General features: G+C 47.6%; 1 protein-coding gene across 2 annotated transcripts; it reads right to left on the bottom strand.

Annotated features, from left to right (window-relative positions):
• Positions 1 to 5,449: 5,449 nt before the first annotated feature.
• On the bottom strand, positions 5,450 to 100,680 carry TMCO1 (transmembrane and coiled-coil domains 1). 2 transcript variants are annotated; one of them, XM_040408076.1, is made up of 8 exons: positions 100,525 to 100,680; positions 84,058 to 84,135; positions 61,992 to 62,051; positions 58,485 to 58,531; positions 38,518 to 38,585; positions 28,124 to 28,268; positions 5,932 to 6,103; positions 5,450 to 5,774 (listed from the first exon to the last, which is right to left on the bottom strand). In XM_040408076.1, the coding sequence occupies exons 1-8, from the start codon at positions 100,592 to 100,594 to the stop codon at positions 5,740 to 5,742; spliced, it is 675 nt and encodes a 224-aa protein (XP_040264010.1). In that variant the 5' UTR covers positions 100,595 to 100,680; the 3' UTR covers positions 5,450 to 5,739. The 2 variants fall into 2 exon arrangements, with proteins under 2 accessions (XP_040264010.1, XP_040264011.1); XM_040408077.1 differs by lacking the exon at positions 5,450 to 5,774 and having other exon boundaries at positions 6,006 to 6,095; positions 28,115 to 28,268.
• Positions 100,681 to 144,179: the final 43,499 nt, after the last annotated feature.

Here is a 144,179-nt window from a genome sequence, read left to right on the forward strand (position 1 = left end):
GGAAAACATATATTGTCACCGGAGGGTCTGCTGTCTAGACCCCGAGACTCCTCACCAGCCCTTCCCCGAAGGCACCCACCCAAAGCTGCCCTCAGCAGGTCCTTCTCTAGCTCACCCTAGGTCTCAGAGCGCCAGACAGACGACATGAAGGGGGGGGGGGGGGGGGGAGGGAGATTGAAGCAGGCAATACTTATCTGCTCAGCATGCTCCCTCGATGTCCGGATTAGCAGGGATTCACCTCTTCAGACATCTGACTCCAACCAAGGAGAACAGTGCTCTGGTGGAGGGTAGGCAGCAGGTGTCCCAGCAGCTGGTGGGATGCCAGAGCTACATGTCGAGCCTGGATCCACTTTTCTTCTGTGGGGGAATGGGAGGTAGCCAGGAACCTTCAGAAGACCGTGGCAGACACTCCACAGGGGCCAGGGAAGCGCAATGCTGACCTGCATCCCCATCTGAAAACAGAAAATAATAAACAGGAGAAGAATAAGCGTCAACCTCCTTGAACGGACACTAAGCAAAGACTGAAGTTCTCCTGGAGGTGCCTGGGGGTATAGCCCGAGGAGGAGGAGCTTCTTTTTTTGCATAGTGTCTTTCCTAGTAATATCCTAAGCTATACCCATGGTCTGTGTCCCCCAATGGAATGAACGAGAAACACACTTTCCTGCCTCCATGGAACTCCCGATTCCAGGTTCTTGGTCTTGAGCCACCAGCCCAGTGAAGCCTTTACCTCCCGGGACACTGACAACCCCTGGTCCAGGGATGATCGATACCTGTTCCATTGTTTTAGAACCAGCTTCTGTAAAGGTCTCGTATGGAATTGGGCCCAGGCTACCGCGGGGATGCAGGAGGTGAGATGGCTCAGCATTTCCATGCCCTGCCTTATTGAGCAACGGGACTGCTTGGTGAAGTGGAGGACCCTTGACCTCAGCTTCTGTACCTTTAGCGGAGGGAGAAAAGATTTTTGAAGACCTGAATCCAAGAGAAAACCCAGGAATACCTTCTGATGGTCTGGGAACATGTCGGACTTCTCCCGGTTGATCAACCAGCCCAAGTTCTGGAGGCGCGAGAGAACCACTTGGATGTGTCTGTGAAGGAGATCTGAGGTTTCTGCTACTATTAGCAGGTCGTCTAGGTAAGGGACGATTATTATCCCCTCCTTGCTTAGGGAGGCTACGACCTCCGCCATCACCTTGGTGAATATGCGGGGTGTCGATGATATGCACTTGAACTGATAGTGGCAAACTGTCCCGCCTTGCTCCACCGCGAACCTCAGATATCTTCTGGAACGGACCTGTATTGGGATATGGAAGTATGCGTCGGAGAGATCTATTGTAGCCATCATAGACCCTCTTTTGATGAGCTTCACCGCTGACTTGACTGTCTCCATCCTGAACTTGTGGTAGGTGATGTGTTTGTTCAGGGGTTTTAAACTTATGATGGTCCGAAAATTGCCATTCGATTTCCGGATCAGGAATAAGGGGGAATAGTGACCCCTCCCCAAATCTCTGGCAGGTACCTTTTCTACTGCCCCCAGGCGTAATAAGTTTCTTACGCCCTCGGATAAGGGAGACTCGAGGCCCCTGGTGAGCTTGGTCAGGACGAACCTCTGCGGAGGAAGGGAATCCAGTTCTATAGTGTAGCCATGTTCTACAATGCCTAATATATACGGATCCGTGATACTTTGTTCCCAAACACCTAGAAAGGAGCTGAGCCTTCCTCCGACCGGGATGATGTCATTGTTTTGATGAAGAGGGATCTCCTCTGTTGGGATTAAGGAAAAAACCTTTTCCTCTCCCGCCTCTCGTAAATCCGCGACCCTCGCGGCTCCTCCTATCGGCCCTGGGATCCTGCTGGGGCCTCCAAAAAAACTGTCTCCTGGACTTGGATTTGTCCTCTGGAAAGCCCTTCTTACGGTCCGTGGCATTCTCAAGGATCTTGTCCAGGTCGGACCCGAACACGTACTGACCGTGAAAGGGTAGAGATATCAGCCTGTTTTTTGATACGGTGTCGCCAGACCAGGCTTTAAGCCACAGTACCCGTCTGGTGGTATTGGACAGAACCGCCGTGCGGGCAGAAAGCCTAACCCGATTATACATCGGCAAGGAAGAAAGTTGTCCTTCTACAGAAGAGGAAACTGTCCAGGATCTCCTCCCAGAGGGCCTTATTCGCTATATAGTGTTCTAGTTGTTCAAGCCACACTGCGAGTGTACGAGCCACACATGTCGCTGCTACCCCCGGTTTTAGAGAGCTGCTGTAGCTTCCCAGATTCTCTTGAGCAGACTCTCGGCTTTCCTATCTAGAGGGTCCTTGAGCTGCGCTGCGTCCTCAAACGGAAGGACCGTTCGTTTCGCTACCTTAGCAACGGGAGCATCCACCCTGGGGAATGGCCGTCCCAGTCGGTACAGTCCGCTTTGTCGAAGGGGTATCGCCTTTGAGGCCCCATGGGATAAAGGAACCCTTCTCTGGCTTCTCCCATTCTGCCCGTATCTTCTCCTGGACATTGTCCGGACCGGGAACACCGATTTGTGCCTCTCCCCTAAACCCCGAAAATCTCCTCCTGGACTGACTTTGGACCTCCATCTTAATAGTAGCCCTGATGGTTCAGATCAATTCTTCGATATCCTCTGGGTTAAAGAGGAATCTCCTGTACTCACTACTTTCCTCCAATTCCTGAGATCTAGCCGCAGTCCCCGCATCTGACAAAACAGAGTCGGCCGAGTCCAGATCACTCCCGGAGTAGTCAAGGCATCTGGAAGAGGGTGATCTGTGGCCTCGACCGGGGCTGGGGTATAGGGGAGGCAGGGGGGGTCCCTAGCGGCCAACGCTGATTGGACCTCTGTTCTGACCAGAGTCTTGATATCCTCCATGAAACTAGAGGACTCTGCCTTCACCACGGTAGAGGTGCAGTCTTTACATAGTAACTTGGACCCTGAGGAAGCAAGGCGCTTAGAACAGACGCCGCACTTCCTGGGTCTGGATTTAACGGAGGCGGAAGACTCCTTTCTCTCCCTGCAACACCAAGGAGGAAAGGGTTCAACCACTGCAGGGAAAATAATCAATATGAAAGGGTGCCAGCAGGCTACTCACACCGCCCAGAGGTGGTAGGGGTCTCAGGAGCCGAGCCAGTGGTGGTAGGGGCGCTCATCTTCTCAGCTCCCATCCACTTGCGTGCTGTCAGGCAGTAGGGTGACCGTGGAGACCTCAGAGGCGCTGAATCGGCTTCCCTTTTTGAATTTGGCGCCGGCCGCGGCCTCCGGGACGTCACGACGCTGGCCACGCCTCCGGCGTCCTGACGTCATCACCTGGCGACTGGAGGGAAGCGCGTCACAGCGTCGCTCCAGCCGCCCTACCTCACTGCTTTAAGCCCGCCTGGGCTGCGCAGAGGGAACTTCGCCGGAATCACCATGAATGAAGGTGACCCGGACATAGACCGTGCCTGGAGGAGGGGAGAGGCCGGACCCCGGAACCGACCTCCAGTCTAACAGATGACACCCCTCTGTAGCAGGGTGAGAAGAACAAGGTAAAAAAAACACTGGCGATGAGGGGTGGGGGGTTTTTAACCTCTGTGTGCTTTTTCCTGTCCTATCAGAGGGAAGGCAATCTCAGTTTCAAGTTTGTGCTGTCATGGAACGACTGGGGAAATTATATATATATATATATATATATATATATATATAATTTTTTTTGTATTCAGCCAAAACTTGGCACTCTATGTATCCAACATAAGTTTCTTTATATCTATGTACCCAGCAGCATATATTGAGCACTTGGCACTTTATGTATTTGATGTATTCAGCAAAGGTGGGATATGATATACAATAGTATACTAACATACTTCCTAGCCGAATATATGTCACAATCCAGTATACTTAGCTACAATAGACATCATAATAGTCCCAATACAGATATCTAACTCAAAGAGAGGACCCTCACCCATACTGCTTTGTTACCCTTTTTTACCAAATTTTTATATATTATAAAAGATACCATTTTATTACCATCATCGTCTCCAAATTCATTCTGTGCAGCAACTAGTGAGAGTGTGCCTTCATACTTATCTACAATTTTTCCCCCTACATCCACGGCTTTTTGGGTTGTGCCGATGATAGAGCACCTCACTCCATAATACTAAACTGGTGAGCCACTGCATAAATATTTTAATTTTAATGAAAAATATAAACATCATGGGCATCACCGCATCCAAAAACGCCCTGTACTATTAAAATAATTTTCCAATACGGCAAATGGCGTAATGGAAAAAAGTATCAAAAGGTTGATTCGCAATTTGTTCATCACTAATCTTAGGGTACTTTCACACTAGCGTTAGAGGAATCCGGAAAAACGTGTGCAAACGGATACCATTTGTTTCCGGATGCGTTTGACAAATACATTGAAATACTGGATCCGTCTCTGAAAAACCGGTACTGGATCCGGCGTTAATACATTTCAATGAAATATAATGCCCAGATCCGGCATGTGTTCCGGAACTTTGGCCGAAGAAAATACTGGTAATTTTCTCCGGCCAAATACTGTAAAAGTGACTGAACTGAAGACATTCCCCTATAACTTACTGAACGGAATGCTTTCTATTCAGAATGCATTAGGACAAAACAGAAGAATTTTTTTCCGGTATTGAGCCCCTAGGGCGGAACTCAATACCGGAAAACTAACACTAGTGTGAAGAGTACCCTAAAAAATGTAATAAGATGTGATCAAAAAGTCACACACACTCAAAATGCATCAATAAAAACTACAGATCGTCCCAAAAAAAAAAAAGATCCCAGTAGTCTTAACTATATAGGTTATGATCCCAGTAGACATAACTGGGACTAATAAAAAGTTAATGGGGGTCAGAATATGGGTGATTAAAAAATATTTTTTTAAACCACAAGTTTTAATTTATTTTTACAGTATTTAGACATACAGAACCGTATACATATGTATGTGGCATCATTGTACTCGTACAGACCCAGAGAATGAAGGCACAGATCAGTTTTGCCGCAAAGGGAACATCATAGGACAAAACCTGTAAAATGGTGAAGTGTTTTTTTCCAATTCCACCCCATTTGGAATTTTTTTCCTGCTTCCTTCTACATTGTATGCCATATTAAAAATGGTGGCATTAGAAAGTACATCTTTGTCCGCAAAAAAAACAAGTCCTTATATGGATATGCAAACAGAAAAAGTAAAAAAAAAAAAGTATGGCTCCAGGACAATAGAGAAGAAAAACGAAAACAAACAAAAAAAATCTCCGGTATCCAAACGGTTAAATGGTGGAATCAGAAAGTGCAACTTGTCCAGCAAAAAACAAGCTCTCATACGGCAACTCTAAACTGAAAAATAAAAAGATATCGTCCCAGAAAGGCAGGGAGTAAAATACGACAATGCAAAAAACTAAAAAAACTCTCCATTTCAACATTTAAAGGGGGAAATACTTTGTCACTCTGCATTTCATGTTACATTTGATTAATAAATAAACTGAAGGAAATATCAAATGACAGACAAAATGTTACAGAAACTTAGAATCAGAAACATGAATTACAGCCATGACCGTCTCAATAATTTACTATTAATCAAATCTAACACTTAAAATTTAATTAATTTGTTCCCCGCATCATATTTGAAACTTAGTGTTTTCTTATTTGAATTCAGGAATTAGCGAGGTTAAAATGGTTTATTTGAAAAAAAGCATTCGTTTGTCACTAATTGAATGACACATCTTTGACATACAAAACCTTATCAGTCATCTATGACCATAGATTCAATGTACAACTTATTACTAAATACAATAAATCTACAATGATTTGTCACTTAGGAATACAATTTTCTCATTAAATATTCCTGAATGCTATTTTGAATAAGTAATGTTCCAGACCTGAACACTTTCCTTAAAATAAATGACATTTTCTGTAAATTTTACACATGAACACGTGTGAATGGGGAATTCAACGGCATGGACACTTGGATTATGCAACAAAGACAGTAGTGATAGTCTGCCAGTTCCACTAAGAGAACTTTCCAGCTTGTGGAGGAGGTCCCAAGAATCCTCCAGCCCTGCTTGGTAGCCGCCCGAGAAGTGCGAGTCCCAGCATCTTCTGATGTTCTGCGGATAAACAAAGATTACGTTTTAAAACACTTTTCCTTGTTATCTTATACTAATATCTTTTAGTTAAAGGGGTTGTCCAGGCTTTTTATATTGATGACCTATCCTCAGGATAGGTCATTAATAGAGATGAGTGAATTTCATATTTTGAAATTCGTTCAATGCTTTGTTTACTGGTAAAAGTTGAATTGCGTTATGGATTCCGTTACCACAGACCATAACGCAATTCTATGACTGAATGAATAATGGAATGCATTTAAAAGCATTCTGTTATGCATTCAGTCATTGAATTGCGTTATGGTCTGTGGTAAGGGAATCCATAACGCAATTCACCTTTTACCAGTAAACGAATCGCAACCAAATTTCATAACCGGAAATTCACTCATCTCTAGTAATCAACATCAGATCGGCGGGGGTCCCACACCTGGAGCCCCGCCAATCAGCTGTACTATTAGATTGGTGCGCGCAATGCGCACATGCCGTCTCTCCCTTCTCTCTTCCTGTCCGCTGCTGTATGTCTATGGACGGCAGCAGCGCACAGGAAGAGAGAAGGGAGACTAAAGGTGTGCACTGTGTGCGCCGTCTCCACATACAGCTGATCGGCAGGTGTGCCGGATGTCGGACCCCGCCGATCTGATATTGATGACCTATCCCGAGGATAGCCCGGGCAACCCCTTTAATGTGAAAACATGGGGGGGCATATATCACAGCAAAAGTGGCATAAAGGTGTCTCAAGTATTGGCGCACAGCTTGGTATGCAGCAAAACTGTTCCAAAGAGTGTGAAGTAGGCAGGCTTGGCTCATTTATCATTTTCTACACTGATTTTTAGCATGAAAAATGGCTTAAATCTACGTGAGTGTCATCTATGGGAAACCCCATCACGTGACCCAATTGCAACTGCCAAGGGTTTGATCAATTTCACACAAATCAATCTCACACGCTCCTTCATGCAGGTCACAGATTGAACATAAAATCACAACCAACAAGGCCTTTAATGCACTCTAACACACCGCCACCATCTATGATAATTAAATTAATATACAAATTAAGGGCTCATAGAAAACCCCACAGCGCCCCACTCACAAGCAGGCTCACAGTAGCACTAGCCACACGATAACGCAAACCGCACTTATACACTTAAAATCAAGCTTAATGGGCTTGTTCCAGGCCACAAGATAAACTTAAATATGTAGCTTTAATGTAATGACAATGTACAGTATGTAGGTTACAAAAAAAATAATAATAAAAGAAATAAAAGACAAAGTATGTCTCCCCATCTGCTCTTACGGACATACGGGTGCCAACGTTTTTCATAATGCATGTTTCATCGTTTTTAATACCAAATATGACCAGTGAAGGGGTCACAGAAGAGGAGATTCTTATTATGTGGAAACGCCGGCTGCCATGGGTGGTGTGTTTGGACTCCCTGTGATGCCCACATTATTACAGTATTATGTGCGTTGTACCAGGAATGAGCTAGAACTTTAGATATTTTATTCATCCTCTGGTATTCAAGCTGAAAAGCTCCTGGACACATTCTGTGGGAAGGTGCTGCCATGTCTCAGGTGTTAAGCATGTTCATGGGGCTTGAGTGCAGAATCCAGGAGAGATGGTGTTATCACTTCCAAAGAGCCAGGTTTTAACAGGCTAGTGCCAATTCAATTTCTTCCAAGGGGAATGTGTATTCCCCAAACAGGTTTTCAGATTGAGCAGCAACATACAGACAATATTACAGAATGGTGGCATCAAAGCGTACAGAATGACACGATATATACATAAAAGCATACACAGATATTAGAGACTACAAGGCAGGCATCTGTTCAAGAGTGCTTGAGTAAAGTTAAGTCTGTTACATGGCCTGCTGGAGGAAGCGCCAAACATGTACATAAAGCCCCTTGAGGACACAGCCATTTTGCACCTGAAGGACCAGACAATTTTTGCAAATCTGACATGTTCCATAGTTATACAGTTGAAAAAAAGACATAAGTCCATGAAGTTCAACCAAGGTATAGGTGGGGATGCGAATCCCAGAAGGAAGTGAGACTCTACACATTTTCATAAGCATTAAAGGGGTTGTCCGGGATTGGGGACATTGTCGTTAGGGTACAACAAGCACATAAATATTACATATATTCCTGTCCTACTTTTGCCTGAGTTTTCTGATGCCCTGTATTAATTTCATAAATGCTCTGCCGGAAGTTCAGATTTTCAAAGATTCAGTGACGTACCGAACTCCTTACTGGTGTGCTAAGCCTCTTCTTCCGCTTAGCAAGGAGCACGGTGAGGTCACCAGCACACAGGAGTGTTCTGGTGCTAGCAAGGAGGCTATCAGTAGGAAGGAAATGTCAGAGCTAAACCACACCCCTCTGTGACATCACCTGGCACAGAGGGCATTAGTCTGGGAAGGAGGCGGCAGTATTTGGAGGAGAAAACTCTCCTCACTAAGGAAAGCCCCCCTCTGCCGATGACGTCACCGGCCATAGACTAGCGTTATTAGGCGTAGAAGGCGGTTCTATGGAGGCAGCAAACTATGCTATTCAGTTGGTCATTTGCAATGAATGGGATGTGCTACAGTATGGGTGCTAACCAAGCCTCCCATGTCCCTACATGCCAGTCCGATCACTCCCTGCCACTATTGTCTTTTATGCAATGCTAGCAGAGCGCAGATACATGGAAGCAGGGAGAGATTCAGCTTGTAGGCTTAGAAGATAAGCCTACAATGAAGATAAGCCTTTCATTCATTCATATACAGGAGGCGGGAGCTGGCTGCAGAATCACATAGCCGGCTCCCGGCCTCTATGAGCGATAGCTGCGATCCGCGGTAGTTAACTCCTCAGGTGCCGCGGATCGCAGCTACCGCTCATAGAGGTCGGGAGCCGGCTATGTGATTCTGCAGCCAGCTCCCGCCTCCTGTATATGAATGATTGAGAGACTTATCTTCTTTGGGGGCGCAGTGCGCCCCCCCCCCCCCCCAAGCCCCCCAGTATTAATCATTGGTGGCGCAGTGCGCCCCCCACCCCCAATCCCGGCCAATAGTAAAAACATTGGTGGCGCAGTGCGCCCCCCCCCCAGTATAACTCATTGGTGGCAGTGGCCACAGGGACCCCTCTCCCCTGCTCCTCCGATCGGAGCCTCAGCAGTGTAAGCCCTGGGGCTCCGATCGGTTACCATGGCAGCCAGGACGCTATTGAAGCCCTGGCTGCCATGTTCAGCTCCTTGCTGCTGTGTGCACTATGCACAGAGCAGCAGGGACAGTGTGAGATCCTATTCACCCTGATAGAGCTCTATCAGGGGGAATAGGACAAGGGTTCTAGTCCCTAAGGGGGCTAAAAGTTAGTAAAAAAAAAAATACACATTAACAATAAACAAAAAAAAATACACATTAACAATAAACATATTAATTTTCAGCAGATTTGTGTAGGAATTTTTTTTTTTTCAAAAATGAAAATTCCCAGAATATCGGTATAAATTATCGGCTATCGGCCTGAAAGTTCACAAATTATCGGTATCGGCCCTAAAAAATCAATATCGGTCGATCCCTAGCACCAACACTTTGTAAAGTGATATTACATCCCTGCCCCACGAGTCCATGCCTCGATTAATGCATGACAATATCCTGGTGGCCTTAGAAGCAGCTGATTGACATATGCTGTTATTTAATCTAGTGCCGACCCGGCCGAGAGCGGTCCGGGCCGACCCGGCCGAGAGCGGTCCGGGCCGACCCGGCCGAGAGCGGTCCGGGCCGACCCGGCCGAGAGCGGTCCGGGGCCGACCCGGCCGAGAGCGGTCCGGGCCGACCCGGCCGAGAGCGGTCCGGGCCGACCCGGCCGAGAGCGGTCCGGGCCGACCCGGCCGAGAGCGGTCCGGGCCGACCCGGCCGAGAGCGGTCCGGGCCGACCCGGCCGAGAGCGGTCCGGGCCGACCCGGCCGAGAGCGGTCCGGGCCGACCCGGCCGAGAGCGGTCCGGGCCGACCCGGCCGAGAGCGGTCCGGGCCGACCCGGCCGAGAGCGGTCCGGGCCGACCCGGCCGAGAGCGGTCTGGGCCGACCCGGCCGGGATTCCTGCTGACAGCAGGAGCGCACGGCGTCATTGGTTGCTATGACGCCGTGCGCTTCATGCCGCTGCTGCTGTACAGTAATACACTATACGAGTGTATTACTGTAGGGCGGCGGCATGAAGCGCACGGCGTCATAGCAACCAATGACGCCCTGTGCGCTGCTGCTGTCAGCAGGAATCCCGGCCGGGTTACCACGGACCGCTCTCGGCCATGGAACACGGCCGTGTGCATGAGGCCTATAAGTGACTCTCCGAGTGTTACATCCCCTAGAACATATGATGCCTGGAGATTATTACTACCAAGATGCATAACTTTAAGAAAATTTTAAGAAATACTTCCAAAATTCTACGAAATTTTCCAAAACCCACTTTTTAAGGACCAATTCAGTTATGAAGTCACCTTGTTGAGCTTACATAATAGACACCACCCATAAATTACCCCATTTTAGAAACTACCACCTTTACTTTATACAAAACAGATTTTACAAACTTTGATAACCCTTTAGGGGTTCCAAAAGAATTAAAGGAAAATGGTGAAGAAATTTCAAAATTTCACTTTTTTGGGCAGATTTTCCATTTTAATAAATTTTTTCCAGTAACACACCAAGGGTTAACAGCCAAACAAAACTCAATATCTATTAGGGTGCATTCAAATGACCGTAATTCTGGGTCCGTATCTGTTCCGTAATTTTGCAAAAGAACTCTTATGCCGATTCTGCAGTTAACAGAAACACCCATATGTGGTTGTAAACTGCTGTATGGGTCACATGGAAGAACTCAAAAAGAAAGGAGTCCCAAATGGTTTTTTTGGAGAGCAGATTTTGCTGGACTGATTTGAAGTCCCCCTGATGCACCCGTACAGTAGAAACTCCCAAAAAGTGACCCCGGTATGCAAAGTACAGGATAAGGTGACAGTTTTGTTGGTACTAGTTTGGGGTTCATATGATTTGTGATCGCTCTATATTACGCTTTTTGTAAGGCAAGATAATCAGAAAATGGCTGTTCTGGCAAAGTTTTTATTTTCTTACAATGTACAGATTATGTGATTTTTATAGAGCATATATCAAATATGTCTACTTTTATTTTATTTTGTTTCAGTTTAACACAATAAAGCATTTTTGAAAAAAAAATATCATGTTTTTGTGTCTCCATTTTCTGAAAGCCATAACCGTTTAATTTTTCTGCCGATAATCTTGTTTAGGGGCAAATTTTTTGCGGGAAGACCTGACATTTTTATTGGCACCATTTTTGGGTACATATGATTTTTTGATTATTCAATATCACACTTTATGTGGCAAGTTGAGCAAAAAATTGGTTGTTTTAGCAGTTTTTATCTTATTTTTACAGCATTCACCTGAGGGGGTAGATCATGTGTTATTTTTATAGAACAGGTTGTTACGGACACAGCAATACTAATACCGTATTTTGCGCCCTATAAGACGCACCTAGGTTTTTGGGGAGGAAAATAAGAAAATAAATATTTTTAACCAAAAGGTGTGCTTTTGGAATATTTTTAACCAAAAGGTGTGCTGTGGATGGCACTGTTACGGGGTGGGGGGGATCTGTGGATGGCACTGTTACGGGGGGGGATCTGTGGATGGCACTGTTACGGGGGGGATCTGTGGATGGCACTGTTACAGGGGGGGGGGGGGGATCTGTGGATGGCACTGTTACGGGGGGGGGATCTGTGGATGGCACTGTTACGGGGGGGGGGGATCTGTGGATGGCACTGTTACGGGGGGGGGAAATCTGTGGATGGCACTGTTACGGGGGGGGGGAAATCTGTGGATGGCACTGTTACGGGGGGGGGGGATCTGTGGATGGCACTGTTACGGGGGGGGGGGGGATCTGTGGATGGCACTGTTACGGGGGGGGGGGGGATCTGTGGATGGCACTGTTACGGGGGGGGGGGGGATCTGTGGATGGCACTGTTTACGGGGGGGGGGAAATCTGTGGATGGCACTGTTACGGGGGGGGGGGGGAATCTGTGGATGGCACTGTTACGGGGGGGGGGGAAATCTGTGGATGGCACTGTTACGGGGGGGGGGATCTGTGGATGGCACTGTTACGGGGGGGGGGGGGGATCTGTGGATGGCACTGTTTACGGGGGGGGGGGGGGTCTGTGGGATGGCACTGTTACGGGGGGGGGGGATCTGTGGATGGCACTGTTACGGGGGGGGTACTGTGGATGGCACTGTTACGGGGGGGGTCTGTGGATGGCCTGTTACGGGGGGGGGATCTGTGGATGGCACTGTTACGGGGGGGGATCTGTGGATGGCACTGTTACGGGGGGGGGATCTGTGGATGGCACTGTTACGGGGGGGGATCTGTGGATGGCACTGTTACGGGGGGATCTGTGGATGGCACTGTTACGGGGGGATCTGTGGATGGCACTGTCACGGGGGGGGATCTGTGGATGGCACTGTCACGGGGGGGGATCTGTGGATGGCACTGTTACGGGGGGGGGGGGATCTGTGGATGGCACTGTTACGGGGGGAGGGGGGATCTGTGGATGGCACTGTTACGGGGGGGATCTGTGAATGGCACTGTTATATATGTGCCATACACAGACCCCCCAGCCATAACAGTGCCTTCCACAGACCCCCCCATCCATAAACAGTGCCATCACAGACCCCCCCCAGCCCATAACAGTGCCATCCACAGACCCCCCCCAGCCCATAACAGTGCCATCCACAGACCCCCCCCAGCCCATAACCGTGCCATCCACAGACCCCCCCCAGCCCATAACCGTTGCCATCCACAGACCCCCCCCAGCCCATAACAGCGCCATCCACAGACCCCCCCACCCCTTAACAGTGCCATCCACAGACCCCCCGAGCCCATAACAGTGCCATCCACAGACCCCCCCACCCCTTAACAGCGCGATCCACAAACCCCCCACCCCTTAACAGCGCGATCCACAGACCCCCCCACCCCTTAACAGCGCCATCCACAGACCCCCCCCCAGCCAATAACAGTGCAATCCAGAGACCCCCCACCCCTTAACAGTGCCATCCACACGTCTCCCATAAAACTGTCATCCACAGATTCCCCCCCCCCCCGCTGCAGTAAACAAATATAAATGTCTCATTCAATTAAAAGTGATTAAACATGCCCCTCACTTCTAATATTACCGAACACCCTAATAGCTTCTGTACAACGCAGGCAGGGCGGGCGGCGCGTCACTCACTGACGTCACGTGCCTGCGCCGCCTGCTTCATTCATAAAGTAGGCGGCGCAGGCACGTGACATCAGGGAGTTACGCTGCCGCCCGCCCTGCATTCTACAGAAGCTGTTAGGATGTACGGTATATTAAAAGTGGGGGGGCATGTTTAATCACTTTTAATTGAATGAGACTGCCCTGGCCCCGCCACAATTGCCGGCCCCCAGCTCCTCCTCCCAGTCTTTCCCCGCTTGCTCATACATCGCCGCATTCGCCCCATAAGACGCAGGGGAGCATTTTTCCCCCCATTTTGGGGGGGTGCGTCTTATGGGGCGAAAAAATATGGTATGTGTACTTTTTTTTAAATATATTTCAGTTTTACACAATAAAAGCATTTTTGAAAGAAAAAAAATCATGTTTTGTATCGATTTTCTGAAAGCCATATTTCTTTATTTTTGGGGCGATTGTCTCATGTAGGGGCTCTTTTTTAGTGAGTTGAGATGATGGTTTGATTGGTACTATTTTGGGGTACATACAGCTTGTCCACTTGGTATTACACTTTTTGTGATGCAAGTTTTTTTGACCGTTTTTTTATGCAGTTCACCTCAGGGGGAAGGTCATGTGATTTTTTAATTTTTTTTATATAGAGCAGGTCATTATAGACAAGCCAGTGGCCAAAAGCAGCTTCATCAGGTTTGCTAGTTGCCATCTTCCACGATGGCTGATCAACATACCGACCAGTCAGTTCCGTAGATTGAGGCGGAACTGTAAGGTTGATAGCAAATTTAATGAAGAGGCAGCTGGCTTGAACAACAGCTATTGGAAAGAGATTACCCAGTCCAGGTTATTAATAAATCATTAGAGAAAGTAAAAAGTATGGAAAGAAAGGACTTCTTTGTGGCTAGTCCGCCTCAACCACGAGACGAAATATTGAGGATTATCCTCCCATTTAGTTCCCAGTATAGGGTGATGGAAAAGAGTATCCAGAAACATTGGGGACACTTGCTTAATAAGGTGATTGGTCCTTTTTTGAGTGACACACCTAAAATTACGTATACGAGGCTAGCAATCTAGCTGGCAAAATAGCCCCGACCGTAAAAGTCAGGAAGGATACCATCAACAACAAAAAAACAATTGGTTGACAGTAAATGGGTTCTTTAAGTGTGGTAGATGTGCCAACTGTAGGATTACTAGTTTCCCTAAAAAAACTACAACAGTAGCATCTACAGTTAACTCTTTCAGTTTGGAAATTCAAGAGTGCTTGACCTGCGATTCCACTGATGTCATATTTGCTACAGTGCGGGTGCAGGAAGCAATATATTGGCAGAACAAAAAGAACGCTCAAAAGAGGGTAGTGGAACATGTGGCAAATATCAGGAAAGGTCTAGAAACGCACTCTTTATCTAAACACTTCAAAATCAAACACAATTGTGACCCAACTGGCCTGAAATTTATGGCCATTGAAAGGGTTAAGAAGGTATGGAGAGGGGGTAACCATATCGCACACATGTCAAGACAGGAATCCCGCAGAATCTTTGAATATGACACAATCATTCCCAGGGGCCTTAACGCCGAGATGGAGGTGTTTGGGTTTCTGTGATCACTGGGGGGTTGCCGGTGGGGATGGGACATCGCAGTTTGGTCGATTATCGACACTGTGATGTCCCCTCCCTGCCGGGCGGCTCCACATAGCTACAATACCTCAGTCATTATATTCAATTCACTATTGGATTGTGATGAACATTGATTCATGAAGATTATGACCCACAGAGTAGAAAACCGCGCATAAAACGCAATTCACATTGATGCGTTTCTGATGCGGTTACCTTCCAAATGATTGCCTGATCTTGCAGTCTTCTTCATAAATCATTTTTATCTTAAATTTTGTATGTGGGATATGTATTATAGATTATATTGCTCATTTAATTACATTTTAATTGTGAGGTATGACTATATAAACAAGTAGCAATCCAATCAATCCCGCAAATTAGGACATGCACAGAAAAGTGGGATTGTGGGTAGGAAAATTCATTTATAAGGAGTGAGAATCCACTCCTCGTTGGGCCACTGAGGAAGGGGTGTAAGACCCTGAAACGCATCTGGCACTGCAGAGTGAGCGTGGATTCATACAAACAACAAGGAAGCCCGATACCAAAGGACAAAGGTGTACGAGAACTTTTTTCAGCATCGAACCGGAGCGTGAGTCGCACAGCAGTGACGTCAACTTAGCGTCCATCCGGTACCCTAGACAACCAGGTCACGAGGGACCCACGCACGGCCGAGTACACCACGTGAGACGCTGTGAGTGTACGGCTGCCTGAGAAGCCAGCGCTGCGGTCAGGCAGCGAAGAGGGGTAAGACCGGGATTAGGACCGGGTTCTTATTGAAGTACCACAAGCTGCAAGAGCCTGTAAGTAATTGGACTGTTAGTCCTACTGTGAAGTCAGCATTTATAAGTGCTATATACTTCGCTCATATCACCGGACATTAGGATTGGGTGATACAATCACCACTACTGCTCTACTACAATTGGCTATAGTGTCATTACGATATTACCATCACCGATTTGGCCATAGTGCCATCATTATATTATCACACTGCTCCATCAGGATTTGGCTATAGGGCCACCATTATATCAACTAGGACTCTGATTGGGACATTGCCGGCACTATTACCACACGCACAGTGAATTGGGACATTGCTGTTACTCCTACACCGAGGTCATTGTGCAGGAGTGTTGCACACAACGTCATATATAGCATTGATGTGCGATTTTATGTATGTTTTAGATTTATTTAAGGGTGTGTTTTTAAAGTATTAAAATTACTATTATATCATCTATTATTGTGTTTCCCTTTGAGTGTGCCCCTTCATATCCACTTGCATTCTATTTACATATTAGGTCCTGAGGGTAGGCCCGGAGGGTGAGCACCTTATCCATACGGAGTGAGGGTGAGCCGCTGTATCTTTTTCTTTTTACTCATATACAGACATTGCAATACCCAATTTGTTTTTTTTCTTGTTTTTTTACAATTTTTATGTTTATTAGGGAAAAGGTTGTGTTTTTTTTTTTACTTGAAACTATTTTAAGAAAAACTGTTTGTTTTTTTTAACTTTTGTCCTATTTTGGGAATTCAACTTTTAAGGCTAATCCCCTCTACAATGCATTTCTATACATCCTGTATAGTAATGCATTGTGTGTGTGAGCACCGTGTTCACATTTGCCTAATAAGGCTGGATCTCATAGGCTCCTTGTAAGGCCTTTTCTGCCATCGGGTCCCTGTCACTGCGGCAACCCGATGGGACTGGGGGTGCCAGAACAACACTCAGTAAGACCCGTGTATGCCGCGGGTCTGCGCAGGCCATAGCATATATAGGGTTAATCGTTGACTTGCTGTGTAGTCGCCAAGGGGTTAGGGCTCATGCACACGAATGTGGGTTGTTTACGCATCCGAGCTGCATTTTTTGCGGCTCAGATGCGAACCTATTCACTTCAATGGGCTGCAAAATATGCGGACAGCACTCTGCGTGCCGTCTGCATCCGTTTCTCCGTTCCGTGGTGCTGCAAAAAAGATTTGAACATGTCCTATCCTTGTCAGTTTTTGTGGACAAGAATAGGCATTTCTATTATCGGCGGCCCGTTCCATTTTGCAAATTGCGGAAGAAGCACACATGCGGCATCAGTGTTTTGCAGATCTACAATTTACAGACCGCAAAACACGGCACGTTCATGTGCATGAGCCCTTAGTGTGAGTTTACATCAAGTTTTTTCCTGTACGTTTATCTAAACATGTCAATAGGGCTTCATTAGTTTGAACGAGGATAAAGATTATCCTTTTGCCCTCTGTCTGGCTGGTATACGTCTCTATACAGGAAGAAAAAAACAGCACAGAATAGCGTCAAACTATGGTATTCCATCCGGAAGTGTCCTGTAGACAAAAGGATCCTTTTAACGGTAGCGATAATAGACTATGAGCAACAGATGCCTCTTTAAGGCATGCCTAATAAGGCTGGATCTCATAGGTTCCGTGTAAGGCTGCCTTCTCTGTCATTGGGTCCCTGTTACCCATGGGGTTTGGGGGGGAGGGGGCGCGGAACACTCAATAAGATCTGTGTATGCGGCGTCAGCGCTGACCACAGCATACATGGGGTTAATACGCCGTTAAATGGGTGCCTCAGAGATCCTATGAGGTCACCGCCCATATATGGACATTTTGTCAAAGAACTCCCTGAGGCAGAGAGCAGAGGAGCGCTGCGGCAAGGAGAGTAACCATCTGTTATTCTCCTGCTGTCAGGGCTGTGGAGGAGTCCGATGAGGATTTGTACTCCTCTGTCCTACTGCTTGTGACCTGAGCGTCTGTTATAGTATATCAATATGTGGACAGATGCTGCAATAGGACAGAAGATATAAATCCTCATGTCCTGCTGTGTTTGCAAGGGCAGGCTGGTGTCTAGCTCACAGGAGGGGAGAGTTAGAGCCTGGAGGCAGTATAGCAGCTTGTGGGAGTTGCAGAACTGCCTGAGAAAAGGGTTAACTGCAGAAAGCAGGCAAAGTGCATTTAGAGGGAGGGGCCATGATGAGGATTGTCATGTGACTCCTCTCTGCTCTCTGTGCACTAGGTAGGACTGTTACAAGAGGGGGAGAGGATGTATCAGCATCATATCCCACTGAAGGGTTACACTGTGGGATACATTACAACCTTCCGTCATAGAAGTCGGGAGTCCTCCTGCCATAAACCGCTGACGAAAGGCTTATAACATGATATAAACCCAGCCTTAGTTTTGGATCATGCATGTATTTATGGCTTTAGTAAATTTAGGTGATAAGGCTAGCATTATAAGAACATTTGTGGATCTATCAGTAAACACTACTATTATAATACAGCCTTTTGTACAAATTTATACACTTCTGAACTGGAGCATAGATTATTCAATGAACTTAGGCTACATGCACGTGACAGTGAAAAAACGGACATGTGTACATTCTTTTAATGGCCATCACACGCCTGTTTAAGACCAATGGTAGTCTATGGGGTTATTCACACGGCAGTTTTTTTGACTGTCAGTGAAAAACAGATGTCAAAAAATAGAACATGTTCTATCTTGTCCTTTTTTCACTGACAGACTGCCCCCATACAATTGAATGGGGTCCATTTTAAAGTCCATCTATCAGAAAGCATCAGTGAACAAAATGTCTGTTTTTAACGGACGTTTTTTTTTCACTGTTGTGTGCATGTAGCCTAAAAGTGAACCTGTCATGTGGATATGTGATTATAATCTAACTAATTATATAACAATCATTAACTACTAAAAAGTGCCTTAGATGTATTCACTTACTGGTGTGACAGATGGTTACCTCATAATATACACACAAAGATGCCGCATGCTAATGAGCTGATTGGAGTCCGGCGTGATGTCATTGAGTCCAGCGTATATTTAATTCAGAGCTATAGCCACTCCCCTGCCCACCTGCTGCTGATTCCTATGGAAACAAAACTGTCACTCAGCAGCAGGTGGGCAGGGGAGAGTCAGGAGCTCATGAATATTCATGACTCATCTTTATCAGCTGGAGCTTTTCAATACAAGATGTTGGCAGATTGACTGGGTCAATTAAAGAAAGTGACCCAGCTTTGGTACTAAGAGAATCAATCACTTATTTATGTTGCCCTTAGTGAGGACACCATAAAACTGGTGACAGTTCCCTTTTAAAAGCGTACCCAAGTGTTTTTTAGAAATACCATAATAATAATTAATAATAATAATAATGCCATTTATTTATGGATTTATAGTTTTAAAAGCAAAGAGGCCCCCGAAGTTTGGCCTTCTTGAAGCTCTTCTCAGAATCCGTACATCATAGCCATGGACGTGGTGTACAGATTCTGATTTCTACAATATGTGCTGCAGGGGGGCAGTGTACTGGCAGGGGGACACATCGCCACTCCTGCCTATGCCCACTCAATTGACACTCTGCACAATGTGCTGTGCCAGGGCTCAGCGGAGCAAGGACAGCAGAAGCTCTGCACAGCATTGCTGCTCTTGCTGTGATCCGGTAAAGCTTGGCAAAGCACATCAGTGCAGGGTATCCTATACAATTGTTCTATGGCAGAGCTTTTCTGGGAGGGGCACAGGCAGGAGCAGCGAAGTGCTCACTGCACCACATATTGCAGAAATCTGAATCTGTACACCATATACATGGCTACTATATACAGATTCTGTATGCGTTTCTAAATGCCTCTTTAGCTTGTAAAACTATAAAAGCAGTAAATAAAGTATATAAGAATTTATATACTAGGATATTATTAAAAATACACTGCTCAAAAAAATAATGGGAACACTTAAACAACACAATGTAACTCCAAGTCAATCACACTTCTGTGAAATCAAACTGTCCACTTAGGAAGCAACACTGAGTGACAATCAATTTCACATGCTGTTGTGCAAATGGGATAGACAACAGGTGGAAATTATAGGCAATTAGCAAGACACCCCCAATAAAGGAGTTGGTTCTGCAGGTGGTAACCACAGACCACTTCTCAGTTCCTATGCTTCCTGGCTGATGTTTTGGTCACTTTTGAATGCTGGCGGTGCTTTCACTCTAGTGGTAGCAGGAGACGGAGTCTACAACCCACACAAGTGGCTCAGGTAGTGCAGCTTATTCAGGATGGCACGTCAATAGGAGCTGTGGCAAGAAGGTTTGCTGTGTCTGTCAGTGTAGTGTCCAGAGCATGGAGGCACTACCAGGAGACAGGCCAGTACATCAGGAGACGTGGAAGAGGGCAACAACCCAGCAGCAGGACCGCTACCTCTGCAGAGCCCTGCAAAATGACCTCCAGCAGGCCACAAATGTTGCATGTGTCTGCTCAAACGGTCAGAAACAGACTCCATGAGGGTGATATGAGGGCCTGACGTCGCACAGGTGGGGGTTGTGCTCACAGCCCAACACCGTGCAGGACGTTGGCATTTGCCAGAGAACACCAAGATTGGCAAATTCGCCACTGGCGCCCTGTGCTCTTCACAGATGAAAGCAGGTTCACACTGAGCACATGTGACAGCCGTGAGTCTGGAGACCGCGTGGAGAACGTTCTGCTGCCTGCAACATCCTCCAGCATGACCGGTTTGGCATTGGGTCAGTAATGGTGTGGGGTGGCATTTTCCTTGGAGAGCCGCACAGCCCTCCATGTGCTCGCCAGAGGTAGCCTGACTGCCATTAGGTACCGAGATGAGATCCTCAGACCCCTTGTGAGACCATATGCTGGTGCGGTTGGGCCCTGGGTTCCTCCTAATGCAAGACAATGCTAGACCTCATGTGGCTGGAGTGTGTCAGCAGTTCCTGCAAGACGAAGGCAATTGATGCTATGGGACTTGGCCCGCCCGTTCCCCAGACCTGAATCCAATTGTGCACATCTGGGACATCATGTCTCGCTCTAATCCACCAACGTCTCGTTGCACCACAGACTGTCCAGAAATTGGCAGATGCTTTAGTCCAGGTCTGGGAGGAGATCCCTCAGGAGACCGTCTGCCACCTCATCAGGAGCATGCACAGGCGTTGTAGGGAGGTCATACAGGCACGTGGAGGCCACACACACTACTGAGCCTCATTTTGACTTGTTTTAAGGACATTACATCAAAGTTGGATCAGCCTGTTGTCACGGATGTATGTGAGCAACAATAGAACTACACAGTACAGAGCTACTGACTGGACCCAGAACTAGGGAGGATAAAGGGTGACCCCTGTCCGACCCTCAACGCTCTCCCTATTCTGCTAAAGCACATGCCCGGATCCAAATGGCGGAACGAGGCATGCCCACGTGCCTAAGACTAATGACCCCTGTAACCCCTACAATAGTGGAAGGGGCACGGCCACCGGTGCCCTACTCAGTATATGGAGGGAACCGTGGCCACCTCAGATCCAGTCAGAAAGTAAACAGGAACACAACAATGTCTGCACACTTAGCTGGAGGTGTTGCAGCCGCAGAGAAGACGGATCCAAGGACAGGCTGGCAATATCCGGAGTGCTTGCTGCAGCAGAACACAGGTCCAGTGAACTGATAGCTACAAGTGAAGAAACTAAAGCAAGAGCTACAACTGAAGTGAGAACTATAATCCACATCCTATCATAGGAGGAGGGGGTATATAAAGAGAGGGAAATCAAACACATGAAAAACAGCTGTGGTGAAAGAAACCAAAAGTAAACAGAGTAGTGAGAACTCCTCCCAGCTCTAGTAGTGACATCACAGGGGTGGAGAAACAGAGCTGTGAGAACGTCCCAAAGCTCTGGTAGTGACACCTGTAGTGTGTTTTTCCACTTTCATTTTGAGTGTGACTCCAAATCCAGACCTCCATGGGTTGAAAAATTTGATTTCGATTTTTTAATTTTTGTATAATTTTGTTGTCAGCACATTCAACTATGTAAAGAACAAAGTATTTCAGAAGAATATTTAATTAATTCAGATCTAGGATGTGTTATTTTTGTGTTCCCTTTATTTTTTTGAGCAGTGTATATTACTTGAAAGTTTAAGTACACTTTAAAGAGAAAGCACAGGATGACATTAATACACCACACCTAATTTTACATTCCCACAGAGTCTGGGCCACTATGGACAGGAAATTCTCAAACACAGGAATTGAATGCTATTCGGCAAAGGGAACATGGTAAAGATGGGGCATCCTTAACTGCAGGGGAAATTGTCACTGGGAAAGGATGTGAAAGTAATCAAAGCTTGAATTACAGTAATAAAGAGCTTTCTAACAGGCATCTCTCGCCCAGATTTTGGAGACAGATCGAAAAATTTAAGAGACATCAAAAAGATGGGATTGGTGCTAGGAATGCATGCATAACCGACAGCATGCAAAAGCAAAGCTATGATAATGGACTACCATTATCTACTAATTCCCTCAACACTAAACAGTCATGTCTGTGATCAAGATTAAAAGCACTCATATCTATATACACTGTCCGTTTATAGACTGTACAAGAATACGCATGCATGATATATAATATCTACATGGCAATGCTCTATTGTATATTGTGTCACACACCTGAGAAAATACTAAAAGATAACATATGCACTCTCCATCTCAACTTTTTTTCTGCTTTTTTTATCTTCATGTACTGTATGTATTTTACATTGTCAATAAAGTTTATTTATATTTACTATGCAAAGATTTTTGTGCAATTTTTTTGGTGATATATAAAAGATAAACATGGAGAATGCTGTACTTTCATTGACGGCAAAACAGCAATGCTCCAATGTCTTCCAGACTAAGCTGCTCATCAGGGTGTGGATCCCAACAACCATCTTCTCACTTGACCCTCCCAGATTTAAAGGGATTCTGTCACCAGGATTTACCCTACAGAGATATTCATATGTGCCCATCAGTCTCCTAGTTTTGTATTAATAATCCCACTCTTACTGCTCTGTGTTTCTTTTATTCGTCAAAAAAAGCGATTTTATTGCTATGTAAATTACCTTGATAAGGAGCCCGAGGGGTTGTCCCATGATCCGTTTGAGCCTGGCTGTGCCCATCGTTCTGGAGCCCAGCACCGCCTACCAGTTAATTTATTCACTGCACTTGCCCTGACGTCATTCTTTCCAAGCGCCGTAATCTCGCGCAGGCGCAGTGTACACAGTAGTCTGCGTCCGTGCAGACTACTGGCACAGGCTTCATCGATCCAACTTCGCTTGCGCCGGCTCCCTGCGCACGTCGCTGGCAACGGAAAAGACCTTCGGATTCGGCGCAAATCAGTCAGAGGAGCAGGAATCTTCTGTCTGTAAGGGGTAGTCCCACTTTTCTTCAAACTGTCCGATGCCAGCGCGCAGGGAGCCGGCGCATGCGCAGTTGGATCAACGGCGCCTGTGCCAGTAGTCCGCACAGGCGCAGACTACTGTGTACACTGCGCGAGATTAGGGCGCTTGGAAGGAATTACATCAGAGCAAGTGCACAAGAATGACGGGCAGACCTTCGGACCTGATCTTCAGGACGAGATGCAGAATGAGAGGAAGAGGAGGGAACACGTAAGGAAACGTAAACTGACACCACGGAATCACTAGAGCGTTGCACGCCAGGGCCATAGGATCCCTGGACCGCGCGACAAAGTCCTCGACCTTGTGGTTGAAGAGCGGGAGGCCACGAGATCCGTGTCTGGCCAACCCCATCGCTCGCAGATGGCTATTAAAACCTGCGGGTGAAGCATCCATTCGCCGGGATCGAGATGCTCCAGACTGAGGAACTCGACGCTGAGGATGTGAGCTGCCGACAGCGCCGAAACATTGTTCTCCACCCAGCTGAGGATCAGAGCTGTTTCCGCTATGGCTGCCAGGCTCCGGGTGCCGCCCTGGTGACTAAGGTACGCCACAGCCGTGGTGTTGTCTGACTGAACTCGAACCGGACGTCCCCTGGGATGGTTGGTCCAATGCCACAGAGACGAATCGCTCTCAACTCCAGAATGTTGATTGGGAGGGAGAACTATTGAAAAAATAGGTTTCCCAACACTAGCCCCAGAGGCTTGCGTCCGTTGTCAACACCGTCCAGAGAGGAAGGAACGAGCGGCTCGATGTCAGCATCGGGAAAACCAACCACCACCTGAGGGCCCGGCGGGTTGGGGCAGAGAGACGTATGGGCCGATCCAGGAAGGCTAGGGAACGGTCCCAATTGGTCAGAATGGCTCGCTGGATAGTCCTGGTATAGAACAGAGTATAGGGAACTGCTTCGAAGGCAGAGACCATGTGACCCAGAGCCTGCATGCAGTAACGAATGGGAAGAGGACGGGGCCGCAACAAGGGGAGAATCTGAAGACCGAGAGTGGATAGCTTCTCCGGATGCAAGAGTACCTTGGCCTAAAAGGTGTCGAGTACCATGACCCGATAAGTTAGCCGCTGAGATGGATAAAGACAAGACTCTTGCCGTTTCAGGATCCATCCAAAGCGTTCCAGGGTGTCCAGTAAGGGATCGCCCCTATACCCCTGGCATGGAGCAGGGCCATGACCGCCACCAGAACCTTCGCAAAGACTCTGGGAGCTATGGCCAGGCAGAACGGGAGGGCCACAAACTGGTAGTGAAAAGGGACCCACTGCGAACCAGAGACATTTTGATGGCTGACACAGATGGGAACATAAAGATAAGCGTCCTTGATGTCTATCGAGGACAGGTACTCCCCCGGTTCCATGGACGCAATGACCAATCTCAGGGACTCCCCTCCTTTTTGGGGATCACAAATAGATTGGAGTAAAACCTAAGAAAACGGTCTTGCGCAGGAACCGGGACAATCACTCCCTGCCGCAGAAGTGTGTGAATAGCCTAAAAAGGAATTTCCAAAAGAGGGAGAGGTCGGATGAGACAACAAAAAAAAAAAAAAAAAAAAAAAAAAACTGGATGGAGGGGAGAACCTGAATTCCAGCTTGTAGCCCTCTGAGCTCTCTCACCCAAGCATCAGAGACATGAGCCAGCCAAACCTGCCGACACAGATGAAGCCGGCCACCCACCCGATTGGCAGGCGCTAGAAGCTGCACGTCATGCAGAGAAGTTCTTGGGATTATAGGACTTGAAGCCCTGTTGACGGGGATGCCAGGAAGGGCGAGGTTTGAAGGAAGGCTTACGCTTGTGATCCGGGGCAGACTTGTCGGCTGGATGCTTGGGGCTGGAAAAACTCAGAAAGGGGCGAAAAAGGTTTACTCTTTTTTTACTTGTTGAAACGAACCCTGTTCTGTGGTAAATTAGTGCTCTTACCACCTTGTAGCATCAGAAATGATCTCGTCCAGACGCTTGCCAAAAAGTCTGCTGCTGGTAAAGAGGAGCGCCGTTAGGGTGCGCTTTGAAGCATTATATGCCGAACAACAGGAGAGCCATAGGGTACGGCGAATAGCCACCAAAAGGGCTAATGAGCGGGCCATAAGCCTGGCCACGTCCAAAAAGGATTCACAAATATACGCACTGGCATTGGAGAGCTGCAGGGCTATATCGGCCAGTTCCTCAGAGGGGATGCCCGAGGAGAGACCCTGACGTACATTATTTGCCCACTCACCCATAGCTTTGCTCACCCATGTAGAGGCAAAAACCGTTTGCAGTACTGTGCCCACTGCTTCAAAGGAAGATTTTGCAAAAGCTTCCAATTTTTTTTATCCCTGATAGAGAAAGAAGCCCGATACACTATTGGCAAGGTAGTATGTTTAGCCAAACTGGAAAATGGCAAGTCAACTATAGGTGAGGACGACCACTACTTAGTCAAATCCTCCGGAAATGGATAAAGGACATTTAAGAGTTTTGGCAAGGCAAAACGCCTATCTGGAAAATTCCACTCCTTGGAAAGAAAGAAATCAAAATCCTGGTGGTTGGGGAAACATTTGGCCGAGCGACGGGACCTCCTAAAGGAAAAACTCGAGCCAGCCAATGAGGGTGCGGGGTCCTCAACCTGTAAAGTCTCTATAACCGTTGTAATAAGATTGTCCACCATGGAGGACAGTTTAGTCGACTGACCCTCAGAAGAGAGAAAATCCTCACCTGAAAACCTCTCCTCGGAACAGGACTCTTCCACAGAGGACACGGAGGAATGAGACTCTGGTGGGTGGCGGAGAGGCAGAGGAAACAGGAGACCGACACCCTTTTGGGGGAGGATGGTCTGGCCCGTTTAGCAGAAGGGCCGCAATGGGAATGAGCCCCAGGATCCCCAGAGTCAGACTGGTCGGAGGACGGCCTTGCTGACAAACGCCCCAATATTTCCACAATAGCTTTGTTGGTATGGCAGACGTCCTGTACCATCCTTGACAGGGAGCGCACCCACTCTGGCTCTACCATAGGCTGGGCAGAAGGGGCGATTGGGTCAGGGGCAGAGCCACTTGACGGTGGAGCAGAGCAGAGGGGATCTGACTGACCGGATGAAAATTTTGAGCGACACGACGCACAAGCAAAATGGTGCACCGAAGTGACCACCTGCTTTGGGGACGGACATAATGAGGATGGGGGGGTAGGTTAAACCCTGTAGGAAGGGGAGACCAAGCTTACCTGGCCTGTATCCCTCAATGCAGCTTGTCCGGAGGAGCTTCTCCAGAATCCCACCGCAGTGCATTTCAAACAGGATGTGGGCGGAGGCAGAAAAAGGAGTCAAGATTCACCCCAGGGATGCAGTTGAAGAAGGAGGAGAACTTCATGCCCCCGCCCCCAAAACGGAGTCAGCCCCCGGGGAAACTGTCGGGAATCAGGAAGCGCAGGCCCAACTCTGCCATTTTTGCAAAGAGGCGTCCGCAATCCCTCCCCCCCGCGCCTAACGCTAAAGCCCTGGCCGAGCAGAAACGCTGGCCGCGAGACAAGAGCCCGCGGGGAGCCGATGCAGGAGAAGGCCGCAAACAAAGCCGGGGCCTCGATTAGTCGCGGCCCCGGTGGAGCCCCGAACTGGCCACAGAAACAAGGTCGAATGACCAGCCGATGGAGCACACAGCAGACAGAGCACCTCTCCCAATCACCCCCTCCCCCGAACAGAGAAAAACGCCTGGAGGGGACAAGGGCTCCATAGGTGAAAGGACACAGAAGGTAATTAAGAAGGGGAGGTAGGAGGGGAGCATTCTGCAAAGCAATAAAAAGTACAGTTCAGTACAGGGATCTGAACCCAGACTTTCTATAGGGCAGGCAGACCTCTAGGCTACCGACCTTCCAGCTTGGGTTCAGAAATACTCACCAGTCTGTCGTCTTCTGCCCCCTGGCTCCAGCCGGATCACCACCGTCGGTGTGTGGCCCCTTGGGGAGGGCCGCAATACCGGAAACAGAGGGGACTTGTGGTGGGCTGTGGTGATCCGAAGGCTGGCAGGATGTAGAGGTTTTAGGAACCTCTGGTCCTCCTTGACTTCTGGAGATCGGGAACAAGCAGCGGGCTTGGGGACCCCCTGATCTCCCGTCTTCTGGTTAGGAATGTAGGCAGCTAGGACTGCCTGAAATCCCACTAAAGTAAAAAAATAAAAAATTTGCAGACCTGCCAAGCAGGGATGTTTGCCTCCTACAGACACTAAACTAAAACTGATTCAGCTTAGTCCCTGTAGGAAGGGTATAGCTGAAGGGAGGAGCTCACACCTTCGTGCTTAGTTCCAAGGAAGATACAGGCGGCACTCCGCTGTCAGCGATGCGGTGCGCGTGTCCAGGGAAGATCCACAGATACTGGTATAGAGAGGACCGGCACTCGCTTTAGTTATGATTTTCAAGTAATTTTAATGGTCACATACAAGTGGTAAGTGACGCGTTTCGGCTACTATGAGCCTTTGTCATATGTTTGACAAAGGCTCATAGTAGCCGAAACGCATCACTTACCACTTGTATGTGACCAATAAAATTACTTGAAAATCATAACTAAAGCGAGTGCCGGTCCTCTCTATACCACCTTTGTGCTTAGTGTCCGCCTCCTAGTGGCAACAGCTATACCCATGGTCAAGCCTGTGTCCCCCAATGATATGGATGAGAATGCGAAAACGCAAAAAAGGAAACTTACTTGGGGCTGAAAAGGATAAACTTTTCTAACTCTAAGTGTGCGGATGACGTTTGGGCAGCACAGTGTTTTAGTGGTTAGCATTGAGTTTGTATGTTTGCGGGATCTACAATCTTCTCCCACACTTTAAGAACATACAAACTGACTACCTATGAAATTGACCCTATTGTGCGTTGTGTGTTAGGGGTCAAACACTTATATGGCAGCCACTGACATCCTAGGGAGTTGCCCAAGCCACACAACTATCCCAGTCCTTTGAATCCTTGTGAGAAAAGTGCAATACAAATCATTGAGTAAATAGAATCGAAGTATTCAAGCGATAACCTTACTTACCTGTCGGATAGACATAGTGCAAAGTATGTAGAGAAAAATAAATGAGCAGTCAGTATAATCCTCTCCCAAAAGATTCCTGTGCGATAGCCCTTGAATATATGACAAGGGAACAAACGGTAATTTTGCCACAACACGACCATCAAAACTGAAAAAAATAAAATAAAATAATTAAATAAATATTATATATATATATATATATATATATATATATATATATTAGGGCTGCACGATATGGGAATTTTGTGCGATTGCGATTAGGGCCCTAAAAATTGCGATAACGATGTGCGATGCGATATTTTAAGGGAATTGTGCTAGAGGTCTATTTGCTTGGATTTTCCCATATGAGCCGCTGACGTGGCTGGGTATGACAGTTATGTGGGGGATCTGTGGAGGACGCTGTTATGTGGGGGATCTGTGGAGGACGCTGTTATGTGGGGGATCTGTGGAGGACGCTGTTATGTGGGGGATCTGTGGAGGACGCTGTTATGTGGGGGATCTGTGGAGGACGCTGTTATGTGGGGGATCTGTGGAGGACGCTGTTATGTGGGGGATCTGTGGAGGACGCTGTTATGTGGGGGATCTGTGGAGGACGCTGTTATGTGGGGGATCTGTGGAGGAAGCTGTTATGTGGGGGATCTGTGGAGTAAGCTGTTATGTGGGGGATCTGTGGAGTAAGCTGTTATGTGGGGGATCTGTGGAGTAAGCTGTTATGTGGGGGATCTGTGGAGTAAGCTGTTATGTGGGGGATCTGTGGCGGACGCTGTTATGTGGGGGATCTGTGGAGGACGCTGTTATGTGGGGGATCTGTGGAGGACACTGTTAGGGGGGATCTGCGGAGGACACTTATGGGGGACCTGTGAATGGCACTGTTATAGGGGATGTGTGCTATGACACATGGGGCCATGAGGGGGGCCAGCATAAGAGACACATATATAGCATCTTATGCTGGTCCCCCTCATGGCCCTATGTGTCCCCTCATGTGTCCTAAACTGCACACATAACTCTCCTATTCATAAAATGGCCAGCCTCTGTACTTTCACTATGAATGCACTCATACTGCAGAGAGCGGCAGCGAGCGAGCCAGTCGGCGCGTGACTGACGTCACTGTTACGCCCCTCCCACTTAGTCACACTCCTGCTTCCTGAATTAAGTGACGTCTCGCTCGCTCCCGCTCTAGGCAGTGCATTCATCGTGAAAGTGAGTACAGAGGCTGGCCTTTTTATCAATAGGACAGAGGACATTTTATCAATAGGGGCCCCTTCATATATAATCGCGGCATTTTCGGGTCGGCCGAATCGCCATATCGCATTTGCCGATTATCACGATTCGATTATTTTTGCGATATATCGTGCAGCCCTAATATATATATGTGTGTGTGTGTGTGTATTATATAAAAGTTCCATAATTAGTACAAAAATTACAAGATATTAGAATCTACTGTCCTACGACAACAGGAGGGGAAAGGTATAGAGTCTGTAGAGATGAAAACCTTCAAGTGAGTAGTGTATGAAGAGGCTTTGTTACGACTGTTTCTGGAGCAAGCTGCTCCCTTCATCAGGTCTCTCTCCGCTTTTCTGATCTTTACACACGTGAAACATGCAACAGCCAGGAATATATTTGTGTTGCCTATACTAGAGTTGTGCCTACATCTAGCGCAAACAATGAAGGTAAGTATCCACCTGTTGGATATGGTGTTCTGTGCTATACCTAATACAGACAATACTACCCATGGTTCGCTGTGTATGATCTGCCTGTACTGCATACAGACAGATCATACAAACATGACAGATGCCTTTTAATCCTTAGGATACCAGAACTTTTTTCATTTTTGCGTTTTCATTTTTCTTCCCTATGTGCCTTGAGCCATAAACTTATTTTTCCGTTAACATAGCTGTATGAGGGCTTATTTTTTTGTGGGACAAGTTGTACTTTCTAATGCCACAATTTATTATGGCACACAATGTAGTGGGAAGCAGGGGAAAAAATTCCAAATGGTGTGGAATGAAAAAAAAAAAAACAAACAAAAAAAAAAAATCCTCCCCCGGTTTACTGGCTTTGTTCTCACAGCATTCCGTTTGTGGCAAAACTGACCCATGCGCTTCATTCTCTGGGTCAGTACAATTACAACGATACCACAAATGTATAGTTTTTTTTATGTCTAAATAGTGTAAAAATAAATTTTAACTTAGAAAAAAAATAAATTTTTTTACATCACCATATTCCGACCCACAACTTTTTTATAGTTATAGCTACTGAGCTGTGTGAGGCTAGTTTTTTGCAGGACAATATGTAGTGTATATTGATACCATTTTAGAGTGTGTGTGTGACTTTTTGATCACATTTTATAAAAAAAATATTTGGGTAAGAGAAGCAATGAAAAAAATGGGCCAATTTTACCCATTTTTCCGTTAAAGGGCTTCTGTCACCCCCCCCAAACAGCAATTTTCAGTATTGGACTTAATTAATTGCTAATGTACGCAGAGTCCATACATACCCCTTTTACCTCTGGCTGTGCTTTAAATTCTTTAAAAATAGTAATTTTGTGATATGCAAAACGAAATGGGGTGCCATTATTTTACAAAAAGTATATTTAGACACACTATACCACCAACGCTTATAAATAATATACCCATAATTAATTTTAAAAAAAAATATATATATATATATATATATATATATATATATATATATATATATTTTTTTTTTTATTAATTATGGGTATATTATTTATAAGCGTTGGTGGTATAGTGTGTCTAAAAGGAGATTTTGCATAACTTACCAGTAAAATCTCTCTCTCACTCTTCATTGGAGGACACAGGAACAGTGGGTATAGCTATGTCCTCTAGGAAGCGTTGACACTAGTAAAAGCTGTTAGCTCCTCCCCTGGCAGCTATACCCCCTCCAGCCTGGAGAGAGAGCTTCAGTTTGTGTACAAGCAGTAGGAGAAGCAAGCCAACCAAGAAAAAAAAATGGAACACCAATCATGCCGAAAGGACCCAACGGGGTTCTAACCAGCAACAGCTACAGCTGTGGCCGGACAACAATACTGGGTGGGTGCTGTGTCTCCCAATGAAGAGCGAGAGAGATTTTACTGGCAAGTTATACAAAATCTCCTTTTCTCGCTCATATTCATTGGGGGGACACAGGAACCGTGGGACGTCCAAAAGCAGTCCACAGGGAGGCAAAAACCACAGACCCATGGAAGCACGCGTCCCTACAGTCATCTAAGAAACTGCCACCTGCAAGACCATGTGGCCTAAGGCCGCGTCCACCGATGCAAAAGTATGCGCCTGGTAAATGTTTGTGAATGTGTGTAAGGAGGACCAGTAGCCGCCTTACACAACTGTGCAGCCTAAGTGCGATTCCTCCGAGCCCAAGAACCGCCCACCGCTCTGTGGAGTGAGCTGTGACACCTAAGGGCGGAACTCTGCTTTGGGCGTGGTATGCTTCAGCAATTGCAGACCGGATCTAGCGGCGACCGCCACCATGGAAGCCGCCAATCCCTTCAAGGAACCTTCAGAATGACAAAAAAGGGCCCGTACGGCAGAAGGGACCGGAGGCTGCTAAATATATCTTCAGAGATTTGACAACATCCAAATGGTGTAACTCCTCTCCCATAGGGTGTGAAGGAGAAGGACACAGTGAGGGAAGGCAATTTCCTCGTTAATATGGAAGTCAGAGACCACCTTCGGAAAAAAGGAAGGAAAGAAGGGACAGGCCGGGGAACCACCTTGTCCCTATGAATAACCAAAGAGTTCCCTGCAAGAGAGCGCCGCCAACTCAGACACCCGTCTGATGGAAGTGATAGCGACCAGAAAAACTACTTTCCAGGACAGGAGTCGGAGAGAAATCTCCCGCAAGGGCTCCAAGCACGACGATACGGAAAAACCGTATGTTCCCCTCCCTGAAGAAAAAGACCTTACAAGCCCCAGGGGGCCAGAGGGCGCTGGAAAGGGTAGAAGCGCCGAAACCTGACCCTTGAAAGAGCTAAGGGCCAGACCAAAGTCCAACCCTGATTGTAGAGAGGAACCGGACCGTGGAGAGAGAAAAAAAACTAAGTGGCGGAAAATTTCGGCTTTCACAGAAAACCTGGAAGGACCTCCATGTCCCGTAAGAGATCCCGAACGAGGTAGGCATGCGGATGACATCCGCCGAAAAACTTCTTCGCGGCAGAATGGCGGTTTTAATAGCCACGCCGGCAAACGAAGAGACCTTAAAAACTGAAGGACGACCAGACCGAAAGAAGGTCATTTCTGAGTGGCAGACTAAGGACATCTCCCAGAAGGAGCACGAGGTCCACGTACCACGTGTGACGGCCAATCCCCAGGGTGACTTTGATAGTCGGAATACCCTCCATCCTGAATTTCCGTAGAATTTTGGGTAGGAGGAGGAAGGGGGAAAACGTAAAGGAGGGAGAACCCCTGCCAAGAGATATCAGGGCGTCCACGCCGCAAGCTTCCGGATCTCCTGCCCGGTAGAGAAAGGTGGAAGCTTCTGAGGGAGTCTCGAGGCCTTCAAGTCCACCCAGGCGACTCCAACGCAGACAGGCCGCCTTAAACACCTTTCGCAATCCGGGAATACAGAAGGGGGAGGCCAGTCCGTTCTGTTCGAGGAGGAAGAAGAATAGAAGGGTGTTCCGTTCCATGAATGGAACGTCTATCAGCGTGGCAAGACGTGACAGCAACCCCGCTGTGTGTGGCGCAGGGAGTCTCGTAGTCCACCCCCGGAATGGCCGTTGGAAAGGAAGATCACCAGAGGGCTGACGTGACCAGAGACATTAGTCATGTCTTGAGAGGGAATGTAGATACAGGTAGCACACCCACCAATGGGAAGAATTCCCCTGTAGAAGGAGAGATGTGGAGTGCGCCACCGCCCACCAGCCAGGTCCAGAACTCTGGAAATAGAAGTCCATAAAAAGAATACAGGGATTTAGTGGCTGTGAGCCACAACAGTATCGCTAAGCCATGGCACCATACTGCCCCATTTAAGTAGAGCTAGCCTCAACACAGTACCTTGGAAGGGCTCTGAACAAGAGCAACAGCAAGCTAGCGTCAGGGTAGAACCCCCAGCTGAGGGGGATTACAGAGTCAATGAACACTCAACTCGCTGGAACGTACTCCCCGTCATATGCGCAATGGCGTATTGATGAGAACAATATCATGACCGACTGGAAAAGAGGGGGCCCATGGAGATGGGTGGTGTCTAGGACACAAGTGATGCAGGCAACCCCTCTGGGAGGACAGAGGATGTCACAACCATGCTCTAAACCAGCACCGAACGATAAGAAGGATACAATGTGGAAACAGCTACCGTATCCATTGGCGGCACCCATACGCCACTAGATGCAGAGAACCGGCACCCGTGATATCGACTGTTGCCACGCCCCAGTGTGAAAGAAGCTAAGGCATCTAGAGCCGTGGCCTAGGTGAACTGTAGCAACCCAAGATGCTTAGGTATTCCCCTGTAGCGGATAAATTGTAAAAGGGGGAATGCAACAGTAAACACTGTGATGGAGAAGGCTAATGCATACGGCGGCAGGTACAGAACCCAGTGGAGATGCAATGCCGCCACCTACCAAAGGGGAATGCATACGTCCAGCACTGAAAACCAGTGTAATTGTACTTAGTCCACCTACACAAGGGACAATATATAAGGCAAGGACTGTATCCTGTAGTAGTGTAATTACTCAGTCTATGGAAGCAGTAATTCATACAACAAGTACTGCTAGCAGAAGTAGCAATGCATACAGCAGGAACTGAATGCAATGGTAGAGAGATTACGCCATCTATGGAAGGGAGTAATGCATATGGTGAATCCAGTACACCGTGAGGGTGCAATTACTCCGCCTAAGGAAGGGGTAATGCCTACGGTAAACACTAACTGGTGATAATGCCATAAGCCACCTATGGAAGAGGCTAATGCATACGGTACGTACTGTACCCAGTGGGAATGCGATTCCGTCGCCTATGCGTGGGGGAACGCCTATGGGTGACAGTGAAAACAGCGCTCTAGCAGATAGTTCACCCATGGAAGGATGCAGTAGTGGAGCAATACTCCGCCTGAGGAAGGCGACAAGAACTGCTGGCTACCATGGACGTCATCATGTAAAATTGCAACGGATTCGAGACAGAGCCCGAATCCCTGATCATCCCCCCCCCCCCCCCCCTGGGACCGAACCCCTCCAGGGATGGGAGGGTGCGTCTGAGCGAGACCCTAGGAAGGAAAGGTGAGGGTGCGGCGTGACCAAGGAGAAATATGTTCTACTCTGGCCCGCTTGCGCGCAGTTCTACCTCTATGAAACTTGCCCGTGGCAGTTGCAGGCTACGCTGGTGGGGATATATCAACCAAACTACCCAGAGTGTGTAGCGGGAACTAGAGGTCCATCCACCGGATTGCGTAGCCGGAGCCGTATCAACCAAACAACCCCAGAGGGTGGATTGGGAACTTCCAGAGGTTCTCCACTGAATCGCGCAGGTGGAGAATTATCAACCAAACTACCCAGAGGGTGGAGTGGGAACTAGAGATCCATCCACCGGATTGCATAGACGGAGCTATGTCAACCAAACAACCCCAAAAGGATGGATTGGCAACTTCCAGAAATTCTGCACTGGATCGCGCAGGTGGAGAATTGTCAACCAAACGGCCCCGGAGGACGGATTGGGATCTAGAGGTCCTTGTGAAGTGCGCTAGAGAACCATCAACCACACGACCCGGAGGGAGGATTGGAATACTTCAGCTGTTCTCCCTGAATCTGCGCAGGTGGAGGATAATCAACCAACGATCCTGGAGGCGGATTGGGAACTATGAGAGGTCCTCCCTAGTCCGGTGGAGGACACGGGCCCAGCCTGGTACCACATAGACAGGGTGGTCCTGCGGTGATGAGGGCTGAGGAGGGGAGCCCGTATAACGCGTGTATTTATATATATATATATATATATATATATATATATATATATATATATTTATTTATTTTTATTATTGAAAACTAGGATGCCCAACGTCAAATGGACAGGAAGGGGTTAACTGCTTCAACTAAGGCACATTGCACTGTAGATAGAACCCTCAGAATGTCTGTTGCAGACCTAGAGAAGTGGCTGGCTAGAAAGGGTTAAGCTGTCTTTAATTTAGAGGACCAGGGGTCGGGCCCGGTGGCTTCTGGGGGGAGTGAGTGAGGCGGGAAATATTTGCGCCGGATTGCAACCCCACCCCCCATACCTGTGGATATAGCTGCGGCCTAGTAAGCAGTGAAGCCGGGGCCTAAGTTTATGCGCACGGCAGACCGGGAGCCCGTTGGTCGGCCGGGGCGCAGAGGGACCTGAATAGTCAGACGGAAGCGCCCGCTTGTACTCACCGGCCGGCGGTGTTCACCCCGCGGGCTGGGAAGAGCGGGGGCCGGATCTCTTGCAGTGCCCGGCCATTGGCGTTAACCCTTCCGGAGCGGCGGAGGTAGCTGCGGGACTGGCCGGGGACACAACGGTGCTTGAGAGGGCAGCGCGCTCCCTCACCTGCACATTAAATATAGTGGAGCTTCCTCCGCTCCTTCCCTGCCTGTCCGACCGGTGCATGGTCCTCTGTCTGGTTATTAACCCTCTAACTGCCCGTAGCTGACAGCAACTCCGCTTTAGAGGGGGAGTGAGAGGGGGTCCTGGGCTACAATAAATAAAGCCCTGTGATAAAACAATTGTCTCTTGGGACTTGAACTATATTCACCCTGTTAACCCTAGAAAAACTTCTAGCCACCCTTAGGGGACCAGAACCTCCGATCGTCTGATCGCATGTCCCACAGACTAATACCGAATTAGGGCTTATCCACATGACTGTTGAGTGGAGCTTCCTCTTTTAACACCAAGAGGGAGGGGAAAGGAAAGGGTTAACATACTCACCTAATCCCGTGTACTCACCTTATCTTCCTCCTCTTCTCTTCACCCTCCCTGAATGGGCCTATAATGTCACCTTCTCCAGCAGGGTCACCTCCTCAACAGCTGGCACCAGAGTGGCAGGAGTCTGGTATGGCGGGAGGGTCTTCTCTTTGGCGGACCTAGGTGACCCTTTGGCTGGCGGAAGCAGGGGAGCGAGGCTGCCCTGGTCCACCTTGTCTTCTTGTGGGGGGAGGAGGCAGCATGGCGAACCAACGCTGGCGTGCTTCCCCACGGGAGAACAGGGAGGCGAGGCGACCACTGTCTCCCACCTAAAAGAAGAGAAAAAAATAAAAATAAAATAAAAAAATTCAGGAGATCCCTGCAGAGCAGGGAGGTCTTGCCTCCTATTGACACTAGAAAAAACTGACGCTCTCTCTCCAGGCTGGAGGGGGTATAGCTGCCGGGGAGGAGCTAACAGCTTTTACTAGTGTCAACCCCTCCTAGAGGACATAGCTATACCCATGGTTCCTGAGTCCCCCAATGAATATGAGCGAGAAATATACTTTTTGTAAAATAATGGCACCCCATTTTGTTGGTGGTTGTAGTGGCTGCATGCTTAATAGGCAAATACTTACCTGAATCAAGCATCCAGCGACGTCACCGGACTCTCCGCCTCCTTACCAGCGATGCCGGCGTCTTCTCTTCCGGGTGTAGGACTGACGTCATCGGCGCAATGAGGAAGGAGCAGTCAAGCGAGCGTCCTTCTCTCAGAGCGCCTGCGCCGAATGAGGACCGGTACGGCACAGGCACGGGATTTCAGCTACAGACAGGGCCAGCGGAAGGAGGAGAGCGCTCGCTGGCCCTGTCAATCAAGTGAAGGAGGGGGCGTTTTTTTAGACCGAGGATGCGGCGGCTACCAGCAAGTCCGCCCAACTTGCTGGTAGTGAAGAAATTTGCATATCACAAAAGTACTTTTTTAAAAGAATTTAAAGCACAGCCAGAGGTAAGAGGGGTATATATGAACTCTGCGTACATTAGCAGTTATATTAAGTCCAATACTGAAAATTGCTGTTTGGGGGGTGACAGAAGCCCTTTAAGCCGTTCTCCGTATTGGAAAAATATTTTTATATTTTAATAGTACGGGCGGTGATACCAATGATTTTTAGATTTCTTGTTATTTACACGGAAAGGGGGGCGATTTAAACTTATCATATATATATATATATATATATATATATATATATATATAATTTATATTTTGTTATGATTTTTAAGCTTATATTTGAGTCTACAAAATCCAATTGTTTGTTTTTAATTCTGAACACTCATGGATTTTTTATTTCCATTTAAATGTCAGACTTGCTCATTTCATATGTTGGTCTGCCATCTGCTGGCCAAAATAAGAATTGCAGCTTAAATACCCTGACTCTTCAGCGGGACCCAGCGTATTTAAATGAATTACCGGTATGCTCATTGACCGCACTTGATCACGGCATCTAAAGGCCTTAATTACTGTGATCGGCATTATTTCCAGTCGAGGTAATCAGCCACGAGAGACATGTTTGCCTATCGCCGTAGATGTACAGCGTTGGTAGCAAAGGAGTTAAATTCCTGCACAGAAAGAATATGAAATGCCCCCTCAATCGTCTACTTGTCTTCTGTTTTTGTATATGAATACTTATAAAAGGGAATTGGAGGTTCCCTCAGGATAGGTCATCAATATCAGATTGGTGGGAAGTCCTGACTACCAGGAACATCGCTGATCAGTTGTCTGAAGAAGCCACAGTGAGTTCTGCGGCCATGAACGAACCGACTTTCAGATCATAGGTCCGTATCGTTTCCGTACAGCATTAAAAAATGTATTGGCTCCATGGAGCCAATGTTCTTCTAGTCCAAAGTCGCAGAAGACTTTGGTGAATTCCTACTGTATTTATAGCTGCGTATTGAAGAACAATTTAAAACAGCAATCTGAAATGGGCTTTGGTACTGGCTGGTACCTCAGTTGCTATTTTAAATTGTTTTTCAATACGCAGATATGAACACAGCACCAATTCACTGAAGTCTTTCGTGACTTCGGGAGAAATGAACTTTGGCTCAACAGAGCCAATACCTTTTAATGCTGTACGGAAACAGCATTAAAATCAAAGTATCTGAACGAAACGACTTCGGATCATAGTTCCAAAGGTCGATTCGCTGAATCCTAATACCAAGCACAGCAATATATATTTTTTGGCGGCTCTGCATGCTAAGGGCTCATTAATGCTTTATGGTCCCTTCCAACAAATGATCAGCATGGTGCCGGAATTGAAAAACCCCACCAATCTGATAGTGATGACCTACAGTAAGGATAGGACATCAATAAGACCCCTTTAAACTGTTTTTACAAATCACATGACTACACTAAAATAAGTACATTAGGTTCTTCTAGTAGAAACTGTGTTATCCCCACATAGGCAGTAGCAGCACAAGCCTAATATTTGGCAAATTTTAGGAATAGTCACTAAATCTAATGTATTAACGCCTTACATAACTTACATTGAGTTGAACATGCCCATCAAAGCAGTGAAGCAAAAGCCAATAGCAAACATTGACTTCATCCGAACCTGCAGGGGAGCAAACACATAAAAAGTAATATGAGTGAAGATCACATACCAATGCCTTCTGCGAGTTTTCCAGAACAAGGAGGTATGTGGAGTCTATCATTAAACATGTCATGAAAGCTGCCACATAATATACTGCAGAGGCCACAATAATTCCTGTACAAGCTTCATAGACATATGTATAGGCAATTGTACACTTTGAAAAAAAGGCTCATGTGTATGACCTTGCACTTGATGAGCAATACGGCTGGTGCCCAAAACATCTAATAACACAGCAACATGCTCAAAGTTGTAGTGTAGGTAGCAAGGGAGGTTGCGGACAGACCAACTTCAGCACTTTACTACTCTGTGCCGTTCTGATACCACTGTGGACAGAGGGCAATAGCATGTGTCCATCTTTATCACCACCAGACCCAAGGGGGTATGCAGCCACTTACAGTGCTGTTATTAAACAGGTTCAGTTTGTGGGGCTTGTTCACATAAAATGATCTGTTTTCGGCCAGCACTGTAACTGTGTCGCAATACATTTTTTTGTACTGATAGTCAATGGTGTTGCAATGCGAGATGCTGCAACAGTTCAAAAGCATCCTGACTGGGGGGGGCGTGGCCAGCAGCCGGCATGAGCAGACGCGCCTGAACGTCGCTCCGGCTCCCGACTAGTATCCTGAGCAATCCTGACGGCTGATTCAAGCTGAAAAGACACCAGACCGGCGAAACAGTACGTCAGAACCCTCTAGAGGTGAACATGGGTCCCGGGAAAGGCCAGGCAGCAGCGGAGCGCTTGAAAGAGTTTGCCCGGCAAGACTCCCAAAATGGCAGCGCTCCGGCGGGAACCCCACGCACTCAACATACGCGCGGTCAGGCTGCATTACAGGCAGCTGTGGAGGAGTCGGAGTCGCCTGAACTTACCTTGAAGGAGGCCCACGAGCAGCTGATGTCGGCCATTCTGTCCTGCCAGTCTTCCCTCACCACCAAAATTGCTGAGGTACGTGTAGACTTAGGTCTCCTCCGGCAGGATGTACAGCAGTTGAGAGAGAGAGTACGTGGGGTGGAAGAAAGGATATCAGAGCTGGAGGATCTTGCTCGCCCATTACCAGCAAAAATGAAAGATCTGGAGGGCTCGGTTGAGATGTGGAAACAGAAATGCGACGATTTGGAAAATCGTGCAAGGAAAAATAATGTGCGCATTATAGGCCTGCCTGAAAGGGCGGAGGGCTCCGACCCAGCCACGTTTCTAGAGAACTGGTTTAAAGATCTATTTCCAGAGGCGGCCTTCTCTTTGGCATTCACGGTAGAAAGAGCACACAGAGTGCCTGCGCGCCCACCTCCGTCCAGAGCACCACCTAGGCCCTTATTGGCTCGCCTGCTGAATTGGAAGCACAGAGACTTAATCCTAAGTCAGGCTAGGGCCAAACAATCGATTGTATACGAAAACGCCCCTGTCTCTCCGTTTCCAGATTTCTCTGCTGAACTTCAAAAGAAAAGGGCGACCTTTGTTTCAGTCAAGAAGCACTTACGTAACCTCAACTTAGCTTACTCCATGGCATATCCAGCACGCCTTCGTGTGGTGGAAGGCGGGAAGACGCACTTCTTCATGGATCCGAGAGAAGCTGAGGAGTGGGTATCCAGGAAGCCACGGAGAGCCTCGCCAACCTGAGGATCCTGGACTTAAATATTCTACCATGTTATGTTTTCATAGGTCCCCCGCTTGCTGTTATGGGACAACCTTGGTGACCATACACCTATATAGCTGGCCTCTATCATCAAGGGGAAACCACAAATTTTTCCTCATTGAACGGCTATGTTCTGTTTAATTTAGTATAGTATTACAGTGTACCGAGTTCTGGTTATTAATACCCTGATCGTACATATCTGTTGATTGTGGAACCGGTCAGACACCTGCATACGACTTAACCAACCTGGGCTATGCAGGTCCCTGATTGTAAGGCTACGGAAAGCTTCATCTCTGTTTATGTTCGGAAACTTAATTTTATTGTGATGTTCTGGATATATATGTTGTGTTCAATGTTTACTTCTTCTGTTAAGGCAGGACGAAATGTCAATCTATATCAGTACATGGTCAATGGATCAGTTGCAGTGGGAATGTGCGGTTACAACTTTACTGTGTTATTAATGTGCGCCCATCCGGGAAAATCTTGGCTCTTTTTAAAATGGCCACCTTAAGCATTCTGTCCTGGAACGCGAGGGGGTTGGGGAACCCGGGAAAGAGATTAGTGATCTTCTCACATGTCCAAAAAATACAACCCTCAGATCCTCTGTCTCCAATAGACCCATTTGACTCCTGAAACTGAGGGTAGAATTAAAAAACCATGGGCTCAATGGTTACGTAGTACCTTTGGCAGTTCACACTCAAGGGGAGTCTCCTTGTTAATTCATCGCAGTGTGGGCTGGGAGCCTCATGTGGTGGAAGTAGATACTGAGGGGAGATATATTTTTGTCTTTGCTCATGTGAATTGTATACTATTCGTGCTCCTGAGTATATATTGTCCTCCCCCAGCAAATTTATCTGTCCTGCAAACTGCGGCTAGCTTCGCGGCCCAGTAACCGCAGGCCCGGTTACTATGCATGGGGGACTTCAATATGGTCATGAACAGTCGGATGGATAGATTTCACGCTGGACCACTACAGGAGGTTTCAACATCCTCTACAACACTCTTTAATTGGTCCAAGGAAATGGGATGGCTTGATCTTTGGAGAGAGAGACATCCAGATCATATAGAATATTCCTGTTTCTCTCCCGGATAGACTATATGCTGGGCACCCCCAATACCTGCATGGATATGATAGATATTCATTATGGCCCCCAGGGATTGTCAGACCATGCACCCCTGATAGCCAAGCTACAGGTACCGAATATCTCTCACCCTAAGCTCAAAGTGAGGATACACCCGTTTTGGCTCTCTCTATCTTGTCCACCAATGATAGAATCCCAGGCCAGTTTAGAGTATTTCTGGACTCACATGCTGGTGAACAAATTATGGGATACCCTTAGAGCATATCTCAGGGGTTGCCTTAAATCTTCAATTTCACACATTAAAAGAGAGACGCAGCACAAAGATGACCTAAACGCTATGGTTAAAGAGGCGGAGTCTAGGTTTCTCTCCGACCCCTCGGATACTAACAGAGAGCATTGGATGCAAATAGGGAGGATGTATATGGTTCACTTAAAAGAAAAAAGCAGTCGCAAATTATTCTTCTTTAAACAAACGTTTGATACGGGTGGTAAGGCAGGGAAATTATTGGCCCAGATAGTAAATAATAATGTAGCTGCTCCCCCAGTAGTTCGCATCCAGACTCCTGATGGAGTGATGAAGGAAAATACAAAGGGTATTGTGGCAGGATTCCGGGATTTCTATCGAGATCTGTACCACTCCAGAGTTTCATACTCTGACGTCGATCTTAGAGACTATCTTGAGGAAGTTAGACATCCCCGAATCTCCTCTGCGGACAGATGTCTATTAGATGAGGATATATCCCTGGAGGAGATACTAGAGGCCGTCGAATGGCTTGCGAACGGGAAGTCTCCCGGTCCGGACGGGCACCCCTTGGAGGTCTATTCAAAATACATTGATATACTAGGGCCACAGCTACTCAATTTGTATAAGGCAGTCTTGCATTCGGCGGAGTTGCCAGGCTCCATGTGTGATGCTTCTATCATAGTATTGCTGAAGCCGGACAGAAACCCATTAGACAGTGCGTCTTACAGGCCCATAACTTTATTAAATATAGATTATAAAATTCTAACGAAGGTCCTGGCCAACAGACTAAATAGAGTGATAGCTAGTATCATACATGAAGACCAAACGGGATTTATCCCAGGCCACTCAACATCCAATAATATCCGCAGAGCACAGGTAATAGCTCAAATAGGAGTGAGGGATGGCAAGGAATGGGCTATGGCCTCGCTTGATACAGCTAAGGCCTTCAACTCCCTGGAATGGCCATATCTCCTAGAGGTCCTGAGTGAGTTTGGATTCGGACCAGTATTCCTTAAATGGATTGGTATAATATACAAAAACCAGAATGCTCAAGTGGTGATCAATGGGCACACCTCCTCCTTATTTGCCCTGGAAAGGGGCACCAGGCAGGGCTGTCCTCTCTCGCCCCTGCTGTTCGGTATAGCGATTGAACATCTTGCTCTTAGGATACGTACTGACTCTGTTTCGGGGTGTGGAGCTGGGGGGGAGGGAGGACAGAGTGGGTTTATATGCGGATGATCTCATCTTATTCATGAGTGACGTGGACACTACTCTCCCTAGGGCCATAGACCTCATAGAAAAATTCGGTCATTTCTGTGGACTCCGTATTAATTGGAGCAAGTCAGCCCTCATGCCGCTATGGCAAACCACGTGGCCCTCGATCCATCACAACCTTAAAGTGGTGGACTGCTTCAAATACCTAGGCATTATCATAACCAAAGATTCAAAGGCATCCTTTACTAAATATATTGCCCCTATAGAAGCTATTTTTGTGGACAAGTTTAGAATCTGGAAATCCCTACCCTTGTCCATAATGGGAAGAATTAGCCTAAAGGGTTATATTTGCTAGAACATGCTTGCACTCCGGTTCCTCATTTCTTCTTTGACCGACTTCACTCATTGATGACTGGTTTTGTGAGGGGGGATGCCAGGCATAAGCTATCCGTAGATACCCTACAGAGATCGAAATTGAAAGGCGGAGCAGCGCTTCCAAACTTTCATCTGTATTTTTTAGCTGGGCAACTGCGTTCCTTGTCCTCATGGGTTACGGAGACACCATATCAAAATGCGGAATACTACCTGCAATATTGTCTGGGACTCTCCACATTATGGCCAGTCCTAGAGAATATTGGTTTATACTCTGGACGTGCATTGCAAATCCACAGACTAGCTCACCAGGTGTGGAGGGATGCTAAATTACATCAATATAAGGACTGGGCAGATGTTATTCCATTATGGGATAATACCTTATTCCCACACCTTCAAGGCATTGAAGGGACCAACAGTTGGAGGGAATGCAGCATTATTACTCTGAGAGATTTATACCATTGCGGTGTACTCCACTCCTCTCAGCTACAGGAGCAGTCAGGCTTGTTGAGATCACAATTTTTTTTTAGGTACCTACAAATCAGGCATGCCCTGAAGGAACAATTTAAGGATACAGACAGAGCTATATCCTCCTACCCCTTGATAGGGATTATTAAATCTCAGGGTCCGCGAGGGATTATCTCTGCTCTATACACATCTCCTGGTGAATCATACGTCATCACGGCCAATATTGGCAGAAGGCAAATGGAAAGGAAATATCCCTCAATTGACGGCAGACGATTGGTCAGAGGCACTGGAGGCCTGCACTTTGGTCTCGCCGTCCAATAACAATAGGCTTATACAAATGTTTATTTTGCACAGAAGCTATTTAACTCCCTCTAGATTGTATATAATGGGAAGAATGACGGACTCTAGATGTCTTAGATGTTCTCTCTCCAATGCCGATTTTTGGCACATGATATGGGAATGTATATATATTAGATCGTTCTGGAAAGAAGTGCTGGATATTTTATCCACTTTAGGCCTGGGTCCTATCCCATTGTGTCCTAAGGCATGCATCCTTGGCATCCTGGAACAGGATAGATGGACCCATTATAACAAAATTTTACTTAGGGAAACACTATTCCTGGCCAGGAAAGTTATAGCTCTCAAGTGGATGGCAGATGATTTACACACAGTAGGTCTTTGGAAAAGGCTAGTGAATCAGCTGATCCCATTAGAAAATGTGTTTATACATCGGAAATGCCCTCAAAAGTTCCTGAAAGTATGGGGCCCATGGTATGATTCACCGTTGACCATATCTAATAATGTAACTACACCAACAAGCTCAACTATGTAAAGTGAAATAACACAATAATCACTGTCACTCTTCCTTCTGTTTTTATTGATGTGCATGCAGGGTGGGTTTGATTTAAATCAAAACGATTTAAAATCACGATTTAAATCACTAGTCAGTAAGGCTTGATTTAAATCATAGTTCTCTGCATAAAGACTAATTCTTGCTGGTATAACCTATAATATGCAAGTAGATGAAGATTTAACCACCTCCGGACCGCCTAACGCAGGATCGCGTTCCGGAGGTGGCAGCGCTGCGCACAGTCACGCATATACGCGTCATCTCGCGATGGCCGAGATTTCCTGTGAACGCGCGCACACAGGCGCGCGCGCTCACAGGAACGGAAGGTAAGAGAGTTGATCTCCAGCCTGCCAGCGGCGATCGTTCGCTGGCAGCCTGGAGATGTGTTTTTTTTAACCCCTAACAGGTATATTAGACGCTGTTTTGATAACAGCGTCTAATATACCTGCTACCTGGTCCTCTGGTGGTCCCCTTTGTTTGGATCGACCACCAGAGGACACAGGCAGCTTTGTAAAGTAGCACCAAGCACCACTACACTACACTACCCCCCCCCCCCCCGTCACTTATTAACCCCTTATTAGCCCCTGATCACCCCATATAGACTCCCTGATCACCCCCCTGTCATTGATTACCCCCCTGTCATTGACCACCCCCCTGTAAAGCTCCATTCAGATGTCCGCATGATTTTTACGGATCCACTGATAGATGGATCGGATCCGCAAAACGCATCCGGACGTCTGAATGAAGCCTTACAGGGGCGTGATCAATGACTGTGGTGATCACCCCATATAGACTCCCTGATCACCCCCCTGTCATTGATTACCCCCCCTGTCATTGATTACCCCCCTGTAAAGCTCCATTCAGACGTCCGCATGATTTTTACGGATGCACTGATAGATGGATCCGATCCGCAAAACGCATCCGGACGTCTGAATGAAGCCTTACAGGGGCATGATCAATGACTGTGGTGATCACCCCATATAGACTCCCTGATCACCCCCCTGTAAAGCGCCATTCAGATGTCCGCATGATTTTTACGGATGCACTGATAGATGGATCCGATCCGCAAAACGCATCCGGACGTCTGAATGAAGCCCTACAGGGGCATGATCAATGACTGTGGTGATCACCCCCCTGTCATTGATCAACCCCCTGTAAAGCTCCATTCAGATGTCCGCATGATTTTTATGGATGCACTGATAGATGGATCGGATCCTCAAAACGCATCCGGACGTCTGAATGAAGCCTTACAGGGGCGTGAACAATGACTGTGGTGATCACCCCATATAGACTCCCTGATCACCCCCCTGTCATTGATTACCCCCCTGTAAAGCTCCATTCAGATGTCCGCATGATTTTTACGGATGCACTGATAGATGGATCGGATCCGCAAAACGCATACGGACGTCTGAATGAAGCCTTACAGGGGCGTGATCAATGACTGTGGTGATCACCCCATATAGACTCCCTGATCACCCCCCTGTCATTGATTACCCCCCTGTCATTGATTACCCCCCTGTAAAGCTCCATTCAGACGTCCGCATGATTTTTACGGATCCACTGATAGATGGATCGGATCCGCAAAACGCATCCGGACGTCTGAATGAAGCCTTACAGGGGCGTGATCAATGACTGTGGTGATCACCCCATATAGACTCCCTGATCACCCCCCTGTCATTGATTACCCCCCTGTCATTGATCACCCCTCTGTAAGGCTCCATTCAGACATTTTTTTGGCCCAAGTTAGCGGAATTTTTTTCTTTTTTTCTTACAAAGTCTCATATTCCACTAACTTGTGTCAAAAAATAAAATCTCACATGAACTCACCATACCCCTCACGGAAACCAAATGCGTAAAATTTTTTAGACATTTATATTCCAGACTTCTTCTCACGCTTTAGGGCCCCTAGAATGCCAGGGCAGTATAAATACCCCACATGTGACCCCATTTCGGAAAGAAGACACCCCCAGGTATTCCGTGAGGGGCATATTGAGTCCATGAAAGATTGAAATTTTTGTCCCAAGTTAGCGGAACGGGAGACTTTGTGAGAAAAAAATTAAAAATATCAATTTCCGCTAACTTGTGCCAAAAAAAAAAAATTTCTATGAACTCGCCATGCCCCTCATTGAATACCTTGGGGTGTCTTCTTTCCAAAATGGGGTCACATGTGGGGTATTTATACTGCCCTGGCATTCTAGGGGCCCCAAAGCGTGAGAAGAAGTCTGGTATCCAAATGTCTAAAAATGCCCTCCTAAAAGGAATTTGGGCCCCTTTGCGCATCTAGGCTGCAAAAAAGTGTCACATATCTGGTATCGCCGTACTCAGGAGAAGGTGGGGAATGTGCTTTGGGGTGTCATTTTACATATACCCATGCTGGGTGAGAAATATCTTGGTCAAATGCCAACTTTGTATAAAAAAATGGGAAAAGTTGTCTTTTGCCAAGATATTTCTCTCACCCAGCAAGGGTATATGTAAAATGACACCCCAAAACACATTCCCCAACTTCTCCTGAATACGGCGATACCAGATGTGTGACACTTTTTTGCAGCCTAGGTGGGCAAAGGGGCCCACATTCCAAAGAGCACCTTTAGGATTTCACAGGTCATTTACCTACTTACCACACATTAGGGCCCCTGGAAAATGCCAGGGCAGTATAACTACCCCACAAGTGACCCCATTTTGGAAAGAAGACACCCCAAGGTATTCCGTGAGGGGCATGGCGAGTTCCTAGAATTTTTTATTTTTTGTCACAAGTTAGTGGAAAATGCTGATTTATTTATTTTTTATTTTTTTCATACAAAGTCTCATATTCCACTAACTTGTGACAAAAAATAAAAACTTCCATGAACTCACTATGCCCATCAGCGAATACCTTGGGGTCTCTTCTTTCCAAAATGGGGTCACTTGTGGGGTAGTTATACTGCCCTGGCATTCTAGGGGCCCAAATGTGTGGTAAGGAGTTTGAAATCAAATTCTGTAAAAAATGACGAGTGAAATCCGAAAGGTGCTCTTTGGAATATGGGCCCCTTTGCCCACCTAGGCTGCAAAAAAGTGTCACACATCTGGTATTGCCGTACTCAGGAGAAGGTGGGGAATGTGTTTTGGGGTGTCATTTTACATATACCCATGCTGGGTGAGAGAAATATCTTGGCAAAAGACAACTTTTCCCATTTTTTTATACAAAGTTGGCATTTGACCAAGATATTTATCTCACCCAGCATGGGTATATGTAAAAAGACACCCCAAAACACATTCCCCACCTTCTCCTGAGTACGGAGATACCAGATGTGTGACACTTTTTTGCAGCCTAGGTGGGCAAAGGGGCCCATATTCCAAAGAGCACCTTTCGGATTTCACAGGTCATTTTTTACAGAATTTGATTTCAAACTCCTTACCACACATTTGGGCCCCTAGAATGCCAGGGCAGTATAACTACCCCACAAGTGACCGCATTTTGGAAAGAAGAGACCCCAAGGTATTTCGTGATGGGCATAGTGAGTTCATAGAAGTTTTTATTTTTTGTCACAAGTTAGTGGAATATGAGACTTTGTAAGAAAAAAAAATAAAAAATAAAATCATCATCATTTTCCGCTAACTTGTGACAAAAAATAAAAAGTTCTATGAACTCACTATGCCCATCAGCGAATACCTTAGGGTGTGTACTTTCCGAAATGGGGTCATTTGTGGGGTGTTTGTACTGTCTGGCCATTGTAGAACCTCAGGAAACATGACAGGTGCTCAGAAAGTCAGAGCTGCTTCAAAAAGCGGAAATTCACATTTTTGTACCATAGTTTGTAAACGCTATAACTTTTACCCAAACCATTTTTTTTTTACCCAAACATTTTTTTTTTATCAAAGACATGTAGAACTATAAATTTAGAGCAAAATTTCTATATGGATCTCGTTTTTTTTGCAAAATTTTACAACTGAAAGTGAAAAATGTCATTTTTTTGCAAAAAAATCGTTAAATTTCGATTAATAACAAAAAAAGTAAAAATGTCAGCAGCAATGAAATACCACCAAATGAAAGCTCTATTAGTGAGAAGAAAAGGAGGTAAAATTCATTTGGGTGGTAAGTTGCATGACCGAGCAATAAACGGTGAAAGTAGTGTAGGTCAGAAGTGTAAAAAGTGGCCTGGTCTTTCAGGGTGTTTAAGCACTGGGGGCTGAGGTGGTTAAACAACTTTTCATATTAGTTTGATTAGGTTGATTCAGCATTCATAGGTTTGTAGAAGTTAGGATTAAGGTATTTTTCTCAACACTGTTCATGTTATAACATTTTTGCTGTGAAGAAGAGGCATGTGATCTCTGCTGAGTCAAATTCAGTTTTGAGAACTGCAAAAGTAAACCAAGCATCTGTGATAATATCTTGTAGGCAGAGAAACTGCCCAATAATCTTACAAAAACCTCTGGAAGAGCATGACATTATGAATGGATTAATGGAATTTATTTACCCAAAAAATTACACATATAGAAACATAGAATGTGTCGGCAGATAAGAACCATTTGGCCCATCTAGTCTGCCCAATATACTGAATACTATGGATAGCCCCTGGCCCTATCTTATATGAAGCATGGCCTTATGCCTATCCCATGCATGCTTAATCTCCTTCACTGTATTTGCAGCTACCACTTCTGCAGGAAGGCTATTCCATGCATCCACTACTCTCTCAGTAAAGTAATACTTCCTGATATTACTTTTAAACCTTTGCCCCTTTAATTTAAAACTATGTCCTCTTGTAGAAGTTTTTCTTCTTTTAAATATTCTCTCCTCTTTTACCTTGTTGATTCTCTTTATGTATTTAAAAGTTTCTATCATATCCCCTCTGTCTCGTCTTTCTTCCAAGCTATACATGTAAAGGTCCTTTAATCTTTCCTGGTAAGTTTTATCCTGCAATCCATGTACCAGTTTAGTAGCTCTTCTCTGAACTCTCTCCAAAGTATCAATATCCTTCTGGAGATATGGTCTCCAGTACTGAGCACAATACTCCAAATGAGGTCTCACTAGTGCTCTGTAGAGCGGCATGAGCACCTCCCTCTTTCTACTGGTAATGCCTCTCCCTATACACCCAAGCATTCTGCTAGCATTTCCTGCTGCTCTATGACATTGTCTGCCTACCTTTAAGTCTTCTGAAATAATGACCCCTTAATCCCTTTCCTCAGATACTGAGGTTAGGACTGTATCACTGATTTTATATTCTGCTCTTGGGTTTTCACGCCCCAGGTGCATTATCTTGCACTTATCAACATTACATTTTAGTTGCCAGATTTTTGACCATTCCTCTAGTTTTCCTAAATCCTTTTCCATTTGGTGTATCCCTCCAGGAACATCAACCCTGTTACAAATCTGTGTGTCATCAGCAAAAAGACACACCTTACCATCGAGGCCTTCTGCAATATATATTAAACAATATGGGTCCCAGAACAGATCCCTGAGGTACCCCACTGGTAACAAGACCATGCTCTGAATATACTCCATTGACTACAACCCTCTGTTCTCTGTCCCTCAGCCACTGCCTAATCCATTCAACAATATGGGAGTCTACGTACAGCCTTATTCTACATAAAATAAAGATTCGTTTTTTAATTATGATGGAATAACCTTTGGATGGTAATATATTTTCCTCAAAAAGCATTTTATATAAAAAAAAATCTGATTTAAATAAAAAAAAAATCTGATTTTTTTGATTTTTTTTTTAAAATCATTGATTTTTATCCACCCTGTGTGCATGCATCTCAATATATCTATCTGGGATTTGTTTGCTACTATATTGTAACTGGAATTACCCATAACTTTGTCTTAAGCGATCTAAATGTATGACTGTGTGATACTGCATATGACATGACCTGCCATGTTACTCTTCAATAAAACGAGTTAAAAAAAAAAAAAAAAAAAAAAAAGCAGCCTTCTGACTTGGATGGATTCAACTTTTGACTCATCAGTCCACAGCAACTGCTGCCATTTTTCCGCACCCCAATTCCTATGTTTTTGTGCATAGTTGTGTGAGAGCATTTTTCAGCATTGAGAACACCATTAATCCTGGCCACACTGAGGACCATAGATGGCGTGGTTGGCAAGGAAACAGTGCAGCAGATGAAAGACACATCATGACCACTTCCCTTAAAAAATAAAAAAAATTGGAAGATGGCTAGCAGTGCCATCAGTTTCAAACTGACAGAAACCAGTGGCAATCAGGTATACGATCTAGTGTACAGAGAAGGCTGGCCAGAATTGGTCTTCATTGAAGAATTTCTGCCAAAAAGCCATACCTTTGACGTGGAAACAAAGCCAAGTGACTCAACTATGCACAAAAACAAAGCAACTGGAACACAGAAAAATGACAGCAGTTGCTCTGGACTGATGAGTTAAAATATCTGGATGTAACAAAAGGGGGAAAAAAGGTTTGTTTGCTGAAGGGATGAAATACGGTACAGTAACGAATGTCTGTAAGCAACGGTGTAGCATGGTGGAGGTTCCTTGCAAGTTTGGGGCTGCATTTCAGCAAATGAAGTTGAGGGATTTGGTAAAGATTTGTGGGCCCCTCAAAGCTGAGAAATACAGGTATACCCATACAAACCCATTATGCAATACCATAAGGGAGTCGTTTGATTGGCTCTAAATTATCTCTGAAGCCAGACAACGACCCCAAACATACAATGTCAATAAGAACCATCGTCAGCAGACCCCCTGATCAACATCATCGAGTCTGTCTGGGATTACATGAAGAGACTGAAAGATATGAGCAAGCCTACATCCAGAGAAGATCTGTGATCACAGATTAGTTCTCCAAGATGTTTGTAACAACCTACCTGCTGAGATGCTTCACAAACTGTAAGTTACCTGGAAAAGCTGATGCTGTTTTGAAAGCAAATATTTATAGGATTCAGATTTCTCTTTTGTCTATTCACTTTGCATTTTTTGTTAACAGATATGCCGGGCCCCTCACAGTGAATATACTTACCCTGCTCCCCACTGCTGCTTCTCCCCGTGCACAGATGAAAACATCCGGTGTCGGGAAGGAGCAGCCAATGGCAGGCGGGGACGAGCCTCCCTCGCGTCACCTGCAATGCTAGGGAGGCTCGTCCCCGTCTGCCATTGGCTGCTCCTTCCACCACGACACTGGATATTTTCATCCGCGCATGGTGAGAAGCAGCAACGGTGGTGCAGGGACCAGGAGCGGCATGAGACCGGGGTAAGTATATTCACTGTGAGGGGCCCAGCATATGGGGGACATTTTTATAGTATTGGATGATAACCGCTTTAACACTTCTATTTTTAGAGGTATTCTTAAATAGCAGCATTTTTCTACACCTGTGCCCAAAACTTTTGCACAGTACTTTATATAAAAAGGATTTATCACTACATTAATAGGCAAAATTGGAATTAGTAGTTTAGAAAAGTTGGGCAACCACCTCTGCAGAGATGTAAGGGAGGCCACACTTGGTACATACATTCTGTATATAGTATGTCCATAAATATCAGGACAGCCTTGAGTATATACTATATATGTATTCTGATTTCTAGCATGCCTCCACATGCTACCCCGCTTGCCAGGACAATTATGCAACAAAGGAGAAATTTTTACTGAATAACTAGACAGATTTTCTCTTGAGCTCATATGTATTATGCCTGGTACTATGTACAGTTGCAATAAAAAGTATGTGAACCCTTTGGAATTATATGGATTTCTGCACAAATTGGTCATAAAATGTGATCTGATCTTCATCTAAGTCACAACAATAGGCAATAACAGTCTGCTTAAACTAATAACACAAAGAATTAAATGCTACCATGTTTTTATTGAACACACCATGTAAACATTCACAGTGCAGGTGGAAAAAGTATGTGAACCCCTAGACTAATGACATCTCCAAGAGCTAATTGGAGTGAGGAGTCAGCCAACTGGAGTCCAATCAATGAGAGGAGATTGGGGGTGTTGGTTACAGCTGCCCTGTCCTATAAAAAAAAAAAAAAAAAAACACACTAGTTCTGGGTTTGCTTTTCACAAGAAGCATTGCCTGATGTGAATGATGCCTCGCACAAAAGAGCTCTCAGAAGACCTACGATTAATAATTGTTGACTTGCATAAATCTGGAAAGGGTTATAAAAGTATCTCCAAAAGCCTTGCTGTTCATCAGTCCACGGTAAGACAAATTGTCTATAAATGGAGAAAGTTCAGCACTGCTGCTACTCTCCCTAGGAGTGGCCGTCCTGGAAAGATGACTGCAAGAGCACAGCAAAGACTGCTCAATGAGGTGAAGAAGAATCCTAGAGTGTCAACTAAAGACTTACAAAAGTCTTTGGCATATGCTAACATCCCTGTTAGCAAATATACAATGCGTAGAACACTAAACAAGAATAGATTTCATGGGAGGATACCACAGAGGAAGCCACTGCTTTCCAAAAAAAAAAACATTTCTGCACGTTTACAGTTTGCACAAAAGAGCACCTGGATGTTTCACAGCATTACTGGCAAAATATTCTGTGGACAGTTGAAACCAAAGTTGAGTTGTTTGGAAAAAACACACAACACTATGTGTGGAGAAAAAGAGGCACAGCACACCAACATCAAAACCTCATGCCAACTGTGAAGTATGGTGGTGGGGTCATCATGGTTTGGGGCTGCTTTGCTGCGTCAGGGCCTGGACGGATTGCTATCATCGAAGGAAAAATGAAGTACGGCTTGTAACCTTTGAACCCCTGTTCTGGCCCTGAAACTGAACAAAGAGCTGCAGGGTTTTTCTAAAGCCCTTCGTAGACTCTAAATATGCACAGACACACCTTCTAACATCTAGAGTATGAAAGGATCTTTCTCCTTCATTGTTTGGGTCCTGACAAAAGGAAGGGAGAACTATTTCCTGAGACTTATGGAAAACCGACACTACTTTGGGCAGGAATGCAGGATCCGGTTTGAAAACAATCCTATCCTCCAGAATCTGAGTATATGGTGGGGAAGAGGACAAAGCGGACAGCTCTCCTACTCGTCTGGCAGATGTAATGGCCACTAAAAATACGGTCTTATAGGACAACATCTTTAAGGGGATGTCCCCCAGCGGTTCAAACGGAGCCCTGGTTAGAGCAGAAATAACCAGGTTAAGGTCCCATGGGGCTGACTTAGATTTAACTATGGGGCATAGTCTAGAGGACCCCTTAATGAACCTTTTGACCCAAGGATGAGTAGCCAATTGAAAGTCAAACAGGACACTCAGTGCCGAGACCTGAACCTTGAGAGTGCTGGGTTTAAGCTTTTTGTTAAGGCCTTCCTGTAAAAAGTTCAAAATTAACGGGATGTTGGGTGAGTTCAAGTCTAAGCCTGGACCTGCAAACCGAAGGAAGGTCTTCCATACCCTCAGATAGATTTCGGAGGTGACTTTTTTCCTACTAGCTAGGAGAGTCCCGATGACTTGTTCTGATAGGCCTCTAGACCTGAAGAATGTCCTCTCAAAATCCAAGCTGTCAGGTGGAGGTTCTTGACTTCCGGATGATGTAGAGGGCCCTGATATAATAGGTCCTGTCTTTCTGGAAGCACCCAGGGATCGTCTATTGATAGTCTCCTCAACCAAGCAAACCAGACTCTTCTTGGCCAGAATGGTGCTATTAGTATCACTGTCGCCTGTTCCCCCCTGATCTTCTTTATCACTCTGGGCAATAGGCTGATGGGAGGGAAAGCATAGACTAGGCCCTTCCCCCATGTCTGTGAGAGCGCATCTGTGCCTATCGACTGATCCTCCCTGCTGAGAGAAAAGAACTTTTCGCACTTTTTGTTTTCCTACGAGGCGAATAGATCTATCGTAGGGGATCCCCATAGGGCCTGTATTTGGTGAAACACTTCCTGATTCAGACACCAATTCGCCTGACAATCTGTGTCTGCTGAGAAAGTCCGCCTGGTGATTCTCTGAGCCTTTCAAGTGAACCGCTGAGAAAGAGCTTTCCCCTGTATTAACAAGAAGATCCTGGATGCTAGCTCCATTAGTTGATAGGATCTTGTCCCCCCTTGTTTGTTTATATAAGCCACCACCGAGGCGTTGTCTGATAGGATCCTGACATGTTTTTGAGATAAAAAGGGGAGACTTTCTCTATTGCACACAGGACTGCTCTTAACTCCCTGGCATTCTGGGACTGAGCGCTCTGGTCTCTTGACCAAGGACCTTGGAAAAAAACCAAAACTGAATGGGCCCCACATCCTTAAGGGCTTGCGTCGGTAGTTATTCTCAAGGGGTCGTGTCTCACCCACTCTACCCCGTGACTGAGGTTCGAAGCTTTTAGCCACCAAGCTAGGGACCGGGTTACTGACCCCGGGACCACAATCTTGTGATCCAGGGATAGCGACCTCCCGTCCCATTTGGACAAAATGAGCCATTGCAGTATTCTGGACCTGAATTGGGCCCACCTCACAGCCGGAATACAAGCAGTCATCAGACCCAGAATAGACATAGCTTTCCTTAAGGAGACTTCCTTAGTTTTGCTGAAGGACCTGATCTTCTGCTGAATCCACTCTTTCTTGTCTGCCGGAAGATAAGATTTCTGAGTCTGAGAGTCTAATAGGATGCCTAGAAAAACGCATTTGGATGTTGGAATCAGGGATGATTTGTCCCAGTTTATTAACCAGCCCAGGCTTCCCAGGATCCCCAGGACCTTCTGTATCTGAGATTTCAACTGCTCTGGGGACTGCCCTACCAAGAGAAGGTCGTCCAGGTATGAGACTATAACGATGTCCGACCTCCTTACTTCTGCCATTACCTCCGCTATCAGCTTTGTGAAGAGCCTCGGCGCCTGTGATACCCCAAAAGGAAGTGCTCTGAACTGCAAATGGACGATTGATTCCCCCATCTTCACTGCCACCCTCAGGTATCTTTGGGACGAAGGATGGATGGGCACGTGATAGTAGGCATCTTTTATGTCTATTGAGGCCATCACGCAGTTGGGGAACAGATGGAGGACCGTGGAGGAGACGGATTCCATCCTGAATTTCTGGTAGGACAGATACTGGTTGAGACCCTTCAGATTTATAATCAGTCTGAACGTACCGTTGGGCTTGGGGACCAAAAATAGGGTTGAATAAAAACCCTCTCCTTGTTCGTCCTTTGGGACTGGAACAAGGACTGCCTTTTCCAGGAGGTTGCTTATTTCCTCCGAAAGTGCCACCTGTTTTGGAGAATTTTGGTTTAATGAAGTAATTTTGAATGACCTGGGTGGAAGTCTCTTGAAGTCTAGGCGATAGCCTTCCTTTATAATATCGTTTACCCAGGCGCTTGCGGAAATATTTTGCCAGGCTGGAAAAAATTAAGAAAGACTACCGCCCACCTGGGGTCTGGCGTCATTGTTGAGTGGAACTTGATGTTTGAGGTCTGGATTTAAAGAGCACACTTTTTGATTTATCAGATCTCCACTCCCTCCTTTTCTTTTGATCCCCAAAAGTTTTCCTTCTTTCATTACTCCGAAATGGCTTCCCCTGTTTAGGAAAGGACGGTGCCGGAAATCCTTTTTTCTTATCTAAAATGTCATCTAAGGCTGATGCAAATAAAAAATCTCCTTGGCAAGGGAGGGCACAAAGCTTAGATTTTGAAGCTACATCACCCTTCCACCCCTTCAACCATAACGACCTTCTGGCTGAATTGGATAGTGCAGCCGCCCTAGCGGAAAGCCTCAATGCGTCAGCGGAGGCATCAGAGATAAAGTCCACTGCACTGGACATAGTTGGTATAGCCTCCAGCAGCTGATCCCTAGGAGTCTTATTCTCTATATGAGACTCTAATTCCTCCAACCAGAGCTTTAATGACCTTGCCACCGAGGTAGTCGCTATATTTGGTTTAAAGGCAGAAGTGGAAGCTTCCCAATTCTTCCTTAAGTATGCATCAGCCCTTTTGTCCATGGGATCTTTAAGGGACCCTAAATCCTCAAACGGGAGAGCTGACTTCTTATTTATCTTAGCTACAGGAGCGTCTACCCTCGGTACCTCCTGCCAAGCTGATACTTCTTGATCGTCAAAGGGGTACTTTCTCTTGACAGCTCTAGGGATAAAGAATTTTTTATCTGGCTTCTCCCATTCACGTTTAATCAGGTCCTTGATACAGTCCTGAATGGGGAAAACCCTAGACTTTCTAGGCTTTAGGCTCTCAAACATTAGCTCTGGTCTAGACCTGGACTCCTTTTCCTCCTCAAGCTCCATCGTGGATCTAACCGCCTTCAATAATAGGTCCGTATCTTCCGCTCTAAACAACGGTTTCCCAGTCAAATCCTCAGAAGAGGAATCTGAGTCTGCAATAGCACCCTCCTCAGACCCAGAGTCCATAGTATCCTCCACTACCACCTGGGCCCTCTTATGTCTGGATGAGCTAGGTAGGGATTTTTTAAGCTCCTCCACAGAAGAACGGACTTCATTTTTTACTAAATCCTGGATACTCTGCAATAAAGATGGCGACTCCTCTGCCACTAACTTATCCAGACATGGTTGACAACATGCTTTGGAGTAAGACGGATCCAACTTCCGCTTGCAAATTCCACACTCCTTAGCTCTTTTCTGGGAAGCTTTTCTTGGGGCTTCTTTAACCTGCATTTAATAAAACAGCCTAATCAGTCTAACCTGACCATAATAATAACTCCCCAAAGGGAGATGGTGGGGGTTAACCCCTCTTACCCCCAGGAGTACCATGCTGGATTCCGAAAGCTGCTCCTGTCTGTCGGTGCGCTGTTGAACGTCCCCTTCTTCCTGCATCATAATGCTGCTCAAAAGGGGGCCAATGGAGGGCTGTAGGTGCCGCTTGCGTCCCGTCAATATCTCCTGCTGCTACTCCCTCCACGCTGGCTGGCTGGCGTTCCCTTTTTCAAATGGGCCGCGCAGCGCCTGCCATGTTAGGCTCCTCCCCTTCCGGACGGTGGAACGCACGCGTCACTTCCGGTGCGACGCGCACGTCCAACACAGCCAGCCTCAATGAGGGGAGAAGACGCACCTCCCCCCTCATGCCGCGACTTCGCCGGCAGGCAGGGATTCATAAGGCAGCCTCAGGCATCCCCCCATGTCTCGAAGAAGGGAGAAAATATTGCAAACGCCGGGCTTTTCAGCGGCTCCTAGTGGAGACTTACGCCGACAGGTACCTCCACTAGGTTCCGCTTTAACCCTAGAGGTCCTGCAGCCGTGAATAGACCTGAAAAGAAATCCTCCTGTCCCTGGACAGGAAACAGGAAAGAACTGAAGGTGGAAGGCATGGGACCAATTTAAAGATCTGGGAAGTTCCTGTTTCCTGTCCGGAGGGGGAGGATCTCTCACAGGTGCTGTCATGGGGCGTAATGGAAAAATTGTTTATTTAGCACAGTTTTTATTTTTTACGGTGTTCATCTGAGGGGTTAGGTCATGTGATATGTTTATAGAGCCGGTCGATACGGACGCGGCGATACCCAATATATCAACCTTCCCCCCCCCCCCCCCCCTATTTTTTACTAATTTTTTTTTACTTTATTTGGGGAAAATGACGTTTTTGTTTATTTTTACTTGAAACTTAATTTTTTATTTTTTTTGGGGGGGGGGGATATTATTTTTTCAACTTTTTTTTCACTTTATTTTTTGTCCCACTTTGGGACTTAAACTTTTGGGGGTCTAATCCTTTACAATGCATTCCAATACTTCTGTATTGGAATGCATTGGCTGTATGAGTAATACAGTGTGTATTACTCATACAGCTTCCGGCCTGTGAGATCCAGGGGGCTGGATCTCACAGGCTCGTCACCGGAAGACAGCGCGATGCCTTCCTTAGGCATCGCGCTGCCTTCCATGCCATCGGGTCCCCCCTACAGCACCTCGGGGACCCAATGGCACCGCCGCCGCAACATAAAAAGCCGCAAACCTACTGGGACAACATGTCGTACCGGGACGTCATGTGTCCTGAAGAGGTTAAATAGAGCAAATGGCAGTCATGAATAATAGATATGATGAGCATAAGGGGAACCTACAGCACAGTGGCAAAAATCTAAATTCCCCATAAACACCACTGTTGTCTTACCATGGACAAATCACGATTATTATTTTTCAGCTTCTCCTCCTGACGTTCTACAATAATGAAAAGTTGCATTACAGTCCCATTTTAACATACAAGTAAATTTTGCAGGGTACTTTCCGTGACATTCACAGATTTAACTTCAGTAGTAATTAACATGCTTTGTATGGACTACTGGGAGAACTACTTAGCCATTCTAAATGATTTCACAGTAGATTACAATAAATGAACTATATAATACATCTAAAAGAATAATATGGTGAGTGGTTCAAGGAGCTCTAGGAGTCAGAGCTATTAGGCTACTTTCACACTAGCGGAACGGACCTCCGGCAGGCTGTTCCGTCGGGTTTACAACCTGTCGGATCCGTCCTGCCACTAGTGACCGTGTGCCCCCGGACTACCGTCATGGATATGGTCAATGGGGGCAGGGTTCCGTCAGAGGCACAGCAGCGCACGGCGAAGCGGCAGTCCGAGGGCAAACGGTCACTAGCTTTTACTTATCCAAGTCATTCTGAGATTGTTTTCTCGTCACATATTGTACTTCATGACAGTGGTAAATTTGAGTCAAAATATTCAATTTTTATTTATTTAAAAAAAATATACCAAATTTACAAAAAAAAAAATATGAAAAATGTGCAATTTCTCTGCTTTTAAAACAGATAGTGATACCTCCTAAAATAATTATTACTTTACATTTCCCATATGTCTACTTCATGTTTGGATCATTTTGTAAATGACATTTTCTTTCTTTGGGACGTTAGAAGGCTTAGAAGTTTAGAAGAAAATCTTACATTTTTAAGAAAATTTCCAAAACCCACTTTTTAAAGGACCAGTTCAGGTCTGAAGTCACTTTGTGGGGCTTAGGCTACTTTCACACTAGTTTTTTGCGGATCCGTCATGGATCTGCAAAAAACGCTTCCGTTACAATAATACAACCGCATGCATCCGTCATGTCCGCCTTGAACACCATTAAAAGTCAATGGGGGGCGGATCCATTTTCTATTGTGCCAGATTGTGTCAGAAAACGGATCAGTCCCCATTAATTTACATTGTGTGCCAGGACGGATCCGTTTGGCTCTGCTTCGTCAGGCGGACAGGTTTGGTGTCCGCCTCCAGGTGACTGAACGGAGGCAAACTGATGCATTCCGAGAGGATCCTTTTTCATTCAGAAAGCATTAGGGCAACTGATCTGTTTTGGACCGCTTGTGAGAGCCTATGACGGATCTCAGAATCGGAAAGCCAAAACGCTAGTGTCAAAGTACCCTTACATAATAGAAACCACCCATAAATGGCCCCATATTAAAAACTACACCCCTCAAGTTATTCAAAACTGATTTTACAAACTTTGTTAACCCTTAAAGTGTTCCACAAGAATTAAAGGAAAATGGAGATGAAATTTCAGAATCACTTTTTTGGCAGATTTTCCATTTAAGGGTACTTTCACACTAGCGTTTTTCTTTTCCGGCATAGAGTTCTGTCCTAGGGGCTCTATACCGGAAAACAACTGATCAGTTTTATCCCCATGCATTCTGAATGGAGAGCAATCCGTTCAGGATGCATCAGGAGGTCTTCAGTTCAGTCTTTTTGACTGTTCAGGACGGAGATAATACCCCAGCATGCTACGATTTTATCTCCGGCGAAAAAAACTGAAGACTTGCCTGAATGCCGGATCCGGCATTTTTTCCCATAGGAATGTATTAGTGCATTCAAAATACTGGAATGCCAGATCAGTCCAGTCCTTTGCGCAGAACGAAAAAATAGGTGAAAAAAGTAAATGCCGGATGACACCGGAAAGACAAATCCGGCATTTCAATGCATTTTTTTTTGACTGATCAGGCATTTTTAAGACTGATCATGATCCTGATCAGTCTTACTAATGCCATCAGTTGGCATACTTTTTTCCGAATCCGGCAGGCTGTTCCGGCGACTCTCTGCTGCAAGTGTGAAAGTAGCATTAGGCTACGTCTACACAACTACACTGCAACATTTGTAGCGCAACATTTTGTTGCACCAATGTTGCATGACAATTTTTATAATGGCAGTCTATGGTGTCGCACTACAACATGCAACATGCTGCGACTGCGATGCAACAGTCGCAGAAAAATCCATCTCGAATGGATTTTCTGCAACTGCTGCGTCGCATTATGTTGCATGTTGCAGTGCGACACTATAGACTGCCATTATAAAAATTGTCGCGCGACATTAGTGCAACATAATGTCGCGCAACAAATGTCGCCGTGTAGATGTAGCCTTAATCCATTTTTTTCCAGTAACAAAGCAAGGGTTAACAGCCAAACAAAACTATTTATTACTCTGATTCTGTAGTTTACAGAAACACCCTATATGTGGTCGTAAACTGCTGTACGGGCACACGGCAGGGCGCAGAAGGAAAGGAGTGCCATGTGGTTTTTGGAGGGCAGATTTCACTGGGATAATTTTAAGTTGCCATGTCACAATTGAAGACCCCCTGATGCAACCCTAGAGTAGAAACTCCAAAGCCATCGTTTTTTTCTTTTTTTGGGCGATTGTTTTAGGTAGGGACTTTTTTGCGGGATAAGAAGACGGTTTAATGGGTACTATTTTGGGGTGCATATGACTTTTTGATTGCTTGGTATTACACTTTTTGTGATGTAAGGCGACAAAAAAAAATTGCTTTTTTGACACAGTTTTTGTTTCATTTTTTTTTATGGTGTTCATCTGAGGGCTTAGGTCATGTGATATTTCAACAGAGCAGGTTGTTACGGACATGGCGATGCCTAATGTCAAATTATTATTTTTTTTTCCCTTTTAACATGATAAAATAATTTTTTAAACAAAAAAAAAAACATGTTTTAGTATCTCTATATTCTGAGAGCCATAGTTTTTATTTTTTTTTGCCTGTTGTTTTTTGTAGGGGCTCATTTTTTGCGGGATGAAGGGACAGTTTGATTGGTACCATTTTAGGCGGCATACGCCTTTTTGATCACTTGGTGTTGTACTTTTTTTGATGCAAGGTGACAAAAAAAAGGTTGTTTTAGCACAGTTTTGAATTTATTTTTTCTACAGCATTCAGGTGAGGGAGTGGATTATGTGATATTTTTCTAGAGCTGGTCGTTACGGACGGGCCAATATGTCCGTCTTTCTTTTTGTTTACAATTTTGTGTGTTTTATTTTGGGCAAATTCTTATTTTACTTCAAACTTTATTTTTATTATGAAAAACACTTTTTTACTTTATTTTTGTCCCACTCTGGGACTTCAACTTCTGGGGTCTGATCCCCTCTGCAATGCATTACAATACAACCTGTATTGTAATGCATTGCCTGTCAGCGTGTATGCAGACAGCCTGCCTATGAGACCCAGCCTCTCTCAAGGATGGAAAAATGCTTATAAAAACACATTTAATTTGTAGTCTAAAAGTGAAACAATTAACACATAAGGTTGATACATTGCATGCAAATTTGCAACATTTTTTCTTTAACACAATGTTTACTACATATTTGGAGTCAAAAACTTTACTCTTAAAGCAATATTACCTATTTTTTTTTTTTGTGTGCGTCCGGCAGATTCTGTTATAGCTTCTTTTTTCTTTTCCACTGGAAGAGAAACAGGTCAGTCAACTTTAAAGGGAATCTGTCATCAGAAAATTACCTCTTGCTTAAAGGGGTTGTCTCAATTAAGCAAATGGCAACAATAGGTCATTTTCCGTACAGATCACATTTGGGCAGTCAACTCCTTATCACAGTTGACTGACATGTCGTCTAAACAGACCAGTCAGACAGTACGTCCCATTTTTGGCTGTTTTTACAGCCCAGATAGACCCTATTGCAAGCATGCTCAACCTGCAGCACTCCAGCTGTTGTAAAACTACAACGCCCACAATGCCCTGCTGTAGGCTTATAGCTGTAGGCTGTTCGGGCATGCTAGGAGTTGCAGTTTTGCAACAGCTGGAGGGCCACAGGTTGAGCATGTCTGCCCTATTGAAATAAATGGGCCGGTTTTTTAAAGGAAAATGTGTCATCAGAAAACAACCTATTGTTTAAATCAGGAATGCCAACCTGCGGCCCTCCAGCTGTTGTAAAAACTCCCATAATGCCCTGCTGTAGGCTGTCCAGGCATGCTGGGAGTTGTAATTTTGCAACATCTGGAGGGACAGAGGTTGGGCATCCCTGGTTTAAATCATGTTTTTATGTTCAAAATACTTAAAAAATTTTAAATAACATAACCAAAAATTATTTATATGGTAATATCTTTATTTAAAAGGGTTTTCCAAAATTTGATTACTGATGACCTATCCTCTAGATAGGTCATCAGTATCTGATTGTGGGGGGGTCCGACACCTGGGACCCCCACCAATCAGTTGTTTGAGAAAGCACAGTCACTCAGCCTAGGGAAAGCAGCAAACTACTGCGAGCGCCAGTACCTTCTCAAAAAGCGGATCTGAGGGGGTCCTGAGTGTTGGACCACCACAGATTATATATTGATTACCTATCCAGAGCATAGGTCATCAGTATTAACATCTCGGAAAACCCCTTTAAACAAAAACCATAACATCATGCAGTTTTCACCTCGGCCACTAAGCCTAATAATAGGCACCCCATCTGTACACGCCACTTTATAGGCACCCCGTCTGTACACGCCACTTTACTGCAGTTACCTGCTTATCTGTCATTCCAATCCTGCCTGTAGTGATATTCTCTCTGTGTATAGATAAGACAGGATCCACCATTCACAATAGGCGATTGTAAAAGCTATCTATTCTTTCATTGCACAATGACCTCTGCACAAGTCACAGAGCATGCCTAGAAAACTCTCCCATAGAAGTCAATGTTTGCCCTGTGTAATAGTGCCGCCGACACCTGATGGATGAGAAAACACTTGTTCATTGGGTGAAACCACTGTTGATGTGGACATCAAAATCATAATTTCTGGCCAGCAGACCGTCCTATGTAAAGAATCTGTAACCCAGAAACAATAATTCTCCATGGAAATGTGTGATCGCAGTAGCAAACAAGTTCCAATATAAAGAAGATGACAAGCATCATTCCCGATAACTGCTTGCACAGTTGGCCCTTGTAAAGGGGTTATCCAGGATTTTCATATTGATGTCCCATCTTCAGAATAGTACATCAATATGTGAACGTCAGGGGTCCAACTACCAGGACTCCTGGCGAAAAGCACTGTGCTCACGCGAGCTATGCTGAGTGCCATGGCCTCCTTACAGCTCACCAAGCACAGCGTCGTACATTGGGTAGTGGTTGAGCTTAGTATCGTAGCTAAGCTCCATTCACTTGATGTTGCGCCTAGGCCACGTAACTGATGTACGGAGATGTAACTGTCCAAGGAAGATGCCTCAGAGCTCATGGAGTAGCCTCATCATACAGCTGATCGACATGGGTCCCGGGTGTCAGAACCCCACAATCTGATATTGATGACCTATCCTAAGAATAGGCCATCAATATGAAGATCACAGCTAACCCTTTTAAGACCAGGAATTATAGATAGATAGTGTGTGGTGTGTGTGTGTAATAAATATATATATATATATATACATATATATATATATACACACACACACACACACACACACACACACATATATATATATACACATATATACACACACATACATACAAAAAGTTTTATGTCTCTAACTTTTGGACAAACGTGTGGCCCCTTTTAAAGCATCAGTAGCAAGGCTGTGGAGTCTGAGGCAATTTTGGGTACCTGGAGTCGGCAAAAAAAATTAACCGACTCAGACTAGATTTAAATTGGAGAAAAAAAAACACAAGTTTAAATGTCCCAATTGGCAAAAAGTTATAATTAATTACCGTATTTTTCGCCCTATAAGACGCACCTGCCCATAAGACGCACCGAGGTTTTTGAGGAGGAAAATAAGAAAAAAAAAATATTTTGAACCAAAAGATGTGCTTTTGGTGGGTTGTGAACTAATGGTCGCCTGTGGATGGCACTGCTATGGGGTCGCCTGTGGATGGCACTGCTATGGGGTCGCCTGTGGATGGCACTGCTATGGGGTCGCCTGTGGATGGCACTGCTATGGGGTCGCCTGTGGATGGCACTGCTATGGGGTCGCCTGTGGATGGCACTGCTATGGGGTCGCCTGTGGATGGCACTGCTATGGGGTCGCCTGTGGATGGCACTGCTATGGGGTCGCCTGTGGATGGCACTGCTATGGGGTCGCCTGTGGATGGCACTGCTATGGGGTCGCCTGTGGATGGCACTGCTATGGGGTCGCCTGTGGATGGCACTGCTATGGGGTCGCCTGTGGTTGGCACTGCTATGGGGTCGCCTGTGGATGGCACTGCTATGGGGTCGCCTGTGGATGGCACAGCTATGGGGTCGCCTGTGGATGGCACTGCTATGGGGTCGCCTGTGGATGGCACTGCTATGGGGTCGCCTGTGGATGGCACTGCTATGGGGTCGCCTGTGGATGGCACTGCTATGGGGTCGCCTGTGGATGGCACTGCTATGGGGTCGCCTGTGGATGGCACTGCTATGGGGTCGCCTTGGGGTCGCTGGATGGCACTGCTGGCACTGCTATGGGGTCGCCTGTGGATGGCACTGCTATGGGGTCGCCTGTGGATGGCACTGCTATGGGGTCGCCTGTGGATGGCACTGCTATGGGGTCGCCTGTGGATGGCACTGCTATGGGGTCGCCTGTGGATGGCACTGCTATGGGGTCGCCTTGATGCACTGCTATGGGGTCCCTGTGGATGGCACTGCTATGGGGTCGCCTGTGGATGGCACTGCTATGGGGTCGCCTGTGGATGGCACTGCTATGGGGTCGCCTGTGGATGGCACTGCTATGGGGTCGCCTGTGGATGGCACTGCTATGGGGCCGCCTGTGGATGGCACTGCTATGGGGTCGCCTGTGGATGGCACTGCTATGGGGTCGCCTGTGGATGGCACTGCTATGGGGTAGCCTGTGGATGGCACTGCTATGGGGTCGCCTGTGGATGGCACTGCTATGGGGTCGCCTGTGGATGGCACTGCTATGGGGTCGCCTGTGGATGGCACTGCTATGGGGTCGCCTGTGGATGGCACTTGCTATGGGGTCGCCTGTGGATGGCACAGCTATGGGGTCGCCTGTGGATGGCACTGCTATGGGGTCGCCTGTGGATGGCACTGCTATGGGGTCGCCTGTGGATGGCACTGCTATGGGGTCGCCTGTGGATGGCACTGCTATGGGGTCGCCTGTGGATGGCACTGCTATGGGGTCGCCTGTGGATGGCACTGCTATGGGGTCGCCTGTGGATGGCACTGCTATGGGGTCGCTGTGGAGGTCACTGTTATGGGGGTCGCCTGTGGATGGCACTGCTATGGGGTCGGCCTGTAGGATGGCACTGCTATGGGGTCGCCTGTGGATGGCACTGCTATGGGGTCGCCTGTGGATGGCACTGCTATGGGGTCGCCTGTGGATGGCACTGCTATGGGGTCGCCTGTGGATGGCACTGCTATGGGGTCGCCTGTGGATGGCACTGCTATGGGGTCGCCTCTGTGGATGGCACTGTTATGGGGGTCGCCTGTGGATGGCACTGCTATGGGGTCGCCTGTGGATGGCACTGCTATGGGGTCGCCTGTGGATGGCACTGCTATGGGGTCGCCTGTGGATGGCACTGCTATGGGGTCGCCTGTGGATGGCACTGCTATGGGGTCGCCTGTGGATGGCACTGCTATGGGGTCGCCTGTGGATGGCACTGCTATGGGGTCGCCTGTGGATGGCACTGCTATGGGGTCGCCTATGGGGTCGCCTGTGGATGGCACTGCTATGGGGTCGCCTGTGGATGGCACTGCTATGGGGTCGCCTGTGGATGGCACTGCTATGGGGTCGCCTGTGGATGGCACTGCTATGGGGTCGCCTGTGGATGGCACTGCTATGGGGTCGCCTGTGGATGGCACTGCTATGGGGTCGCCTGTGGATGGCACTGCTATGGGGTCGCCTGTGGATGGCACTGCTATGGGGTCGCCTGTGGATGGCACTGCTATGGGGTCGCCTGTGGATGGCACTGCTATGGGGTCGCCTGTGGATGGCACTGCTATGGGGTCGCCTGTGGATGGCACTGCTATGGGGTCGCCTGTGGATGGCACTGCTATGGGGTCGCCTGTGGATGGCACTGCTATGGGGTCGCCTGTGGATGGCACTGCTATGGGGTCGCCTGTGGATGGCACTGCTATGGGGTCGCCTGTGGATGGCACTGCTATGGGGTCGCCTGTGGATGGCACTGCTATGGGGTCGCCTGTGGATGGCACTGCTATGGGGTCGCCTGTGGGTGGCACTGCTATGGGGTCGCCTGTGGATGGCACTGCTATGGGGTCGCCTGTGGATGGCACTGCTATGGGGTCGCCTGTGGATGGCACTGCTATGGGGTCGCCTGTGGATGGCACTGCTATGGGGTCGCCTGTGGATGGCACTGCTATGGGGTCGCCTGTGGATGGCACTGCTATGGGGTCGCCGTGGATGGCACTGCTATGGGGTCGCCTGTGGATGGCACTGCTATGGGGTCGCCTGTGGATGGCACTGCTATGGGGTCGCCTGTGGATGGCACTGCTATGGGGTCGCCTGTGGATGGCACTGCTATGGGGTCGCCTGTGGATGGCGCTGCTATGGGGTCGCCTGTGGATGGCACTGCTATGGGGTCGCCTGTGGATGGCACTGCTATGGGGTCGCCTGTGGATGGCACTGCTATGGGGTCGCCTGTGGATGGCACTGCTATGGGGTCGCCTGTGGATGGCACTGCTATGGGGTCGCCTGTGGATGGCACTGCTATGGGGTCGCCTGTGGATGGCACTGCTATGGGGTCGCCTGTGGATGGCACTGCTATGGGGTCGCCTGTGGATGGCACTGCTATGGGGTCGCCTGTGGGTGGCACTGCTATGGGGTCGCCTGTGGATGGCACTGCTATGGGGTCGCCTGTGGATGGCACTGCTATGGGGTCGCCTGTGGATGGCACTTACTATGGGGTCGCCTGTGGATGGCACTGCTATGGGGTCGCCCTGTGGATGGCACTGCTCTGGGGTCCGCCTGTGGATGGCACTGCTATGGGGGTCGCGCTGTGGATGGCACTGCTATGGGGGTCGCCTGTGGATGGCACTGCTATGGGTTCGCCTGTGGATGGCACTGCTATGGGTCGCCTGTGGATGGCACTGCTATGGGGTCGCCTTTGGATGGCACTGCTATGGGGGTCTGGGGGCCTGCTTGGGTCCGCCTTGGATGGCACTGCATATGGGGTCCGCCTTGTGGATGGCACTGCTATGGGGTCGCCTGTGGATGGCACTGCTGATGGGGTCGCCTGTGGATGGCACTGCTATTGGTTCGCCTGTGGATGGCACTGCTATGGGGTCGCCTGTGGATGGCACTGCTATGGGGTCGCCTGTGGATGGCACTGCTATGGGGTCGCCTGTGGATGGCACTGCTATGGGGTCGCCTGTGGATGGCACTGCTATGGGGTCGCCTGTGGATGGCACTGCTATGGGGTCGCCTGTGGATGGCACTGCTATGGGGTCGCCTGTGGATGGCACTGCTATGGGGTCGCCTGTGGATGGCACTGCTATGGGGTCGCCTGTGGATGGCACTGCTATGGGGTCGCCTGTGGATGGCACTGCTATGGGGTCGCCTGTGGATGGCACTGCTATGGGGTCGCCTGTGGATGGCACTGCTATGGGGTCGCCTGTGGATGGCACTGCTATGGGGTCGCCTGTGGATGGCACTGCTATGGGGTCGCCTGTGGATGGCACTGCTATGGGGTCGCCTGTGGATGGCACTGCTATGGGGTCGCCTGTGGATGGCACTGCTATGGGGTCGCCTGTGGATGGCACTGCTATGGGGTCGCCTGTGGATGGCACTGCTATGGGGTCGCCTGTGGATGGCACTGCTATGGGGTCGCCTGTGGATGGCACTACTATGGGTCCGCCTGTGGATGGCACTGCTATGGGGTCGCCTGTGGATGGCACTGCTATGGGGTCGCCTGTGGATGGCACTGCTATGGGGTCCGCCTGTGGATGGCACTGCTATGGGGTCGCCTGTGGATGGCACTGCTATGGGGTCGCCTGTGGATGCACTGCTATGGGGTCGCCTGTGGATGGCACTGCTATGGGGTCGCCTGTGGATGGCACTGCTATGGGGTCGCCTGTGGATGGCACTGCTATGGGGTCGCCTGTGGCTGGCACTGCTATGGGGTCGCCTGTGGATGGCACTGCTATGGGGTCGCCTGTGGATGGCACTGCTATGGGGTCGCCTGTGGATGGCACTGCTATGGGGTCGCCTGTGGATGGCACTGCTATGGGGTCGCCTGTGGATGGCACTGCTATGGGGTCGCCTGTGGATGGCACTGCTATGGGGTCGCCTGTGGATGGCACTGCTATGGGGTCGCCTGTGGATGGCAATGCTATGGGGTCGCCTGTGGATGGCACTGCTATGGGGTCGCCTGTGGATGGCACTGCTATGGGGTCGCCTGTGGATGGCACTGCTATGGGGTCGCCTGTGGATGGCACTGCTATGGGGTCGCCTGTGGATGGCACTGCTATGGGGTCGCCTGTGGATGGCACTGCTATGGGGTCGCCTGTGGATGGCACTGCTATGGGGTCGCCTGTGGATGGCACTGCTATGGGGTCGCCTGTGGATGGCACTGCTATGGGGTCGCCTGTGGATGGCACTGCTATGGGGTCGCCTGTGGATGGCACTGCTATGGGGTCGCCTGTGGATGGCACTGCATGGGGTCCTGTGGATGGCACTGCTATGGGGTCGCCTGTGGATGGCACTGCTATGGGGTCGCCTGTGGATGGCACTGCTATGGGGTCGCCTGTGGATGGCACTGCTATGGGGTCGCCTGTGATGGCACTGCTATGGGGTCGCCTGTGGATGGCACTGCTATGGGGTCGCCTGTGGATGGCACTGCTATGGGGTCGCCTGTGGATGGCACTGCTATGGGGTCGCCTGTGGATGGCACTGCTATGGGGTCGCCTGTGGATGGCACTGCTATGGGGTCGCCTGTGGATGGCACTGCTATGGGGTCGCCTGTGGATGGCACTGCTATGGGGTCGCCTGTGGATGGCACTGCTATGGGGTCCGCCTGTGGATGGCACTGCTATGGGGTCGCCTGTGGATGGCACTGCTATGGGGTCGCCTGTGGATGGCACTGCTATGGGGTCGCCTGTGGATGGCACTGCTATGGGGTCGCCTGTGGATGGCACTGCTATGGGGTCCGCCTGTGGATGGCACTGCTATGGGGTCGCCTGTGGATGGCACTGCTATGGGGTCGCCTGTGGATGGCACTGCTATGGGGTCGCCTGTGGATGGCACTGCTATGGGGTCGCCTGTGGATGGCACTGCTATGGGGTCGCCTGTGGATGGCACTGCTATGGGGTCGCCTGTGGTGGCACTATGGGTCGCCTGATGGCACTGCTATGGGGTCGCCTGTGGATGGCACTGCTATGGGGTCGCCTGTGGATGGCACTGCTATGGGGTCGCCTGTGGATGGCACTGCTATGGGGTCGCCTGTGGATGGCACTGCTATGGGGTCGCCTGTGGATGGCACTGCTATGGGGTCGCCTGTGGATGGCACTGCTATGGGGTCGCCTGTGGATGGCACTGCTATGGGGTCGCCTGTGGATGGCACTGCTATGGGGTCGCCTGTGGATGGCACTGCTATGGGGTCGCCTGTGGATGGCACTGCTATGGGGTCGCCTGTGGATGGCACTGCTATGGGTCGCCTGTGGATGGCACTGCTATGGGGTCGCCTGTGGATGGCACTGCTATGGGGTCGCCTGTGGATGGCACTGCTATGGGGTCGCCTGTGGATGGCACTGCTATGGGGTCGCCTGTGGATGGCACTGCTATGGGGTCGCCTGTGGATGGCACTGCTAGGGGGTCGCCTGTGGATGGCACTGCTATGGGGTCGCCTGTGGATGGCACTGCTATGGGGTCGCCTGGGTGGCACTAGTTGGGAAGCACTGCTATGGGGTCGCCTGTGGATGGCACTGCTATGGGGTCGCCTGTGGATGGCACTGCTATGGGGTCGCCTGTGGGATGGCACTGCTATGGGGTCGCCTGTGGATGGCACTGCTATGGGGTCGCCTGTGGATGGCACTGCTATGGGTCGCCTGTGGATGGGCACTGCTATGGGGTCGCCTGTGGATGGCACTGCTATGGGGTCGCCTGTGGATGGCACTGCTATGGGGTCGCCTGTGGATGGCACTGCTATGGGGTCGCCTGTGGATGGCACTGCTATGGGGTCGCCTGTGGATGGCACTGCTATGGGGTCGCCTGTGGATGGCACTGCTATGGGGTCGCCTGTGGATGGCACTGCTATGGGGTCGCCTGTGGATGGCACTGCTATGGGGTCGCCTGTGGATGGCACTGCTATGGGGTCGCCTGTGGATGGCACTGCTATGGGGTCGCCTGTGGATGGCACTGCTATGGGGTCGCCTGTGGATGGCACTGCTATGGGGTCGCCTGTGGATGGCACTGCTATGGGGTCGCCTGTGGATGGCACTGCTATGGGGTCGCCTGTGGATGGCACTGCTATGGGGTCGCCTCGGGATGGCACTGCTATGGGGTCGCCTGTGGATGGCACTGCTATGGGGTCGCCTGTGGATGGCACTGCTATGGGGTCGCCTGTGGATGGCACTGCTATGGGGTCGCCTGTGGATGGCACTGCTATGGGGTCGCCTGTGGATGGCACTGCTATGGGGTCGCCTGTGGATGGCACTGCTATGGGGTCGCCTGTGGATGGCACTGCTATGGGGTCGCCTGTGGATGGCACTGCTATGGGGTCGCCTGTGGATGGCACTGCTATGGGGTCGCCTGTGGATGGCACTGCTATGGGGTCGCCTGTGGATGGCACTGCTATGGGGTCGCCTGTGGATGGCACTGCTATGGGGTCGCCTGTGGATGGCACTGCTATGGGGTCGCCTGTGGATGGCACTGCTATGGGGTCGCCTGTGGATGGCACTGCTATGGGGTCGCCTGTGGATGGCACTGCTATGGGGTCGCCTGTGGATGGCACTGCTATGGGGTCGCCTGTGGATGGCACTGCTATGGGGTCGCCTGTGGATGGCACTGCTATGGGGTCGCCTGTGGATGGCACTGCTATGGGGTCGCCTGTGGATGGCACTGCTATGGGGTCGCCTGTGGATGGCACTGCTATGGGGTCGCCTGTGGATGGCACTGCTATGGGGTCGCCTGTGGATGGCACTGCTATGGGGTCGCCTGTGGATGGCACTGCTATGGGGTCGCCTGTGGATGGCACTGCTATGGGGTCGCCTGTGGATGGCACTGCTATGGGGTCGCCTGTGGATGGCACTGCTATGGGGTCGCCTGTGGATGGCACTGCTATGGGGTCGCCTGTGGATGGCACTGCTATGGGGTCGCCTGTGGATGGCACTGCTATGGGGTCGCCTGTGGATGGCACTGCTATGGGGTCGCCTGTGGATGGCACTGCTATGGGGTCGCCTGTGGATGGCACATGCTATGGGGTCGCCTGTGGATGGCACTGCTATGGGGTCGCCTGTGGATGGCACTGCTATGGGGTCGCCTGTGGATGGCACTGCTATGGGGTCGCCTGTGGATGGCACTGCTATGGGGTCGCCTGTGGATGGCACTGCTATGGGGTCGCCTGTGGATGGCACTGCTATGGGGTCGCCTGTGGATGGCACTGCTATGGGGTCGCCTGTGGATGGCACTGCTATGGGGTCGCCTGTGGATGGCACTGCTATGGGGTCGCCTGTGGATGGCACTGCTATGGGGTCGCCTGTGGATGGCACTGCTATGGGGTCGCCTGTGGATGGCACTGCTATGGGGTCGCCTGTGGATGGCACTGCTATGGGGTCGCCTGTGGATGGCACTGCTATGGGGTCGCCTGTGGATGGCACTGCTATGGGGTCGCCTGTGGATGGCACTGCTATGGGGTCGCCTGTGGATGGCACTGCTATGGGGTCGCCTGTGGATGGCACTGCTATGGGGTCGCCTGTGGATGGCACTGCTATGGGGTCGCCTGTGGATGGCACTGCTATGGGGTCGCCTGTGGATGGCACTGCTATGGGGTTGCCTGTGGATGGCACTGCTATGGGGTCGCCTGTGGATGGCACTGCTATGGGGTCGCCTGTGGATGGCACTGCTATGGGGTCGCCTGTGGATGGCACTGCTATGGGGGTCGCCTGTGGATGGCACTGCTATGGGGTCGCCTGTGGATGGCACTGCTATGGGTCGCCTGTGGATGGCACTGCTATGGGGTCGCCTGTGGATGGCACTGCTATGGGGTCGCCTGTGGATGGCACTGCTATGGGGTCGCCTGTGATGGCACTGCTATGGGGTCGCCTGTGGATGGCACTGCTATGGGGTCGCCTGTGGATGGCACTGCTATGGGGTCGCCTGTGGATGGCACTGCTATGGGGTCGCCTGTGGATGGCACTGCTATGGGGTCGCCTGTGGATGGCACTGCTATGGGGTCGCCTGTGGATGGCACTGCTATGGGGTCGCCTGTGGATGGCACTGCTATGGGGTCGCCTGTGGATGGCACTGCTATGGGTCGCCTGTGGATGGCACTGCTATGGGGTCGCCTGTGGATGGCACTGCTATGGGGTCGCCTGTGGATGGCACTGCTATGGGGTCGCCTGTGGATGGCACTGCTATGGGGTCGCCTGTGGATGGCACTGCTATGGGGTCGCCTGTGGATGGCACTGCTATGGGGTCGCCTGTGGATGGCACTGCTATGGGGTCGCCTGTGGATGGCACTGCTATGGGGTCGCCTGTGGATGGCACTGCTATGGGGTCGCCTGTGGATGGCACTGCTATGGGGTCGCCTGTGGATGGCACGCTATGGGGTCGCCTGTGGATGGCACTGCTATGGGGTCGCCTGTGGATGGCACTGCTATGGGGTCGCCTGTGGATTGGCACTGCTATGGGGTTCGCCTGTGGATGGCACTGCTATGGGGCTCGCCTGTGGATGGCACTGCTATGGGTCGCCTGTGGATGGCACTGCTATGGGGTCGCCTGCTGGATTGCACTGCTAAGGGGTCGCCCATGTGGATGGCACTGCTATGGGGTCGCCTGTGGATGGCACTGCTATGGGGTCGCCTGTGGATGGCACTGCTATGGGGTCGCCTGTGGATGGCACTGCTATGGGGTCGCCTGTGAGGCACTGCTATGGGGTCGCCCTGTGGATGGCACTGCTATGGGGTTCGCCTGTGGATGGCACTGCTATGGGGGTCGCCTGTGGATGGCACTGCTATGGGGTCGCCTGTGGATAGGCACAGCTATGGGGTCGCCCTGGTGGATGGCACTGCTATGGGGGTCGCCTGTGGATGGCACTGCTATGGGGTCGCCTGTGGATGGCACTGCTATGGGGTCGCCTGTGGATGGCACTGCTATGGGGTCGCCTGTGGATGGCACTGCTATGGGGTCGCCTGTGGATGGCACTGCTATGGGGTCGCCTGTGGATGGCACTGCTATGGGGTCGCCTGTGGATGGCACTGCTATGGGGTCGCCTGTGGATGGCACTGCTATGGGGTCGCCTGTGGATGGCACTGCTATGGGGTCGCCTGTGGATGGCACTGCTATGGGGTCGCCTGTGGATGGCACTGCTATGGGGTCGCCTGTGGATGGCACTGCTATGGGGTCGCCTGTGGATGGCACTGCTATGGGGTCGCCTGTGGATGGCACTGCTATGGGGTCGCCTGTGGATGGCACTGCTATGGGGTCGCCTGTGGATGGCACTGCTATGGGGTCGCCTGTGGATGGCACTGCTATGGGGTCGCCTGTGGATGGCACTGCTATGGGGTCGCCTGTGGATGGCACTGCTATGGGGTCGCCTGTGGATGGCACTGCTATGGGGTCGCCTGTGGATGGCACTGCTATGGGGTCGCCTGTGGATGGCACTGCTATGGGGTCGCCTGTGGATGGCACTGCTATGGGGTCGCCTGTGGATGGCACTGCTATGGGGTCGCCTGTGGATGGCACTGCTATGGGGTCGCCTGTGGATGGCACTGCTATGGGGTCGCCTGTGGATGGCACTGCTATGGGGTCGCCTGTGGATGGCACTGCTATGGGGTCGCCTGTGGATGGCACTGCTATGGGGTCGCCTGTGGATGGCACTGCTATGGGGTCGCCTGTGGATGGCACTGCTATGGGGTCGCCTGTGGATGGCACTGCTATGGGGTCGCCTGTGGATGGCACTGCTATGGGGTCGCCTGTGGATGGCACTGCTATGGGGGTCGCCTGTGGATGGCACTGCTATGGGGTCGCCTGTGGATGGCACTGCTATGGGGTCGCCTGTGGATGGCACTGCTATGGGGTCGCCTGTGGATGGCACTGCTATGGGGTCGCCTGTGGATGGCACTGCTATGGGGTCGCCTGTGGATGGCACTGCTATGGGGTCGCCAGTGGATGGCACTGCTATGGGGTCGCCTGTGGATGGCACTGCTATGGGGTCGCCTGTGGATGGCACTGCTATGGGGTCGCCTGTGGATGGCACTGCTATGGGGTCGCCTGTGGATGGCACTGCTATGGGGTCGCCTGTGGTTGCACTGCTATGGGGTTGCCTGTGGATGGCACTGCTATGGGGTCGCCTGTGGATGGCACTGCTATGGGGTCGCCTGTGGATGGCACTGCTATGGGGTCGCCTGTGGATGGCACTGCTATGGGGTCGCCTGTGGATGGCACTGCTATGGGGTCGCCTGTGGATGGCACTGCTATGGGGTCGCCTGTGGATGGCACTGCTATGGGGTCGCCTGTGGATGGCACTGCTAGGGGTCGCCTGTGGATGGCACTGCTATGGGGTCGCCTGTGGATGGCACTGCTATGGGGTCGCCTGTGGATGGCACTGCTATGGGGTCGCCTGTGGATGGCACTGCTATGGGGTCGCCTGTGGATGGCACTGCTATGGGGTCGCCTGTGGATGGCACTGCTATGGGGTCGCCTGTGGATGGCACTGCTATGGGGTCGCCTGTGGATGGCACTGCTATGGGGTCGCCTGTGGATGGCACTGCTATGGGGTCGCCTGTGGATGGCACTGCTATGGGGTCGCCTGTGGATGGCACTGCTATGGGGTCGCCTGTGGATGGCACTGCTATGGGGTCGCCTGTGGATGGCACTGCTATGGGGTCGCCTGTGGATGGCACTGCTATGGGGTCGCCTGTGGATGGCACTGCTATGGGGTCGCCTGTGGATGGCACTGCTATGGGGTCGCCTGTGGATGGCACTGCTATGGGGTCGCCTGTGGATGGCACTGCTATGGGGTCGCCTGTGGATGGCACTGCTATGGGGTCGCCTGTGGATGGCACTGCTATGGGGTCGCCTGTGGATGGCACTGCTATGGGGTCGCCTGTGGATGGCACTGCTATGGGGTCGCCTGTGGATGGCACTGCTATGGGGTCGCCTGTGGATGGCACTGCTATGGGGTCGCCTGTGGATGGCACTGCTATGGGGTCGCCTGTGGATGGCACTGCTATGGGGTCGCCTGTGGATGGCACTGCTATGGGGTCGCCTGTGGATGGCACTGCTATGGGGTCGCCTGTGGATGGCACTGCTATGGGGTCGCCTGTGGATGGCACTGCTATGGGGTCGCCTGTGGATGGCACTGCTATGGGGTCGCCTGTGGATGGGCACTGCTATGGGGTCGCCTGTGGATGGCACTGCTATGGGGTCGCCTGTGGATGGCACTGCTATGGGGTCGCCTGTGGATGGCACTGCTATGGGGTCGCCTGTGGATGGCACTGCTATGGGGTCGCCTGTGGATGGCACTGCTATGGGGTCGCCTGTGGATGGCACTGCTATGGGGTCGCCTGTGGATGGCACTGCTATGGGGTCGCCTGTGGATGGCACTGCTATGGGGTCGCCTGTGGATGGCACTGCTATGGGGTCGCCTGTGGATGGCACTGCTATGGGTCGCCTGTGGATGGCACTGCTATGGGGTCGCCTGTGGATGGCACTGCTATGGGGTCGCCTGTGGATGGCACTGCTATGGGGTCGCCTGTGGATGGCACTGCTATGGGGTCGCCTGTGGATGGCACTGCTATGGGGTCGCCTGTGGATGGCACTGCTATGGGGTCGCCTGTGGATGGCACTGCTATGGGGTCGCCTGTGGATGGCACTGCTATGGGGTCGCCTGTGGATGGCACTGCTATGGGGTCGCCTGTGGATGGCACTGCTATGGGGTCGCCTGTGGATGGCACTGCTATGGGGTCGCCTGTGGATGGCACTGCTATGGGGACGCCTGTGGATGGCACTGCTATGGGGTCGCCTGTGGATGGCACTGCTATGGGGTCGCCTGTGGATGGCACTGCTATGGGGTCGCCTGTGGATGGCACTGCTATGGGGTCGCCTGTGGATGGCACTGCTATGGGGTCGCCTGTGGATGGCACTGCTATGGGGTCGCCTGTGGATGGCACTGCTATGGGGGTCGCCTGTGGATGGCACTGCTATGGGGTCGCCTGTGGATGGCACTGCTATGGGGTCGCCTGTGGATGGCACTGCTATGGGGTCGCCTGTGGATGGCACTGCTATGGGGTCGCCTGTGGATGGCACTGCTATGGGGTCGCCTGTGGATGGCACTGCTATGGGGTCGCCTGTGGATGGCACTGCTATGGGGTCGCCTGTGGATGGCACTGCTATGGGTCGCCTGTGGATGGCACTGCTATGGGGTCGCCTGTGGATGGCACTGCTATGGGGTCGCCTGTGGATGGCACTGCTATGGGGTCGCCTGTGGATGGCACTGCTATGGGGTCGCCTGTGGATGGCACTGCTATGGGGTCGCCTGTGGATGGCACTGCTATGGGGTCGCCTGTGGATGGCACTGCTATGGGGTCGCCTGTGGATGGCACTGCTATGGGGTCGCCTGTGGATGGCACTGCTATGGGGTCGCCTGTGGATGGGCACTGCTATGGGCCGGTCGCCTGTGGATGGCACTGCTATGGGGTCGCCTGTGGATGGCACTGCTATGGGGTCGCCTGTGGATGGCACTGCTATGGGGGCGCCTGTGGATGGCACTGCTATGGGGTCGCCTGTGGATGGCACTGCTATGGGGTCGCCTGTGGATGGCACTGCTATGGGGTCGCCTGTGGATGGCACTGCTATGGGGTCGCCTGTGGATGGCACTGCTATGGGGTCGCCTGTGGATGGCACTGCTATGGGGTCGCCTGTGGATGGCACTGCTATGGGGTCGCCTGTGGATGGCACTGCTATGGGGTCGCCTGTGGATGGCACTGCTATGGGGTCGCCTGTGGATGGCACTGCTATGGGGTCGCCTGTGGATGGCACTGCTATGGGGTCGCCTGTGGATGGCACTGCTATGGGGTCGCCTGTGGATGGCACTGCTATGGGGTCGCCTGTGGATGGCACTGCTATGGGGTCGCCTGTGGATGGCACTGCTATGGGGTCGCCTGTGGATGGCACTGCTATGGGGTCGCCTGTGGATGGCACTGCTATGGGGTCGCCTGTGGATGGCACTGCTATGGGGTCGCCTGTGGATGGCACTGCTAAGGGGGTCGCCTGTGGATGGCACTGCTATGGGGTCGCCTGTGGATGGCACTGCTATGGGGGGTCTGTGGATGGCACTGCTATGGGGTCGCCTGTGGATGGCACTGCTATGGGGTCGCCTGTGGATGGCACTGCTATGGGGTCGCTTGTGGATGGCACTGCTATGGGGTCGCCTGTGGATGGCACTGCTATGGGGTCGCCTGTGGATGGCACTGCTATGGGGTCGCCTGTGGATGGCACTGCTATGGGGTCGCCTGTGGATGGCACTGCTATGGGGTCGCCTGTGGATGGCACTGCTATGGGGTCGCCTGTGGATGGCACTGCTATGGGGTCGCCTGTGGATGGCACTGCTATGGGGTCGCCTGTGGATGGCACTGCTATGGGGTCGCCTGTGGATGGCACTGCTATGGGGTCGCCTGTGGATGGCACTGCTATGGGGTCGCCTGTGGATGGCACTGCTATGGGGTCGCCTGTGGATGGCACTGCTATGGGGTCGCCTGTGGATGGCACTGCTATGGGGTCGCCTGTGGATGGCACTGCTATGGGGTCGCCTGTGGATGGCACTGCTATGGGGTCGCCTGTGGATGGCACTGCTATGGGGTCGCCTGTGGATGGCACTGCTATGGGGTCGCCTGTGGATGGCACTGCTATGGGGTCGCCTGTGGATGGCACTGCTATGGGGTCGCCTGTGGATGGCACTGCTATGGGGTCGCCCTGTGGATGGCACTGCTATGGGGTCGCCTGTGGATGGCACTGCTATGGGGTCGCCTGTGGATGGCACTGCTATGGGGTCGCCTGTGGATGGCACTGCTATGGGGTCGCCTGTGGATGGCACTGCTATGGGGTCGCCTGTGGATGGCACTGCTATGGGGTCGCCTGTGGATGGCACTGCTATGGGGTCGCCTGTGGATGGCACTGCTATGGGGTCGCCTGTGGATGGCACTGCTATGGGGTCGCCTGTGGATGGCACTGCTATGGGGTCGCCTGTGGATGGCACTGCTATGGGGTCGCCTGTGGATGGCACTGCTATGGGGTCGCCTGTGGATGGCACTGCTATGGGGTCGCCTGTGGATGGCACTGCTATGGGGTCGCCTGTGGATGGCACTGCTATGGGGTCGCCTGTGGGTGGCACTGCTATGGGGTCGCCTGTGGATGGCACTGCTATGGGGTCGCCTGTGGATGGCACTGCTATGGGGTCGCCTGTGGATGGCACTGCTATGGGGTCGCCTGTGGATGGCACTGCTATGGGTCGCCTGTGGATGGCACTGCTATGGGGTCGCCTGTGGATGGCACTGCTATGGGGTCGCCTGTGGATGGCACTGCTATGGGGTCGCCTGTGGATGGCACTGCTATGGGGTCGCCTGTGGATGGCACTGCTATGGGGTCGCCTGTGGATGGCACTGCTATGGGGTCGCCTGTGGAATGGCACTGCTATGGGGTCGCCTGTGGATGGCACTGCTATGGGGTCGCCTGTGGATGGCACTGCTATGGGGTCGCCTGTGGGTGGCACTGCTATGGGGTCGCCTGTGGATGGCACTGCTATGGGGTCGCCTGTGGATGGCACTGCTATGGGGTCGCCTGTGGATGGCCACTGCTATGGGGTCGCCTGTGGATGGCACTGCTATGGGGTCGCCTGTGGATGGCACTGCTATGGGGTCGCCTGTGGATGGCACTGCTATGGGGTCGCCTGTGGATGGCACTGCTATGGGGTCGCCTGTGGATGGCACTGCTATGGGGTCGCCTGTGGATGGCACTGCTATGGGGTCGCCTGTGGATGGCACTGCTATGGGGTCGCCTGTGGATGGCACTGCTATGGGGTCGCCTGTGGATGGCACTGCTATGGGGTCGCCTGTGGATGGCACTGCTATGGGGTCGCCTGTGGATGGCACTGCTATGGGGTCGCCTGTGGATGGCACTGCTATGGGGTCGCCTGTGGATGGCCTTGCTATGGGGTCGCCTGTGGATGGCACTGCTATGGGGTCGCCTGTGGATGGCACTGCTATGGGGTCGCCTGTGGATGGCACTGCTATGGGGTCGCCTGTGGATGGCACTGCTATGGGGTCGCCTGTGGATGGCACTGCTATGGGGTCGCCTGTGGATGCACTGCTATGGGGTCGCCTGTGGATGGCACTGCTATGGGGTCGCCTGTGGATGGCACTGCTATGGGGTCGCCTGTGGATGGCACTGCTATGGGGTCCGCCTGTGGATGCACTGCTATGGGGTCGCCTGTGGATGGCACTGCTATGGGGTCGCCTGTGGATGGCACTGCTATGGGGTCGCCTGTGGATGGCACTGCTATGGGTCGCCTGTGGATGGCACTGCTATGGGGTCGCCTGTGGATGGCACTGCTATGGGGTCGCCTGTGGATGGCACTGCTATGGGGTCGCCTGTGGATGGCACTGCTATGGGGTCGCCTGTGGATGGCACTGCTATGGGGTCGCCTGTGGATGGCACTGCTATGGGGTCGGCCTGTGGATGGCACTGCTATGGGGTCGCCTGTGGATGGCACTGCTATGGGGTCGCCTGTGGATGGCACTGCTATGGGGTCGCCTGTGGATGGCACTGCTATGGGGTCGCCTGTGGATGGCACTGCTATGGGGTCGCCTGTGGATGGCACTGCTATGGGGTCGCCTGTGGATGGCACTGCTATGGGGTCGCCTGTGGATGGCACTGCTATGGGTCGCCTGTGGATGGCACTGCTATGGGGTCGCCTGTGGATGGCACTGCTATGGGGTCGCCTGTGGATGGCACTGCTATGGGGTCGCCTGTGGATGGCACTGCTATGGGGTCGCCTGTGGATGGCACTGCTATGGGGTCGCCTGTGGATGGCACTGCTATGGGGTCGCCTGTGGATGGCACTGCTATGGGGTCGCCTGTGGATGGCACTGCTATGGGGTCGCCTGTGGATGGCACTGCTATGGGGTCGCCTGTGGATGGCACTGCTATGGGGTCGCCTGTGGATGGCACTGCTATGGGGTCGCCTGTGGATGGCACTGCTATGGGGTCGCCTGTGGATGGCACTGCTATGGGGTCGCCTGTGGATGGCACTGCTATGGGGTCGCCTGTGGATGGCACTGCTATGGGGTCGCCTGTGGATGGCACTGCTATGGGGTCGCCTGTGGATGGCACTGCTATGGGGTCGCCTGTGGATGGCACTGCTATGGGGTCGCCTGTGGATGGCACTGCTATGGGGTCGCCTGTGGATGGCACTGCTATGGGGTCGCCTGTGGATGGCACTGCTATGGGGTCGCCTGTGGATGGCACTGCTATGGGGTCGCCTGTGGATGGCACTGCTATGGGGTCGCCTGTGGATGGCACTGCTATGGGGTCGCCTGTGGATGGCACTGCTATGGGGTCGCCTGTGGATGGCACTGCTATGGGGTCGCCTGTGGATGGCACTGCTATGGGGTCGCCTGTGGATGGCACTGCTATGGGGTCGCCTGTGGATGGCACTGCTATGGGGTCGCCTGTGGATGGCACTGCTATGGGGTCGCCTGTGGATGGCACTGCTATGGGGTCGCCTGTGGATGGCACTGCTATGGGGTCGCCTGTGGATGGCACTGTTATGGGGTCATCTGTGGATGGCACTGTTATGGGGTCATCTGTGGATGGCACTGTTATGGGGTCGTCTGTGGATGACACTGTTATGGGGTCGTCTGTGGATGACACTGTTATGGGATCGTCTGTGGATGGCACTGTTATGGGGTCATCTGTGGATGGCACTGTTATGGGGTCATCTGTGGATGGCACTGTTATGGGGTCATCTGTGGATGGCACTGTTATGGGGTCATCTGTGGATGGCACTGTTATGGGGTCATCTGTGGATGGCACTGTTATGGGGTCATCTGTGGATGGGACATATATAGCATCTTATCTTATGTGTCATCCACAGATCCCCCCCATAACAGTGTCCCTGTGTAGTGAATGGGGGCCGGCATCTGTTTCTGTAATGGCAGCGGGGCCCGATGCCTGCTTCATTCATAAAGTGGGCGGAGCAGGCGCGTGACGTAGTGAGCTACGCTACGAGCGCCCACCCGGCCTCCTGACTGCCAAGAAGTTAGTAGTAATTAGTACAGCGCTAAATTTAAGATGATTGGAATACTTTAACAATACCCACAAGTTAGATATGATTACCGTATACTAGAGTGAGCGGGGCCCGGTGTAGTAGAATACAGTGACTGCACCGGGCCCCGCTGCCATTACAGAAACAGATGCCGGCCCCCAGCCCCTCCTCCCTCTCAGCCTATTCACCGGACGGTCGCAGCATTCGCCCCATAAGACACACTGCTATTTTTCCCCCACTTTTGCGAAAAATACGGTACTAAGAATAAAGGCCAATGCATGCAGTGCGTCACGTTACCGCAAAACGAACAGGTTAAGTGACCATGAAGAAGCATGCTTTACTATATGGTACGCAACGCACAGTTAGGGAGCGGCAATACTTATACTTTCCATTGTGTTGTATTCCGCTGTTACAGGGAACGCAACGCCCATGGTTAAGGCTACTTTCACACTTGCATTCGGAGCCTATCCGTCTGGTGTCTGCACAGAGGGCTCCGCTCCGATAATGCAAACGATGGTATCCGTTCAGAACGGATCCGTCTGCATTATAATTTCAGAAAAAAAATCTAAGTGTAAAAGTTAGTCAGACGGATCCGTCCTGACTTTGCATTGAAAGTCAATGGGGGACAGATCCGTTTGAAATTGCACCATATTGTATCAACTTCAAACGGATCCGTCCCCATTGACTTACATTGTAAGGCTACTTTCACACCTGCGTTTGGTGCGGATCCGTCTGGTATCTGCACAGACGGATCCGCACCTATAATGCAAACGCTTGGATCCGTTCAGAACGGATCCGTTTGCATTATCATGAACAAAAAAAAAAAAAAAATTTTTTTTTTTTTTTTTTTGTTCATGATAATGCAAACGGATCCGTTCAGACTTTACATTGAAAGTCAATGGGGGACGGATCCGTTTGAAAATTGAGCCATACTGTGTGAACTTCAAACGGATCCGTCCCCATTGACTTACATTGTAAGTCTGGACGGATCCGTTCGCCTCCGCACGGCCAGGCGGACACCCGAACGCTGCAAGCAGCGTTCAGGTGTCCGTCTGCTGAGCGGAGCGGAGGACAAACGCTGCCAGACTGATGCATTCTGAGCGGATCCGCCTCCACTCAGAATGCATTAGGACTGGACGGATCCGTTCGGGGCCGCTTGTGAGAGCCTTCAAACGGAACTCACAAGCGGAGCCCCGAACGCTAGTGTGAAAGTAGCCTAAGTCTGGATGGATCCGTTTGGCTCCGCACGGCCAGGCGGACACCTGAACGCTGCAAGCTGCGTTCGGGTGTCCGCCTGCTGAGCGGAACGGAGGCCAAACGGTGCCATACTGATGCATTCTGAGCGGATCCGCATCCACTCAGAATGCATTGGGGCTGTACGGATCCGTTCGGGGCCGCTTGTGAGAGCCTTCAAACGGAACTCACAAGCGGAACCCCGAATGCTAGTGTGAAAGTAGCCTAACCTAGCCTCTCACTGATAACTGATTAAGTAAATATGTTTTTTGCAGGACTAGAGACACTTGTATAAGTGAAGGGAATGGATAGTCAATAGTTCAAGACTGAAGCTGTAAACCATTTGAAAAACTGCTGTCATTCAGCTAAGGCTATAAAAACTTGTAAACTCAGATTGTTAGCTTAAACTTTAAACATGACTATGGGATTCTACTAGGGAAATCATGTTTTACAATAAATGCCCCTTCCTGGATCCTCCCACTGCCCTATCTTCAGCAGAAGATCAGCACACAAAGGAGAAGGTAGCGGCTTCTGCCCAACTACCTATCTCTGCTATAAGAGCTTAGAAGAACTTGGTGGAACAGCTGTATGTTGCCTTTCTTTCCTTCAAGGAATGTATAAAATAAATTTGCATATTAAATACAGAGGAGTCGGAAGTACCAAAAACCGAGGAGTCTGAGTATTTATCTAACGACTCCACAGCCCTAATCAGTAGTGAAATTCACCAATTAAAGTGTATACAATTACCCACTTCCTTTTATGCATGTGAATGCAATATAAGGTGCAAGGTAGAAATGGCTAAAACATAACTTACATTTTTTACTTTGCTTTTCCACTTCTGCTTTTAACCTCTTGTACTTATCTGTCCTGTAAACTAAAACCCATGTGATGCCTAAAAAAAAAAAAAGAATAAAGAAATGAATAATCGGGAACCTGGCCGCAGAAGGATTGGTTCATAATTATGTCACGATAACTACACATCAGTCCCCGAGCACAGAACATGGCAGGAGCTAAAATATATCTAGTGACAGCAGTGTCTTAACCCCTTCAGGACCCTGCCATTTTTCACCTTAAGGACCAGGCCGTTTTTCGGAAATTTGGCATGTGTCACTTTGTGGTAGTAACTTTGGAAAGCTTTTACTTATCCAAGCGATTGAGATTGTGTTCTTGTGACACATTGTACTTCATGACAGTGGTAAATTTCAGTCAATATTTTTCATTATTAGTTTTTTTTTAAAAATACAAAATTTACAAAAGATTTGGCAATTCAAAAAATTCATTCATAAAGTAGGCGGCGCAGGCACGTGACTTGTGTGTAATCTGACAGCAGCACAATGCTTCTGTCAGAATGCACATCAGTGCAGCAGCTAGTCGATCGGTTGGTCCACCTGGAAGGTAAAAAAAACAAAACAAAAAAGAAAAAACCAGGCCGCAACGCAATAAATTTATTAATTTTATAATAAAATTTGAACGGAACATATAAACTTTATTTAACTTTTTGAACTGAACGTTAACTTAGATTTTTTTTTTTTTTTTTTACCTTTATAGGACAAACCTCTCCTTCCCCATGGGACAATGTGCAAAGCGCAAATCGCCCAAAGATGTGGCGAAGTACGTTATGCACTTTATCCCAGATGAAAGGAGAGGTTTGCAGCAGCTGTGAGTGTAAGGGCCCTAATAGCAATAAAGCAGTGAGTGAGCGGCAGGACCTCCAGCTGATACATCGCAGTCTGCAATGCAAAATGGCAGCATTCGCCCCATAAGACGCAGGGGCATTTCCCCCCCCACTTTTGGGGGGGGGGGGGGGGGCGTCTTATGGGCGAAAAATACGGTATATCTTGTAACCGCAGATGTAATGTTTGTCACGTGATGGTTTTTTTCTGTTTCCAGCCTATATTATTGTGAGTTTGTCTTTGAATAAAGAGAAATCTGATCCACATGCATCCAATGTATGTCAATTTCCCAGAGTGCTCGTATCGCATCTCTTTTTATTTGGATTCCAACAATCATAGGTGAAGGGATATTGCCCTAACACAGGCTACTAATTTCTGGAGATGGCAAGCAATATAGCGACCTGTGTGTATGACAAGTACAGCCTTGCATGTGGTACTCTTCACTCAGTTTTCCATGCTAACTAAAATTCCGCACTGGCATAGATAGCTCTGTCCTTAGTGCCCTATTGTTTCTCGTCAGTAGTTGTAGAGGTGCCCAGTATTCTGGTGTACCAGCTACCTGAGAGCAGCAGAATCTAGTGACCCTGCACCTCAATCCGAATCTCTGTTGGCAGCATGTAAGGCCAGACAGCCACCAGTGAGCGTATGTCCGTGACAGGTCCCGTGCTGACTTCCCCTCCTCTCACAGGATCGCACAGTATTAGGGTACATTCACACCACCGGATTTATGGGTCCACTAATCGCAAAACAGGTGCAGATCCATTAATTTAATGGGGCCGCAAAAGATGTGGACAGCACACCGCGTGCTGTCCACATCCATAGTTCCGTTACACAGCCCCACCAAAAATATAGAGCATGTCCTATTCTTGTTCACAATTGCAGACAAGAATAGGCAAAATGCAGAACGAACATGGCCAGTATCCCTGTTTGCGGACCTGTTGGTCCTGTGAACGTATCGGTATACTGAAGACACTGGGGGATAGTGGAGCTGATGGCACTGGGGGAACTGATGCAATTGGGCTGATCGCACAGGGGGGAACGAAGGGGTGTCGTGACTGATGGCAGGGGGTCAGATGAGTTTTAATAAAGGAAAACAGTATATTCATTTTTTCTTATTGGAGTACTCGCTTAATCGTAAAAAATAAAATCGATAGAATACTCTATTTCTAAAATACGGTAATCATTTACTGCAGCCTGCCCTACACTCAGCCACGTGTACAGGCAGTGAGTGAGTAAAGCTGATATATATTTCACATAACTGTCTCCTGAACCCCCTACATTCACACCGACCTGGCCTGTATGTGTTCAGAATAGGGAGAGCCACTGCCAGACGTGTCCACCCCACAGAACAAAGGATCAGGCACATTGAGAGGGAGAGTCAGGAGGGGGCGATTGTTATTACGTGGGTTTCCTGAGATGAATGTGTTGTCACTGACCTAGGGAAAGCTGTGAGAAGGGCCGCTGCCTTCTCAAACAGCTGATAGTGGGGGCCCAGGTGCCGGACCCCACTGATCAGATAATGACCACCTATCCTGGCCATTATGGCGCATAACAGGTAGTATTTAGTGTTAGGACCTGTCTAACAGAGATCGCCTTGACGTACGGCAGATGGGCTCAGATGGTTTTGTACAAAATGCATTGACCAAGCATCTCACTTTATAAATAAGCATAGCATTAGCACTATAATTTTTGGCATTATTGTACTTTATCTGATTTGCAGGTTGCTGCTGAATTGTCTTTTTTCCCTCTATCCTGAGGATAGGTCATCAGTATAAAAATCTCAGAAAACCCCTTTAAAATGGGGATCTGAGGATCTCTGGGCACAGTGTGTAGTCAAAGAAAGATTTATATATAAAACTTTTCCAAGCCTGCGGCTAGGGGTGTACCTAGTCACCGAAGCAGACTTCGGATTCCCATTTTAAAATGTTTTTACAAGTGTAGAATCGAAGGCTGAAGTCTTGCAAGACTTCGAACGTGATGAATTTTGCCTCCGCGCAGCGCATACCTTTTACTCTGTACGGAGACTGGTCTCCAAACAGCATTAAAACTAAGTTGGGGAACAAATCGACTTTGGATCTTGAATCCGCTCACCCCTACTTGTGGCCATTAACTACCTCCGGACCGCCTAACGCACGGATGCGTCCTGGAGGCGGTCGATTCATTCCTCCTGGACGCATCCGTGCGTCATCTCGCGAGACGCGAGACTTCGGTCAGAGCCAGCCCGCGCATGCGCATCGCGGGCCGGCAAAAGTTAGAGGAGTATTTCGTCAGCAACCTGCCAGCCAATGATTGTTGCCGGCAGGTTTCTGATTTTTTTTTTTTTAAATCGAATCACAAGCCATCTAACACCTTATATTTATAAATATAAGGTGTTAAATGGCTTCTCTCCTCCTCCGCTGGTCCTTTTGGTCGGTTGGTTCCAGCAGAGGAGCAGACATCACAGTGAGTACCCACCAACACCACACTTAGCCCCAGATCACCCCCCATCACCCCAATTAACCCCTTGATCGCCCGTGTCAATCACCTAGTGAAAGGGAAAAAAGTGATCAGTGTAAACTGTCACTTTTTTTTTCACTAGTATTGACTGCTAGGTTTTAGGATAGTTTAGGCCCCTTGGTTAGGTAGTTAGCGTCGGTTAGCGCCAAGCCCACCGCACCGCAGTCACTGATTCGCTGATTAGCGTATCGCTAATCAGCTTTTGTACTTTTATAGTATCTGTAAGTGATCAAAACTGATTGTATTAGTGTCACCTTAGTTCGCCCTCCACCCAAAACGCAGTGTTTGCCCGATCAGGCCCGATAAATCGCCCACATGTGCGTTCACCCACGCCCGCACCGCCGCAGTGACAAAAAAAAAATATTATTTTTTTCATCACTGCACAATCACTTTACAAGCGCTGCGGCGATAAAAAAATCTGTTTTGATATTTTTTATCAATCGCAGCCTCCGGTACTTCGCTAGCCTCCCATTTGTAAGACAGGGTTGCTTTTTTTCTTGGTTAGTCTCAGGGAATACCCCTAAATTTAGTAGTCCAAATGTCAAACAGGGGGTATTCTTCTGAAGAGGCCTACAGGATTCCCTCATCTGATGAATCTAGCGGGTCAGAATATGAACCTGTAGAAAGCAGTGGCAGTCTGACCCAAAGTTCGAACGAGGAGGTTGAGGTCCTTGATAGCACCAGGCGTACCAGGCATACCCGGCCCCGTGTCGATAGACCACAGGTTGCGCAGGATCCGTTTCAAGGGCAGCAGAGTGGGGCTGGCGCTGTCGGATTACGTGGTGAGGCATACACCAGCAGCGCAGCCCATCCTGGACCTAGTACCAGCACTGCCGTACAACATGGTGAAGTGGCGAGCACCAGAAGGGCAGTTGAAGTTGGTACGGTGGCAAGTGCAATAGTTACCCCGTCGCAGCCACCGCACAGACAGGCCCGTAGAGCCCCTGAGGTGCTGGCAAACCCTGATTGGCAGTCCCCAACTTCAGCCGCACCTGTAGTTCCCCCTTTCTGGAGTTCGGGTTGAGACAGCTCAGATCGGTTCTGCACTGGGATTTTTTTAGCTGTTCTTGACTGCGGAGCTCTTGGACTTAGTCGTGGCAGAAACAAATCGGTATGCCACTCAATTTATAGCCGCCAACCCGGGAAGCTTTTATGCCCAGCCTTTCCGGTGGAAACCAGTCCAAGTTTCCGAAATTAAAATTTTTCTGGGCCTTCTCCTCAACATGGGTCTAACCAAAAAGCATGAATTGCGGTCATATTGGTCCACAAACCCAATTCATCACATGCCCATGTTCTCTGCTGCTATGTCCAGGACACGATTTGAGACCATCCTGCGTTTCCTGCACTTTAGTGACAACACCACCTCCCGTCCCAGATGCCACCCAGCTTTTGACCGGCTCCACAAAATTCGGCCCCTCATAGACCACTTCAACAACAAATTTGCAGATTTGTATACCCCTGAGAAAAACATCTGCGTACACGAGTCCCTTATACATTTTACCGGGCGCCTTGGCTTCAAACAATACATCCCAAGAAAGCGCGCCCGGTATGGGGTCAAATTGTATAAGCTCTGTGAAAGGGCCACAGGCTATACCCACAAATTTCGGATCTATGAGGTTGCCCTGACTACCTGGGGAGCAGTGGGAAGACAGTCTGGGACTTGGTGTCACCCTTATTTGGCAAGGGGTACCATCTTTATGTGGACAATTTTTACACAAGTGTGCCCCTCTTCAGGCATTAGTTCCTAGAACAGATTGGCTGCTGTGGCACCGCGCGACCTAGTTGCCGGGGCTTCCCCCCAACGGCTCGTTACCACCAGTCTTGCAAGGGGGGAGAGGGCTGCCTTGTGTAACGAAGAACTGCTCGCGGTGAAATGGAGAGACAAGCGTGACGTTTACATGCTCTCCTCCATTCACGCAGACACGACAATACAAATTGAACGAGCAACCAGTGTCATTGAAAAGTCCCTCTCAGTCCACGACTATAACCTTCACATGGGAGGGGCGGACTTCAATGACCAGATGTTGGCTCCCCATTTAGTTTCCAGACGCACCAGACGCTGGTATAAGAAGGCGTCTGTATATTTGATTCAATTGGCTGCATATAATAGTTTTGTTCTCTACAGTAAGGCTGGGAGAACAGGATCCTTCCTCAAATTTCAGGAAGAGATCATCGAGAACCTCCTGTATCCAGGAGGTTCCGTGGCCCCAACCACCAGTGTAGTGAGCCGTCTACATGAGCGACATTTCCCCAATGTCGTTGCTGGTACCTCAACCCAACCGTCACCCCGAAAAAGATGTTGTGTCTGTAGCAGGAGTGTAATAATAGTGACACCCGCTATTTCTGTCCTGACCACCCTGCCCTATGCTTAGGGGAGTGTTTCCGGAAGTATCACACACAGGTACACTTAGCTAACTAAGTTAACGTTCAGTTCAAAAAGTTAAATAAAGTTTATATGTTCCGTTCAAATTTTATTATAAAATTAATAAATTTATTGCGTTGCGGCCTGGTTTTTTCTTTTTTGTTTTGTTTTTTTTACCTTCCAGGTGGACCAACCGATCGACTAGCTGCAGCACTGATTTGCATTCTGACAGAAGCATTGTGCTGCTGTCAGATTACACCAGGGCTCGACAAATCCCAGGCGCCAGGTCGCCATGGCGACCGGGAATTTAGTCCTGGCGCTTGGGTATTTGTCAGCCCGTTTTCAAAGGTGCCCGGGCGATGGGTGCGGAGCTGCCGTTCTGTCCGGAGGCAGCACCGTTTGAAACAGCTCCGTCACAGCACACAATAGCAGAGACGCTGGCAGCAGGGAGGGGAGGGGCTCGGGAGGAGTGTAATCTGATCCTAGAGTGGAAGCTGCTTCTGCCAGCCCCTCCCCTCCCCGCCCACCAACCAACCAGAGCTGAGGCAAGGACTAGCAGCTCTGAGCCGTCTGAGTAGTGCAGGGAGTTAGAATAGAAATGAATCGAATGAGTCTCAGGTTAAGAATCTAAAGATCCGATTAGTTAGAGACTCATTCGATTATATGAGTTAAAAGAACAGTCAGATTACACTGAGGCTGTCTGCTGATGATTTTGCAGCAGTGATAAGATTAAGGGACAGGAGCAGAGATAAGAGAAGTGACAGATGACACAGTTTAGATTACAGTTTGAATTAACCCTTTAGGATCAAATTGGCTTCTCAAGGAGATCTATATGTTAAAGGCATCCCTTCTTCTGTCTCATTCAGTAGCTATAGAACTAAGGGTACTTTCACACTTGCGGCAGGACGGATCAGGCAGGCTGTTCACCCTGTCGGATCCGTCCTTCCGCTGTTTCGCCGGACCACCGCTCCGTCCCCATTGACTATAATGGGGGTGGAGCTCCAGCGCAGCACGGCAGTGCATGGTGAAAGGCCGCCGGACTAAAAGTACTGCATGTCCAACTTTTTAGTCCAGTGGCCTCTCACCGCGAACTGCCGTGCTGCGCTGGAGCTCCACCCCCATTATAGTCAATAGGGTCCGGGGACGGAGCGGCGGTATATGTAACATGGTATACAGCATTATTGGGGGGGGGGGCTCTATGGAGAAGTGGGGGGGGGGGGCACTATGGGGGCACCTACTAGGGGCTTTATGACGCGGCTCTGCCTGGCTCCTAACTTTTTTAGCTGGCTCCTAGATTTCAAGGAAATTTGTCAAGCCCTGGATTACACACAAGTCGGTGTATGCGGTGCTGCAAGATGAGATTTCTCCTCTGCAGTAAAAGATACGTTTGCCGAGGTATATGAGCTGAGGAGGCTGTGTTCATATACTTTAGCAAAAACTTTGTATATAAAAAAATATATAAAAAATCCCGGCAATGATTTATTCATCCACATCGATTGATGTGAATGGAGAAATCTGGTTTGCCAGGGCATACGAGCTAAGTGGGTATGGATGTTGGGCGGAGCTTTTATGTCCTGGCAGACGCCTTTCCCCTCTTTTTTTTTTGGCAGAGATTTTTTCATCCACATTGATCGATGCGAATGAACTAATCTGTGCCGTTAATTTTTTCTTTCAGCCCAGAGGCTGAACGGAAAAAAAAAATTCTCATGACCCGTATGCTCAATATAAGGAGAATAGCAGAAACTCCTAATGCTGGCCATACATGTAATGATTGCGGAGACCCTCAGATGCCAGGGCAGTACAAACACCCCACAAATGACCCCATTTTGGAAAGAAGACACCCCAAGGTATCCGCTGAGGGGCATATATTGAGTCCATGAAAGATTGAAATTTTTGTCCCAAGTTAGAGGAAAGGGAGACTGAGAAAAAAAAAATATATAATTTCCGCTAACTTGTGGCAAAAAAAAAAATTCTATGAACTCGCCATGCCCCTCATTGAATACCTTGGGGTGTCTTTCCAAAATGGGGTCACATGTGGGGTATTTATACTGCCCTGGCATTTTAGGGGCCCTAAAGCATGAGAAGAAGTCTGGGATCCAAATGTCTAAAAATACCCTCCTAAAAGGAATTTGGGCCCCATTGCGCATCTAGGCTGCAAAAACACAGATCTGGTATCGCCGTACTCAGGAGAAGTTGGGGAATGTGTTTTGGGGTGTCATTTTACATATACCCATGCTGGGTGAGAGAAATATCTCGGTCAAATGCCAACTTTGTATAAAAAAATGGGAAAAGTTGTCTTTTGCCGAGATATTTCTCTCACCCAGCATGAAAATGATGATTTTTTCTTTTTTTTTCTTACAAAGTCTCATATTCCACTAACTTGTGACAAAAAATAAAAACTTCCATGAACTCACTATGCCCATCACGAAATACCTTGGGGTGTCTTCTTTCCAAAATGGTAGTTTTACTGCCCTGGCATTCTAGGGGCCCTAATGTGTGGTAAGTAGTTTGAAATCAAAATGTGTAAAAAATGACCTGTGAAATCCTAAAGGTGCTCTTTGGAATGTGGGCCCCTTTGCCCACCTAGGCTGCAAAAAAGTGTCACACATCTGGTATCGCCGTACTCAGGAGAAGTTGGGCAATGTGTTTTGGGGTGTCATTTTACATATAAGTCTGACCGCTTCCCTGCACAGACATCTCCACTGCGTCTGTTCCTCGGAGCACTATGACGTCATCGGCGCAGGTGCTGTGGAGATGAGGGAAGCGGTCAGACATTCACTGCGCATGCGCGGAATACATACGCTCACAGGGAGGATCGCATTCCGGAGGAGATGGGCGGGCTGGAGGGACGCGCTGGGCGGCGGCATTTAGAGGAAGGTAGACCGAGCCTCTAGGTGCTAATGACGCCCCCATAGCACCTAGAGGCTCATTAGCAGATCAATATAAGTTCTTTTTTTAGCGAAACGGCTGCCCCAAAAGCAATTATGTTAGGATGGTTCGGTAGAGCAGACACTAGCGGATCGCTAGTGTCTGACAGCTAATTATGTGAAAACGAAGTGGGTAGAAACCCTTTAACCCCTTAAGGACATAGGACGTACCGTTACGCCCTATTTCCCGAGTCCTTAAGGACCAAGGACGTACCGGTACGTCCTAACTTTTAAATCGGGGATCCGGCGCCCGAGGGGTTAAACGGAACGGGATTTCGGCTGAAATCCTTCAGCCGGCATCCTGTGACAACGCCAGGGGGGGTGATGTGACCCCCCCCCGTGTCGGCGATCGCAGCAAACCGCAGGTCAATTCAGACCTGCGGTTTGCTGCGCTTTTTGCAGTTTCTGATGCCCGCGGTCCCTGACCGCGGGGATCAGAAACTTTAGAGTGGCTAAAATCTATATTTTTTACCCCCCCCCCTGCACCCCTGCATGATTTGATGCCGGCGGGTGGTGCGGGGGGGGGGGGGTGTCGCAGGCGGTGGGGGCGTTGCGGGAGGCGGGCGGTGTGGCAGGCGGGATCGCGATCCCCCGCCCGCCTCCCCATGAATGATCGTTGGCTTCTAGTGGTTATACCAGGGTGCCAGCACATTGCTGGCACCCTGGTATAAACGGCTGAAATCTGTGCAGATGTCAGCCGTTTAACCCTTTCCATACCGCGGTCCGTACGGACCGCTGTATGGAAAAAGTTAACTGTCATCGGTCAGGGAGCTCACTCCCTCTCCATCGGGGGGCTGCTGTGCCTTTGCAGCCCTCGATGGAGAGGGAGAGAGCCCCCAGAGAGCCCCCCTCAGCCCCGTGCTTACCCTTCCCCGTCTGCAAAGTTCTGAGCAGACGGGGAGGGTTCCCATGGCAACAGGACGCCTGCTCAGGCGTCCTGCTGTCCATGGTGCTGAACAGATCTATGCTGAAAGCATAGATCTGTTCAGTGTAAGTAAAATACAGTACAGAACAATATATATTGTACTGTACTGTATTATACAGACATCAGACCCACTGGATCTTCAAGAACCAAGCGGGTCTGGGTCAAAAAAATGTAAAAAAAAAGTGAAAAAAGTTAAGAAAAAAAAAAAACATTTATCACTGAATAAAAATTAAAAAAATAAAATAAACTACACATATTAGGTATCGCCGCGTCCGTAACGACCTGATCTATAAAATGGTCATGTTACTTTCCCCGCACGGTGAACGCCATAAAAATAAAAAAATAAAAACTATGAGAAAATTGAAATTTTGCCCACCTTACTTCCCAAAAAAGGTAATAAAAGTGATCAAAAAAGTCGCATGTACGCCAAAATAGTACCAATCAAACCGTCATCTCATCCCGCAAAAAATGAGACCCTACTCAAGATAATCGCCCAAAAGCTGAAAAAACTATGGCTCTTAGACTATGGAAACACTAAAACATGATTTTTTTTTTGTTTCAAAAATGAAATCATTGTGTAAAACTTACATAAATAAAAAAAAAGTATACATATTAGGTATCGCCGCGTCCGTATCGACCGGCTCTATAAAAATATTACATGACCTAACCCCTCAGATGACCACCGTAAAAAAATAAAAATAAAAACAGTGTAAAAAAAGCCATTTTTTGCCATTTTACGTCACAAAAAGTGTAATAGCAAGCGATCAAAAAGTCATATGCACCCCAAAATAGTGCCAATCAAACCGTCATCTCATCCCGCAAAAAATGAGACCCTACTCAAGATAATCGCCCAAAAACTGAAAAAAACTATGGCTCTTAGACTATGGAGACACTAAAACATTTTTTTGGTTTTAAAAATGAAGTTATTGTATAAAACTTACATAAATAAAAAAAAAAATGTATACATATTAGGTATCGCCGCGTCCGTGACAACCTGCTCTATAAAATTACCCCATGATCTAACCTGTCAGATGAATGTTGTAAATAACAAAAAAAAAACGTGCCAAAAAAGCTATTTCTTGTTCCCTTGCTGCACAAAAAGTGTAATATAGAGCAACCAAAAATCATATGCACCCTAAACTAGTACCAACAAAACTGCCACCCTATCCTGTAGTTTCTAAAATGGAGTCACTTTTTTGGAGTTTCCACTCTAGGGGTGCATCAGGGGGGCTTTAAATGGGACATGGTGTCAAAAAAACCAGTCCAGCAAAATCTGTCTTCCAAAAACCGTATGGCATTCCTTTCCTTCTGCGCCCTGCCGTGTGCCTGTACAGCTGTTTACGACCACATATGGGGTGTTTCTGTAAACTACAGAATCAGGGCCATAAATAATGAGTTTTGTTTGGCTGTTAACCCTTGCTTTGTAACTGGAAAAAAAATATTAAAATGGAAAATCTGCCAAAAATTTGAAAATTTGAAATTGTGTCTCTATTTTCCATTAAATCTTGTGCAACACCTAAAGGGTTAACAACGTTTGTAAAATCAGTTTTGAATACCTTGAAGGGTGTAGTTTCTTAGATGGGGTCACTTTTATGGAGTTTCTACTCTAGGGGTGCATCAGGGGGGCTTCAAATGGGACATGGTGTCAAAAAAACAGTCCAGCAAAATCAGCCTTCCAAAAACCAAACGGCGCACCTTTCACTCTACGCCCTACTGTGTGCCCGTACAGTAGTTTACGGCCACATATGGGGTGTTTCTGTAAACAGCAGAGTCAGGGCAATAAAGATACAGTCTTGTTTGGCTGTTAACCCTTGCTTTGTTAGTGGAAAAAATGGGTTAAAATTGAAAATTAGGCAAAAAAAATTAAATTCTCAAATTTCCTCCTCATTTGCCAATAACTCTTGTGCAACACCTAAAGGGTTAATAATGTATGCAAAATCAGTTTTGAATACCTTGAGGGGTGTAGTTTCTTAGATGGGGTCATTTTTGGGTGGTTTCTATTATGTAAGCCTCGCAAATCGACTTCAGACCTGAACTGGTCCCTAAAAATTTAGTTTTTGTAAATTTCTGAAAAATTTCAAGATTTGCTTCTAAACTTCTAAGCCTTTTAACATCCCCAAAAAATAAAATATCATTCCCAAAACAATTCACACATGAAGTAGACATATGGGGAATGTAAAGTCATCACAATTTTTTGGGGTATTACTATGTATTACAGAAGTAGAGAAACTGAAACTTTGAAATTTGCAAATTTTTCCAAATTTTTGGTAAATTAGGTATTTTTTTTGTGCAAAAAAAATAATTTTTTTGACTTCATTTTACCAGTGTCATGAAGTACAATATGTGACGAAAAGACAATCTCAGAATGGCCTGGATAAGTCAAAGCGTTTTAAAGTTATTAGCACTTAAAGTGACACTGGTCAGATTTCCAAAAAATGGCCTGGTCCTTAACCCCTTAAGGACTCAGCCCTATTTCACCTTAAGGACTTGGCCATTTTTTGCAAATCTGACCAGTGTCACTTTAAGTGCTGATAACTTTAAAACGCTTTGACTTATCCAGGCCGTTCTGAGATTGTTTTTTCGTCACATATTGTACTTCATGACACTGCTAAAATTGGGTCAAAAAAGTTAATTTTTTTGCATAAAAAAATACCATATTTATCAAAAATTTTGAAAAATTTGCAAATTTCAAAGTTTCAGTTTCTCTACTTCTGTAATACATAGTAATACCCCCAAAAATTTTGATGACTTTACATTCCCCATATGTCTACTTCATGTTTGTAGCATTTTGGGATTGATATTTTATTTTTTGGGGATGTTATAAGGCTTAGAAGTTTAGAAGCAAATCTTGAAATTTTTCAGAAATTTACAAAAACCAAATTTTTAGGGACCACTACAGGTCTGAAGTCACTTTGCGAGGCTTACATAATAGAAACCGCCCAAAAATGACCCCATTCTATAAACTACACCCCTCAAGGTATTCAAAACTGATTTTACAAGCTTTGTTAACCCTTTAGGTATTGCACAAGAGTTATTGGCAAATGGGGATGAAATTTGAGAATTTCATTTTTTTGCCTAATTTTCCATTTTAACCCATTTTTTCCACTAACAAAGCAAGGGTTAACAGCTAAACAAGACTGTATCTTTATTGCCCTGACTCTGCCGTTTACAGAAACACCCCATATGTGGCCGTAAACTACTGTACGGGCACACAGTAGGGCGTAGAGTGAAAGGTGCGCCGTTTGGTTTTTGGAGGGCTGATTTTGCTGGACTGTTTTTTTGACACCATGTCCCATTTGAAGCCCCCTGATGCACCCCTAGAGTAGAAACTCCATAAAAGTGACCCCATCTAAGAAACTACACCCCTCAAGGTATTCAAAACAGATTTTACAAACTTTGTTAACCCTTTAGGTGTTGCACAAGATTTAATGGAAAATAGAGATACAATTTCAAAATTTCACTTTTTTGGCAGATTTTCCATTTTAATATTTTTTTTCCAGTAACAAAGCAAGGGTTAACAGCCAAACAAAACTCATTATTTATGGACCTGATTCTGTAGTTTACAGAAACACCCCATATGTGGTCGTAAACCGCTGTACGGGCACACGGCAGGGCGCAGAAGGAAAGGAATGCCATACGGTTTTTGGAAGGCAGGTTTTGCTGGACTGGTTTTTTTGACACCATGTCCCATTTGAAGCCCCCCTGATGCACCCCTAGAGTAGAAACTCCAAAAAAGTGACCCCATTTTAGAAAGTACGGAATAAGGTGGCAGCTTTGTTGGTACTAGTTTAGGGTACATATGATTTTTGGTTGCTCTATATTACACTTTTTGTGCGGCAAGGTAACAAGAAATAGCTTTTTTGGCACGTTTTTTTTTTTTTTTGTTATTTACAACATTCATCTGACAGGTTAGATCATGTGGTAATTTTATAGAGCAGGTTGTCACGGACGCGGTGATACCTAATATGTATACCTTTTTTTTATTTATGTAAGTTTTATACAATAACTTCATTTTTAAAACCAAAAAAAGTTTTAGTGTCTCCATAGTCTAAGAGCCATAGTTTTTTCAGTTTTTGGGCGATTATCTTGAGTAGGGTCTCATTTTTTGCGGGATGAGATGACGGTTTAATTGGCACTATTTTGGGGTGCATATGACTTTTTGATCGCTTGTTATTACACTTTTTGTGACGTAAGATGACAAAAAATTGCTTTTTTTACACCGTTTTTATTTTTTACGGTGGTCACCTGAGGGGTTAGATCATGTGATATTCTTATAGAGCCGGTCGATACGGACGCGGCGATACCTAATATGTATACTTTATTTTTATTTATGTAAGTTTTACACAATGATTTCATTTTTGAAACAAATAAAATCATGTTTTAGTGTTTCTTTAGTCTGAGAGCCATAGTTTTTTCAGTTTTTGGGCGATTATCTTGGGTAAGGTATGATTTTTGCGGGATGAGATGACGGTTTGATTGGTACTATTTTGGCGTACATGTGACTTTTTTGATCACTTTTATTACCTTTTTTGGGAAGTAAGGTGGGCAAAATTTCAATTTTCTCATAGTTTTTATTTTTTTATTTTTATGGTGTTCACCGTGCGGGGAAAGTAACATGACCGTTTTATAGATCAGGTCGTTACGGACGCGGCGATACCTAATATGTGTAGTGTATTTTATTTTTTTTTATTTTTATTCAGTGATGAATGTTTTTTTTTTTATCTTAACTTTTTTCACTTTTTTTAACTTTTTTTTTGACCCAGACCCACTTGGTTCTGGAAGATCCAGTGGGTCTGATGTCTGTATAATACAGTACAGTACAATATATATTGTTCTATACTGTATTTTACTTACACTGAACAGATCTATGCTTTCAGCATAGATCTGTTCAGCACCATGGACAGCAGGACGCCTGAGCAGGCGTCCTGTTGCCATGGGAACCTTCCCCGTCTGCTCAGAACTTCGCAGACGGGGAAGGGTAAGCACAGGGCTGAGGGGGGCTCTCTGGGGGCTCTCTCCCTCTCCATCGGGGGGCTGCAAAGGCACAGCAGCCCCCCGATGGAGAGGGAGGGAGCTCCCTGACCGACGACAGTTAACTTTTTCCATACAGCGGTCCGTACGGACCGCGGTATGGAAAGGGTTAAACGGCTGACATCTTCACAGATGTCAGCCGTTTATACCAGGGTGCCAGCAATGTGCTGGCACCCTGGTATAACCACTAGAAGCCAACGATCATTCATGGGGAGGCGGGCGGGGGATCGCGATCCCGCCTGCCGCACCGCCCGCCTCCCGCACCGCCCCCACCGCATGCGACACCCCCCCCCGCACCACCCGCCGGCATAAAATCGTGCAGGGGTGCAGGGGGGGGTGAAAAATATTGATTATAGGCACTCAAAAGTTTCTGATCCCCGCGGTCAGGGACCGCGGGCATCAGAAACTGCAAAAAGCGCAGCAAACCGCAGGTCTGAATTGACCTGCGGTTTGCTGCGATCGCCGACACGGGGGGGTCACATGACCCCCCCTGGCGTTGTCACAGGATGCCGGCTGAAGGATTTCAGCCGAAATCCCGTTCCGTTTAACCCCTCGGGCGCCGGAATACTGAGTTCAAGCTAGGACGTACCGGTACGCCCTGAGTCCTTAAGGACTCGGGAAATAGGGCGTACCGATACGCCCTGCGTCCTTAAGGGGTTAAAGGGACTCTGTCACCACTTTCTAACCCCCCCTTTTAAAAGTATTGTTATCTCCATGGCGCCCCTGTGATTACAAAGGTGTTGTTAGAAGATAAATTCGCCGTCTCCTTTTGATAAAAAGAGCTTTTATCTAACCTGTCAATCTTCTTGATAAGGTGCCCAGGGCGTTTCTGTTGGTCTCAAGCTGCCGCCCGCCGCCGCCGTTGGTGCCCAGCTCCTCCCCTGATGCTTTCAGCGCCGCCTGAATGTAATGAAATACGCCTCCGGCTCTCGCTCAGTGCCCCCTCCTCCTTTTCAAAGATCCCGCGCGTGCGCACAGGCCTGTGCCTGATGCGCCCGTGCGGACATTTACAATCAGCCTCATTGAGCGAAGTGTGCATGCGCGCACTTCGCTCAACCTCCTCATCAGACGAGCACTGCAGCCAGCCACTCAGAGCCTGGCTGGCTGCAGTGCTCGTCTGATGAGGAGGTTGAGCGAAGTGCGCGCATGCGCACTTCGCTCAATGAGGCTGATTGTAAATGTCCGCACGGGCGCATCAGGCACAGGCCTGTGCGCACGCGCGGGATCTTTGAAAAGGAGGAGGGGGCACTGAGCGAGAGCCGGAGGCGTATTTCATTACATTCAGGCGGCGCTGAAAGCATCAGGGGAGGAGCTGGGCACCAACGGCGGCGGCGGCAGCTTGAGACCAACAGAAACGCCCTGTGCACCTTATCAAGAAGATTGACAGGTTAGATAAAAGCTCTTTTTATCAAAAGGAGACGGCGAATTTATCTTCTAACAACACCTTTGTAATCACAGGGGCGCCATGGAGATAACAATACTTTTAAAAGGGGGGGTTAGAAAGTGGTGACAGAGTCCCTTTAAGGTGAAAATGAGCCCGGTCCTTAAGGGGTTAAGGGGGTTTAAGCTAGGGGGGCTAAAGGTGGTTAATAATCCTTATTTATTACAAAAACAACCATATAGTCAGCCATAGCGAGGAGAACACTTTTCCACCTAAACAAGATTCTCACTTTCCCTGGCCATTAGGACACAGTGGTGATCTGTTCAGGCTTGAGATTCACTTTACCGCGCTGTGGTTCTCCCCATACTCCAATGACATACTGATAGGAAACTCAGACTGCAGCGCTATGTAAGAGAGTAAAATAAACCCATCATATTTGCTCCCCTCATGCCTAGTCCTACCACCCCGGGAGGTAGACACACTCACCCTCCGCCAGCAGCGCCGTGCACACCGATATAAACACGATCAGCAAGGTGTCCGCAAACATAGTGCTCATGGTGCCGGAGGACGGTGACCACACACAGGAAAGGCAGCGCCGCCGTGACGTCACCACACACAGCTCGCGTACCGGAAGTCCGAGGAATGCTGGGAGCCGAAGGACAACTCCTCCTAAGGGGGTGATACTGACACTAGTTTGCTATGAGGACTCGGTCCTTCTTACAGGTGGTGGGCTATAGCCGACTCTACAGCAGTGCAGCTGCCTCACACAGTGCCTTTCCTAAGTAAGGACCTGCGCACTTGCGCAGAACCCTTTCTCTCAGGGTCTCTTACATTTACAGTTGCACCAAAAAAAAAAAAAGTAAAACAGGTGAATGGTAGAAAATAAAGTTTTTTATGTTTGTTTCATTTTAACGTTTCAAAACTGAGGGTTGTTTACTTTACTAAAGATAAGTTATCCCCAGGATAGGGGGTTCCTGACCATGAGGCCTCTTGCACACAAACAATGTGTGCTGGCAGTGCCCGTGCAGTGGACTGCAAATTTCACGGGCACCGACCGTGGGGATGCTGCATGCGGATCGCAAACCCATTCGCTTGAATGAGGTCTTCAATCCGTCCGTCCCGCAAAAAGATAGGACAAGTTCTATCTTTTTGCAGAACGGAAGCACGGAACCCCACAAAAGCGCTCCGTAGTGCTTCTGTAGGGTTCTGTTCCGCATCTTCAGGTTTGCGGACCCATTCAAGTGAATGGGTCTGCATCCATGATGTGAAATGTACACGGCCGGTGCCCTGTGTATTGCGGACCCGCCATATGCGTGCCGTAATACAGCCACAGGGGGCACACGGTTGTGTGCAAGAGGTTTGTGCTCTCCATTTCAATCTAAACACAGGTTTATGGTTCTCATTAAGAGAAACAAAATAAGAGTCTTGCTTAATAAATAAGCCTGAGGAAGGGACCTGAGCTGTCTGGAAAGCTCTCTAAAATATCAGTCTAATGTTATAAATCAACCATTAACCCGTAGGATACCAGCGCCGTACATGAAATCGCTCGGTGACTGGGGTACAATGGCTGCTCTGCACGCCAAGCAGCCATCTTTCCTACGGGCACAGGGAGGTTTTTCCGCCTCGATCGCTGCCATTGGCCAGTTTCTGCAGACTGGCCAATCACAGCTCCGGATGGAGTTTTATCCATTTCTGGAGCTGCAGGGGGTCGTACAGGGGTGACTGGTGCTGAACTAGCCAGCACCTATCTTCCCCGAGGTGAGGCAGGGGACACCCTTGTTTGGTGTCCCCTGCCTGCTCTGCAATTAAAGGGAGTCTGTCACCAGCATTTCACTTTTTTTAACCCTTCCCACAGCTCCCTAGCATGCTTACAGTTAATAAAAACGTTACCTCTGGTATCAATCCTGGACTTATAGAACCCTCAAAAACGATCTTTATAAGATATGCAAATGAGGGCTCGCAAGTGCCCAGGGCGGCGTTACTCTCTTAGGTGCCCTGCTTGCTTAGCCTTCTCATTGCGTCCCCCCGCCCCTTCCTACCCTCTGCCCGCCCATCCTTTCCCCCTGACCGCCTTTGTACTAACTTGTTATGCTGCCGATTTTCGCATCGTTAGCCGACGCATGCGCAATAGTTACTGTGATGCCGTACAAGGAATGGACATCGCAGTGCGCATGCGCCGGCCAAAGGAATGAATGTGCCGGCGCGGAATATCGGCAGCATAACAAGTTAGTACAAAGACGGTCAGAGGGAAAGGATGGGCGGGCAGAGGGTAGGAAGGGGCGGGGGGACGCAATGAGAAGGCTGAGCAAGCAGGGCACCTAAGAGAGTAACGCCGCCCTGGGCACTTGCGAGCCCTCATTTGCATATCTTATAAAGATCATTTTTGAGGGTTCTATAAGTCTAGGATTGATGCCAGAGGTAACGTTTTTATTAACTGTAAGCATGCTAGGGAGCTGTGGGAAGGGTTAAAAAAGTGAAATGCTGGTGACAGACTCCCTTTAACTGGAACAATGCTCCAGCCAATGGCAGCACAGGAAAGGGCTGAACCTGTCAGTCTGCAGGCAGCCATTCTAGCTTGTGACTGCGTGCATAGAGGTTCTGTACTTCTGTGCTGCTGTTGGCTTGCTGGGACTTGTGATGCACCACTACTGCAATTTGATCTTTTGCTGCTGAAAGAAGAAAAGACGAACATCTGTAATTGCTGCTCTGATTTATTTTTTTTATTTGCTGCATTCCCAGATCCCTAAACCACCCTCCATCCCTGTCCCGCCTCCCCTCCCTCACCCCTAGCCCCCCCCATCCTTTTTTTACGCCATTTGGTCCATGTGGGCTTTTATTTTATTTTATTTTTACAATTTTCCAGCTTCGCACCACTTTTTCTGCGTGCGAGCTGTGACTGCCAAGTGCTGTTCAGTGCGTACCTGCCTGATCAGCAACTGGGGATTATTTATTTGTGCTTTTTTTTCTTTTTTCACATCTGTGTTAATTTTTTTTTTGCCAATTTTTCTGTTCAAAAAGAAGAAACTGTAGTTAGGGCTTTATATAAATATATATATAGTGCTCTATATTTTTATATATATATATATATATATATATATATAGTAGGAAGGCGCAAGAGTCCGTCATTGGCGGAAGGTACGTGTCACCGAGGTTCCTGGCCTCGGTGAGATAGGAACCAGTAATTTTGTGTGTCAGCGGCAGCTACTGCTCGCTGACACTGTTTTACTTAGTGTGGCTGTAAAGCCAATTTGGGACGGTTCTTATTGGGAGCAGCCAAAGAGCAGGGTGGGTGGCTGTTCCCAACGTCCAGGCCAGGTTTTGGGCTGGGGTTTAACAGCCAGCAGCTCAGCTGGGTGTGGTATGTTCCTCCAAGTGATAGTGGAGCTGTAAAAGCTCTGTGGGTTTTGGGAGCTGAGGAGATCCACCGTACTGCAAGGCTGAGAGCTGCATGAGAGCTGCCTGCTGGGAGTCAAGCGCCCTAAAGCCTGCTGTGGTCTGCCAGGTGATTTATGTTATTTTGGGAGCTCTTGCTGTGTGAACTAACTCCAGGACTCTGTAAAGCATTGTTTTTTCTTTTCTGCCTCTTCTGTGTGAATAAACACTGGACTTTTGTTTTTCAACCATGGTTTTGCCTCTGTATTGCATCTGCTTACCCTGCCTACCAGAGCAAATCCCTACAATTGGTGGCTTGGAGCGGGAAAACGCAGTGAGGCTGGCGTGATCGCCAAAATAGTTTTGGTTTGCACACGGGTGTATGTTGTTTATCAAACCTGCTAGATTTAAACCTGTGTCACGTGACAAAATGGAGGCTGTTTTGAAGGCCCTTATTGAAGGTAATCTGCAGCAGCAAGAGACCAACCTGCAGCAACGTGAGGCTAATAAGCAGCAGCAAGAGACCAACCGGTTGCTGCTACAACACGTGATGGCTTTGCAAACAGCAGGAGCAACCTTCAAGCGTCCATGATGCCCGTAAAGCAGTCTATCCAGCGATTCCCTAAGATGACACCCACAGATGACATCGAAACATACCTGGCGATGTATGAGAAAGTGGCCACCAGGAAAAGGCTGCCCCCGGACCAGTGGGCTGAGGTTGTTGCTTCTTTCCTGGAATCAGAGTCTCAGCGTGTGTACTTCGATTTGCCGGATGATCAAGCGGCCGACTACCTAAAGGTAAAGGGGGAGATTTCGGCAAGACTGGGGGTGAATATGCTGGTCCAGGCCCAGAGGGTGCATCAGTAAGAGTTCAATCCGGCTGAGCCCGTGAGACACCAGTATTATAACCTGCTCAACCTGTTGCAAAAGTGGCTACAACCTGACATGCTGAGCCCCACTGCTATGCTGGAACAGTTGCTAGCAGACAGGTTCTGGAGGGCTCGGCCACCCCCTCTCCAGCAATGGATTGGTCAGGTCTCTACAGGTAATGCGCTGGAGATGGTCGATCTGGTGTAGCTGTCACGGCCATGCCCATGACCGTGACTCCTTTACCGCATGCGGTTGCCTGCGGTTTTGTATGGGCGTTCAACCACGGGTGAGGGCCGCTTGTCTGTGGCCTCACTTGTGGTTGCCGCGGGCAACCAGTGTTGCATTTTGCAGCAGAGCAGCCTGAGCGTTCCTAGGCAGCTTGCTGCCCTGGCATGCGGTCACACCTAGCAACCTTTTGTTAGGTGTGTGTGTTGAGTGCACCGTGTTGTATGTTATTGTGTGCACTTTGCCTTTATGTATGTGTGTTTTCCCTTCTGTGGCATTGGAAGGGTTAACTTCCTTCCCAGTGTGTGTGTGATGTCACTGGGTGTGTCCAACCTTTGGGTGTGGCCACTTTGGTCTATATATACCCTCTCTCTAGCAGGGCTCAGTAGGTTGCTTCAGTCTTGCTAGCTGAGGCAGCCTCCTGTGCTTTCCATTCCTCTGTGAGAGCCACCACTGTGGTCATAGGTTTTAGTTCAGGTTTTATGTCTTGTTAAGTTTATGTTCACCTGTATGTGTGATGTCTGGGTGATGGTCTGTTAGGATTTTCCTATGTTGGTTTGTGCAGCTAATGGTTCTGGATTCTCTGTGTTAGGGATCCAGTCAGCAAGGCTGTGGCAGGTTGGTTGAGCTACTGAGTTCACCTGCCATTTCCGTTAGTCTGTTTATGTTTCCCCTTTTTCCCAACAGCTTGGCCGTTGAGACTCCTGCTCCTCCGTGCCTAGGAGGAGTAGGTCGTCTTACCCTGACTCCTAGCGCAGGGACCGGACGGAGGGTGAGTTAGGGATCCGAGGTTCCTGCGCATGGGTCCTCCTACCTTTTAAGGTCGGCCCATGCAGTTAGGAGTTAGGGTCAGGGTAGGGACGCTGTTAGGAGGTGACCTGCTCCCTATCCTGTTCTCCTGGGTCAAGCAGCCATACCATCACCTGGCTGCACACGGCTGAGGATTTCCCCCATCCTCAGCCGTGACAGTAGCGCTATGAGGCTACCCGGAACTTACAGGGGGTTCTTTTGGGAGGGGGGGCACTCAAATCCCGTGTCCCTCCAACCCGGCAACTGGTGCCCACCAAACCTGCCCGGGATGAGGCCCCTGTGGACCCCGCTCCAATGGTCTGGTGTCGGGAGCCTGGCCATGTTTGAGCGGACTGTACATAGCAGGGGGACACGAACTATGGCTTCCGTCAATCATTGTATGCCAGGAAGCTGTGTGCCGTGGGTGCTCCGGAGTCTCTGAACCACCTGTGCCAGGTGGAGGTGGGAGACACTCCAGCGGAGGCTCTGTCTGGTGACCCTGGTAAGGGCTTCCTTGGTACGCTCCGCTGAGTACACCAGCCATAAGGTCGGAGTCATGTGTATACATGGAGAATTCGAAGGCTACCCCACTGCTATGGTGTCTCTGTTCACGGTTTCCGGCAGGTGGACCCATAAGGGGGCTGTCACAACCAACCTTCACTATGAACTTATAATAGGGAAAGACTTCCCGGCACTGTGGCTGGCTACGAGAGTGACTGATACCCATGTGACAGGGGTAACCCTAGAAGAATGGCCCGGCTCAGGGGGGAGACCAGACCCTGGGAACCGGAGTCCGAAGGGCCAGCGGTAGGGGTGACCGCCACTTCAGTGGAAGAGGGGGGGGGGAAACAACCCTGCTAAGTGTAATGGTGGGAGACATGGAGGACTTGCCGCCGGGGCCTGAGCTGGCAGACCTCAATGTCTCCGGAGATAAATTTTGGTACTGCACAACACCGGGATCCAACCTTATCCCGAGCCTGGGAAAATGTACTAATAATATATGGTGAACCACAACAACCAGGGGCAGAGTCGGTGTTCCCCCGTTTTGTGGTTCATCAGGATATGTTGTATCCGGTAAATCAGCTGCGAGGTGAATCCATTGAACAGTTGGTGGTACTCCAGGCTTATCGCAAACTCGTGTTAGAGTTAGCCCACCAGCATGTTCTCGGGGGTCATCTGGGAATGCAGAAAACACAGAACCGGATACTACAACGGTTTTACTGGCCCAGTGTGTTTAAAGAGGTGGACGAGTTCTGTAAGTCTTGCCCGACCTGCCAGGCAACTAGCCCCCAGCACCTTTTTCGTAGTCCCTTGGTGCCTCTTCCGATCAGCGAGGTACCGTTTGAGCGAATCGCTATGGACCTAGTAAGCCCAGTACAGAAGTCCACTAGGGGACATCAACACATCTTGGTTGTCCTTGATTACGCCACTCGGTACCCGGAGGCAGTGCCACTGTGACATACATCAGCGAGACTTATAGCTAAAGAGCTAATGGAAATGTTCTCCCGAGTGGGCTTACCTAAAGAGGTCCTGACTGACCAGGGGACCCCTTTTATGTCCAAGGTCATGAGGGAACTCTGAAAGTTACAGCGTATTAAACAGTTACGGACGTCCGTGTACCATCCACAAACAGACTGGCTGGTTGAAAGGTTTAACAAAACTCTAAAAACCATGTTAAAAAGGGTGGTGTACAAAGATGGAAAGGATTGGGACCTTCTCCTGCTTTATCTCATGTTCGCAGTGCGAGAGGTGCCCAGGCCTCTACTGGGTTCTCGCCCTTCGAATTGCTATATAGAAGACATCCTCGTGGTTTGTTGGACGTAGCCAAAGAGGCGTGGGAACAACAACCCACTCCGCATAAAAGCGTCTTTGAATATGTTACCAAGATGCAACAGTTGATAGAGACATTTTGCCTCTTGTCAGGGAGCATATGGCGGCCGCTCAGCGAACCCAGAGTCGGATCTATAATTGGCAGGCCCGGGTCCATATTTTTAACCCGGCTGATCGGGTTTTGGTTCTGGTGCTGACTGTGGACAGTAAATTCCTAGCCAGGTGGCAGGGGCACTACGAGGTACAAAAGAGTTGGAGACTTAAATTACGAGGTACACAAGCCGGGGAGGCGAAAGCCGGAGCAGGTTTACCATGTTAATTTACTAAAACCTTGGAAGGATAAGGAAACCTGTACGGAAGACAGCACGCGACGGGTTTTCTAGGGGAAGAGGTTCCGGCTCCTCTGTCTGATGCAAGGGCAGCGGTTGCCACAATAAAAATTGCAGACAGCCTCTAATCTAAACTGGCTCGGGAGACCAGGGAGTTCGTTAGTCGGAACACGGATGTGTTCTCGGACCTCCCTGGACGAACTTCCGTAATCCAACATGACATTGTCACTGCACCTCAGGCCAAAGTCTGGTTAAAGCCCTACCGGGTGCTCGAGGCTCGGCAAAAAGCCATCTCGGAGGAAGTGCAGCTCATGCTGCGGCTAGATGTCATTGAAGAATCTAAAAGTGAGTGGGCCAGTCCTATAGTCTTGATTCCTAAGCCAGATGGGATGTTACGATTTTGTAACGATTTTAGAAAGTTGAACGAAATATCTAAATTCAATGCATATCCCATGCCTCGGGTAGATTAACTAATTGAGAGGTTAGGCCAAGCCAGGTATTTTTCTGTTTTGGACCTCACCAAAGGGTACTGGCAGGTACCCTTGACAGAGGCTGCCAAAGAGAAAACTGCCTTCGTTACACCAGAGGGGCTGTACCAATATAAGGTGTTACCCTTTGGTCTGCATGGCATCCCCGCCACTTTCCAACATCTAATGGATATTGTACTTCGTCCACGTCGGAGGTATGCCTCAGCTTACCTGGACGATATTATCATTCACAGTACCGACTGGGAAAGTCACCTGCCCAAAGTACAGGCCGTAGTGGACTCCCTCCAAAAGGCGGGACTAACAGCTAGGCCAAAGAAATGTGCGATAGGGTTAGAGGAGACTAAATACCTTGAGTATGTCATTGGGCGTGGAGCCATCAAACCCCAAGTAAACAAAATAGAGGGGATACAGAATTGGCCCCGACCTGCCACCTCTAGACAAGTAAAGTCGTTCCTGGGGATGGTGGGAAGAGGCTTTCTCCGCTTTGAAGTCGGCCCTATGTGGGTCCCAGGTTTTGGTGATGCCCGACTTCAAGAGGGAATTTGTGGTACAGACCAATGCCTCCGAAGTAGGTCTCGGTGCGGTACTGTCTCAGGAAGTCAACGGGGAGGAGCATCTAGTTGTCTTCCTCAGCCGTAAGCTCACTTCAGCGGAGACCCGGTACAGTATAGTGGAGAGAGAGTGCCTGGCCATCAAGTGGGCACTCGAGTCTCTCCGCTATTATCTGTTGGGGAGGAAGTTCCGTCTGGTGACCGACCACTCCCCTCTCAAGTGGATGAGCCAGGCCAAAGAGAGAAATGCTCGGGTCACCAGGTGCTTCTTGTCTCTGCAAAAACTTTAAGTTCACAGTAGAACACAGGGCAGGCCGGTTACAGGGAAACGTGGATGCCCTGTCCCGAGTACACTGTCTGGCGTGTGTTCACCCCCTCAGGGTTGAACAAAGGGGGGAGGTATGTAGGAAGGCGCAAGAGTCTGTCATTGACGGAAGGTACGTGTCACCGAGGTTCCTGGCCTCGGTGAGATAAGAACCGGTAATTTTGTGTGTCAGCGGCAGCTAGTGCTCGCTGACACTGTTTTACTTAGTGTGGCTGTAAAGCCCATCTGGGCCGGTTCTTATTGGGAGCAGCCAAAGAGCAGGGTGGGTGGCTGTTCCCCACGTCCAGGCCAGGTTTTGGGCTGGGGATTAAAAACCCAGCCAGCAGCTCAGCTGGGTGTGGTATGTTCCTCCAAGTGATAGTGGAGCTGTGGAAGCTCTGTGTTTTTTGGAAGCTGAGGAGATCCGCCATACTGCACGGCTGAGAGCTGCATGAGAGCTGCCTGCTGGAAGTCAGGTGCCCTAAAGCCTGCTGTGGTCTGCCAGGTGATTTATGTTATTTTGGGAGCTCTTGCTGTGTGAACTAACTCCAGGACTCTGTAAAGCATTGTTTTTTTTTCTTTTCTGTGTGAATAAACACTGGACTTTTGTTTTTTCAACCGTGGTCTTGCCTCTGAATTGTGTCCGCTTACCCTGCCTACCAGAGCAAATCCATACAATAGATGGAAGTAAATTTTTAGCCAGTGTTCACCTTTTTAACATTGTAGTGAATTTTTATACTACAGTTTTTGCACGCACGATCTGCGTGTGTGCTGCAGGGCACCGATCAGTAGTGTGCTCATTTACATCTGCACATTTTTTAGGGTTTTCTTTAGATTTTTTGTGTGACAAAAGAACTGCACTTAGTTGTAGTTAGTTATACAGTTAGGTCCATATATATTTGGACAGACAACATTTTTCTAATTTTTGTTCTGTACATTACCACAATGGATTTTGAACAAAACATTTCAGATGCAGCTGAAGTTCAGACTTTCAGCTTTAATTCAGTGGGTTGAACAAAACGATTGCATAAAAATGTGAAGCACTAAAGCATTTTTTTTTTTTTAACTCAATCCCTTTATTTCAGGGGATCAAAAGTAATTGGACAAATTAAAATAATTGTAAATAAAATGTTGATTTCTAATACTTGGTTGAAAACCCTTTTGTTGGCAATGACTGTCTGAAGTCTTGAACTCATGGACATCACCAGACACTGTGTTTCCTCCTTTTAACCCTTTCAGGACCAAGCAATTTTTCACCTTAAGGACCAGGCTATTTTTTGCAAATCTGACCAGTGTCAGTTTATGTGTGAATAACTTTAAAACGCTTTTACTTATCCAGGCCGTTCTGAGATAGTTTTTTTGTCAAATATTGTACTTCATGACACTGGTAAAATGGAGTCAAAAAATTTCATTTTTTTAAAATAAAAAAATACCAAATTTACCAAAAATTTGGAAAAATTTGAAAATTTCCAAGTTTCAATTTCTCTACTTCTATAATACATATTAATACCTCCAAAAATAGTTATTACTTTACATTCCCTATATGTCTACTTCATGTTTGGATCATTTTGGGAATGACATTTTATTTTTTGGGGACGTTACAAGGCTTAGAAGTTTAGAAGCATTTTTCAGAGAATTTCCAAAACCCATTTTTTAAGGACCAGTTCAGGTCTGAAGTCACTTTGTGAGGCTTACATAATTGAAACCACCCAAAAAAGACCCCATTTTGGAAACTACACCCCTCAAGGTATTCAAAACTGATTTTACAAACTTTGTTAACCATTTATGTGTTCCACAAGAGTTATTTGCAAATGGAGAGGAAATTTCAGAATTTCAATTTTTTTGAAAATTTACAACTTTAATCAATTTTTTCCAGTAACAAAGCAAGGGTTAACAGCCAAACAAAACTCATTATTTATGGCCCTGATTCTGTAGTTTACAGAAACACCCCATATGTGGTCGTAAACTGCTGTACGGGCACACGGCAGGGCGCAGAAGGAAAGGAATGCCATATGGTTTTTGGAAGGCAGATTTTGCAGGACTGTTTTTTTTTTACACCATGTCCCATTTGAAGCCCCCCTGATGCACCCCTAGAGTAAAAACTCCATAAAAGTGACCCCATCTAAGAAACTACACCCCTCAAGGTATTCAAAACTGATTTTATAAACGTTGTTAACCCTTTAGGTGTTCCACAAGAATTAATGGAAAATAGAGATTCAATTTCAAAATTTCACTTTTTTTGGCAGATTTTCCATTTTAATATATTTTTTTTCCAGTAACAAAGCAAGGGTTAACAGCCAAACAAAACTCATTATTTATGACCCTGATTCTGTAGTTTACAGAAACACCCCATATGTGGTCGTAAACTGCTGTACGGGCACACGGCAGGGCACAGAAGGAAAGGAACACCATATGGTTTCTGGAAGGCAGATTTTGCTGGATTGTTTTTAGACACCATGTCCCATTTAAAGCCCCCTGATGCACCCCTAGGTTAGAAACTCCAAAAAAGTGGCCCCATTTTGGAAACTACGGGATAAGGTGGCAGTTTTGTTGGTACTATTTTAGGGTACATATGATTTTTGGTTGCTCTATATTACACTTTTTGTGAGGCAAAGTAACAAAAAATAGAAATTCAGAAATTTCATCTCCATTTGCCATTAACTCTTGTAGAACATTTAAAGGGTTAACAAAGTTTGTAAAATCAGTTTTGAATACCTTGAGGGGTGTAGTTTCCAAAATGGGGTCATTTTTTGGAGTTTATACTCTAGGGGGGCATCGGGGGGGCTTCAAATGGGACATGGTGTCAAAAAACCAGTCCAGCAAAAACTGCCTTCCAAAAACCATATGGCGCTCCTTTCCTTCTGCGCCCTGCCGTGTGGCCATACAGCAGTTTACGACCACATACGGGGCATTTCTATAAACTAAAGAATCAGGGCAATAAATATTGAGTTTTGTTTGGCTGTTAACTCTTGCTTTGTTATGGGAAAAAATTGATTAAAATGGAAAATTTGCCAAAAAATAGCTGTTTTGGCACTGTTTTTATTTTTTATTATTTACAACGTTCATCTGACAGGTTAGATCATGTGCTATTTTTATAGAGCAGGTTCTTACGGACGTGACGATACCTAATATGTATACTTTTTTATTTATTTAGGTTTTACACAATAATCTAATTTTTGACACAAAAAAAAAACATGTTTTAGTGTCTCCATAGTCTGAGAGCCATAGTTTTTTCAGTTTTTTGGCGATTGTTTCAGGTTGAGTATCATTTTTGCGGGATAAGATGACGGTTAGATTGGTACTATTTTGGGGTGCATATGACTTTTTGATCGCTTGCTATTACACTTTTTGTGATGTAAGGTAACAAAAAAATAGCTTTTTTGACACCGTTTTGATTTAATTTTTTTTACAGTGTTCACCTGAGGGGTTAGGTCATGTGGTATTTTTATAGATCAGGTTCTTACGGACATGGCAATACCTAATATGTCTACCTTTTTATAATTTATCAGGGTTTTACACAATAATATCATTTTTGAAACAAAAAAAATCATGTTTTAGTGTCTCCATAGTCTGAGACCCATAGTTTTTTTATTTTTTGGGCCATTGTCTCATGTAGGGGCTCATTTTTTGGGAAGTAAGGTGGGCAAAATTTCAATTTCCTCATAGTTTTATTTTTTTATTTTTATGGCGTTCACCGTGCGGGCAAAGTAACATGACCGTTTTGTAGATCAGGTCGTTACGGACGCGGCGATACCTAATATGTGTAGTGTATTATTTTATTTTTTTATTCAGTGATAAATGTGTTTTTTTTAAACTACTTTTTTCACTTTTTTTTTGACCCAGACCCACTTGGTTCTTGAAGATCCAGTGGGTCTGATGTCTGTATAATACAGTACTGTACTGTATTTTACACTTGTCTGAACAGATCTATGCCTTTTAGCACAGATCTGTTCAGCACCATGGACAGCAGGACGCCTGAGAGGCGTCCTGTTGCCATGGGAACCTTCCCCGTCTGCTTAGTACTGGTCAGAACTGCGCAGACGGGGAAGGGTAAGGACGGGGCTGTCTGGGGGCTCTCTCCCTCTCTCATCGGGTGGCTGCAAAGGCACAGCAGCCCCCCGATGGGAGAAGGAGGGAGCTTCCTGACTGATAACCTTTTCCATACAGCGGTCCGTACGGACCGCTGTATGGAAAGGGTTAAACGGCTGACATCGCATTGCAGATGTCAGCCGTTTATACCAGGGTGCCAGCAATGTGCTGGCACCCTGGTATACCCACTAGACGCCAACGATCATTCAAGGGGAGGCGGGCGGGGGATCGCGATCCCGCCTGCCGCACCGCCCGCCTCCCGCACCTTACCGCACCTCCCGCACCGCCTGCGACACCCCACCTGCACCCCTGAATGATATTATGTGGGCGGGTGGTGCAGGGGGGGTGTCGCAGGCGGTGCGGGAGGTGCGGTAAGGTGCGGGAGGCGGGCTGTGCGGCAGGCGGGATCGCGATCCCCGCCCGCCTCCCCTTGAATGATCGTTGGCGTCTAGTGGGTATACCAGGGTGCCAGCACATTGAAAAATCTTTATTTTGGACATACTAAAGTTTCTGATCCCCGCGGTCAGGGACTGCGGGGATCAGAAACTGCAGAAAGCGCTACAAACCGCAGGTCTGAATTGACCTGCGGTTTGCAGCGATCGCCGATAGGGGGGGGTCACAGGACCCCCCTCGGCATTGACCCAAGGTGCCTGGCTGTGTGTAAAAGCCGGGATCTCAGCGCTGTCACCATGTCTGCAGACATGGTGACAGTTGAATGCCATGACGTGTATACTCATCATGGCGCGCTAAGTAGCAGTGCTCCATGACGAGTATACTCGTCATAGGTCGGGAAGATTTTCATACTCTCTCCTTCTCTGATCGCTTCCCTGACAGGAATTGCGGCGATCAGAGAAGGAAAAGCACATAGTCCCTCCCTAACCCCCCCTTACCTGCCCCAATGCGCTGCGATTGGTCCCTCTGCAGTATTGGACCAATCACAGCGATCGCGGGCGGGTCAGAGCTCCAATGCTGTTCCTTCCAGCTTCTCTGGTTGCCTAGCAACCCCAGTACGCCGGCTTCACTGAACCTTCAGCGCTTCGCTTCCTGCGCTGACAGAGAAAGCCGATCACGTACATGCACGTGGGGATGCGGTGAGGCACCACATTCCCCCACGTACATGTACGTGATGTTGCGTGAAGGGGTTAATGCTCTGCCAGGCCTTTACTGTAGCGGTTTTCAGTTGCTGTTTGTTTGTGGGCCTTTCTGTTTAGTTTAGTCTTTAACAAGTGAAATGCATGCTTTTATTGGGTTTAGATCAGGTGATTTACTTGGCCATTCAAGAATATTCCACTCCTTTGCTTTAATAAACTGATGGGTTGCTTTGGCTTTATGTTTTAGGTCATTGGTCAGCGTTTCATAATACAGATGGACAATCAGTTTGGCTGCATTTGAGCACACAGTATGCCTCTAAAGACCCCAGAATTCATCCGGCTGCTTCTGTCCTCTGTCCCATCATCAATAAACAGTAGGGACCCAGTGCCACTGGCAGCCATGCATGCCCAAGCCATCACACTGCCTCTGCTGTGTTTTATAGATGATGTGGTATGCTTTGGATCATGAGCTGTACCATGCATTCACCATACTTTTTTCTTTCCATCATTCTGGTAGAGGTTGATCTTGGTTTCATCTGTCCAAAGAATGTTCTTCCAGAAGTGTGCTGGTTTTTTAGCAAAGTCGAATCTAGCCTTCTTATTCTTGAGGCTTATGAGTGGCTTGCACCGTGCAGTGAACCCTCTGTATTTACTTTCATGCAGTCTTCTCTTTATGGTAGATTTGGATTTTGATACACCTATATCCTGGAGAGTATTGGTCACTTGGTTGGCTGTTGTGAAGGGGTCCCGGTGAGTAGTCCAGGGTTCCCGGATCCCTGGCCTCAGGGGTGGATCCTGGAGGGTCTAAACCCCTGTTGCTGGAGGTGACGGTCAAACCCCTGGACGTCGGACATTTTTGTTGGGCCTACGATCATTTAAGATCTTGACGGTCGGTTTTTGGCGGTAGAGCGGAATACGTGGAGAAGGCTTGGAAGTGCCTGAGATTCTCTGATCCTTGACCTGGGGCGGGGTTCCCTGCCTTACTGGGCTGGGGCGCTGCGCCTGAGGTTTTCGGGGTGAAGGGCTTGTTCTCCCCAGGGCACGGAAATGCCGTTTTCCTTCAGTTTCGCAGCCGGTGAGACCCGGTTGCGACAGTCGGTCAGAGTCGTGATGGCGGAAGGCCAACGACAGCAAAAGAACCTCCGCTATGTGGTGGTGGACGTTTTGCTGGGCTTTTTCGGGTTTCAAAAAAACGATATCCTGTGTCTGAGGGACCAGGATATGCAAGGAACGTACACAATTTCTTTTTCTGCATCAAGTTGTTATGACAATATGTACGAGAGATTGAGCGTGGCGGATCCAAACGAGAAGAGGTTGGATGGCCTCGATTTCTTCTTCCTCTACGGTGAGGAGGAGAGATCCTTGATTCTCGTCATGTATAATCCTTTTTTTGCGGAAGCCGACATACAGACCTTCCTCAGTCGGTATTGCCGTTCCATCCGCCTCGAAAGAAAGATCCTGAACAGAGAGGGTCTGTGGAACGGCAAGAGGAAGTATTGGGTCATTTTAAAGGAGGACCCGGGCGGTATAGGAGGTCTATCGCACCCACCCTCGCAGTTCTCGATAGGAAGTCATCGGGGCTTCCTCTATTATAACCAGATGCCCACCCTTTGCCGGAAGTGCCTGCAATATGGGCATGTTCAAGGGAACTGCGATAACGCAAGAGAGGTGCGGTGCAATAATTGTGGCGGACTTGGGCATGTTGCCTCAAAATGCACAGGTAAAAAAGTGTGCTCCCTATGCGGGACGGAGGGACACATTTTTCGTGATTGCCCTATGAAGGCTGGTAAGAAATCGGGACCTGACCAGCGGTCAGCAGGGGGTGCACACTCTTCGATGAAAGCCCTAAGTATGAGTGTCACCATTAAGCCCGGAGCTCCAAAGGTGGACTCTGAGGCTGGGCGAAGGAGTGCTGCAGGCCCCTCTGACAAGATTGGAGATTCGGTAGCGAGACCTGAGCATGAGCCGACAGGCGATGCGGCTCATGAACCACCTACGGAAGGTCCTCAAAGGTTGTCTAGAGAAGGGCGTAGGTCGAATGCGGGTTTGGAACAGGGCCCTCCTACTCCAAGAGGGGGTCCTGTGAAAGACCCTAGAGCGGCCAGGTCTGGATCCTTTTCGACCCCAAAAAGTGAAAAGATTAAAGTCTGGAGCAAGGACTCCCTGCACTTTCGGCAGGAGGTCGAGCGAGGAAGGACGGGGGGCACAGTCTGAGCCAGTCATGGGAGAGGCCAGAGCTACAGTCTGGGGCAGCGGCTGCAACAGACAAAGCGATGAAGACCTCTCGAGACATGTTATGTTTGGTTGCAAGGAGAATCTCGCTAGGTTCTTCGCAGCCGGTTGGGACAACCAAAAGAGCTGAAGCAGGGACATCGGCATATGATGGCGGCACGGCCACTTTGTGTGATGAAGATGGAGAGCGGATGGATAGCAGCAACTCTATAAAGAGGCCAAGAGAAGAGGCGGAACCTGGGAAGCAGAGTAAATATCGAAGCATGGAGGGCCCAGAACCCCGGTCGGACTTTACACCTCATCCAGATTCTGCTGTTGTGTCGGAGTTCCTGACCCCTGGAAATGGGGATGGTGAATCCCTGAATATTGGAGGCTTCAGCTCACCTGAATCGGACTTTGATACTTAATGGTTGTCCCCATCAATGTGGTCTCACTCAATGTGAGATCTCTAAAGAGCTCTGTGCGCAGGGCTGCTTTGTTTGCCTATTTGGAGACTGTGAACTTTGATATTTGCTTGTTACAAGAATGCGGGATTGAGAGTGATTTAGAATATGTAAAACTGAAAAAAGATTGGACATTGGGCTCCTCGGTTTGGTCAGGCGCAAACAATTGTCGTTCTGCTGGAGTGGGTTTATTATGTCATAACCACCAAATCGTAATACAATCTGTTTTAGAAATTATGCCGGGTAGAGCAATTTTAGTTTATTTATCTTTTAAAGGTTTTACTATTCGTATTTTAAATGTATATGCACCACCCGCAAAACAAGAGAGAGTCGAATTATTTGAAATTTTACCTTTATTCTGTGTTGGCGCTTCCCCTTTGTTGGTGGGTGGAGATTTTAATTGTCTACGTGATGGAGAATGCCGACAAGGGGGGAGTGCCACCTCTGGTGACCGTACCTCTTACCTGCTGAAGCATATTTTAGAAGATTTTAGGTTGAAAGACTGTTGGAAGGAACTCTCGCTGTCTGACCTTGCCCCTAAGTGGTCCAGCGGGAGGGCAAGTTCCAGAATTGATTTTATTTTTGTCTCAAATGCTTTTATTCCCAAAAGCTGTACCGTCTTGACCAATATTTTCTCTGACCACAAACTCCTCTCAGTTAAGCTGGAACTAGAAGGAGAGTTAAAAACTAAACAGGGTCCCTGGAGGTTGAATGTTACACTTCTTGAGGACCCTGGGATAAAAGAGGAGTTTGTGGTTTCCTACCAGTTGTGGCAGTCCCAGAGACCACTAAATCAGACCATGCTGCACTGGTGGGAAGGTATCAAACCTAAAATCAAAAAGGTTTTTTTAGAAGCAGGTAAGAGGAAGGCCAGAGAGAGAAAGAAGTGGTACTATGTTTTAAATAAGCGGTTGCATGTGTTTTTTTAATTAACTGGACTGCAATCTAGCTGGGACATCACCTAATAAGCGATTGAGCTGACGGTTATTATACCGTATCTACATCCACTCTACCCCTGATTAATCTGACAGCATCACCTGTCAGAGGAAACGCGTCGGGAACGACCTTTGAAAGAAACATCTGAACAGGCCAGCACTAGGAGACAACAACAGGGTCAGAATAACAGGGACAGCCACCGAGAAGTGGGGTCGCTCCGCAGGGGGGTGATTCTCCCGCATATAGGCGGGAGACCTCTCCGCTTTTAGGCAGGAGAACAATAGCTCGCTAGGGACATTCTCCTACCTGTCTGACCTACTGCCTCAAGCGACTTAGCAATTTAACATCACTTGGAACCACATTTGTTTCAGCAGACCAAGGGGACTACTACGGATCCAATTGATCACCCAAGCTGCCTTAATACTGTGACCACGTATCCTCCATGCATCAAACCGTGAGTGGTGATCATAATAAGTGGTTTTACCATAGTGTTATTATCTATGCTACAGGACTACGTATGTGTGTGTGTGTAATCTGATGTGGTACATACATATACATAGTGCCTAGTAACTTTTGCCTATTTATATGCCTGAGCAAGGTCTGTGTGTTTCTTTTTTCAAGCAGTCATCACTATTATTATTGTGGGACATATATTTTATATATATATTATCTGATAAAAGTTAAGTTTTAAGTAGGATAACAAATCAGTGATACTGTTTTTTAAATTAAAAGAAATTGGTATGGATGTGACTGATATTGTAAAAGTTAAAACTGAAATTAAAAAAAGCTATGGACGATAAAGGAAAACAAATAATTTTTAACTCGCATGTACAATACTTGGAAGAAGGTGAGAAATTTTCTAGGTTTTTCTTTAAAAAGGTGATGGATAAACGCGAGGCAATCCAGAACCTAGAAGGTGAGTCCACAATGAATGGTATGTTAGACGCAGCTTTTAACTTTTATCAGTCACTCTTTGCTAAGAAAAATATTGATTCATCCTTTTTAGAAGATGTTCTTAATTCCCTTGATTTTAAGCTAGATCTTTTAGACCAGGAAGTTTTAACTCGGGATATTATTTTAGAGGAACTTTTAGTTGTTTTTAAAAGTTTTTCTAATGGTAAAGCCCCCGGAGTAGATGGTCTACCTATTGAATTTTATCTAGCTTTTTGGAACATTTTAAAGGATGATTTACTTTTATTATATAAAGAAGTTTTTATCACTAACGAACTACCCCCCTCTTGGAGACAGGGTATAGTGTCCCTAATTTTTAAAAAAGGAGACAGGAATAGTCTTAAAAACTGGCGCCCCATTACATTATTAAACGTTGATTATAAAGTCCTGGCCAAATTAATTGCTATGCGTTTTTAACCTTTTATACATAAAATTATTAATCCTAGTCAAGTGTGTGGGGTGCCAGGTAGATCCATTGCCGAATCCCTAAATATTTTACGAGATATTATATGGTATTTTAAAGACAGAAGCCAAAATTTAGTTATTTTATCCCTAGACTTTGAAAAGGCGTTCGACCGAGTGTCCCATGAATACCTTTTCCGTGTTCTCAAAAAGTTAGCTGTCCCTGATAAAATTTTAAGTCGTATTAAGCTTTTATACCAGTCTTGTTTTAGCCAAATTTCTATTAATGGTTTTTTAACAAAAGAAGTGCCACTTTTATCTGGGGTTAAACAGGGATGCCCTTTGTCTCCTCTCCTTTTTATCTGTGCAATAGAGCCCCTGTTGGCACTCCTCAGGAGGGATAAGGTCGTTAGGGGAGTGCCAATACCGGGAGGGAGGGGAGACCGGGTCAAAGTTTTGGGCTACATGGATGACATAACAATTTTTTGCTCAGACTCTCCATCCCTGCGTAGAGCCCTTAGGACTACAACTTTCTTTTGTGAGGCTTCTGGTTTTAAACTTAATATAGATAAATGCGACTGTTTTAATATTGGTTCCTGGGACTCCTCCATAACTCCTGGAGTTAACATGCAGCAGGACAGTATTAAGATTTTAGGGATAACTTTTAACCAAGCTAACGATGGGATTTTAAATTGGGATTTGGCAATAGGTAAAATGGAAAAGAAAATTTTAATGTGGAATTTAAGGAATTTAACTATGGAAGGGAAGGTTTTAATAATAAAGGCGGTTTTAATTCCTATAATGTTATATGTGGCAATGGTATTCCCTCCTTCATCTTTGTACATTAAAAAGCTAACTAGATTGTGTTTTACTTTTTTATGGGGGTCAAAGATGGAAAAGTTAAGGAGGGAATTAATGTATAAAAATAAATATAACGGGGGAAGAGATGTGCCGAACCTTTTTACCTTCTTTTATATTAAATATTTCTGTTTTTGTTTTAGATTGTATAATTCCAAGGGCACTTTTAGTTATTTTTTAAAATATGCTGCGGGAATGGTTTTTAAAAGATGGTTTAGAATCCCTCTAGACTCTCCTGTGCTCCTGTGTCCCCCAAGGCATTATGCTGTACTTGAGAAAACTGTCAGGCTCTTGGGGCTCCAAGAACTGGAGCCTGACATTTTGGGGGACCAGAAGAAGGTCTCATTGATTTGCAGGGAAAAGGAGGAGGTGCTGACTGTTTCAAATCTTTCGCAGGTAAGGTCTAAGACGGTATGGCGCAATGTTTTCGGGAAATTCTTAGCAAACGTTCACAAAGACCTTGCCTGGGCAATCGTCCACCAGTGCCTCCCTACTCGTGAGTTCCAACATAGGCGAGGACTGGTGGCGAGAGCCAGGTGTCCGAGACAGAGATGTGGAGACGATGAGTCAGTCATGCACCTCTTCTGGAATTGTTCTTTCGCACAGGAGATATGGAGAAAGATGAGCCCACTTTTAAAATGGATATGTGGTTTAAAAGATCTAAATTTTGAGTGTATTTTTTATGGTCTTTTTACTTGCCCTAGCCCAAAGCAGCAGATTTTATGTTGGACAATTATTAATTGTTTTAAAAGTGCCTTATGGAAAGTCAGAAATATTTTAATTTTTAAACATGATTTTATTAATTTTAATGATTGTATTAAAATTGCTCTGAGCGAAATGTATATTTATTATTTGAGAGACAAAAAGTACTTTGGTCAAAAGGAAGCATCAACAATGTGGTGTTTGTCTTTATGGAATTCCATTGTACAGTAGTGATTATGTCCTCAAGTTTTATCCTTATTTATATTTATGTCTGCAATTTTTACCACAGTTCTCATACTTATTTATGTTTCTCTGATTAATAAAATTGTGTTGAAACCCTCTAGTTTTCACTCTCGCTCAAAACATACTTGTTATTACGAATGTAGACAACAATCCATCATTTTTGGTTTCTAGAATGATGATATGCAAATTAACATCTTCTGCCATAGGCTTATGGAAGCTAATTTGCATATCTTTCCCAGAAATCCATAGTAGCATTGTGTAGCTTGCCATACACAAGCATGTATTTTACAGAATTGGGGCTCCCCTAGGTGCATCAGGAGCTCTCCTTAATGTAAAAGGGTACCCGTTTAAAGATAGATATATTGGATTTAGAAACTCTTTGTTGCAGCAGTAGTTTTATCTGTCTCATATGCTCTCGCTTTCACTCAAAACATACTTGTTATTACTAATGTAGGCAACAATCCATTATTTTTGGTTTCTAGAATGATGATATGCAAATTAACATCTTCTGCCATAGGCTCATGGAAGCTAATTTGCATATCTTTCCCAGAAATCCATAGTAGCATTGTGTAGCTTGCGATGCACAAGCATGTAATTTCGCAGAATTGGGGCTCCCCTAGGTGCATCAGGAGATCTCCTTAATGTAAAAGGGTACCCATTTAAAGATAGATATATTGGATTGAGTAACTCTCTTTGTTGCAGCAATAGTTTTCCCTGTCTCATATGCTGTTGCTGTAACCTAGGGATCGCTTCTCGGCCTCTTGGCTAAGATTAAGTGTAGGGATACTGCTATTGGGGGGACGGCTTAGTCCCGGGGCAACGGGAAGCGATCACCTCTCCTGCCTGCTATTTATAGTAGGTGAAGGTTAAGGCGTGTGGTTATCGTGGTCCAAGGTACAGCTATGGAGCAAGAAACCAGTACAGATTCAGTGCCATGGTACGCAAGAATCAGGAATGCGGTCCGATTTATTCTTTCGGATGTCCAGAAGAAGGAAAAAGGTCTGTTTAAGCTACTTGGAGTCCACAGACAACAGATTTTGTCGATGTTGGAGTTCCCTAAAAGAGGTATATACGATGTGGTGTTTGATTCTGATGATGACTTTGCTTGGTTTTGGAACAAAATGGATTTTTATAAGAAGGATTCTGTCTTTGATGGAGTAGTGGTCATACCACACTATCCAAGGAGGGATAGAATGTTGATCATTCAGATGTTTAGTCCGTTAATACCTGAAGATGAGATTACATATTTTTTGCTGCGATATTGTGAAGAGGTTACCTGTATTGGAAAGATTCTTAATAATTATGGGATCTGGACTACAAAATGGCGGTATACTGTAAAATTAAAAGGTGACGTGGAGGGAGGATTGGTGTTGCCTCCGGCAAAATTTAAGATTGGTGCGGTGAATGGGAATATTTTTTTTGCGGACATGCTGGTGTTTTGTACTAAATGTAAGCAGTATGGGCATGATAAGGATACATGTACTTTTGTTTGGTGTTATCGCTGTGATTCTAATGATCATGAGGCTAAGGATTGTACCGAAGAAAAGCGTTGTAACTTGTGTGGGAGTAATCAACATTTATATGGTGCATGTTCTAAAAGAAAAAAAAAAATGAAGAAAAAGGAGAAAGATAAGGATGAAGTTGGAGAAGAGATGATTTCTGATTTAGAAGATAGTGTTAGAAGTACGAATGTGGAAGAAATTGAGAAGGGAGGTGAAAAGAAAGAGATGGGAGGATTTAAAACGGAAAAGGGTAAAATTGAGAAACGTAAAGAAATGGAAAGAGAGATAGGATTAGAAGTGTCGGCTTCTGAAGATGAAAAGGTATCAGGGAAATTTAAAATACCTGAAGAATATAAGTTTTGGTTAGCGCATTTAAAGAAAGAGTATCCTAGTAAAGATTTAGAAAGAGCAAGGAATAAAATTCTAGTGGACTATGAAAGAGATCCGGATTTTTTTCAAAGAAATTTCAATTTGGGAAGTTGGTTGGAAAATGTTCTTGCAGAGAAAATTGATGTCACAATGGAGGAGTTACATGTTATACAAGATGCTCTTTTGGTTGCTGTTAGTAGGGCTGGGAAAAAGGTTCTTTAAGTATGTTTTTTTTTTTGTATAGTTTGTTTAATATTATATATGTTTATTTTTTTATTAATTAAAGAACGACCACGATGATGAGTTGTCATAGGCAAGTTTTTGTTTCTTCAAAATGATACGTTGCATATGTTAACCCTGAGCCATGCCCCTCATTGAATACCTTGGGGTGTCTTCTTTCCAAAATGGGGTCACATGTGGGGTATTTATACTGCCCTGGCATTCTAGGGGCCCCAAAGCGTGAGAAGAAGTCTGGTATCCAAATGTCTAAAAATGCCCTCCTAAAAGGAATTTGGGCCCCTTTGCGCATCTAGGCTGCAAAAAAGTGTCACACATGTGGTATCTCCATACTCAGGAGAAGTTGGGGAATGTGTTTTGGGGTGTCTTTTTACATATACCCATGCTGGGTGAGAGAAATATCTTGGAAAAAGACAACTTTTCCCATTTTTTTATACAAAGTTGGCATTTGACCAAGATATTTATCTCACCCAGCATGGGTATATGTAAAATGACACCCCAAAACACATTCCCCAACTTCTCCTGAGTACGGCGATACCACATGTGTGACACTTTTTTGCAGCCTAGATGCGCAAAGGGGCCCAAATTCCTTTTAGGAGGGCATTTTTAGACATTTGGATACCAGACTTCTTCTCACGCTTTGGGGCCCCTAGAATGCCAGGGCAGTATAAATACCCCACATGTGACCCCATTTTGGAAAGAAGACACCCCAAGGTATTCAATGAGGGGCATGGCGAGTTCATAGAAATTTTTTTTTTTGGCACAAGTTAGCGGAAATTGATATTTTTTATTTTTTTCTCACAAAGTCTCCCGTTCCGCTAACTTGGGACAAAAATTTCAATCTTTCATGGACTCAATATGCCCCTCACGGAATACCTGGGGGTGTCTTCTTTCCGAAATGGGGTCACATGTGGGGTATTTATACTGCCCTGGCATTCTAGGGGCCCTAAAGCGTGAGAAGAAGTCTGGAATATAAATGTCTAAAAAATTTTACGCATTTGGATTCCGTGAGGGGTATGGTGAGTTCATGTGAGATTTAATTTTTTGTCACAAGTTAGTGGAATATGAGACTTTGTAAGAAAAAAAAATAACAATTCCGCTAACTTGGGCCAAAAAAATGTCTGAATGGAGCCTTACAGGGGGGTGATCAATGACAGGGGGGTTGATCAATGACAGGGGGTTGATCAATGACAGGGGGGTGATCAATGACAGGGGGGTGATCAATGACAGGGGGGTGATCAATGACAGGGGGGGTGATCAATGACAGGGGGGGTGATCAATGACAGGGGGGGTGATCAATGACAGGGGTGGTGATCAATGACAGGGGGGTGATCAATGACAGGGGGGTGATCAATGACAGGGGGGTGATCAATGACAGGGGGGTGATCAATGACAGGGGGGTGATCAATGACAGGGGGGTGATCAATGACAGGGGGGTGATCAGGGAGTCTATATGGGGTGATAACCACAGTCATTGATCACGCCCGTGTAAGGCTTCATTCAGACGTCCGGATGCGTTTTGCGGATCTGATCCATCTATCAGTGGATCCGTAAAAATCATGCGGACGTCTGAATGGAGCTTTACAGGGGGGTAATCAATGACAGGGGGGTGATCAGGGAGTCTATATGGGGTGATAACCACAGTCATTGATCATGCCCCTGTAAGGCTTCATTCAGACGTCCGGATGCGTTTTGCGGATCCGATCCATCTATCAGTGGATCCGTAAAAATCATGCGGACGTCTGAATGGAGCTTTACAGGGGGGTAATCAATGACAGGGGGGTGATCAATGACAGGGGGGTGATCAGGGAGTCTATATGGGGTGATAACCACAGTCATTGATCATGCCCCTGTAAGGCTTCATTCAGACGTCCGGATGCGTTTTGCGGATCCGATCCATCTATCAGTGGATCCGTAAAAATCATGCGGACATCTGAATGGAGCTTTACAGGGGGGTGATCAGGGAGTCTATATGGGGTGATCACCACAGTCATTGATCATGCCCCTGTAAGGCTTCATTCAGACGTCCGGATGCGTTTTGCGGATCCGATCCATCTATCAGTGGATCCGTAAAAATCATGCGGACATCTGAATGGAGCTTTACAGGGGGGTGATCAGGGAGTCTATATGGGGTGATCACCACAGTCATTGATCATGCCCCTGTAAGGCTTCATTCAGACGTCCAGATGCGTTTTGCGGATCCGATCCATCTATCAGTGGATCCGTAAAAATCATGCGGACGTCTGAATGGAGCTTTACAGGGGGGTAATCAATGACAGGGGGGTGATCAATGACAGGGGGGTGATCAGGGAGTCTATATGGGGTGATCACCACAGTCATTGATCATGCCCCTGTAAGGCTTCATTCAGACGTCCAGATGCGTTTTGCGGATCCGATCCATCTATCAGTGGATCCGTAAAAATCATGCGGACATCTGAATGGAGCTTTACAGGGGGTTGATCAATGACAGTGGGGTAATCAATGACAGGGGGGTGATCAGGGAGTCTATATGGGGTGATCAGGGGTGATTAGGGGTGATCAGGGGCTAATAAGGGGTTAATAAGTGACGGGGGGGGTGTAGTGTAGTGGTGCTTGGTGCTACTTTACTGAGCTACCTGTGTCCTCTGGTGGTCGATCCAAACAAAGGGGACCACCAGAGGACCAGGTAGCAGGTATATTAGACGCTGTTATCAAAACAGCGTCTAATATACCTGTTAGGGGTTAAAAAAAACACATCTCCAGCCTGCCAGCGAACGATCGCCGCTGGCAGGCTGGAGATCAACTCTCTTACCTTCCGTTCCTGTGAGCGCGCGCGCCTGTGTGCGCGCCGGAATCTATGCGTCCACTCGGAATGAATCAACCACCTCCAGGACGCGTCTGTGCGTACAGCGGTCCGGAGGTGGTTAAGTATCTTGTTGATATTGTATTTTTTGTTTCTTGTGTATTTTCTGTATGTAATTAAAAAAGGAAAAGAACCATGATGATGAACGGTAATAGACACGAGCGTGTATACTAGCTATGGATATTTACCATTCTGAATGGTACAAAAAAAAAAAAAAAAAGTTGCTGTAACCTAGGGATCGCTTCTCGGCCTCTTGGCTAAGATTAAGTGTAGGGATACACTGGTCTTGGCCGGAGGTGCCCCGGGTACCCGGACCCTCGGCCTCTGGCGGAAGCCGTAGTTTATAGCTGCGGTGGAAGCCAGTGCTGCTATTGGGGGGACGGCTTAGTCCCGGGGCAACGGGAAGCGATCACCTCTCCTGCCTGCTATTTATAGTAGGTGAAGGTTCCGGCGTGTGGTTATCGTGGTCCAAGGTACAGCTATGGAGCAAGAAACCAGTACAGATTCAGTGCCATGGTACGCAAGAATCAGGAATGCGGTCCGATTTATTCTTTCGGATGTCCAGAAGAAGGAAAAAGGTCTGGAGTTTCTCGTGGAAGAAGTCCTGTTTAAGCTACTTGGAGTCCAAAGACAACAGATTTTGTCGATGTTGGAGTTCCCTAAAAGAGGTATATACGATGTGGTGTTTGATTCTGATGATGACTTTGCTTGGTTTTGGAACAAAATGGATTTTTATAAGAAGGATTCTGTCTTTGATGGAGTAGTGGTCATATCACACTATCCAAGGAGGGATAGAATGTTGATTATTCACATGTTTAGTCCGTTAATACCTGAAGATGAGATTACATATTTTTTGCTGCGGTATTGTGAAGAGGTTACCTGTATTGGAAAGATTCTTAATAATTATGGGATCTGGACTACAAAATGGCGGTATACTGTAAAATTAAAAGGTGACGTGGAGGGAGGATGGTGTTGCCTCCGGCAAAATTTAAGATTGGTGCGGTGAATGGGAATATTTTTTTGCGGGCATGCTGGTGTTTTGTACTAAATGTAAGCAGTATGGGCATGATAAGGATACATGTACTTTTGTTTGGTGCTATCGCTGTGATTCTAATGATCATGAGGCTAAGGATTGTACCGAAGAAAAGCGTTGTAACTTGTGTGGGAGTAATCAACATTTATATGGTGCATGTTCTAAAAGAAAAAAAAAATGAAGAAAAAGAAAGATAAGGATGAAGTTGGAGAAGAGATGATTTCTGATTTAGAAGAAAGTGTTAGAAGTACGAATGTGGAAGAAATTGAGAAGGGAGGTGAAAAGAAAGTGATGGGAGGATTTAAAACGGAAAAGGGTAAAAATGAGAAACGTAAAGAAATGGAAAGAGAGATAGGATTAGAAGTGTCGGCTTCTGAAGATGAAAAGGTATCAGGGAAATTAAAAATACCTGAAGAATATAAGTTTTGGTTAGCGCATTTAAAGAAAGAGTATCCTGGTAAAGATTTAGAAAGAGCAAGGAATAAAATTCTAGTGGACTATGAAAGAGATCCGGATTTTTTTCAAAGAAATTTCAATTTGGGAAGTTGGTTGGAAAATGTTCTTGCAGAGAAAATTGATGTCACAATGGAGGAGTTACATGTTATACAAGATGCTCTTTTGGTTGCTGTTAGTAGGGCTGGGAAAAAGGTTCTTTAAGCATGTTTTTTTTTTTTTTTTGTACGGTTTGTTTAATTTTATATATGTTTATTTTTTATTAATTAACGAACGACCACGATGATGAGTTGTCATAGGCAAGTTTTTGTTTCTTCAAAATGATACGTTGCATATGTTAACCCTGAGTGGTGAAAAAAAAAAAAAAAAATCGAAAGGTGTTGCGTTTGGTCTTGGTCGGCAGGGAGTTTTCGGGGTCCTCTTTGCGGGGGGCCCTGGGTGCTATCGAGTGGGTGAGCTTTTTGGTGAACCTGCGCTATTTAAAAATGTCTCGAGGTCTCGAAGACACTGTGCGGTTGGAGGTAGAAGATGGTTTCCGGATGAACATCGGGCTGGATAAAGTCGTTGGAGAGGTGTTGAAGAAGTTGGAGTACCTACAGGTAAAGGAAGTGTTGGCTTTACAAGATTTCCCTAAACAGGGTATTTATGATTTAACGGTTTGTTCCGAGGGGTTGTGCCAAAGAATATATATGGATTTGCTGAAGATGAAAGAGGAGAAGAAGCCGGCCTTTTTGGAACATGTTAAAATTATTCCTTCTTTTCAAATGGTGAGACAAACGTTAGTGGTCCATATGTATAACCCTAAAGTTGGTGATATGACTGTTGCAGCCTTTTTAAGGCGGTATTGTGATGAAGTGAGCTTTGACCAAAGATTAACCAACAAACATGGATACCTTAATGGGAAGAGGAGATTTTTTGTAAAATTTAAAAAGGATATGGCGGTTCCTGCTGTTTTTTCTATAGGGGGAGAGAGAGGCTTCTGTTTTTATCAGGGGCAACTCAAATACTGTAGACACTGCATGAATTATGGCCATTTGCAAGAGGAATGTCCGCAAAAAGGTGATGTGTGTAGGAATTGTGGGCAGACTGGGCATATGGTGAAAGACTGTACTGAAAAGCGTTATTGTGATGTGTGTGGAAGTGGGGATCATTTGGCGCGGAAATGTATGTTGTTTGATAACAGGCAGTCACGTGCAGAAATTGTGGAGAAGAAAAATAGGGTGCAGCGGTCAAGTGGTGGGACATATGCTGAGCGTGTGAAAAACAGTGCAAGCGTTATTGTCTCAAATGTTACTCATGAGAAGGAGAGTGGAAGTGGTGAAAATGAAAACAAAATGGAGACTGTGTTTGGTGACCACATGGAGGGAGAGGTGGTTTTGGCGGGAAATTCAAATGAGGGGGAGTGGCAGAGGGCTTCTGGGAAAAAAAAAGAAGGCGAGATCCCAGGAGACTGTTGCTGCCCTTGAAAGGACATTAGGTGGTGAAATTTCTAGCAGTGATGAATGTGATGAGGGAGAGGAGGAAAGATGTCCGGATCATGTTGTGGGAGGTGAAGATATGGAATTCCAGATGAGTGGATGTGATTCAGATGCTCCCATAACTCCTGGTCAAAAAGTAAGTAGTGATTATGAGGAATTGGAAATTGATTTAAATCCTCCTGGTTCTGTTCCAAAAAGACCAAAGAAAGGAGAGGGCGGAGGTTGGTCTGGTAGCCAGGAGGATCCTGTGTGGTCTAATACTACTTTCAGGGATTCTGATGTAGGATCGCCTGTTGTTGAAAGAAAAGTAGATAGCCAATCTTCATTAAATAGTTATGGATTGTAAAATTTTTAACATCTTAATAATGAGTTTAGTTTTAGCTACATTGAATGTTAGAAGTATTGGATCTAATAATAGGAGAGCTGCAGTTTTTGATTTTCTAAAAGGTGTTAAAGCTGATATCTTGTATATACAAGAATGTGCAATAAGGTCTGCCCCTCATGAGTCGGAGTGGGGCAAATCCTTTTGGTCGCCTTGCACAGAGAATAAAAATAAAGGTGTTGGGATTTTAGTGAAGAATAATAAAATTAATGTTTTGGAGTTTAAAGTTGTGTTACCAGGTAGATGTGTTTTTTTAAGTTTGGAGTTTTTAGGACAACGTTTTAAAGTTTTTAGTGTGTATGCCCCTGCTTTTAAACATGAACGTATTTTATTCTTAGAAACTCTTAAGCTTTTTATGCCTGGTCGCGACCATATTATTCTTTTAGGGGATTTTAATTGTATTCGGAGTGTACAAGATAGACACAGCAATTCAGATGTGAAAATTGATGCAACCTCTACCTTGCTTAATGAGATGATCCAAGATTTGCATTTTAAGGATGCTGGGCTGATGGTCAATGGGGATGACAAATTTACATATATTGCTGATAGTGGGCGTTCCAGGTCCAGAATTGATTATGCATTGGTGTCTGATGGAACGGAGGTGACCAGGTGTGACCATGTGATGACCAGTTTTTCTGACCATAAGATGGTTCTTGTCGAAATAGGTCTTTCTGAGTCCATTAGCTTTGGTAGAGTTTATTGGAAGTTAAATGTTGGATTGTTGGAGGAAGAAGGAATTAAAAACAGTTTTACAGAAGTGTTTTTATTATGTGTCAGCAAACAGAAGTGTTTTAATTGTATACTTGAGTGGTGGGATTGGGCGAAAGGAAGGTTTGCTTCCTTTTTTAAAAATATATGTGTGAAAAGAGCACAGGAGAGGAGGGAAAAGGAGAATGCTTTGATTGGCAGAATTGAAGCGCTTTATAAGCTTAAAAGCTGTGGTTGGGAGGTGGATGATGAAATTAAGGAAATAAAAGAGGCAAGGAAAAAGGAGTTTGTGGCAAGAGGAAAAAATATTGTGCATAATTCTAAGGTAAAACATTTGGAGGAGGATGAAAAGTGTTCCAGGTATTTCTTTAGAAAGAGTTTTAAATCAAAGGGTGTTTTTAAGTCGGTTTTAACCCCGGATGGTGAAGTTTTTGGTGATAAGATGGTTGATCATATTTGTGGTTTTTACGATGCACTTTTTAAAAATGAAAGTAAAGCTTCTGATAGTGAGATAAAAGAATACTGTGAAGTGATTTCAGATAATATTCCAAAGGAAGAGAAAGATTTTTTAGTCGGTGATTTAAAGGACGATGAAATAAAAAATACAGTGCAAAGGATGGCGAGTGGGAAGACTCCTGGAAGTGATGGTCTTCCTGTGGAATTTTATTTATTGTATTGGGATATTATTGGAGAAGAAGTTTGTCGTGTAGTACGTTTTATTTTTAATAATGGGTTTTATCTGATACCATGAGAGAGGGGATGGTTACTTTAATTTATAAAAAAGGTAATGAAAAAGAAATTAAAAATTGGAGACCAATTACGCTTCTCAACTGCGACTATAAGATTGTGGCAAAGGTAGTGGCAAGTAGGTTGAGTGAAGTGGTGGAATATATGGTGGATGAATATCAAGTATGTGCTGTTCCAGGTAGGAGGATATCAGATAATTTAATTTTATTGAGAGATATGATTTTTTATGCTGATCTTAATAACATCCCTTTATTTATTGATACTACGGACTTTGAGAAGGCCTACGATAAAATATCACATAATTTTTTATTTTTTACATTGGAGAGGATGGGGGTCCCCAGGAAAATTTTAGATTTGATTAGAGGCATGTATTTTAATGTTTTTAGTCATATTTTAATTAATGGAAGGGTGGGCTCAGCAATTGAGGTAAGGTCCGGAGTTAGGCAGGGCTGCCCTCTCTCCCCGATCCTTTTTATTTGCGCCATGGAACCACTTTTAAAATCAATTCAAAAAGATAAATGCATTCAAGGAATTTTTATACCTGGGAGTTCTGGGAAGAAGATCAAATCCTTTGGATATATGGATGATGCTGTTTTTTCTTGCCAAAATCAAGCGGACCTTAACCGGGTGAATTTGCATATGAAGATCTTTTGTAGTGTGACCGGAATGAGTGTTAACTGGAACAAATGTCAATTAGTGAACTATGGTAAGCAAGTGGAGGTGAAGGTGGAGGGGATCCCTATTAAAGAGGAAGCAGAGATATTAGGAATTATATTTGAGAAGAAAAGTAAAAATGAGAAGAGTTTTGCAAGATTGAAAGAAAAGGTGGAGAAAAAACTGAACTTTTGGAGACTTAGGCAGCTATCTCTGAAAGGGAAAGTTTTAATAACAAAAACTGTGATTTTACCTTTGCATTTATATACTTGTATTATTTTACCACCCGGGAAGTTGTGGATGAAGAGGATGGTAAGAAGTCTTTTTGTGTTTTTTTGGGGGTCTAAAATAGAGAAAAGGAGAAGAGCTGCTGTTATGACCAAAACTGATTTGGGTGGGTACGACTTCCCAAATATAGACTTTTTTATCCAAAGGAATTATTTTTTACTTATTTTTAAAATTTTAAAGTGCAATGGTAGGACGGCAGATATGTGCAGATATTTAGCAGGATGGTTGTTTACTAAATGGGGCTGGTGTGAAAGAGAACTGAGTAAACCCATTGCTTTTGTCATCCCGAAATTTTATGTGGTACTCAGATATTTTTATGATCAGTACGAATTGGGCTCTATAAGTAAACCTGATAAAAATGAGATTATAAAAGCTGGAAGGAAGAAAGAAGTGTTGTATGATGTACCGTTCTGTAATTCTGCACAGTCTGCAAAAATATGGAAGCTTTTTAATGTTTTTGGTCTCTCAAACAAACAGAAAGATGTGGGATGGCTTAGTTTTCACGGATGTCTTCCGACCAGAATGTTTATGAACTCTAGGGGCATAAGAGTGGCGGAGAGATTTCCAAGGGAAGACTGTAGAGAAAGTGAAGACCTTTGCCATTTGTTTTGGGAGTGCTGCTATGCGAAAAAAGTTTTTAATATTTTAAAAGTCCTTTTTATTGCACTGACAGGAAGGAAGATTTTTAGTTATGAGAGTTTTTATTGGACAGGATCTTAAGATTTTATCAAACTCACGTGTGTGTTGGCTTTTATTCTCAGTTCTTAAAGAGGTATTGTGGGATGTTAGAAATTTAGTGATTTTTAAAAAAGTCGTTTTAACACCAAGGAAATGTTCTAAAGTCTTTTTATTTAGGATTTTTACAATATATTTATGGGATAAAAAGAGGATCGGTGAAAATAAAGCTGAAAAAATCTGGAAAACATCTCAATGGAGCCAATATGTGAATAGATCCTGATTTTTTGTTGAGTTTTATTTTCAATTTTTGTTTAGTAGGGGTCCAATGATGCAAAATAGACATATTATGTGTTGAGCCACGTTGGAGTGGACTGATTGAGTATGATTATGTCTACTTACTGAGAAGAAAAAAAAAATTCACTCAAAACATACTTGTTATTACTAATGTAGGCAACAATCCATTATTTTTGGTTTCTAGAATGATGATATGCAAATTAACATCTTCTGCCATAGGCTTATGGAAGCTAATTTGCATATATTTCCCAGAAGTCCATAGTAGCATTGTGTAGCTTGTGATGCACAAGCATGTATTTCGCAGAATTGGGGCTCCCCTAGGTGCATCATGAGCTCTCCTTAATGTAAAAGGGTACCCGTTTAAAGATAGATAAATTGGCTTGAGTAACGCTCTTTGTTGCAGAAATAGTTTTCTCTGTCTCTTATGGTCTCACTCTAGTTTTCACTCTGACTCAAAACATACTTGTTATTACGAATGTAGGCAACAATCCATTATTTTTGGTTTCTAGAATGATGATATGAAAATTAACATCTTCTGCCATAGGCTTATGGAAGCTAATTTGCATATCTTTCCCAGAAATCCATAGTAGCATTGTGTAGCTTGCCATGCACAAGCATGTATTTTGCAGAATTGGGGCTCCCCTAGGTGCATCAGGAGCTCTCTTTAATGTAAAAGGGTACCCGTTTAAAATTAGATATATTGGATTGAGAAACTCTCTTTGTTGCAGCAGTACTTTTATCTGTCTCATATGCTCTCGCTTTCACTCAAAACATACTTGTTATTACTAATGTAGACAACAGTCCATTATTTTTGGTTTCTAGAATGATGATATTCAAATTAACATCTTCTGCCATAGGCTTATGGAAGCTAATTTGCATATCTTTCCCAGAAAGCCATAGTAGCATTGTGTAGCTTGCCATACACAATCATGTATTTAACAGAATTGGGGCTCCCCTTGGTGCATCAGGAGTAGAGTTGAGCGAACACCTGGATGTTCGGGTTCGAGAAGTTCGGCCGAAGTTCCCGGAAATGTTCGGGTTCGGGATGCGAACCCGACCCGAACTTCGTCCCGAGCCCGAACCCCATTGAAGTCAATGGGGACCCGAACTTTTGGGCACTAAAAAGGCTGTAAAACAGCCCAGGAAAGAGCTAGAGGGCTGCAAAAGGCAGCAACATGTAGGTAAATCCCCTGCAAACAAATGTGGATAGGGAAATGAATTAAAATAAAAATTTTAAAAATTAAAATTAACCAATATCAATTGGACAGAGGTCCCATAGCAGAGAATCTGGCTTCACGTCAGCAGAGAATCAGTCTCTTCATGCCATAGCAGAGAATCTAGCTTCATGTCAGCGCAGAATCAGTCTTCATGTCATAGCAGAGAATCAGGCTTCACGTCACCCACCACTGGAACAGGCCACTGTCACATATTTAGGCCCCGGCACCCAGACAGAGGAGAGAGGTCCCATAACAGAGAATCTGGCCTTATGTCAGCACAGAATCTGTCTTCATGTCATAGCAGAGAATCAGGCTTCACGTCACCCACCACTGGAACAGGCCACTGTCACATATTTAGGCCCAGGCACCCAGGTAGAGGAGAGAGGTCCCGTAACAGAGAATCTGGCCTTATGTCAGCACAGAATAGGTCTTCATGTCATAGCAGAGAATCAGGCTTCACGTCACCCACCACTGGAACAGGCCACTGTCACACATTTAGGCCCCGGCACCCAGACAGAGGAGAGAGGTCCCGTAACAGAGAATCTGGCCTTATGTCAGCACAGAATCTGTCTTCATGTCATAGCAGAGAATCAGGCTTCACGTCACCCACCACTGGAACAGGCCACTGTCACACATTTAGGCCCCGGCACCCAGGCAGAGGAGAGAGGTCCCGTAACAGAGAATCTGGCCTTATGTCAGCACAGAATCTGTCTTCATGTCATAGAAGAGAATCAGGCTTCACGTCACCCACCACTGGAACAGGCCACTGTCACACATTTAGGCCCCGGCACCCAAGCAGAGGAGAGAGGTCCCGTAACAGAGAATCTGGCCTTATGTCAGCGCAGAATCTGTCTTCATGTCATAGCAGAGAATCAGGCTTCACGTCACCCACCACTGGAACAGGCCACTGTCACACATTTAGGCCCCGGCACCCAGACAGAGGAGAGGTTCATTCAACTTTGGGTTGCCCCGCAATATAATGGTAAAATGAAAATAAAAATAGTATTGAATGAGGAAGTGCCCTGGAGTAGAATAATATATTGTTAAGGGGAGGTAGTTAATATCTAATCTGCACAAGGGATGGACAGGTCCTGTGGGATCCATGCCTGGTTCATTTTTATGAACGTCAGCTTGTCCACATTGGCTGTAGACAGGCGGCTGCGTTTGTCTGTAATGACGCCCCCTGCCGTGCTGAATACACGTTAAGACTAGAGTTGAGCGAACACCTGGATGTTCGGGTTCGACAAGTTCGGCCGAACTTCCCGTAAATGTTCGGGTTCGGGATCCGAACCCGAACCGAACTTCGTCCCGAACCCGAACCCCATTGAAGTCAATGGGGACCCGAACTTTTGGGCACTAAAAAGGCTGTAAAACAGCCCAGGAAAGAGCTAGAGGGCTGCAAAAGGCAGCAACATGTAGGTAAATCCCCTGCAAACAAATGTGGATAGGGAAATGAATTAAAATTAAAATTAAAAAAATAAAAATGAACCAATATCAATTGGACAGAGGTCCCATAGCAGAGAATCTGGCTTCACGTCAGCAGAGAATCAGTCGCTTCATGCCATAGTAAAGAATCTGGCTTCATGTCAGCAGAGAATCAGTCTCTTCATGCCATAGCAGAGAATCTGGCTTCATGTCAGCGCAGAATCAGTCTTCATGTCATAGCAGAGAATCAGGCTTCACGTCACCCACCACTGGAACAGGCCACTGTCACACATTTAGGCCCCGGCACCCAGACAGAGGAGAGCGGTCCCGTAACAGAGAATCTGGCCTTATGTCAGCGCAGAATCTGTCTTCATGTCATAGCAGAGAATCAGGCTTCACGTCACCCACCACTGGAACAGGCCACTGTCACATATTTAGGCCCAGGCACCCAGGTAGAGGAGAGAGGTCCCGTAACAGAGAATCTGGCCTTATGTCAGCACAGAATAGGTCTTCATGTCATAGCAGAGAATCAGGCTTCACGTCACCCACCACTGGAACAGGCCACTGTCACACATTTAGGCCCAGGCACCCAGGCAAAGGAGAGAGGTCCCGTAACAGAGAATCTGGCCTTATGTCAGCGCAGAATCTGTATTCATGTCATAGCAGAGAATCAGGCTTCACGTCACCCACCACTGGAACAGGCCACTGTCACACATTTAGGCCCAGGCAGAGGAGAGAGGTCCCGTAACAGAGAATCTGGCCTTATGTCAGCGCAGAATCTGTATTCATGTCATAGCAGAGAATCAGGCTTCACGTCACCCACCACTGGAACAGGCCACTGTCACACATTTAGGCCCAGGCACCCAGGCAAAGGAGAGATGTCCCGTAACAGAGAATCTGGCCTTATGTCAGCGCAGAATCTGTATTCATGTCATAGCAGAGAATCAGGCTTCACGTCACCCACCACTGGAACAGGCCACTGTCACACATTTAGGCCCCGGCACCCAGACAGAGGAGAGGTTCATTCAACTTTGGGTTGCCCCGCAATATAATGGTAAAATGAAATTAAAAATAGTATTGAATGAGGAAGTGCCCTGGAGTAGAATAATATATTCTTAAGGGGAGGTAGTTAATATCTAATCTGCACAAGGGATGGACAGGTCCTGTGGGATCCATGCCTGGTTCATTTTTATGAACGTCAGCTTGTCCACATTGGCTGTAGACAGGCGGCTGCGTTTGTCTGTAATGACACCCCCTGCCGTGCTTAATACACGTTCAGACAAAACGCTGGCCGCCAGGCAGGCCAGCACCTCCAAGGCATAAAAGGCTAGCTCTGGCCACGTGGACAATTTGGAGACCCAGAAGTTGAATGGGGCCGAACCATCAGTCAGTACGTGGAGGGGTTTGCACAGGTACTGTTCCACCATGTTAGTGAAATGTTGCCTCCTGCTAACACGTTCCGTATCAGGTGGTGGTGCACTTAGCTGTGGCGTGTTGACAAAACTTTTCCACATCTCTGCCATGCTAACCCTGCCCTCAGAGGAGCTGGGCGTGACACAGCTGCGTTGGCGACCTCTTGCTCCTCCTCTGCCTTCGCCTTGGGCTTCCACTGGTTCCCCTGTGACATTTGGGAATGCTCTCAGTAGCGCGTCTACCAACGTGCGCTTGTACTCGCGCATCTTCCTATCACGCTCCAGTGTAGGAAGTAAGGTGGGCACATTGTCTTTGTACCGGGGATCCAGCAGGGTGGCAACCCAGTAGTCCGCATACGTTAAAATGTGGGCAACTCTGCTGTCGTTGCGCAGGCACTGCAGCATGTAGTCGCTCATGTGTGCCAGGCTGCCCAGAGGTAAGGACAAGCTGTCCTCTGTGGGAGGCGTATCGTCATCGTCCTGTGTTTCCCCCCAGCCACGCACCAGTGATGGGCCCGAGCTGCTTTGATTGCCACCCCGCTGTGAACATGCTTCATCCTCATCCTCCTCCACCTCCTCCTCATCCTCGTCCTCCTCGTCCTCCAGTAGTGGGCCCTATCTGGCCACATTTGTACCTGGCCTCTGGTGTTGCAAAAAACCTCCCTCTGAGTCACTTCGAAGAGACTGGCCTGAAAGTGCTAAAAATGACCCCTCTTCCTCCTCTTCCTCCTGGGCCACCTCCTCTTCCATCATCGCCCTAAGTGTTTTCTCAAGGAGACATAGAAGTGGTATTGTAACGCTGATAACGGCGTCATCGCCACTGGCCATGTTGGTGGAGTACTCGAAACAGCGCAACAGGGCACACAGGTCTCGCATGGAGGCCCAGTCATTGGTGGTGAAGTGGGTCTGATCCGCAGTGCGACTGACCCGTGCGTGCTGCAGCTGAAACTCCACTATGGCCTGCTGCTGCTCGCACAGTCTGTCCAGCATATGCAAGGTGGAGTTCCACCTGGTGGGCACATCGCATATGAGGCGGTGAGCGGGAAGGCCGAAGTTACGCTGTAGCGCAGACAGGCGAGCAGCGGCAGGGTGTGAACGCCGGAAGCGCGAACAGACGGCCCGCACTTTATGCAGCAGCTCTGACATGTCGGGGTAGTTGCGAATGAACTTCTGCACCACCAAATTCAGCACATGCGCCAGGCAAGGGATGTGCGTCAAACCGGCTAGTCCCAGAGCTGCAACGAGATTTCGCCCATTATCGCACACCACCAGGCCGGGCTTGAGGCTCACCGGCAGCAACCACTCGTCGGTCTGTTGTTCTATACCCCGCCACAACTCCTGTGCGGTGTGGGGCCTGTCCCCCAAACATATGAGTTTCAGAATGGCCTGCTGACGTTTACCCCGTGCTGTGCTGAAGTTGGTGGTGAAGGTGTGTGGCTGACTGGATGAGCAGGTGGAAGAAGAGGAGGAGGAAGCTGAGTAGGAGGAGGAGGAGACAGGAGGCAAAGAATGTTGCCCTGCGATCCTTGGCGGCGGAAGGACGTGGGCCAAACAGCTCTCCGCCTGGGGCCCAGCCGCCACTACATTTACCCAGTGTGCAGTTAGGGAGATATAGCGTCCCTGGCCATGCTTACTGGTCCACGTATCTGTGGTTAGGTGGACCTTGCCACAGATGGCGTTGCGCAGTGCACACTTGATTTTATCGGACACTTGTTTGTGCAGGGAAGACACGGCTCTCTTGGAGAAGTAGTGGCGGCTGGGAACAACATACTGTGGGACAGCAAGCGACATGAGCTGTTTGAAGCTGTGTGTGTCCACCAGCCTAAATGACAGCATTTCATAGGCCAGTAGTTTAGAAATGCTGGCATTCAGGGCCAGGGATCGAGGGTGGCTAGGTGGGAATTTACGCTTTCTCTCAAATGTTTGTGAGATGGAGAGCTGAACGCTGCCATGTGACATGGTTGAGATGCTTGGTGACGCAGGTGGTGGTGTTGGTGGTACATCCCATGTTTGCTGGGCGGCAGGTGCCAACGTTCCTCCAGAGGCAGAGGAAGAGACCGAGGCGGCGGCAGCAGCAGCAGAAGAGGCCGAGGCGGCGGCGGCAGCAGCAGAAGAGGCCGAGGCGGCAGCAGGGGGAGCCTGAGTGACTTCCTTGTTTTTAAGGTGTTTACTCCACTGCAGTTCATGCTTTGCATGCAGGTGCCTGGTCATGCAGGTTGTGCTAAGGTTCAGAACGTTAATGCCTCGCTTCAGGCTCTGATGGCACAGCGTGCAAACCACTCGGGTCTTGTCGTCAGCACATTGTTTGAAGAAGTGCCATGCCAGGGAACTCCTTGAAGCTGCCTTTGGGGTGCTCGGTCCCAGATGGCGGCGGTCAGTAGCAGGCGGAGTCTCTTGGCGGCGGGTGTTCTGATTTTGCCCACTGCTCCCTCTTTTGCTACGCTGTTGGCTCGGTCTCACCACTGCCTCTTCCTCCGAACTGTGAAAGTCAGTGGCACGACCTTCATTCCATGTGGGGTCTAGGACCTCATCGTCCCCTGCATCGTCTTCCACCCAGTCTTGATCCCTGACCTCCTGTTCAGTCTGCACACTGCAGAAAGACGCAGCAGTTGGCACCTGTGTTTCGTCATCATCAGAGACGTGCTGAGGTGGTATTCCCATGTCCTCATCATCAGGAAAAATAAGTGGTTGTGCGTTAGTGCATTCTATCCCTTCCACCCCTGGGGAAGGGCTAGGTGGATGCCCTTGGGAAACCCTGGCAGCAGAGTCTTCAAACAGCATAAGAGACTGCTGCATAACTTGAGGCTCAGACAGTTTCCCTGATATGCATGGGGGTGATGTGACAGACCGATGGGCTTGGTTTTTGTGCGCTTTCTGCAGAAGACTGGGTGGGAGATAATGTGAACGTGCTGGATCCACTGTCGGCCACCCAATTGACTAATGCCTGTACCTGCTCAGGCCTTACATCCTTAGAACGGCATTGGGCCCCACCAAATATCGCTGTAAATTCTGCTGGCTACTGGGACCTGAGGTAGTTGGTTCACTAGGACGTGTGGCTGTGGCAGAACGGCCACGTCCTCTCCCAGCACCAGAGGGTCCACTAACACCACCACGACCATGTCCACGTCCGCGTCCGCGTCCCTTATTAGATGTTTCCCTCATTGTTCCCGTTCACCACAATTTTGAGAATGGCAAATTTGGGAATAGTTTTTCAACCCAGAACAAAAAATGTGCTTTTACGGTCACTACAAATAACTTGACCAGCTAAAACAGTACAGATTTGGTTGAATAGAAATGTGAGGCCTGTTTTTTTTTTGCGCTGTGTGATAGGTATAGGTTTAATCACAGAATCAGACTTCTATCTGCACGGTAGCGTGTGTCTTAGGTTTTTCTGAATGACACTATCAGCACCTTCAATGTAAGATATCCTTTTTGGGATAGATTTCAAGTAGGCCTCATATACCAGAAACTAGTTATTTTGAGAAAGGCAAATTTGGGAATAGTTTTTCAACCCAGAACAAAAAATCTGCTTTTACGGTCACTACAAATAACTTGACCAGCTAAAACAGTACAGATTTGGTTGAATAGAAATGTCAGGTCTATTTTTTAGGCGCTGGGTGACAGGCTCAACTTGCCCCTGATGTAGTATATGGCCAAAAAATAACCACACTATTGTTGGTTAAATGCACTTGGGTTTCACAGGCTCAGCCTGCACCAGATGTAGTATATGGCCAAAAAATAACCACACTATTGTTGGTTAAATGCACTTCGGTGACACAGGCTCAGCCTGCAGCTGATGTAGGATATAGCACAAAATAACCACACTATTGATGGTTAAATACACTTGGTGATAGCTTGTGCTGGCGCACCACAAGTCACAAAATGGCCGACGATCACCCCAGAAAAAAAGTGATCTAAAGACGCTCTGGGCAGCCTCAAAAAAGTGAGCAAGTCGATATTATCACTTCAATGATCCACAGCTGCAGATCGATCACAGAATGAAGTCTTTTGGAGGAGTTAATCTGCCTAATCTCGCCCTAACGTCGCAGCTGCAACCTCTCCCTATGCTTCAATCATCAGAGTGACGTGCAGCGCAACGTGACCAAAGCTTATATAGAGGCTGGGTCACATTTTGCACTGGCCAATCACAGCCATGCCAATAGTAGGCAAGGCTGTGATGGCCTCTTGGGGCAAGTAGTATGACGCTTGTTGATTGGCTGCTTTGCAGCCTTTCAAAAAGCGCCAAGAAAGCGCCGAACACCGAACCCATACCCGGACTTTTACGAAAATGTTCGGGTTTGGGTCCGTGTCACGGACACCCCAAAATTCGGCACGAACCCGAACTATACAGTTCGGGTTCGCTCATCCCTAGTCTGGAATATAAATGTCTAAAAATTTTTACGCATTTGGATTCCGTGAGGGGTATGGTGAGTTCATGTGAGATTTAATTTTTTGACACAAGTTAGTGGAATATGAGACTTTGTAAGAAAAATAATAATAATTTCCGCTAACTTGGGCCAAAAAAATGTCTGAATGGAGCCTTACAGAGGGGTGATCAATGACAGGGGGGTGATCAGGGAGTCTATATGGGGTGATCACCCCCCTGTCATTGATCACCCCCCTATAAGGCTCCATTCAGATGTCCGTATGTGTTTTGCGGATCCGATCCATGTATCCGTGGATCCGTAAAAATCATACGGACATCTGAATGCAGCCTGACAGGGGGGCTGATCAATGACAGGGGGGTGATCAGGGAGTCTATATGGGGTGATCACCCCCCCTGGAAGGCTCCAGTGAGACGCCTGTATGTGTTTTGCGGATCCGATCCATCTATCAGTGGATCCGTAAAAATCATGCGGACGTCTGAATGGAGCTTTACAGGGGGGTGATCAATGACAGGGGGGTAATCAATGACAGGGGGTGATCAGGGAGTCTATATGGGGTGATCACCACAGTCATTGATCACGCCCCTGTAAGGCTCCATTCAGTCGTCCGTATGCATTTTGCGGATCCGATCCATCTATCAGTGGATCCGTAAAAATCATGCGGACGTCTGAATGGAGCTTTACAGGGGGGTGATCAATGACAGGGGGGTAATCAATGACAGGGGGTGATCAGGGAGTCTATATGGGGTGATCAGGGGTGATCAGGGGCGATCAGGGGCTAATAAGGGGTTAATAAGTGACGGGGGGGGGTGTAGTGTAGTGTAGTGGTGTTTGGTGCTACTTTACTGAGCTACCTGTGTCCTCTGGTGGTCGATCCAAACAAAAGGGACCACCAGAGGACCAGGTAGTAGGTATATTAGACGCTGTTATCAAAACAGCGTCTAATATACCTGTTAGGGGTTAAAAAAAATCACATCTCCAGCCTGCCAGCCAACGATCGCCGCTGGCAGGCTGGAGATCCACTCGCTTACCTTCCGATCCATAGGCTTATGGAAGCTAATTTGCATATCTTTCCCAGAAAGCCATAGTAGCATTGTGTAGCTTGCCATGCACAATCATGTATTTCGCAGAATTGGAGCTCCCCTAGGTGCATCAGGAGCTCTCCTTAATGTAAAAGGGTACCCGTTTAAAGATAGATATATTGGATTGAGAAACTCTCTTTGTTGCAGCAGTAGTTTTATCTTTCTCATATGCTCTCGCTTTCACTCAAAACATACTTGTTATTACGAATGTAGGCAACAATCCATTATTTTTGGTTTCTAGAATGATGATATGCAAATTAACTTCTTCTGCTATAGGCTTATGGAAGCTAATTTGCATATCTTTTCCAGAAAGCCATAGTAGCATTGTGTAGCTTGCCATGCACAATCATGTATTTCGCAGAATTGGAGCTCCCCTAGGTGCATCAGGAGCTCTCCTTAATGTAAAAGGGTATCCGTTTAAAGATAGATATATTGGATTAAGTAACTCTTTGTTGCAGCAATAGTTTTCCCTGTCTCATATGCTGTTGCTGTAACCCAGGGATCGCTTCTCGGCCTTTTGGCTAGGATCGGGTGTAGGGATACACTGGGTCTTGGTCAGAAGGTGCCTGGGGTACCCGACTGCTCGGCCTTAGGAGCGGGCACTGGTTGATAGCCAGTGTCTTAACCTTTTCTGCTATAGGGCAGGAGGCTTAGTCCCCAGGCAACAAGGAGTGATCACCTACCTGCCCACTGAACAAGTGGGTGAAGGGCGCGTTTTGATCCTGTGGTGTCCGGCTTTTCGATGGCGGAGATGGAGGTCCAGGCTGCTGTCCGGAGTGATGTTCCTGCCTATGAGAAAATCAAGAATGGCATCCGCTTTCTGCTGGAGGACGCACAGAAAAAGGAGAAGGGGCTATCTTTCCTGGTCGAGGAGATCCTGTTTGGGTTGATCGGCGGCCGCAAGGAGTTGGTCCTGTCCATGCTGGAGTTCCCGAGGAGAGGAGTCTATGATGTAGTCTTCATTTCGGAGGACATTTGTCACGCCGTGATGAAGAAGTTGGAGCAGTTTGCTTTAAGTTCGACTTTGAGTGGTGTTCGGGTAATACCGCATTATCCAAGGAAAGAGAGAATGGTGACTGTGCAAATGTACAGCCCCTATGTTCCTGTGGCAGACATTGACGCTTTCCTGAAAAGGTATTGCGAAAAAGTTCTGTTGGTCGGGAAAGTGTTTAACAAATACGGACTTTGGATGACAAAATGGAGATTTAATGTACAGTTTAAAGAGGACTCTGGGGGGGATACTGTTTTTCCACCTGGTCGCTTTAAAATTGGTATGGTGATTTGTTTTTTAATGGGATGTTGGACTTTTGCAGGAAATGCAAGAAATATGGGCACAAAAAAGAGGACTGTACTTATGTATGGTGTTCTAAATGTGAAGAGGAGGGTCATTTGTCTAGAGATTGTAAAAATGAAAAGAAATGTAACCTGTGTGGTGAGTCTGGTCATTTATATGCTGAATGTTCTAAAAAGAAAGAGAAACCAGAAGCTAAGGAAAAGAGACAAAAAGGAAAAGGGCCTGAGAAAAATGGTAAAGACAAGATAGATGAGTCAGAAATTAAAAGAGCAGTAAGAGAAATAAGAGAAGAAGTAAAAAAAAACCGAGGCAGAATTAGAAAAGGAGCATAATGAGAAAATAGAGAGAGAAATGGAGGAAGCAGTCAGAGGTGGAGCTAATCTGCCTAGCTTCTTTAGGGTTGTTAGAAAACAACTAGGTGTAAATAAAGAAGAGTTTTTTAGACAAAATGATGTTCATCCGTTTGATCAAAAAGATTTTCCTTCAGAGATACCTCCGGAAATGGAAATGGGTAGAGGAAAGATGTTGAAAATGTCATATTATGTTTGGAAGAAAGGACGGAAAAATGTGAGATTTAGTTAAATTGTGTTGATGTAATATGAAAGTCTAATTAATGGTATTAGTCATGTGACGATAATAATATTTGTTTTGGAAAGTTATATACTATGTGTTTCAATTTATATGTTATGTGTTTTATTTATTTATTATTTTTACAAAAATTGGTTTCATTCTTCTGTATTTGTTTTTTCGTTAATAAAGTTATGTTGAAACCCTCTCTCTAGTTTTCACTCTCGCTCAAAACATACTTGTTGTTACGAATGTAGACAACAATCCATTATTTTTGGTTTCTAGAATGATGATATGCAAATTAACATCTTCTGTAATAAGCTTATGGAAGCTAATTTGCATATCTTTCCCAGAAAGCCATAGTAGCATTGTGTAGCTTGCCATGCGCA

This window comes from Bufo bufo, chromosome 9 (assembly GCF_905171765.1).
Source record: "Bufo bufo chromosome 9, aBufBuf1.1, whole genome shotgun sequence".
Classification (NCBI taxonomy): Eukaryota; Metazoa; Chordata; class Amphibia; order Anura; family Bufonidae; genus Bufo; species Bufo bufo.

What these genes read in the sequence shown, in the direction of transcription:
- TMCO1 (XM_040408076.1), bottom strand. Translation starts at nt 100,594, where the DNA reads ATGAGCACTATGTTTGCGGACACCTTGCTGATCGTGTTTATATCGGTG. An exon ending in ATGGGCATGTTCAACTCAAT is followed by an intron (nt 28,269 to 38,517) that starts GTAAGTTATGTA and finishes TATTTTTTTCAG; the next exon opens with TTTTGATGGTCGTGTTGTGG. An exon ending in CGTTGAATTCCCCATTCACA is followed by an intron (nt 5,775 to 5,931) that starts CGTGTTCATGTG and finishes TATTTAGTAATA; the next exon opens with AGTTGTACATTGAATCTATG.